Source organism: Halichoeres trimaculatus, unplaced genomic scaffold (assembly GCF_033239565.1).
Source record: "Halichoeres trimaculatus isolate MK-OKI-2021-1 unplaced genomic scaffold, fHalTri1.1 fHalTri1_scaffold_20, whole genome shotgun sequence".
NCBI classification, from domain to species: domain Eukaryota; kingdom Metazoa; phylum Chordata; class Actinopteri; order Labriformes; family Labridae; genus Halichoeres; species Halichoeres trimaculatus.
In genome coordinates, this window is record NW_027437198.1 from 23,116,928 (window position 1) to 23,260,368 (window position 143,441).

At 40.8% G+C, this 143,441-nt stretch overlaps 5 protein-coding genes, 1 long non-coding RNA gene and 4 other non-coding genes across 13 annotated transcripts in view; 9 read left to right on the forward strand and 1 right to left on the reverse strand.

Moving 5' to 3' along the window:
* The first annotated feature begins 7,070 nt into the window (after positions 1-7,070).
* On the forward strand, positions 7,071-15,761 carry gfap (glial fibrillary acidic protein). Its single transcript, XM_074697120.1, has 9 exons — positions 7,071-7,604; positions 10,868-10,928; positions 11,007-11,102; positions 11,180-11,341; positions 11,479-11,604; positions 11,763-11,983; positions 12,064-12,107; positions 14,113-14,195; positions 14,334-15,761. Exons 1-9 carry the CDS (start codon positions 7,093-7,095, stop codon positions 14,373-14,375), a joined length of 1,347 nt encoding a protein of 448 aa, XP_074553221.1. The 5' UTR covers positions 7,071-7,092; the 3' UTR covers positions 14,376-15,761.
* Positions 15,762-21,313: 5,552 nt separating this feature from the next.
* kcnh6a (potassium voltage-gated channel, subfamily H (eag-related), member 6a) lies at positions 21,314-49,314 on the forward strand. Of its 2 annotated transcripts, XM_074697305.1 has the most exons (16): positions 21,654-21,835; positions 26,091-26,321; positions 27,014-27,163; positions 27,410-27,513; positions 29,691-29,988; positions 30,076-30,278; positions 40,175-40,588; positions 40,684-41,101; positions 41,189-41,388; positions 44,159-44,411; positions 44,846-45,039; positions 45,198-45,297; positions 45,376-45,663; positions 47,040-47,220; positions 47,627-47,831; positions 48,205-49,314. In XM_074697305.1, the coding sequence occupies exons 1-16, from the start codon at positions 21,760-21,762 to the stop codon at positions 48,469-48,471; spliced, it is 3,582 nt and encodes a 1,193-aa protein (XP_074553406.1). In that variant the 5' UTR covers positions 21,654-21,759; the 3' UTR covers positions 48,472-49,314. The 2 variants fall into 2 exon arrangements, with proteins under 2 accessions (XP_074553409.1, XP_074553406.1); XM_074697308.1 differs by having other exon boundaries at positions 21,314-21,835; positions 29,691-30,278.
* On the forward strand, positions 41,463-41,534 carry trnac-gca (transfer RNA cysteine (anticodon GCA)). Its single transcript has one exon. It is a non-coding gene; the product is annotated as a tRNA-Cys (tRNA).
* Positions 42,978-43,049, forward strand: trnac-gca (transfer RNA cysteine (anticodon GCA)). Its single transcript has one exon. It is a non-coding gene; the product is annotated as a tRNA-Cys (tRNA).
* On the forward strand, positions 43,824-43,895 carry trnac-gca (transfer RNA cysteine (anticodon GCA)). Its single transcript has one exon. It is a non-coding gene; the product is annotated as a tRNA-Cys (tRNA).
* Positions 47,239-47,310, reverse strand: trnac-gca (transfer RNA cysteine (anticodon GCA)). Its single transcript has one exon. It is a non-coding gene; the product is annotated as a tRNA-Cys (tRNA).
* A 1,733-nt stretch (positions 49,315-51,047) lies between the features above and the next one.
* On the forward strand, positions 51,048-57,960 carry fam117aa (family with sequence similarity 117 member Aa). The gene is made up of 8 exons (XM_074696962.1): positions 51,048-51,469; positions 52,612-52,754; positions 55,468-55,563; positions 55,658-55,774; positions 56,154-56,270; positions 56,360-56,585; positions 56,673-56,829; positions 56,913-57,960. The coding sequence occupies exons 1-8, from the start codon at positions 51,346-51,348 to the stop codon at positions 57,124-57,126; spliced, it is 1,194 nt and encodes a 397-aa protein (XP_074553063.1). The 5' UTR covers positions 51,048-51,345; the 3' UTR covers positions 57,127-57,960.
* A 1,344-nt stretch (positions 57,961-59,304) lies between these two features.
* slc35b1 (solute carrier family 35 member B1) lies at positions 59,305-65,161 on the forward strand. Of its 2 annotated transcripts, XR_012599979.1 has the most exons (10): positions 59,305-59,950; positions 60,834-60,937; positions 61,012-61,142; positions 61,232-61,262; positions 61,728-61,888; positions 61,978-62,104; positions 63,801-63,907; positions 63,987-64,140; positions 64,490-64,607; positions 64,735-65,161. XR_012599979.1 is itself a non-coding variant. In XM_074695856.1 (9 exons), exons 1-9 carry the CDS (start codon positions 59,826-59,828, stop codon positions 64,540-64,542), a joined length of 993 nt encoding a protein of 330 aa, XP_074551957.1. In that variant the 5' UTR covers positions 59,305-59,825; the 3' UTR covers positions 64,543-65,161. The 2 variants fall into 2 exon arrangements, 1 of the variants encoding a protein (XP_074551957.1); XM_074695856.1 differs by having other exon boundaries at positions 64,490-65,161.
* A 1,880-nt stretch (positions 65,162-67,041) lies between these two features.
* On the forward strand, positions 67,042-69,116 carry ndufa4a (NDUFA4 mitochondrial complex associated a). The gene is made up of 4 exons (XM_074696655.1): positions 67,042-67,207; positions 68,099-68,187; positions 68,398-68,458; positions 68,814-69,116. The coding sequence occupies exons 1-4, from the start codon at positions 67,166-67,168 to the stop codon at positions 68,868-68,870; spliced, it is 249 nt and encodes an 82-aa protein (XP_074552756.1). The 5' UTR covers positions 67,042-67,165; the 3' UTR covers positions 68,871-69,116.
* Positions 69,117-70,524: 1,408 nt separating this feature from the next.
* LOC141809986 (uncharacterized) overlaps positions 70,525-143,441 on the forward strand; it is a 91,095-nt gene continuing 18,178 nt past the window's right edge. For both annotated transcript variants that reach the window (XR_012600032.1, XR_012600033.1), the window contains exons 1-4: positions 70,525-70,646; positions 71,732-71,894; positions 74,877-75,014; positions 128,630-128,766. This is a non-coding gene — a long non-coding RNA (uncharacterized LOC141809986). The remainder of the gene's footprint in view (positions 70,647-71,731; positions 71,895-74,876; positions 75,015-128,629; positions 128,767-143,441) is intronic.

Here is a 143,441-nt window from a genome sequence, read left to right on the forward strand (position 1 = left end):
ACTACAGGAAAGGAGCAGAATATGGGACCTTTAAAACAAAACAAAACAAATCTCAAATTTTCCCACAGAAACAGCTCAGGCAGTAAACTCTTTGAGCTAGCATCCTGTAGCTCTTTAGTACCAAAAAGGAGCAGAGAATATTTCCTGCTTCTGGTTTTATTTCATGCATTAAGTGAAAATTTCCACGTGTGTCTGGATCATCCCTCACCAAGAAACCTTAATTTAAGGATCCAGTTTTAAATCAGATGCACTTTTATATAAAAAAAAACATGAATGTGGAGTATTTTTTTGTTTTTTAGACCAAATTTTTATTTTTATTTTTTACTTCAAATGTGAAATTTGTTTTTTTTTCTATTTATATCCCTGTGTCCATTCTGGTTGGATTTTATAAGCAAATATATATGTATGGATATATTTTTTATATTTAGACTGTGTCAGAATTGATTGATACTCTGGGGATTGTTTAAAGCAGCTGGTTTTGCAGAATATTTTATTAAAAAAAAAAGGTGGAGAGCAGACTCTGGAGGTTACCTGACAAACTTTGCATCATTTGCTTCATTAAAGAGGCTAAATTTAGAGGAGTACGTGCAGGGGAAAATGTGTGATCTCAGTGTTTTTGCAGAGTAATTAAAGAGTGCATGCCAGCCAAAGTCGAGCCGGATCAGAGCCAGAGCTGGACTTCAGAGTTTGGACTTCAGAGTCTGCTTTCCAGCCCAAATGACGACTTTGTTTATCCCAGGGTTCAGACAACAAGTCTGTTCTTGAATAGTATTCTTGGCGTAGAGCTTCCTGCTGCTCCGAGGTTAATATGAGAGCTCAAGAATATGTTGCAGTAATTAATTTTGCAGGAAGACGGCGCAGACGGAGCCCTGTGGTAAACAAATGAAGATGAACTAGAGGTTTAGAGATCTATATCTGTAAATGTATAAGTATTATTACCATGACGAGACTTGCAGTGCAAAGTCTGATGTATCAAATTTATTCTACGCAGAAAAGAAGAATAGTATGTTTAAAGACAGTGTTTATATATACGTATATATGTTGTGTACTGTATATATGTCATGTCCTCTCCTCAGAATAAATGAATGGTTTTCTATGAGCGTGCTCAGATGAAGCTCAGACCGCAGACAGAGCCCATTGTTGGCAGAGCTGGACGGATGCACTTGTTCTTCTCTGTCTCTCTTCTCCTCCGCTTCATTGTGTTCCTTCCTCTATTTTAGTCTTTTTTTCTCATCTCATGAGCTAAAACAGGAGGCAGACACAGGAAAGACAGATTTCTAACACAGTGTCTCGCTGTGAGATGAGAAAACAGATTGACTGAACAAAGAGCCTTTTGCTTGGAATGGAGACACAGGGAGGCATTTCTTTTTTATTCATTGGTTTTACACATGGATTAAATCCAGTTTGACACAGAAAAAATATAAATTAAAGAAAAATATTCTATTTGTAGTGAGAAAAAGACTTATGGGAAAGCAGGGTTTCACTGTACAAGAGATAAATATAATATGCAGTTAAGTAAAGGAACCCTGTACTTGTAATTTCTTTGTACAGGGACCCTGAAGTGCCAAACTCCATGAAAAAAGATTAAACACATCCAAAGTAAAACAAAAATCAAACAAATGAAAAACAAACCAAACAAAAGAGAAAATGTAAAAGAGGACACAAAAAGAGAAAACAAAAAAATGCATAAAGAGAAAGGGAACAATAAGAGAGAAACCAAAAAGAGAAAATGCAAAAGGAGAAAAAGCAAATGCAATAAGAGAGAAACAAACACACAAAGAGAAAGCAAATGCAAAAATGGAAAAAAGAAAACAAAAAGAGAAAAAGCAAACAGAAAAAAAAACTAAAAGAGAAAAAGCAAACAGAAAAGAAAAAAGGAAACACAAAAAGAAAGAGTTAACAGTAAAAGCAAAAAGAGAAAAAGCAAAACACAAAAAGAGAAAGAGATAATGCAAAAATGAAAAAAGAAAACTAAAAGAGAAAGAGCAAACAGAAAATAAAACAAAAAGAGAAAAAGAAAACACAAAAACGAAATAGAGCAAACAGAAAAAGCCAAAAGAGAAAGAGAAAATGCAAAAATAGATAAAGCAAACAAAAAGAGAAAAATAAAACAGAAAGAGAAGAAAGAGAAAGAGCAAACAGAAAAGGCAAAAAAGAGCAATAGCAACCAGAAAGGGAAAATGCAAAAATGGATACAGTGAACAAAAAGAGAAAAAGGAAAAAGAGGAAGAGAAAGAGAAAGAGCAAACAGGAAAAGTAAAAGACAAAAAGCAAACGCAAAAAAATAGTTAAGAGCACAACGTGAAAACAAAATAGAGAAAGCAAATAGGAAAAAGTGAAAAAAATAGAAAAAGTAAAAACAAAAGAGAAAAGGGACTCAAAAGAAGAAGAAAAAAAAAAACCCACAAACATAATTGATGTTGGTCACCAACATCCATCAGTCTTCCTTTTGAAGAGTCACATGATGTCAGACAGCAGGGGGCGTGGTCATCCATAAATCAGCTGATAGATGATCCATGTGACTCCCATGAGGAGGGCTTCAGGAAGTTTGTTGTCCAAACATGTCCAGGTAAAAAAAGAAACCACACTGGTTTAGTTTTAAAATCTGTTAAACTGTAAAATCTCAGAAAGTCAAATTGTCCTGTTCCTGCTCCGTTTCCTCCTGACTGGTTTAAACCTTCACGACCTTAAGAGCATCACCTCCTGAAGACTCCGTGGTCTGTTAGCGTCAGTGTGGAGCTCCTGTTGTGATGTCTGCGTGGTATGCAGCTCTGTCTGTGTGCTGTGTTTGGGCCCCCAGGATTCCTGCTGACAGGCAGACTGGAGCTTGGTCCTGAACTGGCTCTGCACCCGGCCTCTCTTTGTGGCTCCGCTCTGTTTGGGCCCAGTGGTGCTGAGTCATATAGCTGGCTGGTCTGTCCCAGTTAAGCCCCCCTGATTTTATCATGGCTCATTCCCATGAGACTGCACTGGTTCTGGATCACTCAAGTGTTTATCTCTTTAAATTCATCACTTTGCACCTGAGAGCGCCAGATGTCCAACTTTTGTGCACCAGGTAGATTAAACAGATCATGATTTTAACTTTGTTTCTGCTGACGTGAAGAAAAACATGTTTCAGGATCCTGACCTTGCCTCCTGACGGATTTTTGGCATCAAATTCTTGTTTTCTTCAGCTTCATTGTTATTTTTCTAATCTCCAGTTTTACCAATCAAATGTTTTTAACTCCCTCTGCGCCGCCTCAGGCTGTCGCAATCAGCACGTCCTCTCTCTGATGAGGACTAATGGGTGATTACAATCAATTGTTTCTCATTAGGAACACGGATCCATGGCAGTGGAGTAAGAATCATAATTTGAGATGAGTATCTGCTTCTTTTTCTGTGAACAAAGAGTTTTTCATGCTAAGCTCTGTTTTCTTGTGTAACTCAGACTGCCTTGATATATGTCGGGCTGAGACAGCCGCGTTTCCAGCTGGTCTGTCAGGATCCAATTTGGACTTCAGCCATCAGTGAAGGTGAGTGATGGTATCTGGGAGGTTCACACCGGGGATTCTGGGTGTAAAATGCCAGAGCACAAAGCCAGCGTTGAGTGTTACACAGTCAGACGAAGCTGGCAGCTCATTGGGCCTGAGATCAGTCAGCCTCCAGCTGCATTAAGATTCTGCTCCTCACCCTTTTTTCTCTTACGTCCTGCAAATGAAGCGGTCTCCTCATGTCGGGCACATGAATCAGCTGTTTGACTTGGCTGTGAAGTCACTTCAGCAGCGTGGACGGGCAGAGGGAGAGGCCTGCACCTCCCCTTCTTCTCCTCTCGGTGGATGTTTAATCTTCAGGACATATTACCTCAGTTACCAAATCTGAGGCAACGCTCGAGATTGTTAAAAAATCCAGAGAGCAGAAACAATTACTGTCACCTTAATGATGCAACCAGGGCGTAAATCCTTAGAGATGGAGCCTTTAAAGTCAACAAATCTCTGCCAGACTTACAGTGTGCCATCTCGTTTAACCTCTATCAACAGAGTGTGATTGGGATTCGAGACACTGTGTTGTTGTTGTTGGTTTGTTCATTGCGTCAACACTCAGAGGCCTGATAGTAGAGTGGTACGAGCTTTATTTACTGTCTCCCAGTACCACTGGTTTCCACTCCCGGTGATTTTATGAGCCAGGAACAAAGAGGTGCTTTGTGTCCCGGTGCTGTTGGTGGTTTTTACAACCTGTAGCAACAGCATGGCAAAAGACTTTACAAGTTATATCTATTTCATTAAAGAAAACCTGACATTTTAGAATCAGAAACAGAAATACTTTGTGGATCCAGGGGGAAATTTTGGGTTATCTTAACTCATCACACAACTACAGCAGTTAGAAATAAAATAGAAATGGAGTAATAAAATACGCAAAAGTACCAACAAGACAAAAATTTTAAGAGAGAGTGAAAATAAAATTAAAATTAAAATGAAAAATAAAATTACATTGTGACCCTGACAAGATGATTCGTGTTCGACAGATATCACACTTGAAATAGACATTACACATAAAAAAAATAACAATTTGCAGACAGATTGCACATTCCTGAGTTAAATTAGTGTCCCCAGGTTAACAATCTAGGATTTTATTTCAAGTGAGTAATTATAAAGCCTGATGGCCACAGTCAGTGACCTCCTGTATTGTTCTTTGGTGCATTTCATAATGAATATACTCTCTGTGATACAAGTTCTATTCATATAATGAGGATATTTAATGCTAGTTGGATTTTCCCACAGCTTAATAAAATCAAGTAGCCATTATTCTATACCAATAATTCCTGTGTAAAATACTGATGCCTTTTTGCAGATGTGTAAAAAAAATAAAAATAAAAATAAAAAAGCTGCAGTACCTCATCTCTTCCACTTGTAGCTCACGGCAAAAAAAAAAAAAAAAAATTAAGTTTTTTATTTTGCATGCATAGATTTAAAAGCCTGTGACATAATTTTTTCCTAAAGCATTTTGTTATATTTCTTTGCGATTATATAAAAGTTGTTTTAAATTTTTTCCAAACCTTTTTTTTTTTTAGTTTGGGATGGGATTTTATTTATTTGTTTATTTATTTTGCTAAGTGTTTCACTCACACATATTGTTCTATTTTTTTTTTGTTTATAAAATTGAAAAAAAATAATTAAAAAATTGTCTTACAAAAAAAAGAACTATATATATATATATATATATATATATATATATATATATATATATATATATATATATATATATATATATATATATATATATATATATATATATATATATATATAAATGACATCAAAATGATTTTTTTGGTACTACTCATCAAAATAAAAGATTTCTTTTTAAGCTTTGCAAAACATTGTCACATCTTTTTAAACATTTTAACTTTTTTATATTTTATTGTTGATGAACTTTTTAGCCCTTTACTGCATTTTTGGAACCCCTTGAAAAATAAAATCTGAAGTCTTAAAAAAAAATTCTGAGCTCAAACAAATGAGAAACACCTCAGGTATCTCCTGTGATGGAAAAAAGATGGAAAGTAGAAACTGTTGTATTTATGAGAAAATGACTCCATGGAGATGGAGGAACATGCTGTTCTTCCCTGATGTTATTGTTGACGAGATGTGCTGTCACTCCTTTGAGCAGAGTGATCTGATCTCTGTGTGTTGAGATATTTCAACCAATCAGAATCGAGTGTTTCACACAGCCAGGGGATGTAAACCTCAGGATGGAGAGCTCTCAGTCCCCCTCCATGAGACGGACTGAGGTGTTTTACACATGACAGTTGTCACGGTAAAGGAACAAACCTGTTGGTAACGTAGCCTCTGTTAGCGGTCCCTGAGTTCAGATTAGGTCTCTCTCCATACGTCCTCCTTCTCCTCCTCCTCGTCTGGGCCATCCATCCGTCTTTGGAGCCATCAGGACGTCTAATAACCAGAACAGAGGGGACGGCCCAGAGTCCTCAGTCTCTCTGGAGCCTTGGCTGAATAAAATGTTCATGTGCCTGTTTGATTTGAGGAAAACAGAGTTTAAAGGGACAAGGTTTGGGTCGGCCTTTTTCACCGTACGCCAAACTACAGCAGGTTTTGTAGTAATGAAGACTTTTAGAGTGGATTTAGAGCTTTTTCTGGCATTAAGTGAATTATCTGAAAGGAAAAAGGTGTGTTTTCACCAGATGTGACAGATAAATGAGATATTGCTCAGTTTATTTTTGAGGTTTCAGTAAGAATTCTCATTTTTATCAACAGATCTTGGGTAAAGAAAGGATAAACGATTGTTTTTATGGATCAAAAGTCTGAAATGTTCATACTTCATTACATAATTCATTAAAAAGTTCAGTTCCTTGTGTTTTTTGGCTTCTGTTTGGTCTAAATAATCACAGGACAAAGGAAGGGGGGATTTTCAGTCGTCTATTTCTGTAATGAATTATTCTCATTAGAGTAAGCAGGTGTTTGCTGAATAATTATACCCAGTCTTGTCCTTGTTATGTAACCGTGCCCCAAACTGAGATCCAGCTCCTCCGTCCTGCATGCTGTTCGTCTCCTCTCGCAGCGGGACGGAGGAATCTCCCTAAAGTCTGCAGCTTCATGTGCACTTCGATGTTTCCCTCTGTTTATCCGTCCTTCAGTCAATCTGCCGTTTGAATCTCGTCTCCATGCCGTCGTTGGATCAAACTCTGTGTCTGTTTTGTGCGAGCGCATGTGTGGTCAGGTTGAATTGGTGGCGAGACCTTGTCACACACATTCCTTTTCATTCAGCTGGAAGAGAAAGAAGGAGAGTAAGACAAAAAGGGGTGAAAGTAAGAGTGAGACAGAGAGACGGAGTGAGTCAGAGGCTGGGGAGAAGAGAGGAGGGGGGAGAAAAAGAGGGAAGGCCAAGAGACATTTGTCGTTGAGTGGACGAGCTCGGACAATCCCTGGCACACAGCTCTTTGAGTGTCATGTAAACCACCCCTTCGCTCTCCCTTTTTGTGTCCCATTCACTGCCTGCCACCCTCCCCTCTCTGCCGCACCCTGTGGCCTCTCTGCTTTGGATTTGGGGGCTCGCCTGCCTCTATAAAAGCCTTGTTTGTGCCCCGAGTGGGCTTCATTCCACATCATGGAGAGTCAGAGAATCCAGTCCTCTTACAGGAAGCGTTTCGGGCCCCAGGGCTCGAGCAGCCCAGGAGTCCGAATCGGGGGCCTCTCAAACCGTGTGTCCTGGCATGGCACCTCCCGCAGCCTCACCCACTCCAGCCCCATATCCCGGATCTCCTTGGGTTCATCCAGCTTGCTGCTGGGGAGCCCTGGAGACCGGCTGGACTTTTCTGCTGACTCCTTAATGAAGGCCCACTTCAAGGAGACCCGCACCAACGAGAAGATGGAGATGATGGGCCTGAACGACCGCTTCGCCAGCTACATCGAGAAGGTGCGGCTGCTGGAGCAGCAGAACAAGGTGCTGGTGGTGGAGCTGAACCAGCTGAGGGGGAAGGAGCCCAGCCGCCTGGGGGACATCTACCAGGAGGAGCTGAGGGAGCTGCGCCGGCAGGTGGACGGTCTCACTGCTGGGAAGGCTCGGCTGGAGATAGAGAGGGACAACCTGGCTGCAGATCTGAACACGCTGAAGCAGAGGTGGGGTCAGATCATGGTCTTATAACTTCCTGTTGAGTTTGATTTGATCTCTTCTGCAGGTACTACAAAAAAACTGAAATCTCATCAAGTGTTTTTGTCTTATTTTAAGCAAAAAGTGTCTCATTATACCTGATATGAGCCCAATTCAAGTGGTCAGTCCAGAAAAATGTCTTGTTTCAAGAGATTTAAAGAAATGGAACAAGAAAACTTTGCTTAAAGCTTAAGTAACTTTTCTCTCGTTCCATTGGCAGATTTCTTTTTTTACTTGTTACAAGCAATTCAGACCTCATTTTTGTCTTTAAATAACTTGAAACAAGACATTTTTCTGGACTGGACAGGTGATCGTGGCTCATATTAAGTCTAAAAAGACATTTTCTGCTGAAAATAAGACAAAAACACTTGATAAGATTTCAGTTTTGGGTGGGAAAGTAACTGCAAAAAAGATCCTGCACAGCATAAAGAAGTGCATAATAGTCTTATAAGTTTGTTGCACTGCTCAAAAACGACCCTTTGTGGAGTAAACTGATGTTAGCACACCTTCATGTCAGTCTTTGATGCTTTAAACTGAAGATTCAAACTTTTAACTGCAGCCAAAAGTAAACACAGTTTGTCAGAATTGTCTCTTCAGAGGAAAATAACCGTTCTTCTTAATTAAAGATGTATTTATATGCAGATTCAGTCGGTTTTGGCCGTGCTGGAATGCAGCCTGCTGTGCTCCGCCTCAGCTTTACTCCTGGATCCCTCTTTACAAACTTGATCCTGACTGAACCGCTCGCAGCTATTGAGCGAGTGCAGAGGAATGAGACGAGCACAATGGCGGCTGTGCACAATGGAGGCAGGCAGGCGAGCAGGCAGGCAGACAGACGGGCAGATGTTCTCTTGTCCTGCGTTGCTCCAAACCTCTGATTCACTGCAGCTCGTCTCTCTCTGAAGGTGCACGCGTGCTCTGAATACTCAGTTTGGAAAATGAGTGACGAATCTCTCTGAGGGTGGAAACGTCCACTTCACACTCCTTTCTCTCCTCTGATTACGGCACAGCTGCTCGCTGGCTGAAAGAAACGCAGAGTGAATGGCGAGCGCTGTGGCCGAGGAGGAGGAGGAGGTCAAAGGTCACTATTGTGGTTCCTGCTGCTTTTCAAGAACCACTCCATTCAGGAAACGCTGCGTGAAGCTGTACAGATGTTTGCTCAGAGTCTGGGTCGTTGTGTTGGCGTGCTTCTGTGTGTGCAGCAGCTGTAACTGCAGACAGGCTGCACACGGGCTCTTTGTGTGTGTGTGTGTGTGTGGACTCCATCCCGTGGGAAAGGCCTCTGGTGTGGCTGTTAGACGAGAGTGGGAGTGTAATGATGCGTGAGCTGTCCTTTCAGATGAGCCTCGGTCATCCCCTGGAGCCTGCAGAGCAGCGCTGAAGCTAACTGTATGAATCTGAACTTAATGCATGAAATATGTTTCCGGTATCTGACTGTTTGCTTCCTGTTTACAAAAGTTTCTCACCTGAATGTTAAGATATGCTAGAGATATGCTATATATATTTTTTTCTGCATCAATTTAGTATCTCTTATTTTCTTGCGCAGCAACATTCAGGTGTTGTATTCTTTGCATTCTTATATTTCAACTCTAAAAGTGACAAATGGAAACCTGCAGAACTTCTTTTGCAATAAGCCCCGCCTCTGAGGTGGCACACTGCCAATCATCATTAAGGGTTTGGACTGGCACTTGGATGGGCCAATCAGATATCAAGAGAGTTGTTTTCAAGCCCTAAACTTTTGAATACTTAGAAAGTTTTTATTTTCTGTTCAGAGGCGTCCAAAGATGTATAAATATTTTAATCAGAGACGTAGTCTGATGTAAGAACGTGTGATCTTCTACTGCAGAGGACTAAAGATGGAAATTATTATTTTTGTTGATGCTACGCTGAAATGTTAGTAAATGTAAACTACCTCTCTTAATTAGAAAGAAAAATAAACATTAATGAACTATTGTGCAAAAATAATGAGGGACTCTTGGCCTTTTAGGGATTTAGGTTTTATAACGATTTTTGGAGTGCCGATTAGATTTAAATTGCGACTCTTCGATATTTACAATTTTTGTGATTTTTAGTTTTCTTTTTTAACACCAGAGCATGTGAAAAAGTTACTTCATGATAATAATGTCTACAGACAATGGCTGTGTCCCAGTTTTAGGGGCTGCAGCCTACAGAGGCTGGATTTGAAGACCGATTACGTCCCAATACGGAGGCTCCTCCAAATGCGGCCAACGAATCTATCCTCCGTTTGGGGGTGCCAAGAAGGACGGGTTCAGTGAATCCTTCACAGCCTCACATATCCCAAGATTCATTGCGCATGAACGCCAAAGATGATGGACACAGCCTAACTCCAAATCCAGATATGAAGGATAGATTGTGTTTCTAAAACATCAAAGAATATTTTGTTTTTCTGTGTGAAAATGTGTTTTTTGGGCTCTTTTCAAGTAATATACTGAAGAAAAACAGTTCTTTAAAAATCTTCTCATTATTATATAAAAATATGTTTATAAATGTAAATTCTCTTGGTAAAAAAAAACTCACATGGTGTTTTTTTAATTATTATTTTTTTTATATAGGGAAATCAAAAAAGATATTAAATCATTTCAGCAGCTTGTATTTTATATTTTTTTATTTATCATCCTCCCAGCACTTGATCGAACGTTAGAAATGTACGTTGTTGCCTTACTCTCATGTAAATGGTGGTTCTATACTCTATCAATAATAATAATAATAACGCAAAGTAAAAATAAAAAAGGAAAAATAATCTTGTTTTAAATGTGAGGTTTTGGTTTACGTGTGTTTAAAAGTAATGTGAGCCTGACAGGTGAGGGCGGCGCTGTGTGACGTCGAGGGTGACAAACAGGAAATGCTTCGTAGACCAGACCGTCTCAATTCAGTTCGGCCTTTGCGGTCTACACAGGCTACGAAGGCCGGGTCCTCCGAAGGCTGCAGCCCCTGAATTGAGACACAGCTTATTTCAGGAGCCACATTGTTCCAAAAAATGTACATCACGAGTCAGAGAGAAACATTTCGCCCTATGCTGGAGAAAAGTGGTAACTATTCTCCAATCCAGTTTATTAAAAGACTGAAATGAAGAAATTGAAAAAAAAAAATACTTTTTGAAAAAGAATCATGATTTGGATATTGTCAAATAAAAAATCCTGATAAACTGATTTTAGATTTTTTATCCCACCCCATTGCCCGTCATCATCTGGACCCTGTTTTTCTGATTCCTCAGATTGCAGGAAGAGAGCGGCCTCCGTCAGGATGCAGAGAACAACCTGAACACCTTCAGACAGGTATTCCTGCAAACATTTCTCTAAATTTCGTGATCTGAACAGCTGACTGATCTGACAATGACCTCATTTTGATCGTAGGATGTGGATGAGGCCGCGCTGAACCGCGTCCAGTTAGAGAGGAAGATCGATGCTCTGCAGGATGAGATCAACTTCCTGAGGAAAACTCACGAGGAGGTGAGAATGAAAAGTGTCCTGCTCCTTTAACTGCATCAGTCACGTCACTTTTTTCACCTTCTCCATCTTTTTTTCAGGAGCTGCGTGAGCTACAGGAGCAAATCATGGCCCAGCAGGTGCATGTGGACCTGGATGTGTCCAAACCGGACCTGACTGCTGCTCTGAGAGACATCAGAGTCCAGTATGAAACCATGGCGACCTCAAACATGCAGGACACGGAGGAGTGGTACCGCTCCAAGGTCAGATGTGGCTTTCATGAAGCGTACTGAGAAGTTATTCACATCCAGATCTGACTGGATGTAACCGGGCTAATGAGGAGGCTACCATGACATCACTCACCCTCACAGGCTGCTGAACTGTCCGCCTTTGTCCACAGTTTGCTGACCTGACAGATGCAGCCAATCGTAATGCAGAAGCCCTGCGTCAGGCCAAACAGGAGGCCAATGAGTACAGGCGTCAGATCCAAGTGGTGACCTGCGATCTGGAGGCTCTCCGTGGGACGGTAAGTCTGTTTGAGGAAGCACAGCGGTGAACAAAAGATGTCTAAAATCCATCCTGACAGTGACAGAATCACATGTTGCTGTTTTTTTAAAGCAACCAGCTGTTGGTTTCACTTTTGGGAGCATGCTGTCATGTCGTCCATCTTTCTCCTTCTCTAAGAACGAGTCTCTGGAGCGTCAGCTGAGGGACATGGAGGACCGCTTCGCCATGGAGACCTCAGGTTACCAGGATACTGTGAGCCACCTGGAGGAGGAGATCCAGGCTCTGAAGGAGGAGATGGCCAAACACCTGCAGGAGTACCAAGACCTCCTCAACGTCAAACTGGCTCTGGATATCGAGATCGCCACCTACAGGAAGCTGTTGGAGGGAGAGGAGAGCAGGTGAGATCACACAGAGGGGAAGAACTAAAGAACATGAGCGTTTGACAGTGACTAAAATTGTCCCTTCATTGATCCTCTAGGATTACCATTCCAGTTCAGAGCTTTTCCAACCTGCAGTTTAGAGGTCAGTATCATTCTGATTTTTAATGAAAATTTCTAGATTCTCAGACTAAGCCTGAGTTTGGCTTTTATGCTGTCAACATTTTGTGTCTTTAACGAGAAGTAGTTTTCGTTTTGGACAAGAGTTGAAGCTGGTTTAGGATCCTTAACTTCAGATTTTAAACAGGATTATGAAAGTAACATCATAGACAATCAGAGACTTTAACCATCTGAGAAAATGGTGCCTGAGCTTCAAGTCTTTCTCAAGCGGCAACCTCTGGTCTAAGAATATGAGACAATGCTGAAGTGCTAAAATCTGCTGTTTCTCGAGTGTCCACTTGAGGCTGGCTCTGGAAATACCAGAAGTCACATACACACCAAGCCAAAAAAAGCCATTTTCAAAGCAGAAATTAACGTATTTACAGCCTGGTTCAAAAAACGTCTCCTGTCTGAATTGCTAGTTTTGCTATCCGCACACACTGTACAGGGGTGAATCTTTTTTCCAACTCGGCCGTTGAGAGGATATTAAGATTGTGGGCTCGCCCAATCAGAGGCACAGCTCAGATCACGTGACTGATGTGGGCCTAGTGCAGTACTTAAAGCCCCCATCACTTCCAGTATGGCTGCGATAACTGATTTGCTTCAAAGGTCCTTTCCAGGAGCAGTTGGTCTTAAACCACACAGTCTATAGCTGTGTTTCCACCAAGCAGACCAGTTTGGTTTGTCGCGCATTTTGTGGCATTTCAACTGACTTATCCCGGGACAGATCCCCAAATAACCGAGACGAGCCGTCCCACTTTTTGGGACCCTTTCGTATGGGTGCCAGACTGATCTGCTCTTAGAAGGTGGAGCTACAACACTGCAGGCCATAGATTGGTCAAAAGGATCGTCACTTATCCCCTGACAGCGGCTGCATTTCTCCTGGCAGCACACAGACTTCTCTGAAACAAAGCTTAATTGTTCTTTGTATCAAAGAGCTACATATCAATCACAGAGAGGACGAAATGCTGCATGTCTTCTACCTGTGCTCATTGTTAACTGTGTCGCGTTTGTCTTCTTCGTTGGATTTATTAGCAGATTTAAACACGCCACCTACCACAAGAGGGCAGTTTGCTGTGGAAACGCAAATTGGATCAGGCTTAACTGTACCAAACTGTGCCAAACCAGAAGCGAACCAGACTGCTTTGTGGAAACGTGGCTTAAGGTCTTTCTGCAGCTAATTTGATCTCCCCCTGCTGGTCATTAGAAATAAATGCAGATTACGTAAACCTCTACTCTGGTTTAGATGTTCAGGACTGGAAAGCAGCATCTCTTCTTTAATATAATCTTTGTTTACAAGAGCAAAAGTTGGCTTAAAAGATCAGGAAGAAACAGTTAGTTTTAAGTATTTTAAAACATAAATTATCCAGTAATTTGGGTTTGAGGTGCTCTGATAAAACCAGGTTTTTTATTGTGTATCTTTTATCTTAAAAAATATAGATATTAAGCTTTAAATCAAAAAGATTGCAGGAGTGATTATGACTTAAAACATTTGAGTATACCTTTTTTATTTTCAAGTTTTTTTTTTCTGTAGTTTTGTTTTTCCATCATCTTGTTTTCCTGTCAGGAGTCAAAATATCTCTTTTTGCTCCATTGACTAAGATCTGTGCCACTAGAAACTGAAATTTGAACAATTATATCAGATTTGAAAAGCACAATTTAAAATGGAAATTTTAGACTCTGGGATTTTTAATCTGGAAGAGAACAGGTTTACGGAAATCCTCCTCAATTTTGTACTTTTGGATTTAAGGAAGAGAGTCAAATTTTACGGGTAGGTTAGAAAAAAATCTTGGAGTAAATAAATTTAGTCTTAGATTGTGTTTTTCAGATTCAGTTTTTGGCAGCACAGATCTCAGCACTTCTATAAGAGTTTTTACCTATTTTTACCATCTCTATGTTATGTATGACACTTTATGTGAGAATGTTTGAAATGTTATAACATGAGTTTTTTTTTGTTGTTGTTGAATCTGAATTTTCTGCTCATCTCTCAGAGACCAACTTGGACACTAAAACCCCGGAGGCCCATGTGAAGAGGAGTATCCTCGTTCGAACTGTGGAGACCAGAGACGGAGAGGTACAGTCTGCACATTGAGCTGAATCCCTCTGGGGGGCGATGTTGGACCCTTCTGCTGCAGGCTTTCACACACCTGATGCCATATTCAGCAGAGAACTGTCCTCTTTAATGTTTTTATATGTTTTTTCTTCTTTTCAGATCATTAAGGAGTCAACAACTGAACACAAAGACCTTCCTTGAATTTTTTTTTTAAAACCATGTGGTCTTCAACCGTGATCCGAAGATCTGAGCACCAACATTTTTTGATTTCCTGACCCCAAAGCAGCCCCAGAACGATCTCTTAAATCCATCAGAATCTGCACGCTAACTTAACATCAGTCTAACCGGAAGTGACTCCACACACATAAAGCTTTTGTACTGATGGACTAAAAAGCTCAATTAGATGGAGGCCAGCCTTCATAATGATCCCCTCTCTGTTTCAGTACGACCAGATTTTGTAGCATTGTGTCAGATTAGCCGCCATAGAAGAGGCCATGAGATGTAGCAGTTGTGTTCAGCTAATATGTAGCGTCGTGGAGGTTGACATGTGGTGTTGTGTATGTGAAGTGTGTGATAGAAAGTACCAGAAGAAGACGAGCTTCATGTCAGAATGGGATCGGAGTCGTGTGTGTGTTCATTAGAGCAGCTTTGGACGGGACAGAAGGTGAATTTGGGATGATTTTTTTTAACCTGTGTATGGCGTCAGTCAGCGAGCTAATCCATCTGTGTGCTACATGTCGCGTTGAAAGTCCTTTAAATGCCTGCTCAGGTGTTTTCAAGTGGTGCGGTACTGTGTCTCAGATCCTGCTGATTTAAGTGTAAAAATACCCCAAACTAAAACTACACGTCTCGCAGAAGAAGATATCAGATGATGCTACAAGTCGACATTAGCAAAAGTGTTTGTACCATTCCTCACTTTTCTGTTCTGTTTGGTCTTTTTTTATTAATACCTAAAGATGTCAATACAAATTGTGGATTAAAAAAAGTGTAATAGCCCTTTAACATCAGCTAGAAGAGGCAGGGCTGGCCCGGACTTGTCAGGGCATGTCTCCCTCACCCAGCAGCTCGGTGTCAGGCCCTGTTGTGGCCTTAGCCCTCCATCTTTTTTGTATTCAGCGACACATCTGGCTGGAAAGAAACCGAAAAGATGCTGTTTTTTTTTCACTTCGAAAGGATGAAGAGGCTGGAGGAGAAAATGGATGGATAGATTTCACAGCTGAAACCCTGTACTTACTTCACAGGCTGTCTGAAACCCTGCTGACAGTCCCTGCTCTAATGAGAGTTTTTCCACGCTGAAGCTGCCGGTCGCTGCGCTCGTCGCTAAGGACACACTGTGAATCTGTGTTCCCATGTTCCTCCCACCCACTTTCTATCCTCTTCAACATCCCCCCTGTTACTAAACCCCTTCTCTTGCTCCTCGTTAGCAGTCACCGCTCTGTTCTTAGTCTCAGATAGAAGTCTCGAAGCAAAGACACAGCTGACTCCTGCTTTTTGGAATGAAACGTCTTCATATGTGGATATAACATTAGTCTGCTGAAATGTCATGTTAACATAATGACAATAAAATCTTTTCTCTGTCTGACACGACGCCCTGTTGTTGGTGCTCTTTTGCTCCTCGTTCAGAAATGACACGCCTTCAGGTCTGATCTCTCTGATATGTTGTGACGTTTAACTTCAGGGTGTCTGAGGGCTGACAGCAGCGGTCAAACACGGTTTATGGTGAGTGATTGTTTCCACCCATCAGACAGGCTGTTACCCCACCAACACAAGGGTTAGACGCTCGATTTAAAGGGGACATATCATGCTGATCCCTGATTTAATACTTAAATATAATATAATACATTTGAAAACAAGACCTTACACCCCCTGAATTTTCAAAAAGTGAGATATTGTATTTTTTCTGATATCCTAGAGCCAGATTTGATGCCTCTGAAAATAGGTCATTGCCAGTTGGCCGCGAGATTTCAAACGTCGTGACGACACGAGGATCCTGTCTTTTTATTGGAGTAATCTGATAAAGCAGCTCCTCCTCTGTGATGTCAGTTAGTCACACAACCGCCACCGGGGGATACACCCACCAAGAGCAGAGTATAAACGTATAAACTATACATGTTACAGTACCGGTTTGACTCACCACACTGAAGCGTCCTGAGATGATCTGTGTCCAGGTGGATTTTCTTCCTCCTGAGCTGCAGAACCGTCCGGGTCTGACTCGGGGTCCAATACAAAAGGACGTATCCTACACTCTGCCATTTTATTACTGCTATCAATGCCTTACGGTGAAGTTTTGGCAAACAGCAAACTCGCTCAGTCTGCTCCATCCAATATGGCGATTTTGTAAATACTGCCATGCTGCAAAAACCGCCCCCTGGCTCTACCCCCTCCGCCCCTCTGATAGAACTGACCAATCAGAGCACAAAGGGCTGTGACGTTGCGAGGTTACTGGAGGTCATTCTCGAAACGGAGCGTTTCAACGAGATCTTCAGAATGGCCTAAACTGAGGATATTGAGAACGCTATTGTGGGGCAATGAAGGAACTAAATGACTTGTACTGAGGGCAGAAATGCTTTACAGGCATCCTAGTCTGGCATAGTGAAAAGGAGAAACACGCATGACATGTCCCCTTTAACGGATTATATTGTGGAAAATTCTGACTTTTTTCTGTAATTTAGAGAAAATTTAAGTTTTTCAGGTGCCCAAATGTGAAATGGCACAGCTTTTTCCTTTCTGGTAGTTCTTGAGGTGTAGGACAATCACATTTTGTGAGATGTAAACACTTCAGGACATACTACGACAATGGCCTTTGGACAGTTTAAAGCCCTTTGCACACCAACCTACTGTTGTTCAATGCAAGCTTTCAAACTAGAGCAAAATTTGAATTTTTTTTGGACAGAGGTTGACTTTCCAAAGTTTTGCTTGGGACAAATACACATCGGACCAATCAAAAAGCCCGTTGTTGACAGGTCACATACTAAAACATTCAACATTGATCGTATTCATGTCCCGACACCCTAGTTACGACAAAATACATAAAAACTACAAAGACAACGATTCCAAAAACATTGTTTGGAGGAGAATACCTGCGGAAATTGAACATAACGCCTCCAAATTTTTCGCAATTTCGTGCCATTTATTCCTGTTGTTGCCATTGGTGTGCAAAAGCCTTAAGAAAGCAGAAGACCTTGTTAAAAACGCTACTTGGTGTGGGGAATATCTTAAATCATGGGCATAGAAGGAGCAACCAAGGTCTCCAATTACAGATGTAAAAGCCCAGAAATATAACTTCAGGGCCAATCCTATTTCTACCCCTTAGCTCTTGGTTTTTAGCATTCATGTTTAGCAAAGAGGTGTTCCAGTTCTCCATAAGACTAAGGAACAGACCTTGAAACTAAGACAAACCAGGACCTCACTTGAAATCTAGGATTTTGACAAATGTCCCATTATATGGATGTTTTTATCAGGTATGTATGGTGGCCGTTGGGTGTCAGACGATTTGCAAAAGCTACAACACAAATGCAAGGGCAAAAACTCAATGGAAGTCCAGCCACGATGAAAGTTAAAAGGGCTTAGTTATCCTAAAGGACAAAGAAAATTTATGAAAGTAAGTAAATAATTATCTTTTCTAACCTTATCTATGGTAAATAAAGCTTCATACTGTTGTCACCCTTTGGTATCCTTCACAGTTCTTATATTTCTTTACTTACCAGTAATACATCATCTCATATTTAGCTTTATGAATCAGTCATGTCATGTTAGTATTAGAGCTTTAGTTATCATAGCTAAAGTTATATAAAAAAAAACAATTATTAACTTACTTTAACAACTTTTCTGTGTTTTTGCTTTTGCAAATCGACTGACACCTACTGGTCACTGTAGATATCCAACCTCTGGTCTAAGAGACAACGCTGAAGTGCTGGAATATGCTGTTTCTCCAACTTCCACTCGGACTGGCTCCAAAGTACCTGAAGTCACAGACATACCAAGAAAAAAAAAAACAGTTTTCACAGCAGAAATTAACCTACAAACTGCATTAGCCTTATAAGCTATGAAATGCTAACGTTACAGTATTTAGAGGCTACATGATATAGCTTCTGAATATTGTAGCGTTAGCTTAACTTTTCATAGCTCAGCTGTCTCATCACTCATGTAACGTAGTTGATTGTAGTGAAGTCTGTTTGCTGTGACTGTATCACCCTCATGTGACATCAGTTTATCGTCACTTTGTAAAAATATGTTCAGTTTGAAACATATTTCCCTTCCCCTTGGCCCTTAAACAAAAACAGCACCTACACATGTTCAAAAAAATAGTCTAAGTAATGAGAGGGTACTGCTTTGTCCACAGGGGGCGCCAAAATCAACACTAATCAAAAAGTTTAATTTGTTGATTCTTTGAGAGAGTTAGCCGAACTAAGACTTTGTGACGCAGATCCTAAACCCTAAAGGATGATTTGCTTTTCCGGCCTCCTCTCTGCTCGTACTCCTGGATGATGTGTGTGTACTGCGTATTGAAGTGCGTTCCAGTAACTGAGCGTGTGGAAAGCCCGCTTAGTGTCTGTTATCGGAGGATTGGAAGGTCTCAGGTCTGCTCTGAAGGCAACCTTGAGCTGAAGGAATTTGAGGGAGATAAAAACTCGGCCCTGACATCTGACTCTCAGATAGTTTCCCATCTCAGGGTGCGTGGATCGGCATTTCTACGCCCATTATCTGCGCACAGCTAGTGCCAGGTGACAACAGCTGTCATGTAGGGTTAAACATAAATTCTCACAGTGGCCTGGCCCATTGGATGTCCAAACCCCTCCCTACAAGCCAAAGACTTTAATGTTAGCTATGGAAAGGGTTGTGTTTCAGTGAAGGTCATCCTGGGTAGTGGAGTCTTCATAGAAGGAAATAACCACAGGGATGCTCTTCACACGTATGAGGCAGTGTGGTGTCACGGCTCTTTGTCTCTCGCTGCCCTCTTCAGCTCACATTCCCGTCTCTGTCGGCTCTCACACCAAAGGGTCATGGGAAGGCATGTGTGCTCCTTGGTTAATTTTAGCCCTCACTTTATCAAGGCTGTTGAGACAAAACACAGAGCAAGCACCTCAGCCTGTCTGCTGGAGCACGAAGCCACGTACCCTCTGATCTACAAACACTTCACTGATAGAGCGACGGGATGGATAAACATGGGCTGCTGGTCACTACCGTCCTCTGACAAGGTGGAGTCCTGACTTCTTAGACACAGAGGTCACAAACTATGGACGTAGAGTCTCCTGTTGGTCTGTATTTCACAAGTTCACCAGAATAACAAGCCAGCTCTGGTAGTTTTAAAGTCTGAAGTGATTTTATTTGGACGTCAAGTTTGTACATCCTGTGGTTTGCACCTTGTCTCCTCATCTGACTTCCCAGCTTTTACACCTCTTGAAAAATAATCCATCAGGTTTCTTGTCAGCCTTTTTTCAGCATTTGACCCATGTTTCATTTTTACAAACCAGACATGTTTTCAGACACAAAACCAAACAAAAAAACAAAGCTGTTTTGTTGTTGTTGTTTGTATCACTCATGGTGTCCACAGATTAATATTCCATCAGTGTGATGCCACAGAAGGAGAAGATGCTGCTATTTTCAGCTCAGGGACTTGTGATGTGGGGTGAAGCAGAGTAGACTGATGAGAGGTCTGCACTCTGTCAGTGTCACACAAGCATCAAGTCACTGGGAAGAAAGACACAAGAGCAGGATGTAGATTTCAAAATAAAACACCCCATTCATTAAAAAAAGTTGTAGAAAACAGGGATCACGGTTTTCTGGGAATCTTTTCCTGCTTCCTCTTTAGGGTAAAATTCATCATTACTTTGAAATAGTTGCATTAATAAAAACTCTAAAACTCTGCAGATAGACCTGATTTCTCGTATGTCAGGAAAATTAATCCATACAGAGTTTGTGATGTCTCCACATACAAACAATATATAAAAAAAACTTTTGTTAGTCAAAAAGATTTATGATTTGTAACAGCTGGTTTCATAGTTTTGGGCCCTTGGGATCAGAAAACTTAGAGAACTAACGCTGCTATAGGAAACAATCTTTAAAAGAGATCATATTGTTCATGTTTGTGAGGAGGCCCAGAAGTGCAAAACACAAACCTATTACAAAAAGAAACAAAGCGAAACAAAGAAAAAAAATTTTATAAAAATAAACAAAAAACAAAGAAAGACAACCCCCCCCCCCCCAAAAAAAATACAAAGAAAGCAAAAAAAATAAAAATAAACGAAAAATAAAAAAATAAAGAATGCAAAAAACAACAACAAACAAAAACAAGACAAAAAAAATTTGAAAAACAGAAGAAAAAAAACAACTACAACAACAACAAAACCCAACAATGATCACAAAAACAACAAAGCACTTTTTGTTCTTCTTTTTGTGTTGTTGGTGCTAATTTCTTTTTTTTGTTTGTTTTTGTTGAGCTCCCTCTTTTTGTTGCCATGTTCTAGTTTTTTATTTTTTTTTTATGGACGTTGTGTCCTCTTTTTTTATTTTTGTACTCTTTTTTGGTAGATGTGTTTTTTTTTTTTGTCATGTTCTCTCTTTTGGTCATCAAGCTTTTGTTTTCGTTTTTGCGTTTTCTTTTTTTGTTGTCATGTTCGCTTTTTTCGTCATCATGTTCTTTTTTGTTAATGTGTTCCCTTTTTTCATTGCGTTATCTTAATGTTGTTGTATTTTGCACTCCTGGGCCACTGTATGTTGGCAATCAATTGAACCATGTACTTCTTCACTGGTGTTTATACATGTAGTCAGTGAAAAACTTCAGATTTATGGGCTATGAGTTGTTCCTAAAAAATGTTATACTTGGTTACTCTTTCAAGAACTTTATTTTTTTCTTATTTCATGGAAACAAAGCAAACTATGCTGCTCACTGTGAGAGGAAAGACTATGATGTGTATTTTTGTGGTTTTACAGCTCAATACAAGCTCACCTGACAAATTCAAAATTACAACTAAAACCAACCTTTAATTAAGATAAAAACAGAGAGAATAAAAAGTGTGGAAGTCTGCTTTTGGCTTTTACTTTGAAAGTTTGTCACACGGTGGTTCCGCCCTCGTTCTGTCTGACAGTCGCTCCTGTGAGGGGGGGGAGTGGAGGGTCAGTGCATTCAGAGGATCCGATCAACAGGAGCGTCTTCGTCTTCCTCTCTGAGCCGTGTTCAGACTGGAGGGAGAAACTGAGATCAGATATCAAACTCAGACACTCTGACAACTTTCTCTCCTCCCGCGCGTTTTTCTTGATTCTACGGAAGTCGAAATCCGGAGAATCATGCGCGTTTTTATCACAGCGCACGTGGCTTCTGTCACATCTTTTTCCACATAAACGTGCAACATCCCGCTTCTGTGAACTCCCTGGCAACCAGAGCTCCTCTTCCTCTCATCCTGCTGTGCTTCATCCCTCACCATCACCACCATCCAAAGCAGAGGGAGCCGGAGTCTTAGACGCGTTCTCCACTTTTCTCCACAGCAGGGACTTTTTAAAAAAAATCTTTTTTCCTTTCTCTTTTTTTTCTTTTTTCCAAAAAAACACACGTGAAGGGGAAGTGTGTTTTTATCTCAGCACCGAGATGCCTGTGAGACGCGGTCATGTTGCTCTCCAGAACACCTACCTGGACACTATCATCAGGAAATTCGACGAGCAAAGTAAGTGCGCATGGCGTGCGTAAACGCAACACGCACTGATGATTGAAACACAGTGTGATCTATTTCAGGCTGTAGGGAAAGAAACCTAAACGCTTCAGGAAAGTGTGCAGGAAAAGTGCAGATTAGTTTCCCTCAGGTCACATTATGGATTCATGCACCTGCAGATGTGTTTGCTGCTGAGTGCACACCTGATGCCTGACAGTATGTTCCATTAGCTCACATGTTCCACTGGCTGTAATGGAAAAATAAATCATTTCTCCACCACTTAGGCCTGTGATAAAACACAGATGACCAAAGATAAGACATTTCCTTATTTGCTGAGGCTTTATAAATAAATTCCTTTCTCATCACAACACTTTATAATAACCCTAATTTGATCCAACCAACTAAGGATAAAACAGCTGATTCCTGGGAACTCAGTTAAAGTTTTTATTTGATCCTATCTTCAGCTGATTTTCTCCAAACTATTCAAATGCCTCCACAGCTTGTGTGCCTGTGCAGCAGCATGTACATGTAGGACCAGGTGAGTGCCATAGAAAAGCAGTGCTGCTAAGCAACCGTGTGACGATCAGTGTTTCCGCTCTGGGTCCCAGATAATGACTTTGGACTAGATGTGCTTTCCATCAGAGGGGCTCAGCCATTTACTTTAGAGAGTGGAGCTGAGTGAGTCCCCTCCTCTCCTCTCGTCTGTACGGCCTGCACACAAACAGGGAGAGCTGTTTAACCCAGTTCACCACATCATGACACCACTGAGAGCTGCAGAGGACATGTATGTACCGTTCATCTCGGTCATTGGCATCACTCCATTAGCAGCGCTGGAACAAAACCCTCATGGTCCCTCTCCATGTGCACTACAATCCTGGATAGCAGAGCTAAAAGGTGTGTGAGCCTTGAGGGTTTTATGAATGAGGAGTTCCTCTGCGTCCATTAGGAGCAGCACGGACTCCACTTTGCTTCTAAAAATAAAGAACCATAAAGTAAATCCAAACAAAGGTGAGGAAATGTCAACATTTATCCAACATTAAGCTGTAAACATTGGTAAAAACTGGGTCAAACCTTCCAGTCGAAGCCTGATGGACCTTAACAACCTTTAATTTCCCACAATCTCCCTGAGAGCAGGTGTGACGCCGCTGAAGCTCTCACCTTCAAGTGCCCACCTGCTCCTCCTCAGTCACCTGGGAGAAACTGTGACACTTATAACATTAGCACCCAGGAATAATGGACTTCATCAGTTTCACTTCAGCGGAGTGCGGCTTTAAGAGCCATGAGGCGTTTTCTGTTCCATCAGTCTAAATATAGTTTAACCTTTACGTTGTTTGATGGTGGAGCAGCTTTGATAAGAGATTAATACACAACAGGTGAAAAAAAGCAAAAATTCAAGATTTCAAAGCTCTTGTTCCTAACGTTGACATTTTTTCTTCTTTCCTGTTGGTTTCTTATAAATTTTAGACTATCCAAGACTTTGGATGTTCAGTTTTTAATCTCATGCTCCTCAAATAGCCGCTTAAGGAGGAAAATATCAAACATTTGGTCGTTGTTATACTGCAAAAATCTTCAGACTGTCTTTATCTCTTCTGATGTTTAAACAAGATTCCAAAATGAGCAGCATGACTCCTCACCAGAACCACAAGGAGAGACCACATCAGTCCTTTTTAAGCTCCCAGTCACCAGCTTCTGATACATTTAAAACTATTTTTTTAATCGCTTTTACAGGAGATTTTATCTGAGCGTGTTTTAAGTTACCGTAACTTACTATGCTGCTTTTTTCACAAGCAGCTTCTTTTTTAAAAAAGAAATATTCTTTTTTATTGATTTTTCTATTTTAAATGCACAAACATTGGAACAAAAATAAGAAAGAGAAATAAGTAGAAGAAAAAGAGAGTGAAAATAAAAAAACAACAGGAGACAGGTAATCAAACAACACATACAAGAGATAAATAAAAGAGCACACAGTCCTTGTCCTCCAGATCAAGGTTAAAATAGTTAACTAAAATGAAACTGAAAACATAAACTAAAATTTAAAAACATTGCAGTTAGCTCAAACTAATAAAAACTAGAAAACAAAACAAAACAATAAGTAAACTAAAACTGTATCCTGTGTTCACAAAACTAACTGAAACTTACCAAAATTAAAGACAAAATTTCCTTAGTTATAGTTTTTGACAATATTAATCGCCTTTAGGTTTTAAATTCATTCGACACATTTTCCCAACCAATTTTACGACAGTTTTTGGCAGTTGTCAGTGCCTTACAGCACCATCATAGGGACGTACTGGGACAAGCTTGTTTACTGCACTGACTGTCTGTGCGCTGTGCTGCGACAAAATGTAGTGGAGCAATGAATCAGAGCATCTGTAATCGTCTGACTTTATCTTTACAAGTTTCTAATTATCAAAGCTCATATTATATTGATTTGTATAATTTATGTTTATATTATTTTTATGTAATTTATTTTTGTATTTTTTTATACTAAGTTTATATTATTTTCTTGTGTTTAAGGCAGCAGCCAACAGTTCAGTATCAGCATTAACTGAGCAGTGAGCACTATGTTGGACTTGAAAACAAACAGTATTACAAAATATTTACTCTGACCTTTTTGAATCCTGCACCTGGTTAATAAGGTATGAAAAACTAAAACTAAACTGAAACTAAACTAAAACAAAGCCTTGTTGCAAAAATCAAAACTAAATAAAAACTAGAATGCCCGCTCTAAAACTAATTAAAACTAAACTGTAGTGGAAAAAAAATGTCAAAACTAATTAAAACTAAACTATAATGACAAATCCAAAACTATTATACCCTTGCTCCAGATTCAGATTTAATTTACTTATTCTGTAAGACAGAGTGCAGTGGTTCTCAGATCCTCCAGAAATTGTCTGATTTTTGATTAAGGTCATGAGTCAACTTCTAAAGAGGAATAAGAGCAGAGATCTGTGAGATCCACATGTTGACTGTCGGGGCCTGGGGAGTAGACCACCAGAGCAAAATACATTTTTTAGACAGAAACAAAAGAATTATCAACAGAGATGTAGTGTTCGAGTCCGAGGAATTGTCTGGAACCCCCTTCCACAAAGTGTGAATGTGGTCACATGACCAAAACAAGTGAATAAATCTACCTTTATGTATATTACATTTATAACAGAGATTGGAAGTATCAGGGAACATTTTCTGAAGGCGAACAGGTGTGTAGTAAGTTTGATGAAAAAATTTCAAGTTCTTAGTTTTAGGGAAAACTCTGCTGCAAATCTTCCAGTCTACAGAGTAAAACGTCACCTCCAGATCACGCTCCCATAACAGCTTCAGAGCGTCATAGCCTGAGGAATCAGAATAAAGCAGAGAAGTAAGGAGGAAATTTTGCCAGAACTATCGTATTTTCCATCTCTGACAAACTCATGTGGATCTTGCCTGCCCTCACAAGCAGTTTCTTTAACCTTTTTTGGTTTCGTTTCTCCTGATGTTTTCCTTTGATTTTTATCAGTCTGTGGTTTTTAGCTCTTTTCATATTGTTTGATTCTTTTCTGAAGAAATCTGGAAAATCATTTTCATGCTTTCATATCCTGCTGTCTTGATTAGTGCAAACGTCTCCCTACACGTCTTGGCCTTAAATCCATCCAAAACAAAAACCATGCAATTCATTCAAATTACATGTGTAACTAGAAAACCTCCACCAAGTATATTGTGATTGTCATGCAACACTTTAGCCCGACTTTAATGTTATACTCCCTTTCAGCAGACTGTCTGCTACAATTTGGTGTTAGTTTCTGGTTTATACGACCCAGTACATATTTCATATTCCAGATCTTAGTATCCAGAATATTGCCAGGATCTGGATCGTACTTTTACATCTGTCAGGAATTATGGTGACCTTCTCTTGTCTTGTTTTGCAAAGCAATCCGACCATTTATGGTGGAGTTATATACACATATGGTGAAAACAGCCCTATCTCACAATGATAATGGATCCTTCAAAAAAGTCCTAGATCCAGACGGTGATCCAGATCAGCTCCAAAATGAAACCACTTCTTCCTTATCTCATTTTGAACATTTCCTGAAAATTTCATCAAGATCCGAAAATATGTAATGGTCTGTTGATCTTTTTTTACCTGCTAATGTTTCATTAAAGCTCTAAAAACTGAATGATTATTTTGTCATTTATGGTGAATCCCTGTTTTTCAGCAGCTTCTAATTGGTCATTTAGAGTCGATAAAGTACGGAAGCTCAGAAGTTTTTAACACCAAACGTTCTCCACCCTCCAGATCGAAAGTTCGTGATCGCCAACGCTCAGATAAAGAACTGCGGCATCATCTACTGCAATGAAGGTTTCTGCCAGATGTTCGGCTTCACCCGGGCTGAGATCATGCAGCAGCCCTGCACCTGCCAGTTCCTGGTGGGACCCGGCACCATGAAGAGCGCGCTGGCCCAGCTGGCCCAGGCTCTGCTGGGCTCCGAGGAGGGCAAGGTGGAGATCCTGTACTACGATAAGGAAGGTAAGGAAGACGAGGAGAGGAAAAACGTAGATCTCTGAGGGGAACAGTCACCAGCTGAATAAATGGGTTTAATAACAGGGACAAGGACTCTGCGGATCAGGAAGAAAAACTACTTTAATACTGTGCCGCGGTGTTCAGGGTCCTCTTTCACTTGGTTGGTATAAACTAAATCATGCTTTCTTTACGTCTGCATCATAAACAGCTCAGCAGTGATTCTGGAGAGACTGTAAGAACAGCTGATTGGATTGCATCCTTTAGTGATTAGACCTGAACATAACGTACCCATCAGGGTTTTTGCCCCTCATAAAGTCCTCAAGTCCTAAAAGCAGGGAACCAGATGGATGTGTGCTTCTTTCGGGGGCACGTCTTTGGTTTTTCCCTCATCCTGGTCTTATATTCCTGTCACGGCGGCTTGTGAATGGGAGTAAACGCAGGCTCCCACTTCGTCTGCCGTATAATGTGTTTGTGTGATCCTACCTCTCTCCCGTTTCTATTCTTAGACCACACTGATTGCAGGGTGAAGTTGGACCTGACGGATGTGAGCTTATTTAGACTGTTTTAGCTTTCATCTTCACCCTCCTCTTCTCTCTGTTTCCACCTCGTGACCTGATGAGAAATATCAGCTCAGCAGGATCCAGTTCAAACCCAGCTGTCCCCCCTCATTGTGTCTCTCTGTGTCTTGTCTCCTACAGGAACCTGCAGACCGTGCCTGGTGGACGTCGTCCCAGTGAAAAACGAAGACGGCCTCGTCATCATGTTCATCCTGGACTTCCAAGAGCTGAGGGATTGTTCTCTGAAGAAACCCGGCCTCAGACAGAGAGTCGCCCAAGGATGGAACTACTGTAAACATTAGTCTCACCTGCATGATGAACGTTTAAACATAGGACACATGAGCGATGCACGCCACTTCTGTCTGCGTAAACCCCTCATGAATCATTGTGCACACATGTGTCAGCATACTGAAGTTTCAGCTTTGAGATATAAATTTAAGAGACAAACAAACGTACACAAACTGAATGTCTGACTGAAAAATACATGTTCTGTTGTTGTGATAGTTCATCATCAGCTTGGATGTTTCTCTTCGTCAGGTCAGAATCGCAGGTTAAAGATGAGGCTGCCGGTGCTGCGCTCCATGAGGCGACCGTCACTTTCCAAAGATCAGTTTGAAGGAGTGGTCGTGGACTACCTGCAGGTGAGCAAAACACGCTGCAAAAACTAAAATCTTATCAAGTAATTTTGTCTTATTTTCAGTAAAAACTGTCTGATTTCAAGTTATTTAAAAACAAATATGACATCTTAATTGCTTGTAACAAGTAACTTGACGAGCAAATTTTTCTCCCTTGGCTTCAGCTGCTAAAATTAAGAATACAAAGGTGAAGAGATAAGACATTTTTGTTCATATTCAGCACATTTCACTCATTATTGTGTTTCTGAAAGTCTGTTTAAAGTATTTTAATTAAAAAATGAGTGTTTTCTTCTTGTTTTAATACCTGAGATTACTTCTCAAGACATACTTTTTCTAGATTTAAAGTCTTATTTCAAGGTTTCTTGTTAAGTAAAATTATTTTACTGCATGGACAGATGATTTGACTAGTTTTAAGAGATAATCTCATCCAATTTTGTGTTTTTATCTTGTGTTTAGGCGCCCCCCCTTTTCAGCATTTCTCAAACTGTTTCCTCCCTTTATCCTGATTTTGTTGAGCGATATGCATCTTGTAGGATGCTCTGTTACTTTGTGCGCACAAGCGACACTTAAGTTTGTTTTCCCCTTGCTTGTTAGTAAACACAACATTCAAACTGGGCTCCTCCTTGGCTCAGTGCCAGCAGCAGCACACACCCACAGCCTCTGACTGTAGCTATGTGAACACATTCACTATCTGTAGTATCTTGTTTCTACATGGAAGAGACTCGAGACCTGTACACCTGAATTAGCATGTTAGCACAAGCTAATCACGGGGTGTTTGACACATACCTTGTTAGCAGAAAGCTAACTCGTGTTGCTCTTCGTCAGAGCTGCTCTCTCAAAAGCAAGTGAAAGTCGAGACAAACTTCACTTTGTTAAGTTAAAAGCATCTATCTGACGTTTCATTTCACTTAGGTTGTTTTTTCCTTCCTTCGTATTACATCCACTATCTTAGCTCCTCTGATTAGCTTCTTCCACTCGCTATTATCAACACACAAAGTCACTTACCCACTGGGCGCTCTGTGATTGGCTGAGGTAACTATGACTACTCTCTGCCCAGGAATGACCCGACGCAACCAAAACATCAATATCCAGGCAAAGGAGGGGGTTGTGGCAGACACTGACATTGACACACGTTTAGAGGTTCATAGGAGACGATTGAGCAGAATGATTCCCATAAAAGTTGACCTTTTTTTTTAAAATCCTGACGACTTTACCTTTAAGTCATGGGTCAGAAATATTTATAATGATTGTTAAAAAAAAATAAAATAAAAAAAAATAAAAATGATAATAATAATAATAATAATAATTATTATTATTATTATTATTATTATTATTATTATAAAAATAATATTAACAACAACACCAATAATAATAATAAACAAATAAAACAAAATAAAATTAAATAAAAAAATTAACTACAGTGCTTTACATTATAAAAAAAAACAGAAAAAAAGAAATAAGATAGAGGAAATAGAAGAAATATAAAAGAGAAATGTGAGGAAAATCATAGAAATATAAAATGCTAAGAACCACCGACAAATAAAGGAAAGGAAACATCATTAGAGTAAAAGCAATAAAAGAATTAAACATATTAAAACAACAAAAGGTAAAAGATTTAACGTCCTGCCCATCATACTGTCAAAAAAAAGATAAAAAAAACAGAATTAAAAGCAGCATTTTGCCAATTAAAAAACATAAAGATGTGTCTTTAAAAGAGATTTATAAGATGACAAAGCCATTCTGATCTCCTCAAGATTTTTTTCTGGATAAAAATGACCTTATTTTAGATAATTTCCTCGGCTACAATAAACAATACAATTAACACGTGCATTTTCTCACAGTTAAGTTGTTGCTAGAAAAAGGTTGATTTTCCACACACAAAAGTCTGAATATTAAATGTTCTCTGTACAGTCTCACCTGTCAGGAGAACTGTTTAAAATTCTGGGACCAGTGTCTCAGCTCACACTAGATACACACCAAAGGATGAGGGAGAAATCTCCCCCTGAGTTCATCTTCATCGTCTCAGAAAATCCCCTCATCTGTGTTTAGACATTTCTTCCTGACAGTATCCACACCGGGCCGAGTCCTGCTGGTGTAGGACTCAGGATTATCTGGCAGGGATGAAGCATTCACAGGATTTAGCTGACATGCATCACGGCTTCTTGTTTTTTTGTTTTCTGCAGCCCAACAGCGAGGAGGTCCCGCTCAAAGAATTCAGAATCCCGTCCAAAGAGAGCTGCATGCAGTCTGAGACCGAGGCCCTGATAGAACAGGACCAGGACCCTCCGTCCCTTGCAGCCCAGTCGTCAGGCAAGCAGCGCTCCTTGTTGGACCCCAGCAGCGCCTTCCCCAGGGGGTCCTTACCCCGAAGCTGCTCTCGGGAAAGCGTCCGCAGCCTCCGACGGGCGTCCTCGCTGGATAACATCGATTGTATGAGGACGGAGTGGAACAACCGGCCTGGAGACGCTCGAACCAACAGCAGTGAGTGTCAGACAGAGATTCATCACCCTTCTTCTCACGTCTTCTTCTCCTCATCCAAACTCTTCTACATTGTTTCCACTGCTGCAGATCTGAAGCCCAACGCTCTGAACTCCACATCAGACTCCGACTTAATGAGACTCAGAACCATCAACCGCATCCCTCAGGTCACCCTCACCTTCGGCTCAGACCGCATGAGGCCCCCCTCACCCACTGAGATTGAAATCATCGCGCCGAGCAAGATTAAAGACCGAACCCAGAACGTCACAGAGAAAGTCACTCAGGTCACACAGGTGAGACGAGTCCTTTTCCATCTGCGTGAAAGAGGAGAGGTTTTTTAACATCTCATCTTTCTTCTTTAATCTGAAATCTGAAACACCTCTCTGTTAGACTGTCACCATCCTGAGTCCTGATGCTCGGGTCGTTGGTCATTTTGTCTTTGCTCTGCCTCCTCTTTCTTCCCCCGTCATCACCCCGGCACAAATACAGTTCAGACATGTCTAAAAATAGTTGATGCTTCTGGCTCAATGAAGATGCTAGAAGACATCTGCAGTCACAGGGTGAGAGTGTGAAAGAATAATCTCACCTGAGGTGTGACGTCTATGACACCAGCTGCAGAGCACCTTCATCCATCACCTCTTATCACTCCAGGGAAGTCTCACTGTACACTGTGATCAGACGCACATGGGACAAATACTCTGATCCGAGCCGGGATCTGGGATTAGAAACCAGAAAAGCTGAAGAGAATTTTGGATTAATGGAAGCATCTTTTTGATTCGTTTTCTTGAAGTCTGAGGGTTACCCACTTTACCTCAAGGTTTACCTCAGAGGGTGGCGGACACTTTCTCCACCTTGCCAGGAGGTTTAATCCCACTTTGTGTAGCCGCACAGCTGAAAACAAGAATACAGATTTCAAGAGAACTCGATAAGAAAGGAATGAGTGATGCTAGATTTGGTTAAACCTGTGTCCAGTTCGGTCACCATGCAGCTTTTTGTGGAGTAAAATCAGCCTTGATGAGATTTTCTGATCATTTTAAACCACACTGCAAAAAACTGAAATCTTATCAGGTGTTTTTGTCATACGTTAAGTAAAAAAATTCTTTTTAGACTTAAAATGAGCCACATTCAACTGGTCAGTCCAGAAAAATCTCTTGTTTCAAGTTGTTTAAAGGCAAAAACAAGGTCTGAGTTGCTTGTAATGGCCCAATGCCCCAAATTTTGCCTAAAACTTGAGTAATGTCTCAATACAAGTAATTTTTTTCTTGTTCAATTGGCAAATTTATTATACTTGTCACAAGCAATTTGGACCTCATTTTTGTCTTTTAATGACCTAAAACAAGACATTCTTCTGGACTGGTCAGGTGATTGTGGCTCATATTAAGTCTAAAAGGGCATTTTCTACTATAAGACAAAAACACTTGATAAGATTTTTCTTTTTTATGGTGCATTCAACATCTCTGTTACATCTGCAGCCCTCTGCAGATATTTAAAGCTACAGTGAGAAACTTTCAGTTTGTGTTAGTTCTTGCGCCCCCTGCTGACAAGGCAGTACTTTTTTATCTCTTTGCTCATAGTTTCTGAAAATAAGCCAGCCTTGTCACTCATAATGAATTGAAGTGGATTTTCAAAAGAGGCTGTTTCATTCATTCATTCTCTTTACCCAGTGTCAACCCCCTCAGGATTCAGGATTCAAAGTGTTTTCCTGCACGGTGAAATCCTTTCTTTGCTGTTCACAATAAATGCCAACAAAAAATATTTAAATAGCAAAAAAAAATAAAAATAAAAATAAAAAATAGTAATAATATGTTTAATTAATTTATCTTTTTTGATATTTTTTCAAAAAACAAAAGTAAGAAAAACTGACAAAAATAAAATCTCAAATTTTGAATTAAAAAGGAGCAGAAAGAAGGCTTTAATAATATCTGCCCCTCTTACGAATCATTAATTAAACCAAAACAAAAACATTTAAATCTCAAACAGTTAAAAATATTTTTTTTAAAAGATAACAATGATTATTACAATAAAGAGAAATATACAAAAGTCTGAAAATAAAGCATTTTAAGGCAGCAGAAAGTGAAAATAGAATTTTGATTTGTGCAAAAATGAATGTAATGTATGTAAAATAAGAGTCGAAAGAAAGAGTTTTTGTGGTTTCAAACATCAAAAAATGACTTAAGGTACAAAATAATGACCAAACTGAGGGTTTTATTTGCTTTTGTAGATCTAGATATATAGATATAGAAGCACTGGTATTTAAGAAAAAAAAATGTAGACAGGAGCTTCACTGGAAAAAATCAAATCTTATTGAGTGTTTTTGTCTTATTTTCAACAAAAATTCCTTTTTAGACTCAATATGAGCCACAGAAAACTGTTCAGTCCAGAAAAATGTCTTTTTTTAAATCGTATTAAAAACAGAAATGAGTTTTGAACTTCTTGAAACAAGTTAATAAAAAATCTGCCAATGAAAAAAGAGAAAGTTACTTGTATAAAGACATTATTCAGGTTTTGAGATTTTTTTTCTTATTCCCTTGGTATATTTCTTTTTACTTGTTACAAGAAAAATAAGGACCTCATTTTTGTCTTTAAATAACTTGAATGAGACATTTTTCTGGACTGTTCAGTTGAATGTGGCTCAAATCAAATATAATATGATAATTTTTACTTAAAATAAGACAAAAACACTGGATAAGATTTCAGTTTCTGCAGTGTTCAAGCTTCAGAGATCCTCAGTGAGATTAAATCTATGAATACTTCTTCACTGTACAATTTTTATTCATATCACAAAACTTGAAAATAAAGTCTGTTAATGATAGAAAAGGTGACTGTCAGAGGAGCAGAGTGGTGTGGTTGTAAGGTTAATGGAAACAGCTCATTGTAAGATATAAAGGCTGCCATCAGACATGCAGGATTATCGATGCCTCTCAGTGAATTTTGTGCAGCGTTTTATTTGAATCACTGAGGATGAAGCGTTCTGCCCGTGTGGCTGCTTTGGGATTGAACATGCTGTCGCGGTGGCAGTGAGATCTCGCTGCTTCACACCAGGAGTGAGAGTGGTATCGACAGCCGGCTGTGACTTGGTGCACAGTGTGAGCGCAGTGTGGCGTCTGTGGAATAAATAAACCCAAAGATGAAAAGAAGAATATTGCATATTTTTCTGCTTTAGAAGTAGAGTTAAAGGTCTTTTGAATGTTTTCCTCGTACGGGTCTGACATCCATCTGTCTTTTGCATTTCTCTTTCTGACAGACGTCACAGCCCTTTACATCAGTTTCTTCCTGAATTGTGACTTTAAATCTTTTCTTTTGTGCATGAAAGTCTTAGAGACAGATCCACATTTCTCCTGTGATTATCTGCAGGCTGCATGACTTCTGAGTAATGTTGCCTCCCCTGGAAAACATTGTTTTTATATGAAAAACAAAATGCATGGCCTTCAGAGGATTGTGTGTGTTGTTTTGGATCAGTTTTGTGATCTCTGGGTGCAGATTTGTGGGGACCACAGCGTGTGAGCTGAAGAGGAGTTTTGATGACAGTTATGGAAGCGAGTGAGAAAAAAAGGCCAACAGCTGTGAGGTTATTGAGCGGCTTGATGCTACAAGTGACCTTGGCCTGTGGAGCTAATGGACGTGGAGGGCGGTGTGCCTGCTCTCAAACCGCTGACAAATCTCCAACCAGAGCCTGCCGAATCACCTCACAGCTTCCTCTACGTTCCTTTTGAGACGGTTTGACTCTGGTGGAAGTGATTGCATCGACTCACAGCGGGATCATAGTCAGAGGTCTAAAGTCAAACCCTGTAGGTCAGCTTCCAGGTCAATCGCTGCAGCGAGGGAGGAAACTTTATCTGTGGTCAATAAACACACAAACTGCATGTTTCCCCAAAAACCATCATGTTGTTTCACCTGTTATAAAATCCATACACCGTCCCCCTCTCAGTTATCTCTGGTTATACAATAAAATGCTTTGTTATCCTGCCTTTGTAATTGGATTTCGATTGGCACCTTACAGAAAGGGAAATGATGGTTGTCATCGATCTTTGCCGGCATTGATTCGTCTGCGTAACATGAAGCACAGAGTGTGATTGATTGTAAAAGACTGGTAACTGCAGAGAGCCTCGGTGAGCTGTGACTAGTCGCGTGTGTGTGTTTCTGTATGTGTGTGTGTTTGTGTGTGTCTGGGAATGATGAATTATGCATGTGTGGCGCCCCCTGGTTGTGGAAGAGGGTACTGCACACGATCTGGAAAAATCAACTTAGACTTCTTTTTATTGTCATTTCACAAATAACACAGCACTTGGAATGAAATTTCGTTACAATAAGTTTCCTGATTATTATCAGCCAATGTATAAAATTGAAGAAGATAACACTATAAAATGAATAAAAAAAAGCTAAACACAGAGTAGAAATGAGTGACCTATGTTTATTGACAAAAATATTTACATGGGATATTGCACTGAACAAAATAGCAGCAGTTTGGGTCAGGTTATTGAAAACTGGGGTGGAAGATTTTGTTCTGAGCAAAATTTTATTAAATTTTAACATGTAATAGTAATTTAAAAAAAATCCAAACATACAAATAACATAGACCCCAGAAATAGCAATAATGTATTACTGTAGTACATAACAAATGTGTATAATAAGATAATAATTAAAACAAATGGAGACGGGAAGGAAATAATGACCGAAAAAAATAATAAAATAAAAATCAAATGAGGTGATAGTTTTTTTAAAGCAATATTTTGATAATTTTAAACATGTGATATAATAAAAAAATCAAAACATACAAATAGCATAGACCCCAGCAATTGTAATAATGTATTACTGTAGTACATAACAATTTAGTATAGAGATAATATAAATAATAAGATATTTATAAAAACATCTATAGACAGGGAGAATATAATGACCAAAAAATGATGATAATGATAAAAATAATAAAAATTGACTGGGCTGGTATTTTTTAACAACATTTTATTAAATTTAAACATGTAGTGATAATGAAAAAAAATTTAAACAAACACTAGACCCCAGCAATAGCAATAATGTATTACTGTATAATATTTAAAAAAATGTTAAATAAGATAATAATGAAAACATAAAGACACAGGGTGAAAATGATGACAAAATAATAATAATATAAAAAAATTATATAAATAATTAATAGATAATTAAAATTTAATAAAATTGACTGGGGTGGTAGTGTTATTTTAAATAACATTGTATTTAATTTAAACATGTAAAAATAATAAAAAAATCAAAACATACAAATAACATAGACCCCAGCAATAGCAACAATGTCTTACTGTACAATATAACAAAATCGTTTTTTAAGATATGAATGAAAACCTTTAAAGACAGAGAGAAAATAACAACCAAAATAAATGAATGAATAAGAGAAATTGACTGGGGTGATAGTTTTTAATTGAAGTGGATATTTATTGCAGATATTGCACATATTTTTAGGATTATAAAAGATTAACCTGGATTTCATTATTGTTTTTGTAACCTTACTTTTTGAATACAGTTAAGCTGCAAATATGCAACTGACTAATCAAAAGATCAGCGCTAACTTTGCATGTTGGAGACAGTTAACATTTATCAAGACACCCCCAAAAAATTGCACACAGGTTCTCTTAAAAAAAAAAAAAAAAATCTGTAATATTTGAGGAATATCTGGTTCTTTCTGGGTTTTTTTTAAATATCTGAGACTTTTTTTTAATTAACCAGAGGACATAAAAAGGTTTCATGAAATGAAAGTGTACTATATTCAAACTTTCTCATTTGAGACTCTCTGAAATTGAATTTCTGTAACTCAGAGAGTCTCAAATAAACTCAAGAATAACAAAAGTCAACATCTTTATGGATATATTTAAGTTTGAGAACATAAAGTTTAAAGTAAATTGCTCAATTCAAACCTACAAACATTTATTTCTCCTGTAAAAAGTCAAACTAACTTTCATTAAGTCACGCTGCTGTGACTCTCAGAGGCATCGCTCACAGAGCCAGTTGACTTTCTGCCTCCGTCTGTAAGAGGATCCTGTGGTGAGGGCCGGGCCACACAGGCTGGGTGAGGCAGGAGGAGGAGGAGAGGGAGGGAGGGAGGCGCAGTCTGATGGAGCGGAGCTGCCTGCTCCTCTCTCAGTCGTCTTCCTGTGTTGGCCCTTTGGGTTGAGCGCCTCAGGATGAGCTTTAAGCGTAAACTCCAGCCTGTGAGTATCTCTGGTAGACTTCCTGAGAGCACCCTGGTGTCCTCCTCAGACTTTCCTCTCCCTTTGTTTCAGTCCATACTTTCTTTAATTTGCTGTTTAATGACATTCATCTTTATTTATCATCCTCTTCCTCTACAGGTGGATCTGTGACATGCACTGAAACTTTGTGTGATGTTACTTTTGTACATTTTTACATTTCTTTTGCTCCTGTTTCAGGTGTTTTTGAAGTTTGTGGGTGCAGGGATAGATGTCATATTTGTTTTTTTATTGGCATCAACACGATTATTTGGATGCAATTTAAGAAGAAGTTCAATATTTTTGAGATTTTGAACGACTTAGACTTGATAAGAGTGCAGTTTGCATTTGGAGTATATTCCAATTTGAGCATTAAAATTGGAAAGATTTGTTTGTATTGAGGTGAAATGCCCTCCACGCTCACGTCCGTTGACCTCTGTGAGTATCTATCAATCATTTCTTCCTGCTCTGACTCTCCTCCTCCTCTTTCTCCGCCTCTTCCCTTGAGCTTTCACACCTGTTCTCCACTTTCTTACACTTCATATGAATCTGTGTGCAAACCGTGAGCTCTCGCTGTGTTAATCACCAGCTAATGATGGATGCTTGGAGAGCCATTGCGTGCAAACCAGCGGTGTCAGTTGTTCTCTGGTCATCATTATGAAACAGAGCGGACGACATCAATACCTCGACACTTCTTGGATGAATGAACTTTCACTCGTGTGTTTACGTTCTAATTATTGTGTTGTCTTTTTGCATCTGTTCAGCTCCTGTGGTCAGTTGTGGACGCATGAGGCAACTTTTGTCTTCCTGCTTTTTTTCGTTCACCAAATATGGATGAGTGCTGAAGAGCTTTTCCTTGAGAAACAATTTTCTTGGACTATTTCTGGACTTTAACCGCATCTAAACTGGAGGAGAGTGGAGAAATGACATTTTGATGCAGGGAAATAGAGCTTGTGGCTCCTGCAGCCTGTCTTACTCCAGTGTCTATGACCATAATTATGCAAATTCAGAATTCAAATGATGGTGGAGGGTTTGCGAGGAGAACGGAAGGACAAAAAGCATGCAGAGCTGTTTTACATATGGGCGAAGTATGGTGCAGAAATGGCTGCATGTAGAGTTTAACCCTGCAGACTGTTACGTCAGCAATGCGCTGACCTGACCTTGCAGTTAACAAGAATGAATTAAAAACACTCTTCAGCGTGGCATCCGATCGATATTAGTACTTAATTCTGGTTCACAATTGACCAGAGCGCTGATAGGAGGGGTCACATGGCCTCATTAAAGGGGAGACTTGATGAACAGTCAGTGGAGAGCAGATGTAACTCTTTCAGCGTGTGGCTGTGCTTTTCTTAGCAGCCTGTATCTTAGTTTAAGATTTATAAAAGTTTTGTATATCAGAGGAAGAGGATGCAGGAGATGAGGTGGCCGCTGCACAGCAGGCAGATAGGGCTGCAGAGGGTTTGGAGAGGTCTCCTTCTCTACTGCTGTGGGCGAAACCAGGATGAGATTCTGGACAAAGAGGCTCTGATTGTTCTACCGGTCAGTGAGATCTTCTTTAACGACTCTTTCACTGTTTCCTGTTGTTCGGCGTTTTACTGCAGTTAGGGTGTGTGTATGAGTAAACCTGGACCGGGGCTGGAATATCAGACTGCTTTGTTATGCAAATGCTTGGAGCTGTTTGTGGTCTCATTGCTGCGTTGAAAATTTGATTGTTTGTTTCATTCGTTACCATCAGGAATTAATAGTGTGAGGAGCTGTGTCAGACAAGTTTATTTATCTTTTTAATTCCAGGTTAGAGACAGTTTTCCTAAAATACAACAAAGATGATAACATGTTGTAAAATATCTAACCTATTACATTTTATGATATTTTATCTTCTGTCTTATTGCATCAAACCACATCATATTGTGTTGTATCAATCTTTTTTTTGCATTGTATATTATTGATATCGTATCAAATGTATCAAATGATTATGTACAACATAGGTTGGTATTTTATCATATCAATTGGATTGTCACAGCATATGGTTGAGTGTAGCATGGTTCCATTTCAAAGCATTGTCGCCTCATCAATGCATCATATCTTATCATATCGTACCATATCCTATCGTACTGTGTCTTACCGTATTGTACTGTATCGTACCGTATTGTACGTTATGGTACTGAATCGTACAGTATCATACTGTATTGTACCGTATCGTACCGTATCGTACCGTATCGTACCGTATCGTACTGAATCATACCATACCCTATTGTACCGTACCGAACCATATCTTATCATACTGGATTGTGCCGGATTGTATTGTACTTTACCATACCGTATCGTACGTTATCGTACTGTAATGTACCGTATCATCCTATATTGTTCCGTATCGTACTGAATCGTACCATACCGTATTGTACCATACCGAACCATATCTTGTCATACTGGATTGTGCTGGATTGTATTGTACTGTACCATACCGTATCGTGAGACATTGTGTCGTACTGTATCCCATTGTACTGAACCGTATCGTGTCATACTGTATTGTGCTGTATTGTATTGTACTGTTCAATACTGTATTGTGTCATTCTGTCGTACTGTATCCTATTGTACCGTACCGTATCGTGTCATACTGTGTCGTACTGTATAGTATTGTACTGTACCGTATGGTGTCATACTGTGTCGTACTGTATCGTATTGTACCATACCGTATCGTGTCATACTGTGTCATACTGTATCGTATTGTACCGTACCATATTGTGTCATGCCGTGTCGAACTGTATCGTACTGTATTGTACTGTATCGTATTGTACTGTACCATACCGTATCGTGTCATGCTGTGTCGTACTGTATCGTATTGTACCGTACCGTACCGTGTCATACTGTGTTGTACTGTATCATATTGTATCGTACCGTGTCAAACTGTGTCATACTGTATCGTATTGTACCGTACTGTACCGTCCCGTATCCTGTCAAACTGTATTGTACTGAGTTGTATCTTACTATACTGTATCATATTGTGTCATACTTTATCGTACTGTGTCGTATCTTACTTTACAGTTTTGTACCAATCATATCCTACCATAGCATAATGTTATGTATTGTATGCATTGTACTGTACCACACTGTACCGTACAGAACCGTACCGTACTGCAGTATACTGTTTTGTTTTTTTTCGTTTCATATCCTACTGCACTTTGTAACATTCATTTGTATTATTGTACTGTGATGATTGTAATGATTTCATATCATCCATGATGATAAATGATAAAAAAACCATATTTATACAGCACTTTTCAAAAACAACATTGACAAGTGTTTTACAAAATAAGACAAACAGTAAAAAAAGAAATAAAAGAGAAATGAAGGAGAAATCTGAGAAGAAGCTGAAGAAAATTCAACAATACATTAGAGGCCAATAACCACCACCAAATAAAGGAAAGGAAACATCAGAAAAATAAAAACAACAAAAGTTAAAGGATTTAAGATCCTGTCTACGATACTGTCAGAGAAGTCTCTGTGTGATTATCCAGTCTTTCAGTACAGAGGGTTTCTGTGTGTTCTGCCAGAATGGATTATTTTACAGAAACACTCTGAGTTCAGCCGTTAACACTGACAGTAACCTTTCTGATAACCACTGAGTGCTCTCAGAGAAGTGTTGAGTTATGATGCAGTGCATGAATATTAAACCTCATCAGAAGAAGAAATCTGTTGAAAAATTAAGCCTTAAAACTTTAATCTGCTCATGAGAGTTATATTTAACAAATAAAATTTTAATTAGGAGTTAGGCTGATAAAAAGAAATGTTTTTGTTTCATCTTTTCAGTTTTGTGTTTGCTGTTAAAGCACTGAGCTCCTCCCATCTTCCTGTTTCCTGAGAAATAAATCCACTCCTCTTCATGACGGAATGATGAACCACAGCTCGCTGGTTATCCATCAAATGTTCAAGCCTCCATCTTTAATATTCTCACCGTCCCGTCCCTCTGTCCTCAGGTTTTGTCTCTTGGTGCTGACGTGCTGCCAGAGTACAAGCTCCAGGCCCCACGCATCCACAAATGGACCATCCTTCACTACAGCCCCTTCAAAGCCGTGTGGGACTGGATCATTCTGCTGCTGGTCATCTACACCGCCATTTTCACCCCCTACTCCGCCGCCTTCCTTCTCAACGAGGTGGAGGAGCCCTGCGGCTACACCTGCAACCCCCTCAACGTGGTCGACCTGGTGGTGGATGTCATGTTCATCGTGGACATTCTCATTAACTTCAGGACCACGTATGTCAACCATAACGACGAGGTGGTGAGTCACCCGGGCCGGATTGCTCAGCACTACTTCAAAGGCTGGTTCCTCATCGACATCGTGGCGGCGATTCCCTTCGATCTGCTCATCTTCCGCTCAGGATCCGAGGAGGTGAGGAACAAACAGATTCTTATCTACATTCAACTCAGCTGCTCTTTTTCCCATTCCCAACTTCAGACATTAACACTCTTCTTTCTCTTCGCCAGCCTCAGACGACCACTCTGATCGGATTACTGAAAACCGCCAGACTCCTCAGGCTCGTCAGAGTGGCCAGGAAGTTGGACCGTTACTCAGAATACGGAGCCGCCGTCCTTTTCCTCCTCATGTGCACCTTTGCCCTCATCGCTCACTGGTTAGCGTGTATCTGGTACGCCATTGGGAACGTGGAGCGGACAGGCTCGGCTCGCATCGGGGCTCTGAAGATCGGCTGGCTGGACAACTTAGCGGAGCAGATCGGTAAACAGTACAACGACAGCGATGCCTCCTCGGGGCCCTCCATCAAGGACAAGTACGTGACGGCGCTGTACTTCACCTTCAGCAGTCTGACCAGCGTGGGCTTCGGGAACGTCTCCCCCAACACCAACCCGGAGAAGATCTTCTCCATCTGTGTCATGCTCATTGGCTGTGAGTAGATACTGAAAACAAAGCACCCAGCCTGTTTGTAAAATGACTCTGTGACCGTGTTTTTCCTCTTTCTGTCTCTCTGTGCAGCTCTCATGTACGCCAGCATCTTTGGAAACGTGTCCGCCATCATCCAGCGGCTGTACTCTGGCACGGCCCGGTACCACACCCAGATGCTGCGTGTCAAAGAGTTCATCCGTTTCCATCAGATCCCCGGGGGCCTGAGACAGAGGCTGGAAGAGTACTTCCAACACGCCTGGTCCTACACCAACGGCATCGACATGAACGCTGTGAGTCACTGAGGCACGCACACACGCAGACAAAGCTCTGAAACATTTTGTTGCACGCTCTGGGTGGAAGCTGTGGGGGTATAGCTCAGTGGTAGAGCATTTGACTGCAGATCAAGAGGTCCCCGGTTCAAATCCGGGTGCCCCCTCTCTTTGATCAGCATCTCTGATGCCATCCTTCCCCTTGATCCTAAACCCAACCCAAAACTGACCTTTGAAGCAAATACCAAGGCTGTTTTCGGAACCACCTACAACACTAGTTGTGCCTATTGTTTGGGCTATTATTCAGTATGTAGTAGGTGGTATGTGAAACCATGCAAAACCTGCAGTATACTAAAAATCCCTGGATGTCCTACTGATCCAGGAAAATTTCTCAGTGTGCAACAGACCAGTCTACCTAGCATACTGTTTCCCACAATGCACAGCGCTTACGCTTTTTGTCAATGTGGGTGGCAGGTTTTGGTGAATTACCGCCATCTACTGGAATGAGTCAGCATTATAACTAAAACAAAACGCTAAAGTTAGCCGGTCTGTGAGATGGAAGTGAAATAATGCAAAGAAACTCCCATAAATCTTGTCACTTCCAGTCGTAAAAAAGGTGTTCACTTTTACAAATTCATTGGCACATATAAACCACTAATTCACTTTTTAAACCATACGTGGATTATATAGAAATGTTTTTCGATCAGCTGTAAAAAATAAAAATCCCTTTCTGATTTATTCTCAGTAAACAATATAACTTTTGGTGTAAGATTAAAAATCAAGAATGATGATTCTGTGTGATGTGATTAACAAAATAACTAAAAGGCCGAGATCTGCCCATAGGTTGTTTTGTACATTTATAATAAAGGCAAAAAAACATCATCTGTAGCTTCGCTTCTGAAACCAGAAACCAGAGTATTTAACTACAAAACAGACCCAACAGATCAGTCATACTACATACTACAAGCAAAAGCAGTAGGTAGTATGTAGTGTCTACTACATACTTTATTCACATGTAGTATGTAGTAGGTGGTTTGGAAAACAGCCTAAACAATCACAAATGATCCAGCGTTCATCTCAGTGTCAGGATACAAGTTCAAACAACAGCTGATCAACCTGTTTGTCCAAAAGGAAAGTGGAAGATGACAAACGATTGTTGTCCAATTCTGAAAGTGGAAAAAGATCATCTTCACATCAATGCAATTTGTTATTTGGGACATAATTACTATATATATATATAAAAGTGTAATCATGATTCAGAGAGGAGTTAGGATGGACCCCTTATTTTTGAAAATAAATAATATGAAAAAACATGCACAATTAAGGAAATAAGTGAATAGATAGATATAAAATTCAACTGTTTAGTCATCAGTTTATGGATTCATTTTTGTATTTATTTTTTTATTTTTCAATTATTTAAGTTACTCCCAGTCATGTCTTGATGCAACCTTTATGAGTCTGTGAGCTCATATAACAACATGAATACAGGATTCATGTGCATGTGGATCTTCTCAGAAATCAGGATTCATTTTTCATATCCTGGGATGGAAAATAGTTATCTTGGTTGGCCGTTTATCATTGCTTACATATGAATTTTTTGGCTTGTCAGTGGGGGTATAGCTCAGTGGTAGAGCATTTGACTGCAGATCAAGAGGTCCCCGGTTCAAATCCGGGTGCCCCCTCTCTTTAAACAGTATATCTGATGTAATTCATCGCTTCTGTCCTAAACCCAATGTGAAACTGACTTCTGAAGCAAATACTGCAGAAGCACAAAAATTCAACCTCAATGTTGGGATTCAAGCTCAAACAACAGTTGATCAAAAGGTGTAAGATGATATTAGATCAGTGTACAATACTGAAACTGTTCAAAGATAGTGGCAAAATGTTGATGGCAAATTGCTGTAAAAACTCTTCTTTTACTCACCATTAATATGATTTGTTATTGGGGACATAATTGGAATTTAATAAGAGCATTATCCTGCCTCAGAGTGGAGTAAAGATGGTTCTCTTAGTTTTTAAAAAGGAAAAGTATGAAAAATAAGCACAACTGAGTAAATAAACAAATCAATTAATAGAAAAATGTAGACATTTAACCATTTACTTATCGATTTGTGTAATGATTCCTGCATTTTTTTCAATCATTTATTTCATTATTTACTTAATTCTTTAACAATTAAGTTAGTTTTTCCCATAGTTATGTCTTTTTTAATCCGCCCATTATTTGTTAGTATCGCCAACATTTGTTCACCTTGTTTCTGAACAACTCGAATTAGTCCAAACTTAACTTGTATGAATTCATGAGCTCATATGACAACATGAATACGTGCATGTGGATCTGCTTAGAAATCAGGATTGATTTTTCATATCCTGGGATTGAAAATAGTTTTTATAGTTATCTTTTTCAGCTGGTTTTTGTTTGTTGGTAAAAGATTTAGGATTTTCTGATTACAGTGTGAGGGGGTATAGCTCAGTGGTAGAGCATTTGACTGCAGATCAAGAGGTCCCTGGTTCAAATCCGGGTGCCCCCTTAGCTTTAAGTGTTCCCATCAAGACCTCAGCTTTAGAGATGTTGTGTGTCATGTTGTGACTTGAGCTCGTGCTGCCAGCAGCTCCACAGAGCAGCGTTAGCGCCTGCCAATTCAATGTGGCAACAGCTCGTCACTGAGACCCTCTGTCCTTCGTGCCGGGCCTGAATCAATCCAACGCTCCCTTCTGCTTCTTTCACCTCTCTTTGCTTTTTGATTCACTTTCAGAGATGCAGATCCGTCATCTGTATTTTCTGTCTTTGCAGGTTTTAAAAGGTTTCCCCGAGTGTCTGCAGGCCGACATCTGCCTCCACCTGAACCGCAGCCTCCTGCAGCACTGCAAAGCTTTCCGTGGCGCCAACAAAGGCTGCCTGCGAGCTCTGGCCATGCGCTTCAGGACCACCCACGCTCCTCCTGGAGACACTCTGGTCCACAGCGGGGACATTCTCACCGCGCTCTACTTCGTTTCCAGAGGCTCCATCGAGATCCTCAGGGATGACGTTGTGGTGGCGATTTTAGGTGAGCTGCACGCTGACGTGGAAACCCTCCAAAAGCTGTTGTCATCGTCATCATCATCAGTCAATATCGGTCACCATCATCCCTTCCATTAAATACTTTCCTAAACACTTTTGTCGCTTTGTTTTATCTGTTCTTCCTCCCTTTGTCCCACAAAGCCGTAACTCACTCTGCACTAAACACAGACACACTCGCTCCATGTTGCGTTGCCAGAGGTGTTTGGGCACGGCTCCACTTCCATTCCACTGTGGCATTGATCACCAATAGGCCCAGCTCTCAGATCCAGGCTGCATAGGTCATCCCTTTCCCAGATTGTGTTTTCAGAAACCGATTTGTGTTAAGCAGAAGTGCTATTTAGACCACTGTTGTTTATTACTCTGTGTTTTACTTCGCTGTTAGCTCAAAGTGAGTCACTGATGGTTCTTCCTCTCCTCCAGGGAAGAACGACATCTTCGGGGAGCCCATCAGCCTGTACATGAGGCCGGGTAAATCCAGCGCTGACGTCAGGGCTTTGACCTACTGCGATCTTCATAAAATCCTGAGAGATGACTTGCTGGAGGTGCTCGACATGTATCCAGACTTCTCCGACATGTTTTGGAACAACCTGGAGGTCACGTTCAACCTGAGAGATGTGAGAAGACAAACTGTTTGCCTAGAAATACTGAAAGGATTCATCTTGGCCGACCTTAGCATCTCTTAATGAAAATAAATGTTGTCCAAGAAATGTTTTTATCCTGTAAGTCTGTGTCTGTTGTGTATTTCCAAATCACTGAAGCTGATCTGTATCAGGCAGATAGAATAAACCAGTCATCCCCGGGGAAGGACTCTGAATGTGGCTACCGCCGGACGCGGCATCGCAGAAGCTCCCTGCGGCGCCGTAACCGACCAGGTGAGTGAACGACGAGGCTCGACACATTTCCCTACGATTCTGCTCTGTGTAACATCATCCCGTCTTTATGTGTCACAGACGGCATGGATCGCGAAGACTCTTATCCAGATCAGTCATGTCCGATGGGAAACCACCACAGGGGTACCACCACGGGGTCCCAGTGGGACGACCTGGGCAGCAGCCCCAGTGTCTGCTCCCAGTCCAGCGATGAGGAGGTGAAGCCCATGGGACACAGCAAGGTGGAGCTGTATCCACCAGGAGGTGACGCCAGAGACTACCCGCCTACAGTGGTCAACCTCCTGCCTCACAGCGGGCCTTCAGCTGGGATGGGGCCACCTGTGGACCTCGGAGGGCCACCATACACAAGTAAGCCTGGATAATCCATCTAATGATTCTCAAATCCTAACCTGAGAAAAGGCACTTCAGATAATTTTGCTTTAATTAAAAAAAAAAAAGTGGGATATTACCAAAATGCTTGTGCTCTTTGTAAGGGCCTGTGTCCATCAGCAGCATCTGTTGTGCTTGACACATTTTCTTTATGTATTAAATTTGATGGGAATTTACCAAGTGAATTGAAAAACAACTGACCACTAAATGCAGATTTAATGTGGAAATTTTACCCTTCAAAAACCCTGAGGGGGGTTACTTGCTACTGAGAGAGTAACCATGAAAAACCCTCTGTTAGTGGATATAGGCCCTAAGTTCAAAATTTCAACTGATGGAGAAAATGACCAAACACGAAATTAGAGATACTTATCGACACATTTTGGCTATGAATAGAAGCTAGTGTAGGAAAATATAGTTTTATGTCCAAAAGTGAAAAATATTCTGATCCTATGGAAGCCCATTTTTGCCCTTTAAAAAAAGGCACAAAGCAGGCATTTTTTTGCTTTTCAGTCCAAGAGTGTCTAGTTGCTGTTTCGAAACATTATTTCAGTTATTGACTTGTCTCATTACTGTGGTTGTTAGTGTTGGAAAGATTTTATGGAAGCCCATTTAAGCTAATTTAAAAAAAAAGAAACATAAAAAAATACAAATAAAAAAGTCATAGTATTTGAAATAGCATCTCATAATTAGGAGATCCTAAGTCATATTAATGAAATACTGTTGAATTAATTTACTAACTCATTTTTTTAAACTTTCCTTTTTCTTTATTGGTGGAAGTGGGCGTCCATACAATCTTTCCATTACTAATGGACATTAGAGAAAATGGAAACTGCGCCATGAAAGGAATATTTTTTTCCTCATTATTATTGTTATTTCATTTTTCTATAAATATCCTTTATTTTTATTTTATTTTATTTTATTTTTCTATATATTTTTTATATCTATTTGTACATTTTATATCTTAACCTTCTCTATATTCTATTTTATTTTACAGTATGTACAGCAAGTAATTCTATATTATTTTCTTATTAATTGTTGCACCAGCACACCAAGTTAAATTCCTTGTATGTGCAAATGTACTTGGCAATAAAACTTGATTCTGATTCTGGTTCTGATAACCTTAGAAATAAAAAGAAAAGAGAGGTGATCTATAAAAAAAACTTTTTGGCACAACTAGCTCAAAATAGGGAAATCAATAATACAAACTCATTTGTGCATTAGAAAAAATTTAGAAAATCTGTGGCTGTATTTTTCCTGTTCATGATCTCTCTTACCCACACATTGACGTATATTTTTGAATAACAGAAACTAACTTATAGAAACATTTAATGTTTTATTTCCTCCCTGCCCGGCAGCAGCTCCTATCAGCATGTCAGGTCTGTACGGCTACTGGCCGGACCGCAGAGCCAGCCAGTTTTCAGAGAACCAGAAGCGAGCATCCTCGGTCAGAGCCAGCTTCCATCCTCCACCCTGCGCAGAGGATCGACCCAGCGAGCTGGAGTCCCGGCTGGAGCTGCTGCAGTCTCAGCTAAACAGGTGAGAGGGGACGAAAACAGGGGGCACCCGGATTTCAACCGGGGACCTCTTGATCTGCAGTCAAATGCTCTACCACTGAGCTATACCCCCACTGATAAACACCTGGCTTTGTGATATCTTTCTTTGTTACTGCTGAGCTGTTTCCTCTGAGTCATGCTTTAGAGAGCTCCTCCCTCTGCTGCTGTGTTTGCATACAGCGAGGTGTGAATGCTGCTGCTGCTGCTCGGAGGTGACACAAAGAGGGAGGGAGGGGGAGGAATGCAAATACAGTCAGAGATAAGGGATCAGTCCTTGTGACGTCAGCTGTGTGTTGCCTTAAACCTGCCTTATGTGTCTGACAGAGAGAAACTGAGCAGGTGTTTCTAAAATAGCATTTTACTTTAACACATTTTCTGAATTCTTTCAGGCTGGAGACGCGGATGACTGCAGACATCAACGTGATCCTGCAGCTCCTCCAGAGGCAGATGGCCCCAGTGCCTCCAGCCTACAGCGCCGTGTCCCCCAGCCCTCACCTGCCTCACCCGACTACGCTATACAGCACGGGGGCACCCACGATCCACACGGTCCCTCCCATCCAGTCGGTGAACATAGACACTGCCTCACTTCTGCAGGTGTTGTGTTCACAGATATTTAAAGTTTTTTTTACTAAATATTTGGCATGAAACACTTTTCTTCAGCCAACCAGAGAATTTCAAGGTTTCAGCCAATCAGCATCAAGAATTTAACACAGGGTATATGTCATCTTAAGTTGTAATTCTGATGTTGCTGTTTATCAGATTAAACAAATTGTAACTAAAATGAGCAACTTTTAATTAAATTCTCATCCCAAATTTATTTTTTTCCCTTATCTAGCCACAAAAACTAGCTTTGGTCAAAATTATAAGGTAGTTTATGTTCTGGAAAAGGTCAAAGGTCAGATTAAGAGTTACTAAATTAGACATGTTGTGTGTAAATGAAGTCAAACTGTCTCTTTCTTGTTTCCAGAGTCCAGACTCTGACTTCAACCACAAATCCAAGGACTCACTCTCCAGCGGGATCCACCTCACTGTGGCCTCTGACGACACCGTATCCATGTCCCCAGAGACCGACCCCCCTCCTCTACCACCTGTGGACTTACCCCCTCCTCAAGATCCACCTGGACTGATGAGCGGCAGTCAGCGTTTCCCCTCCCTCCCCGAGCACCTGGAGGTCGCCACAGAGATGCAGGAGATCCAGAGGCATGTCTCCGACCCCATCCTCCCGGGCAGCTAGAACGCAGACCACCAACACCGCCAAAAAGCCCGATCCTGTGGATGGAGCAGCCATATAATCCTCACTCTTATTTCCCCGATCAGAAGCTGCTGTAGAATCTGGGACGTCTGAGGGTTCAGAGCGTCTCCCGTATCGTAGCTTTGGACTCGGCGGCGCCTTCATGGGCTGCTGTCATTTTGTGCTCCAGCATCCCTTCAAACCTGTGCAATCAGAGATTATTCCTACCCAGCAGGTGAGGTGGTGTGGACTTGGACTGAACTGAAACTGGCGACACTGAATCACCCTGAACACGGTTTCCTCGAGGTACGAACAGGTGTATCTGTTTGAGTTCACTTTGTGTAAGAAACACGCTTAGTTCCTCTGAATTTCAACATTCATCAGTTTAACTCAGATTAATTCATCTAGCGGATGATAAAAACACGTGTCACTACTTTTATTTTTGTAAGCAAATATCAAAAAGGCACAGCAGCTGAGAATGATGTTTGAAAAGAGTGGTCCTCATCTCATATTTCACATTCAGACGTTTGATCATGAGACAAACAGAAGTCATTGTTCTCGTACGACATCCTCCTTAAAGTTTATTTTGAAGCTTTGCTTGGTTTCCCTTTGTGTCTGTGTATCTTAAATATACTGTTTGATGGTTTCATAACCTGTTTTTCTAAAGTGCCAACACTAGAGGAGCTGTTCTCCTGACTGCAGAGAGAGAAATGAGCATGGAGGGAACTGAGTGAACAGTTGTAACCAGCAGGTGAATGTACTGACTTTTATAACGTTTCTTGTTCTTTACAATGGTTTCATGAAGCACAAATACCTGTTATTTATCTTTTTTAGATTAAAGACACACTGCAGAGTTACACTGGGAGTTCTGTTTTTGTGACCTGACAGCTACACCGGATTTATTACTGATGTTTTGCAGCTTCGACCAATCAGAATCAAGTATTCAAGGCGTGGAATTTCATGCACAAAAATCTGCATGTGCTGCCATGCAACAGACGCTAATTGAAACTCATACCAAAGAGTTCAGCTTGCCTCAGGCTTCAGTTTTGTTGAGGAGGCGTCCTCAGTTCGCTGAATTCATAAAACATGCAGGTTAATCTGACAGACGCTGCAGAAGTAAACGCTGCTGCCTCTTCCAAAGTAAAGTGCATTTACTTTTAAAAAGTTACACCATTCACCCTCTAGGTGGTGGTATGGAGACATCTTCAACCAACACTGACAACAAATTCTTCCACCTTTGTGCATGAATATTGATGATATTCTGTAGTTTAACTGATCTGTTTACTTCTGATCCGCAGCATTTTTTTATTTGGTCTTGGGATTATCATAAATTGCACCAAACTGCAGCTCAAACTTTGTGCACCAAATCAAAACAACATCTTATTTTTTCTGTCAGCAAAAAAATATGTCAGAAAAATGCATCAATATCAATAAACAGAAGAGATGCTGATGCTTTGCAAAATTAAAGAAATAAAAAAAGCCTAACTATTTTCATAAAAGCCACCCTCGGAAATCTGCGAACCTTGAAACACAACACTGTTCTCAAAATGTTATTTGGACTCTGAGTGGCCCCTCTGCACTCTGACCTGAGGGATCTGTGCTGCATGCTTCATGCTCACACTGCAGCAGCTTCTTTGTTCCCCCCTGAGCCTGTCCTCCACAAACTGTATCCGTCAAAGTCACATCTGCAAGCCGAGGTGTTTATTTTTACATCCTTTAAGGCTGATGACAACTGTTAAAAGAAATACTGACTGCCTTCTTGTTTGTAGATGCAAAGGTAAATGCAGAAAAACATCAAAACATCATAAAAATTATATTTCATGGTCTGTAAAATGCTGTGCAAACCTTAGATTTTAGACACCCAGTCCACAAAAGGATGCAGGATATTAATATTATAAAACTTTTTGCTCACATTATAAAAAGTGACTTCTGCAGACCTGAAACTTTGCAGGAATGTTAATTCTTTAAAACCAAGGATTGTTTCTAACCTGTTTCAAGCTGACCTAGAATAATTTAGGAGATGTTTCTCCAGGTGTTAAAATGTTAAAAAATTTCCAAATATAACCCAAGCATATATAATATATCTATTTTAATAACTAAATTTAAGGTTTTATTTAATAAAGTTCCAAACCTTTAGAGTAGAATATATGATATAGCAATTTTACACAGACTCCCAACTATTCTTTTAATAATTAGGATTATATTTAAAAAGATGTGACGTGTTTTCAGTAAATGTCGTAGCTATACTGTTTGGGTTTTCCACCCTTTGCAGCAATAATAACACTTCTCCCATGTCAAACTGTGAAGACCTGATTCACGCTCTTTAAAATGTGTTCCTGAGGTGTTTTATGATGGTTAAATGAATTTTAAAACATTACTTAAGCATACTTCCTCGAAAAATTTCCTTCGTTTGGCTGAAAAATCCTCAGTCACAGGGTAAAAACTGAGATAATGGTTCAGTGGTTTGGTCTGAGGAGGAGAGCTTTAAGTTTTGAGAGGCGGTCCCTTTAAGAGACGGATGGATGTGAGAACCAATCAGTGCGCAGTAGTATTCTGCAGCAGCCAATGAGGTCGTCGTCTTCCGGAATTGTAAATGCCTGCTTTCCACGCAAGAAAGTTCCACACAGGTTGAAGAAACAAGTGAAAGAGTAGTGGGATTTGTTAGCAGGATGGAGGACACATCGTGATTTTGAATCATGGTCATCCCCAGGAGTCCGAATCTCGACTCGGTTCCCAAAATGAAACAAACGGATCAGGGTTCTGGAGCTGAACTGGACTGAATGTGTTCAGAAGAAGAGAACCAGCATCGAAGAAGAAGAAGAAGAAAAAAAGTAAAGCCAGTGTTTGTGTTTTCATTAGCCGGGCCCGGGGTGAGGAATGCTGGGCAGAAGTGGAGGAGCTCCCCGGGGGTGCAGCAACCCCAGCCTGCAGCCCCTCAGAGCCACGGTCCCGTACCAGCTCCAGAGAGGCTCTGGTCTCCTCTGCAGGGATCTCAAGACGGGTAAATACACTGAAAGTGGGTTAAATCTGGAAATCATGTTAATAGGTTTATTTTCTCACAGTAACAAATCAATGGGGATTATTTCCATCACTTTTAGGTGTGGACGAGATAATAAATCGATTAATCCATCAGAGCTGATATGGATGAGTCACTTCAGTCAGAAAAAGCTGAAATTTTTAATGTTATATTATTAGAAAAAAAAAATATTTTTTTTAACTTTTATGACAAAAACTGGAGGTTTGAACAGCTATTGGTGAATGTAATTGACAAAAAAAGACTAATTTCACTGAAAGCATATAAACATTTAGGAAAAATAATGATGCATGGAGCTTAAAGTCAGTGAGCCTTGTTTGGAGAGGATCTAATAAATCCATATTTCAATCATTTGATATTATTTGACAACTGCCACTCATTTAGAAATACTCAAACTTGGGAGTTCAAACCCCAAAAAGTACAATAACTTCTGAATCTCCATCCAACTTCTCCAGTTTAAAAACTTCAAGACTTGAATTAGTTCCAGAAGTTTCCGACATGCTGTAAAATGAAAAATAAAGCCACCCTCGGAAAGCTGCTAACCCTGAAACACAACACTGTTCTCATAATGTTATTTGGACTCTGAGTGGCCCCTCTGCACTCTGACCTGAGGGATCTGTGCTGCATGCTTCATGCTCACACTGCAGCAGCCTCTTTGTTCGCCCCTGAGCCCGTCCTCCACAAACTGTATCCGTCAAAGTCACATCTGCAAGCCGAGGTGTTTATTTTTACATCCTTTAAAGCTGATGACAACATACGTGTGCGTTCACATTTGAGTGTGTGTAGGTATAAAATGAGATAGCTTGGCTTCAGGTTCACACCTGCCAGAGATTAAAAAAGCTGCCAACATGCCAACACACACATGCACACACACACACACCTCTGCATGCCACATACTTGCTGGTGTGGAGGAAGCCTTGGAGCAATGTTTGTGCGTTAAATACTTGAACAGAGTGTTTATCCACATTAAATGTCACATGCTGTGTTACTACAAGCTGAAAATGATCTCACAGGAAAGAGTTTATATAACTTCTGTGAGACATGCTTTTTTCGCTCAAGCCTTACACACTCTGATGTACTCTGACTTGTTTTATTTCTGTTCCCAAAAGCTGACAGGACCTCAGCTCGCCCTCCCAAACCCACCATCCGCCGCACCCTGTCTCTAGACGCCATTGTAGGACCCTACCTGCAGGGACATTGGCCGAAAGAAGAGAGCTCGGCTGTTTCCTGTGTCAACGACAAAGCCACACAGGTGAACATGAAGTTATTGTGTTGTCGCTCCTTCAGACGTCAGAACAGAAGTTTCCCTGCTCTACTTTCTGGTATGTTGAGGACAACATGTGACGTCAGCTCTGCAGGTGTCTTGTTGTTCTGCAGATCTTTTTTTCTTCTTTAAACTCCTCTTTCTCTCCCCTTCCCCCTCCCCTCCCACTGTATCTCCTCCTAACTTGTGCACAAAGCCCCAACCAACATCAACCAAGCCACAGCCTCGCTCCTGACACCGTTATAAAACCCAAACGAACCCCCTTTGCCTTCATTGTGAGGAACAGACCCCTCCTGACCTCATTATACAGACACCCCATCCCCCAGCAGCCGCTTCAACCACACACATGCAGCCCACCCTGCACCTCCTCGTGCAAGAGTTCCTCTGCATTACTTCAGATTGTTTTATTCATCCTGAGACTTCTGTGTTTTAACTTTTAGTAGTAATAGTTTAAAAGCTCCACGTTGTTTCAGTCAGTGGCAAAGAGGCAGAACACTCTACTACCTGGATGTAATCAAGCACAGATGAATGATAGCAGCTTGGAACGCGGCATGTTTTGACATTTTGATCAAGAAAAGTGAGAAAATGTTGATTATAATCGCTAAACCAAAGGGATGTGTGACTGACAAGTGCAAATATGTGGAGGTTAACCTGCAGGATGACTGGAGGCTAGTGCTAGTATCTTGGCCAAATACTTATCTTTATTTATTAAGAGTCATATGAGATACTTTAAGGTCAATAAAATCAGTGCAATGAAATTAAATGATAGGGTCTTGCAGATAGCATAAAATTAGTAAAATAAAAAATAATATATACAAAGATTCATAAGTGGTCAAAATACAAGAAGTTAAAAGGAAGAAAAAAATAACAATTAGAATAAATAAAATAAATTTTTAAATAAAATAAACTGAGTAAAAAAAAATCAAATGAATAATTAAAATACATTAAAATAATAAAAAAATTACTTTAATAATATTAAAATGAATTAGAATAAAATAAATTGAGTTACAATTTCATGTGAATAATTACAATAAATTAAAACAATATAAAATGTTCGTGAATAATAATAAAATGTATCAAAATAAAATAAATTGAGTTAAAATTTATTAAACCAACAAAACAGATTAGAATAATTGAATAAAGTAGAACAAAATAAGAGATTTAAAATTAAATTTAATTAACCCAAGTAAATCAAAATCAAAATAAAATAAAAAATATGCTAAAAATGTCTTGAAAAAAATTACTGGCGTCAGATATTGCAGTCTAGGACCTAATATAAACTATTTCAAATTAAACTATCCATCAGTATTTATTTCTTTAGCCCTTTCCAATAACCAAAAGGTACCTAAAGTGCTTTACAGCAGTGTCAGGACTAATGAAGTGTTATTTACCAACACACTCTGTGAGTGTAATTAGTATAATAAATTGAGTTTTGTTAAAAAAAATACTAGTTTGGTTTTAGTTTTTTTTTTATCTGCGTGTTTTCTTATATTTTGGCATTAGAATTCAGTTCAAAGAAAGAACTGACCTTGCTGATGACATTTTCAGTTTACTATGAAGTCCAGAGAAGGTCTCACTACAAAAGGGACTCTAGTTTCCTCTCAGAGTCTGTTTAAATCGGGCAAAAAATATGAGAGATGTGCAGGATATAATGATAAAGATAATATTTCTGTTTAAAACACAGCATTATTGGAGTTTTTAACCTCCAAGTAATAAATGGATGAGACGTATTGAGAGTTCATGTGTTAATCTGTGTTAAATAATCTCAGGAACAGACACTATTTTTATTAACTAGGCCATATTGCAATCAGGAATCCAATACGTTAATGAGTCGTTCAAGATGGAAACATCAGCAATGCCAACCAGTCAGTCTTTTTATAGCGTCCAGTCCCATGATCCCCCTCTTCATGTTTTGGATGATTGTGGGGGTCAGCAGCCGTAACAGGACACCGATGCCGCCGTAAGTCTGACTCATTCGGCTTTCTGACTTATTTAGCCAGGCATTGAACTGTGACAAGATGGTGTCTGTGCCTTCCTGCTCTGATAGGATTTCTCTGAGCTCTGAGGAAGGACAGGAGGGAATGGAGGCAGCGAGCGCTTCATGAGCGTGTGTAACGTTAGCCGCCTCATGAAGTGAGGGGATCAGATTGTTTCTGAACGTGTGAAGCAGCTGATTCAAAGAGTGGAGGACTACGAGTCTTGGTCCTTGGGGTCAACTCAGTCTGGGTTTTGACGGGTGATGATGAACTGCCAGCACGCAGCAGGGGTGGACCAGACTCCACCTGGTAGAAGATCCAGAGTCAATGTGAAGAAATCGGTACGATGGTGGAGGCTTTGTGGAGGTTTGATTGACGAAAGAAGAAAAACAGAAGCTGCTCGGCTGAGTTGTTTTTTCCCCACAGCGCTCGTCTTTCTTTGTAACGGGGTGTCTTTATGACTGATAACATCTGTGTTTAAGGCTGATTCTGTGCTATATTTAGAGTCTCAAAGATGTGGTTTGGGTGTTTTTTGTTATGAGTGTTGGAGCAGGCTGGTTTGTGGTTTCCACAGCTGTTGTGAGGCACAGCTGTGGAGCTCGTTTTCTATTGTGCACTGTAGCGAGATACTGATGGAAGAGGCCTTTTGTAGCGCATGTTAACAGGTTTGATACTCACACACTGGACTCTTTACTCACCACACTGTGATCTTATTTTCCGCTAAGACTCCGAGCTCCTGGGCTGATGAGACCAGAGGCAGGAGGACCGCGAGTGGCCACAAGCGCTCAGCATCATGGGGCAGCGCGGAGCACCTGAGGGAGGTGAGTACTTCAGTTCATGAACCTCTTCTTTCTCACGTTGTGAAACATTAACAGCCCCTGAATGAATCAAAGTGACCCCTGAATCATTTTTCAGGTGGCAAAGCTGAGGCACCAGCTGCAGAAGCGTTCCCGCCACGCCCCTCCCCCGGCTGGACACGAGCTCACCCATCACCACCCCCTGCCAGCAGGTCATTCAGTCAGCGTCTCCCAGGTTTGTCTTTTATCTTTTGATAACCTGAGAGCTAAAGAGGAGAGTTTCTATGACGACCACTGATGCCAAAGAGCGGGCAGACTAGGAGGAGCTCGGCAACAGAGATATAAAAAACACAGATCCTTTTCTTAGGAGCGGCTGTCATCGAAGCTCATGTGTTACTGTCACACAAAGAATATTTGAAACCAGCATATTACTCTGTGCCCGGGGCCAAATCTCACATGGGCATAGCTCAAATGACAGAAAATTATTCATGGTTGCCTTTGTGACTTCTACATGACTTTCCTTTTGCTTTAAAATGTTTATACGACCTGTCAGTTTGAATATCCATATGCTGAAAAATGCCTCTAGTGGTTGAATTGAATCTGTGATTCTGCAGACGATGCCTCTGATGCCTCTGAACAGACTCGCCTCACGTCTGAGACGAAGTGTTGAAGGCCTGAACTTGGAGCTGGAGGAGGTGTTTGTCTCTGAGAAACCCAACGATCAGCACGAGGTGATGGTGACAATCCTTTTACACCTGCATTAACAAAAACTGTGACTGCTCCTCTGAGTCTCTCCCTTGTTTGTGCTTCGATCTCTCAGATTTTGGACATCCCAGATGGCCACAGGGCCCCAAACCCAGCCTTGAGGTGCAGCAGTGGCTCCCAGAGTGAGCCCTCCCCTGGCCCCCTTGATCCCTCCCTCCTCTCTCCTTCCCCCTCCCCGTGTCCTCTCGACCCGTCACTTATGTCACCTTCTAACTCCCCGTGTCCTTTGAACCCGTCTCTCTTGTCTCCATCACAGTCTCCCTGTCCCATTGGAGAACCAGGTAAGACACCGCCCAGTGCGTCAGCTTTGTGTGACTTATTCCCTGTTTTGGTGATTAATTTGGATGTTCATGCACCACCTCCTGTAGAGCCTGTGCACTGTGGGCCCCTGCGTCTCTCCCCATCCGTGTCGCTTCCCTTATTTGCTCTGGACCCCTGCTCCTCTTCTTGTGCCACCAAAACCTGCTCCTTCCAGCGTGAGCCACCAGAGGGCTGCGAGAGAATACGAGTGTGTGAAGAAGCAATGTAGGTTTCTAAATTAATCACAAGGCTTCTATTATCTTTGATTATGCTGAGGTAATAATATGCCAACCTCTCTTTTCCCTCAGATCTTCCTGTCAGGATGAGCCCCTCCTCCAGCCATCCTGTCCTGACCCCAATAAAGTCAACTTCACCCCCCACGGAGGCTCCGCTTTCTGCCCCGTCAGTCTTCTGAAGCCCCTCCTGCCCTCCATGGATCTCCTCTTCCGGGGCCTGTCAGTCTCCCCAGTCACTGGCTGCCCAGGTCAGGCGTCTCCCACCAGGCACCTGGGCATGCAGTAGAGCTTCTCTGGACTAAACCAATCTGCACAACTGGGGCCTTCACAGACTGGATATGTTTTCTGTTCAAGAACCCACTCTGCTGTCCTGTCATGATGGAAAAGATCAAACTCAGACTTTGTGACTGTAAGCACATCATACTTGATCTCTGGCCTGAAATCTGGCTGCTCCACTGATTGAATACTGTAACAACACTCGTAACAAGTCGATTCAACAAGGATCGCTGTGAACTGAATTGCTGGTCATATACAGGGTTGGAAAATGGCTTTAAAATGTTTGAATTTTTGAGTTTAGACATTGTTATTTTTGATTTAATAAACTTTTTCAAATGTCTACCGACAGTTTTGACAGATACTGTTTTAAGCTTGAGATGTTTTAACTTTTAATGTCAGATAAAGTGAATTAATAGCTTTAAAACCAAAGCACTTGAATCATTCAAGTTTTGTTTTCTCGTAGAGCACTGTTAAATTTCGATGAACTTCAGTTGAGAAGTTTAAAGTTTGAGTTCTTGATGGATTTTCTCCTGAAAGTTAATGATATCTGTTGGTTAAAGAGAATATGTTGTTCTACTGATGCTTTTTTAATACAGATGTGCAAAGCAGATGTAATTTTGTATGTTTTTTCAGAGTTATAGGTCTGTTGATACTGTTTTTGAAAATGATAAAATGATTTATTTGTTTTAAGACACACAAAGCTTTACTGATCTGCGGCAGATGGCTGCAGTTTTGTCAATAACAGTTTTTGTTCAACACAGTTCTTTTTATACCAGTGGTTCTGTAAAGACAATGCTAATGTGCGAGTGTTCCAGTGGCTAAATGCTGATTTTGTTAGCATTATCTTGTGCAAAAAAATAAATAAAATTGTATTTTTTTTTCATCTCTGGTTCCTTGGACATTAATGCAAACCTGCCAACACTCCTGACTTGTAGATTTTTCCTGATTTTGTTTTTGAGTAATTTCCAAAATTATATTTACTCGCTTCATTAGCGTGTGTATGACAATAATGGGTTTGACTGAATGCCTGTGTGTACATCAGTGAAGTGTTCCAGTTGGTAATGATGGAGCTTCACTTATTTTAATTTCAGTTGAGATTTACTCCACATTGCTCATTTTGTATTTTACTCTGATATAGATCCAAAAAGTAACATGCAGTATCAGAAAGTGAAGTGGAACCAAGATCATTTCCATCTAAGATGTGGAGAAGCAAGGGGATGTGGTAAATAATGAAAAACATATTATTTTCCAAGCGTGTATCAATATTATAAAAAAAAACAACATTATTTTTTTCAAAATTAAGCCTCATGTCCCCACAGTTTCCACATTTCTAATGTTTTTTTTTCCAAAATCTTGTTTGAAACATAAGGGTTCAGCATTTATAAGCTCTGCCTTAGTGGAAACCCACTTTGATCATCCTATTTTTATTTTCTTGTAATGATTGTGATGATTTCTGCTGCTGATCAAACTAAAATTAGTTATTCATACATTCATTGTTCAGTGCTTCCAAAAATTTTTTTTGGGTAGGATAGTGTTTCAATTATAAGGAAATGTAAAAACACATACAAGAGTAGTTTTGAAAATTTTCTAGAAATGTGGAGACATAGGGATAACCCCACGCAGGAAACATGATGGTAATAACATTGATGTGTGTGTTTTTTTTTTTTTTTTTTTTAAAGAAGTTGAAGTTAGTTAGTCAGTTAACCTAGGCTGTAGTAATGAAACATCATGACTTGATGTGATACAGAATAGTAATTTTTAAAGAATTTGTCTTGGTTATTTATTAATCAGTAGTTCAAAGTCATATACGAAAGAAGCTGGGTAAAAGTTTATTTTCTAATACAACAAGAAATCACTTTCATTTTACCAGGAAATACACCTTCTTACAATTTTAAAACTGGTTAAAACTTAAATTTAGTGAAGAATAATATAACGAGATAACAGTGAACCCAAATATAACCTGTAATGCCTTTAATTCCTGTGGTTTGTCTTTGTTGTTGTCTAGTCGATGACACGTGGATTTGCGGTTTTAAACATCAAAGTCCCGCCTTCCCCTGAGATCTGTATTGTGATTGGCTAAATGACGCAATCTATGGCTGACATGGACCAATAGAGTTAATCCACATCCTACAACGACTAAAAGAAGCGCGGTATTTTACAGGAAGGACCCCGTAATTGTTTACAGCTGCCCTTTTTACTGCCGTATGAAATTTACCGTTAAGAATATCGAATTATAAAGAGTGAAGAATGAATTTTGAGGGAATGTTTTGCACTTTGAACAGCTTTGTAACACCAAATACAATTTAATCTTTTCTGATAGGGTTTTATTAATTCAGTGTAATCTCATACCGGAGGTTTGGTCGGAGGCACAGATGTGGTCCTTTCTAAAATCAGTTTTCCTGACGCGCTTTAGTAAATATAAGATTTAATTTCCTCAATGAAACCACTAATTGTTCTCTCCGGCCGGTTTTTCGTTTTGACCCGGCTGGCCATGTGTTGTTTTTAATTTTTAAATAAACAAGACTATTAGACACCTTATCACAAAGCTTTACCTGTACCGTACGTTTCCACAGAAACCAAACACATCACCTAGACACGAGCACCATCTCCAGGCTCGTGACAGCGGCTATAGTGGAGCGGGACGTGGGTCTGAGGGGCGCAGGGAGCGCAGCGGTGTCGGTTTCAATCCCCGGGCTGGTGCACGAGAGCATGGCTGCGGGAAAGGGAGCAGGGAAGCCCGCCTCGCTGTGGGACAACATGCGGATTCGGTTCATTGTCTGCTTCCTAGGAGTCTTTGTGTGCTACTTTTACTACGGAATATTACAAGAGACTATGTAAGTGACAATTTTGTTAAGTTAATGCTAAACATCTTATTCCAAACCCAACTCTGAAATCATCCTCCATGGATACAGTTTACACGTCAACAGTTGTTCAGTCTGTACGTGTTATGTTAATTTAGACACAAATACAGCTTGTAAACAGCAAAGTACAGACTGTGCTAGTGTCAAATTCTTCTTTTTGTGTATGATGTTTAATTTTTCCATTTAAAAACGTGCTTTAAAGCTTGATTTGTCTCATTTTTACTAAGCATTTTGGTTTGATATATGATAAATACAGTGTTAATCCATATCCCCAGGGGCGGTTAATCTCTCCCTTGTGCCAGACTGAAGTTGTTGTATCATTATCGCCTCATAAATGTGACAATGCTTTTGTAACCTGCCTGCCACATAGATTTTTTTTCCCAAATTTTGGCCAGAAATCTTCCCTTGCACCCTAAAAACTCAGCCTAAGGAGCTCAGCCTTAGTAACATATCACATGCAAAGCCGTGACACACTTGGTATGTTGTTGCATATGTCACCAAGCTGGCAGGAATCATATCAGTTTCAAACTGGAGCCTTATTTAAGTCACCTTCTCTCAAACCTGAATGATTTACTCCTGTGTTTTTGTCACTAACAGTCTCTCCTGTGAGTTCTGTGTCCATTTGTTTGATCGCAGCGTCATGTAAAACAGAGGCTAACACTTCTTGGAGCCTACACTTAGTATCACCCCCTGTTGTAATTTAATCCATGCTGTCTGAGTGGCCTTTTCATAGTTTGGAGGCTCATGAAAGCACTCCGCTCTATAACCTATGTCTCTTCGAGAGAGGCTAATTCAGTTTCACATTTATTGTCTGTGATATTAAATCTAACAGCGGGTTATATCTTGACTTTTGCAGCACCAGAGGAGATTATGGCCAAGGAGACAAAAAGGAGAAGTTCAGATTCGCCCGGACGTTAGTGCTCATCCAGTGCATCATCAGTGCTCTGTTTGCAAAGATCTGTAAGTTTTATCTTTTAGGTGATCTCTCAGGATCAACAAAATCAAGATGTTGACACTCACTTCTTCGTCAACAGTGATCCAGTTTTTTGAGGGCTCCAAACCAGATACCACGAAGAGCTGGCTCTATGGGGTGTGTTCCCTTTCTTATCTTGGAGCGATGGTGTCCAGTAACTCTGCTCTTCTTTATGTCAACTACCCCACACAGGTGAATCCTACACAAACTGATTCTAGTAACTATTTTATACATGTTGTTTTATGTTGTCATTTCTCAACGCTGTGGTTTTACTTTGCTAGGTGCTTGGGAAGTCATGCAAGCCCATACCAGGTAAATACAACTGAAAGTATCACTCTTAGTATTTGAATTTAATCTTCTTGGAGGTTAAACGATTAGGCGTTGTATGTGTGGTTATATAACATTCACCTCTACCCTGCAGATGCACGAGCAGCATCACAGTTCACTCTTTTCCAGGGAAAAGTGCAGGTTTCATGCCCCAGGCTTTCATGTGTGTAAATATTGACATGTGCTGAATCTATCAGGTGTCGTAAGCGAAGGTGCTGTGTATATGGTACATGACAAACAAGAGGGATTCTGCTATCTGTCTAAACTGTTCAAGGACGGACAGAGTAAGCAAATTATCTCAAATGTGCAAAGTGGAGAGTGTATAGGGCAGGTAACATTATTTTTCCACACTCACTGCCCGGTTATCTTGGCTTAAACACAAACAGGGCAATCTGTATTTCCCTTCTATGTGTTATAGACGTGACATTGCTGTTTGTTTTGTTGTTGCAGTGATGATTCTTGGTGTGACGATACTGAGGAAGAAGTACCCTCTGGCTAAGTATCTGTGTGTGCTCCTCATTGTGAGCGGTGTGGCTTTGTTCCTCTACAAACCAAACAAGAGCTCAGCAGTCGCAGACGACCACGTGTTTGGATTTGGAGAGATTCTGTTGGTGAGTTCATACAACTACACAACATCTGGGACACATTTACCATCAAGCATGATCTCATCACTTTGTTTTTCTTTTCTGCTGCTTCATAGCTCATCTCTCTGACATTGGACGGTCTGACCGGCGTGGCCCAGGACCACATGAGGGCCCGCTTTCAGACCGGTGCCAACCACATGATGCTGAACATCAACCTGTGGTCCACTCTGGTGCTGGGACTCGGTGAGTCAGCTGCGCTTTCTGCCAAACTCCTGTCTCACTGAGCGTGTTTCTGCACCAAGGCTGCTCACTGATTGGCTCCCCTGCAGTCAGAGAGGAGAGACTAATGAGGAAACTCACCTTGATGGGGTTCAGTGCAGCCAAGTATCTGAAAAGGAGACAGCACTGCATGTTCTCTTTGAAAACATTCCCTGAACTCATAAAATGTTCAAAGCTCATTTTGGAGTAAATCCTGTCGCACTGTAGTCATGGATACAGTTAACTTCACAAGAGTGTGCCATTAATAAGCTTATTTATCTGGCGTCCAACTCTTTGCAATATAAAAAGTACTCTGCAATTAATCCAACCTTTCTTCTTAAGTGATACATTAACATTTATATCTAAAGAATTATAGAATTTGCACTTATAGGGTGACGTTCCAGGATGATGAGCTGGCTTTCTTTTTACTCACTTGAGCCAGAGTTAGGCTAGTGTGCCTTTCTATTAACAATGAAACTGAGACTCTTTTTGAGGGGATGTTATGACACAAGATGTAAACACAGCATTTACCCCTCGGTTCAAAGTAGGGGTGGGAGAAATGATCAAAATCGGGATTCTTTACCATAAAATCGTTTTGTTTTCAACTGAATTGGAAAAAAGTTACCACTTTTCTCCAGCAGAGGGCAAAATGTTTCTCTCTGACTCACATAATGTGCTTTTTATGGGAAAATATGGCTCCTGATATAGTCTGTAGACATTATCATCATCTTTTAACTTTTTCCCATGGTCTGGTGTTAAAAAAAGCAAACTAATAAACTTAAAAATCGTAAATATTGAAGAATCACAATTTAAATCGATCGGCACCCCCAAAATCGTAATGGAATAGAATCGCGAGAAAAGAATACCTACCCAGCCCTAGCTCAAAGCTAACTACACTCTGACTGAAGCATTTCCCGTTAAGTAGTTTATCTGTTTGTCATATCTTATAAGGTGTTTAAATAGTAACAGCTGAGTTGTATCAAAGTGACTGTAGACATCCAAACAAAAGTTATTACAACCTCCATGAGAGGATCTTTAAGACACGTTGAGCACAATTCTCTCTGGAGCACAAACTCATTAATGCAGTGGAGAAAAAAAGTGTTAGTTGTTATCTCTAAAGATAAGGAATGCTGCACCTCAAAGCCCTCCGCTCTGTGTGGAGCTTTCTGTAATGTGCTGAAGACTAAGACACATAAAACAAACGCAGTCTAACGAGGCTCTAATGGGCTGGAAGATCCCATCAAAAGGTCAAAACCAATATAGAACTGAGAGATCTGTCTTATAACGGACTAATTGGTGTCGGTGGTGGTGTCTGTCTCTCCTTCACATGTGTGTCCCACTTTCAAATGTTTGTTTTCAGGAGAATTCAGAGTTAGTCTGTGTTAAAATGGCTTCAGACTTCTTCAGTGTTAGATGCTCCTTCTTCCCTCATAAGGTGTCTGTCTTCAGTCGCTTTGAAGTGCTGTTATTTCCCAAGGTAGAAAGGTATTCTGGTACCTTCACTCCCACAAATTAATGACACCCCCACGCCAAGGTTTTTCATGTAGCTGTTGTTACATTATGAAACCACTTGGTGGTGCTGTCAAACCACCTTCATTTCACACCAGACTTGTGCATCAGATAAGGAAAGTAGAGATGTTCAGGCACTAACATAAATGTTTGTCACCTTCTCTCCTTTTAGCTGTACTGTGGACAGGGGAAGTCTGGGATTTCTTAAGCTTCACCGAACGCCACCCGAGCATCCTCTACAATATTCTCCTGTTTGGACTCACCAGTGCTCTGGGCCAGGTGGGTTGCTGGATAAGAAGACCTTTAGCTTCCTGAATTTTTTTTTCCGAACTAAATTTCTATTATTTGTCTTCCCCAGACCTTCATCTTTATGACGGTTGTGTACTTTGGGCCTCTCACCTGCTCCATCGTCACCACCACGAGGAAGTTCTTCACCATCCTCGGCTCAGTTATTCTGTTCGGAAATGTCATGAGCACAATGCAGTGGGTTGGCACCATCCTCGTGTTTCTCGGTGAGGTTAAAGTCTGACTGAAACCATTTTAGATTCATTGTTTGTATATCTGATGTTAATTAGGATGTAAAATGCTTGCTGAAAATGTTTAAAACCTTCAGCTGTATCCTCAGAGTAACTGCATGTGTTTGTAATAAAGAAACAATTAGGTTCAGTCGGGGAACACTTTGGCCTCCCACACGAACCGCTTTGTAAATAATGCATGAAAGAAGATCTAAAGGCGAGGCAGTAAATGAAACCCTGATATAGTTGGATTAGAGGCTGGGATACTTAAAAATTTGAACTTTATGGTTGAATTTAATTCTGACTGAAAGGATTTGTGTTGAACTCTTTGCTTTTCTCTCTTCAGGTCTCGGACTTGACGCTAGATACGGCAAAGCCCCAAAGAAAACAACACACTAAAACACTTGGACCTGACAGACGGATCACAGAACAAGTGGACACACTCTATAGCCAGTATCTTATAGGTATATAACAACCTGTACAGGCGTCTGAATGTGCCTGAGAATTGTTGAAATACCGTCTGATTTTTAGCTTAACTGTATTTGAAAGACAGCTCTTAAAGGTTTCAACTCCAGCTTCTTTAATTCACAGTTTATAAGTTGAAGAGACCAGTTTAACTTGGGATCAAGTCCTGGATGAACTGTGACAAGCCTTTAACAACTACTATTTTGCACACAAGACACAACAGTTGAAGACGACCGACTGAAAGACAGGAAGTGGAAATGCTGTATGTTGAGAAGTATCTGTTTCTGAAACCAGCTCACCTCCCATGGATGGAAATCTCACTAACACGGTTTAAATCTCTGCTGTTTCCATCAAAAACTCCCATTCTCATAAGGCTTGGTTTACAAGTTGTTGCTTCATTGTGTAGTTAATTTGGTCAACAAGCAACATGTCATTTATAAAATATCAAAGGTTTGTAGCCTGTTGTGTAATGTCCAATCTTACTGTTGAATTGTTTTTGTTTTTATTTTCTACTAGCTGAAAATGAGTGACCATAAAGGGAAATTGTTATTAATCATGGTGGTTTCTTTTTTTTATTACAAATGCAAATGGATTAGTTACCATAAAGTATTTAAAATAGCTGTGATTGGAGGGCAGCACTTATATATGCAGAAACAGGAAATTACAAACACCAGATACTTTATCACCAACTATGTGTCACTATTAATAACTTCTTCAGTACTTTGGATAATTGGTTTTGAGAATTTTGTAGTTTTTAACACTAATTTGTTGCTATTTATTAAAAAAATGAATTGGGAACTCTCGCCAAACTGGTGGCGAAAAACAGCGCCCCCATCTGTTGGTTTGTCATACTGCTGTACAGGTGGCTCAACTTGCATTGATAGCAGATACTAGAGCAATAAGTGTTATCTCCATCAAGTCAGTAACACTGACCCAATAAGTAGAGATGTTTTTTCCTTTAAATTCTGGTATTATGATTATTATACAACAATTATAAAATGGAAAATTGTGGCTTTACATTAAGTAAACATTTTTAATAGTGGTGGCAAAATTGTTACAACACATGACACATTTGAAAATACTGAGCTTTTTGCCTCAAAATGATTGTTAAACAAGATAACATTACAAAAAAACCCAGAAAAAAAAAAGAAATGGAGTAAAAAAGCATAGGCTTTGTTCCTTTTTATTAGGAAAATGTCCAGAATCTCTTTACGATGGCTGAGTCCTATGGTATATAAATCGCAATGATGACTTCGTAGATATTAAATTAGTTTTATATGTCTTTTTTAATTGGCATTTAACATAAACACCCCTTTAATGTATCAAGTGCTCAATCATTTTGGCCAGCACTGTATTTAATGCTTTAATTACACAAAAATGACATAGAAACTCAGTGCGTTGTATATTATTTTATATCAATAATGTAAAGCAGGAGTCTGCAACCTGCGGCTCTGGAGCCTCATGCGGCTCTTTGAGTCCTTTGCAGTGGTTCCTTGTAGCTTTGAAAATATTATTAAAACAAAGGGTGTTTTAAATATTTTTACAGTGGGTATTTATGATACACCTCTTGAAATAAAGCTTTTAATTTTCTGAATTTTTTTTAATATTTTTTTTTTTTGGGGGGGGGGGGGGGGGTGTTATATTTCAATTTTCTAATATTTTTTCAAATTAAGAAAAAAAAAACCCATATTGTTAAGATTAAGAACATTTTTGAATTCTTTATATAAATCCCAAAATTGCAATTTTTAGAAAGTTTTTCAATATTTGGAAGTTAAGCAAAATTTTGAAATTGCATTATTCGGGTTTTTTTTTTTTTTTTTTTGCAAAATTATAACATTCCAGCAAATGTTTTGAAATATCACAAATTTTGCCCATTTTTTAATTCCTTTTTTGTTTAACACATTTTTGAATTTTGTTTTGAAATTATTTTCAACTTATTGAAACTTCTCAAATTTGCAGGTTTATTAAAAATAAAAAACTAAGAAATCACAAAACTCCCACAAAAACTTCTCATTTAGATAATCATTCACCAGATTATACTTTTTTTTTTTTTATCTCAATGTGACGATAAAGTAGATTTTGTGGATCCCGAATGACTTTCATCCAGGTGAGCTGAGGCAAAACGGCTCTTTTGAAAGTAAAGGTTGCAGACCCCTGATGTAAAGGATAATAAATTCAGCATAGGTGTTCAGGCAGATTTTGTTTTTAGGTTGGAAATTGATGTTTGCGAGACATTTTAGTGTTGCCAGAGCATAATGCTAAAACTTAAAAAATATAACGACGGGAAAAAGGAAATTTAATAAAACAGTAGGGTACTTATTTGTATTTTCTGCATCATATGTGATGTAAATAGTTGAAAATGTACAAATAATAGTTAATAGTTGGTGTGTTTTGCTGTTGACATTCAGGCAGTATGAGCAGCATCCTGTTTCTGTCTCCTCTCCCGGCCTTCTTCCGCCCAACACGCAGATTAAATTCACACCCTTCTGGCAGAGACACTTCGTAATCCGTTTATTTCTGTACAAATTCAAATAAATCGGCTTCACAACCTGCAAAAATGCTCGCTGTCGTCCGCAAACAGCTTAAGAGTCACCCAGCCGTAAGTAAAAACCACTCTTATTCAAAAATTTTTTAAAATTTGGGGGTTGTTTTTGAAAACACGACCCTTGTGTGTACTGGTGAAGCTAACTTAGCTTAGCTGAACTAGTTAGCGTTGTTAGCATTAGCTGGTGATGTGACTTTGACCGCACTGACTTTGAGAATTTAGGTCATAAATAGTGATGTTATCAGTATCTTCATCGGTATCAGGCATAGTTCATGCATTGTAGTACTACTTTAACAGTAAAGCACTCGATGCTTGGAGTCATTTCAGGACACAGAGTGGTTTGATAAGCGCAGGAGAGTGAGGGTCCTCTGAGCTGTAAATAGCATCCAGCGCTTCTAGTTAGCAGCGTTAGCAAACAACTACCTATTTGTTTACTTACATTGACACTTATATCATGCAAGACCAATGATATACATTGACAGCTTGTAATTTATATCGAGTATTATAACTTTAAAAAGTGGTTTGGGTTGGAAGAAAGCTGATAAGAGTAGGTTTGACACAGCACACGTCGTTGTAGGTCACAGGGGCTGCTAGCTTTAGGTATGTTGTAATGTGAGTTACAAAAAGTAATGGCCACATGAAGCTTCTTGGAGCTTTCCAGTCAGATGGTTCCCAGATGGGTTAATTTCGCCAGGTTTCCTGTGCACACAAACCCCACATACAAAACTTTTCAAACAGAAAGCTTTGTCATGGATATATTTATCTGTTTATTCAAGACTGTCCCACAACAGTGCAGCCATGGGAATGACTGCCAAGTATTCATTTATATGAATATAAAGGATGACTATAAAACTGTTGTCAGTCAGATTACAAATGTAATACTTCCTTTACTACAGTTTACCTTTTGAGCTAGGGGTTTCTAACCTTACTCTCTGTCACTCACAGCTGATCCCCCTCTTCTTCTTCATTGGTGGAGGAGCTGCCATGTCCATGATGTACCTTGCACGTCTGGGCCTGAGAAATCCTGATGTCTGGTGAGGGGCTTAGCGACAACACAGGATAATGACAACAAGAAGACTTCCTACTGTCTTTTTCTTTCTTTTCTTTTTGTAAAAAAAACTTATTACGATTAATGTCATGATAAAAGGGTGTGGGGCCCTGAAAAAAAACAGAAGGGTAACAGCAAGTTCTGTCTCTGTTATTAAAGCAATCATAATGTGTACCCATTTATTTTTCCACTGCAGCTGGGATCGCAAGAACAACCCAGAGCCCTGGAACAAGATGGCCCCAACTGATCAGTACAAGGTGTGCCCTTGAAAATCTTACATTTCATGCTGTATTGTTGTGAAGCATTGATGAGAAAAAGTATTTTGGATCAGGGCTCAAAATGGAACTTTGCCAAGTTTGAGCTAAGCCATGGATTAGTCTAACTTTTGGATTAATCAAATGACATAATCTGGTTAACTCTGGCTGAAGGAGTCATTAACTTCTCACTCTTAGTCAAAAGGTTCCAACACAAGTATTTAGCCATTTTGGAAAGAGGCTTTTATCAGTTGTCTTTAAAATTTCTGAAATATTGAGTGGAAATTACCTTTAGATAACCCCCTTAAGTTGTTTTCATGCCCGTTTTTATAGCATTTTTTTCTTTTTTTTTTGTCAGTTCTACACAGTCAATATGGACTACAGCAAACTGAAGAAACAGGGTCCTGACTTCTAAACATCACGTCTGCTGGACCAAAAATACAAAGATGAGCTGATCCGCACAGCCCGATGTTGAACTTCCTTTGGGAAACCTGATGGATGCAGAAGCTACACCCGCACAATGATTCATATTTAAGTTTCGCCATTGCATCTCATCAGCTTGTTAAAATTGTCTATTGTTTCCAATTGTCAGTGGTTGTCAATAAATGAAAGGAGTCTTTTCTCCTCCATACAGAGAAAAGAACCTGTTGCATTTTTCTGATTTCATTTGCTTGTTTTCTTTAATGCACGTGTTAATGTGCTTTATCTGCAGTACCATCCAGGCTGCCTCCTACGCATTGTTTACAGTTGCATCACGCTTGGCTGTTCCTGGACACGCGTATTGCTTTCACCTCATTTTGCCTCTGTTCTGCTTTAACTCAGCTGCTGTTGCATTATGTGGCACTCTACTCTTGGCAGCTTTCCAGAGCCTTATCCATATCCAGACTTTAACCGGGTCACGTTTGAGCAGCCGGGTCCCTCTGGTGGCAGCTGTGACAGTCCAGACAATGTGGTGATGAAACCTCACTGGTATTTAGTCTAATTTATGAGGCCTGCCTGCTATCCTCTGCATCTGGTGTAATCATCCGAAGCATTCAAAAGATGCCACGGACTCAGATGAGAAAAGAAAACCCATTATAGTCTGTTTCTCGGCTGTTAAGGTTGACTTATCTTTGTTAGAGCAATAACATGTTGATATATGACACCAGGTAGTGGACGCTGGACCTTGTAGTGGGACGTGTGTTTCTCCTTATAGAATTCATCTCTCACATCCAGATAAGTTTGTAAATGTCAACAGGTCATGTCGTCCCGTATGCACCTCAGAGAAATGTGATGAGGATGAGCAGCTGACGCAGTCAGAAAATGTCAAGGAGACCGGAGTATTTGAACAGAGGCCCACATATGAATGAATCTTCACCCACCTTCTTCATCACTTGTTTTGTTTCATCAGGGAAAATGAAAATTAACTCTGGCACAGCATGTAACAGAACTTCATTTTCTATTATTTGAAGTAAGTAAAAAAAAAATCATTTTTCCAGAGCTCATTTATTGCTATTGTAACCCACCACTTTCAATTTGATGGAAGTATGCGACGTGTTGGCGGACAACAAATACCTTTCAAATATTAGAGGGAAGAAATGTTAAAACAGGACTGAGGATAGGGAAAATCCATGCTGTTTAAGTAATTTTAATTTAATCGTGTGAAACCATCTCATCTTGAAATGCAAAAACTGACAGGAATTCAGGAAATTTCTACACTTTTTCTTACTTCTCAAAGTTTGTGTGATTTTATATTTCAATTTTTCTACATTTGGAAAATACAATATCAGAACAGAGGAATTTTTTTTTCTTCTTGTTATGACTGTTGATGCCAAAAAGCTTTTAGTCCACAGCTGTGATTGCTCCTCTGGGGTTTAGGTGCATCTGTAGATCATTCTGATTTTTTTAATAAGTTAAGTTGGGAATAAATACTCAAACTTCTGTGTGTAATATTGCTAAATCATAAAAATAAAAGAATTGCCTGTTTTGTTCATAACTTATAACTGGTGTGCTGTTTTGTAAAAATATTGTATTTTAAGGACATACTGGCAGAAAGCACGGTACGGTCCTGCTGTACCTGGAGACGCCCACCAAATGTTGGGGGTCATTCGGGTTCATGACTGAGTCACGACTCGGAAAAGATCCTGGGCTACCATTCTGTATTTTTATTTTTATTTTTACCATTTGTTCTTGTTTTCGTGTGCATTTGCAGGTAAGCAACCATAAATATGATATGAATATTGACATTGGCTATGTAAAGAGAAGTGTGTCGCGTGCAGGATGGGAACACTGGCCGTTAAGTTTCGTAAAGCAGCTATGCTAATTAGCACAGAAGCTAACTGAGTGACGAATGACGAAGCAATTTAAGGTGTTTTGGATCCAAAAATACTTGCTGAGTCACTAAAAATGTGTAAATATGTCAAAAAAGACTCGAACAAAATTTTTATGCGCTTTATACCTCACTTTTGGCATAGTTCCTCTTTTAAATAGCCAGCATATGAAAAGTATAGAGTGTAAAACTAGCTATATTGTCGTTCTAGACACTGATATGAAGCTGCACAGAAGTGTTTTCTTTAAAATGCCATCATTTTGTTTATAAAATTTTAAATGAAATTTATACAGATACATAAAAACAGAATTGCAATTATAATAGTTAAAAATTAGGGGTCACCAATGAAAGGCTGTGGTGCTTAAAGTGGCAAAATTCTGGGAATTTTCAAAGTCAAAATGGGACTTTGTGGGGATAAACAGGAATAAACTGGGGAATGTATTACATGACCAATTACAAACTTAAATATAATTGGGTAAAATATTTTTCAGCATAATTTTTGAAAAACAACTTGATTGAGGTGGAGTTCAGTTAAATATAAATGCCATTTCTTGATCACATGCACATAGCAGCACATAGCATACTGCAGGGCACCCCCTATCCCTCCATCACATGCACAGATGCCTCTAAAACCCTGTAGAATTGAGACATTTATATTCTGACACCAAAAAGCACCACCTGAGGGCTATGTAGAGTCAAGTAAATTTTGATTACACTAAAGATTAAATTTGACTTGGGGAATTGATGTTTGAATATCAAACATTGAATGACCATGTGTTTACTCAGTTAGAGTATCATAGTGCACATATTAAGTCATGCTTCCAGCCTACCTCAAAATTGTTTCTAAACCTGTTCTGAGAGAATCAACACCCCTCATATGTGTATTTTGTTGATGTCACCTGTATGCTTCATGCCTGCACTCTGGGAAGTTTCCCTAATAGTCACCATTAAGGGTCATCTTTTGACAGACAGCTGCAAGGTTCAGGGTTCAAATGGCGTCATAGCCAAGAACTCCCATAGGACACACGCCAGGCACAACTGTGGAGCCAATCTGACCTGCATCTTTACCCTCCTCCTCCTGACCTCTGACCTCTGTGTGGAGTCCAGCCCTTTCTCTGCCCTGCAGCAAAGGTAACATTGAAAAAATAATGAGGGAAAATAACACGAGGCAAGGCGCAGGGCAATTGCTACTGCTGCAAATTGTCTTCTAAAGGTCATGGCAAAGGTCTTGCAGTCCGGTAACAGGGGGGAGTGCAAAGAATCCTGCAGCGCTCACACTGACAAAGTCCTTACTAAAGCATCTTCATAAAGGCTGTGTGAGATTCAGAGAGTGCAGGAGAAGAGAGGATTAATAAAGTTGATATCCTTGTGTCAGCTTACACCCACACATGCACACCAAAATTTATTGGTTGCTTAGAAAAAAAAGTTTATTGGAAAAGAAAACTTTTTTGGCTTGAATTCAAAGAAATATTTTTGGCATTTTCAGCCTTTTACTCCATGTTGTAATCATGCGGGTATAGAAAACTTATGATAAAATAAACTCTTGCAAATAATTAGCTTGAATATTTTTACTAGTTGAGCTGTGAAGGTTATGAAAAACTATTACTAATTTTCAATTATTTATAATACCATCCATGCCAGGAAAGTAACCCACATTTCCCTTCTTTCCCCATGACTAGCTTTATGCTTTAATTAATTTAAAGTTTAGCAGTTATAAACTTGATTTAGTTTTCCATATTAGCCTGTTTTCTTGCTGCGTGATGAACTACAAACTCTGTTTTCGAAAAGTGTTAGTTGTTTATGCACCAAATAGATAAGAAGCCACATTATCTTTCCATTTATGTCTATTTTCTGGCCATCTGGTGAATGTAAGACTGTAAAATTGACCCTTTTTGGAGCCTGTCAGCGCTCCACTGTGTTGACGAACTATTGCCAACTTTTTCAATCTGCTGTGGGCAAAAACCCTACAGTGGGTCGACTGAGTGAAGCTGTGAGCTGTTACTTGTGGATGCTTGGAATAAGATAATTATAATGAAGAAAAATCATCACTAGCTTATAAATCTTTTAAATAATCTGTTTTTTTATTTAACAACTTTTTAAGATAATAAACACAAAATATGAACTCAGCAGATTTATTCACAGTTCATCCCTTACTTATAAGGAAACTTCGGATAAACACAGTGAGTCTCTAACAGAGCACGGAAAAATTGGTTCTCCAGTTTGTCAATTTACAGATATTTATTTTATGCTGAGGAGAAACAAACCAGTGCTCTGAACCCTCAAGAATAAAACACACTTTGATAGCTTTCATCCCCTTTTATCTCTGTGTCAATATTGCTGGTTTAGTGCCTCGGTTACATCTCAATTACCTCTTTATTTCCACTCAGACAGACTTACGCAGACATAAACACTCACAGATGCATTACTGAAGGAAAAAAGCCTTCCCTCCCCTGCTGTGAGCCGAGTTGAGTAATGAGTGAAAGCTTTTCTCTCTCTGATTCTCGCAGAATGGGTGCTTTTAATTTTCTGCCATTTGGTGCTCAACTCTGAGCTGTTCTCCACTTGTTCTCGCTGTTTCTCAGCCCGGCTTTTTCCTTTGTTTTTCCTCCCGTCACGCCAAGAGTTGTACTTTCCCAAAGCCCAGACATGGGCACGCTCACACACACACACACACACACACACACACACACACAGCCTGTAAAGAGAGGGAGACGGACAAAAAGTGCAGTGTTGAAGTTTTATTCCAGCAAAACCACAATGATCCTTGAGCTTGCTCACTCAGGATGACAAAGTGCCATTTGCAGCAGATGCACAAAAAGGTCAGGGTTGTCGATGTATTTTTGCATGAGGGATTGAGTAAGGACGCAGCAATCTAACAGCCGTTTCAACATGAATACCAAAAGAATTAATCATCCCCGATATCTCAGGGACAGAGGAGCTATGCGAGCTTGCTTTATGTGCTGTTTCAGAGCATGCATCATTCACTTTGGAGCTAATTCAGCGCCAGGACAGCCGGATGGTTAGAGGTTGTGTCATAAATACAAGGTCTCAGGTTTGATCCCTGAAACAACCATTGTGTCTTGTTATAGAGTCCTTGAGCAAGACAGTGAACGTCTCAGGATGGATTGTCAAAGGATGTGTGAGCTAAAGACCAACGTTAAATGTGCGGTTATTCTATTAGGATGAACAGACACGAGGACTGCTAATAAAAAAGAGCAGAACCAGAAGTGCCAGATTCGACTTCCCATCATCCTTGGCATCTGTGTTTTGATGAAAACTGTGTTTTTATTTTTTTATTTTTCGTATGCACGCAAGGAAAGCAGGTCAAAATTTAAATAGCTGAAAATAGAACATCTGGCTGGGCCTTGTCAGTCAGCAGTGTGTAATGAAATATGGAAATTGGGGCGCTCTTCAAAGAGACGCAGGCCTCTCGGTGCTGTCCTGGGTCTCCAGCAGGCCCCTCAACAGCCCCGGTGGAGCCCCGCCTCTCTGAAACGTGTGCTACATTTCCAGGTGCTGCCGCCGCGGCCCAGTCCGCCGCCAGTGCCAGCTCGTTAGCGCTCACAGCCTGGCGGAGCTGGCAGCTGGCATCATTAAACTTCAAACCGGCTTTCGACCTGGGGTGCCGCCGCAGGGAGAGACCGCCCGCTCATCCGCCTGCCAACAGCTGATTAGAGCCACGCTGACACCAGCAACCAGAGTCCATCCACACGCTATCCAAACAACACATCCTCACACCTCCAACCTCACCACAAAATGTCCAAACAGCATTTCCCTTACAAATAAACCAGTCCACCGACCATCCAAACAACATGTCCTCACACCACCAACTATCCAAACAACATGTTCTCGCACCGCAAACTTTCCAAACAGTAGCCTCACACCACCAACCACGCCACAAAATGCTCCGATCAGCATATCATCACGCCCCCAACACCAAAAACTCACACTCAGGATCCTAAAACTTTCACGCAGAATGGCTGTCCAGAGGCTTACATTCTCTGCTTTTTAAAATGGATTGTACCTCAAGTCTGCATCAACTCAAAAATCATTGTTTGAAATACTTGATTCTGATTGGTCAACTCATTAACAGCAGTGATTTATTCTCAACAGCAGGAGTGAAGCCAGGAGGGATGTGGCTCCAGCAAATTTTCCTTCTTCCTGTTGATGAAACTGGACCCAAAACATGACTGATGGAGAGCAAGGGTAACAGGTTCCTGTCCTGCAATCCAGGCAACAGCTGCAGAGCTGGTGAGTACGTCTCTAAGTTGCTGATTGCTACAAATTGAGCCATAGTTTAGAGCTAAGAATGGGTACCTTTCACATTTGAGACGGCACAATACCAATCCCCGGTACCTGGCAATCGATATTGGTACTCAACAGTACAAATTTTGGGGACTTAAAGTGATACTCCGGGATGGAACAAGTTGGCTCTAGTCCTGGCAGACGGAGGTAGCACCATTTTACGACACGATGAGAACTAGAGCCTTATTTAGCGGTGTTTTTGTGTGAAAGTAACGCGCTGAAAATTCTCTAAATAAAGCGTGAATGCAGACAGATATCAGATTGTTTCGGTGGGAGTCCGTTTATTTGTGTTTTTGGTCAAGTAAAATATGGCCCTGTCTGAGTGCAGAGGAAGCCGGCAGAGGAGCAGGGAGGGGGTGTTTGGTGCGTGCGCCCTGGGCTTCTGCTTAGGGCTGCACGATTATTGCAATCGCAATCGCAATCGCAATCGCAATGTCAGCACATGCAATTACATAATCGCAAAAGAGGTTATCGCAATCGCAATGTCAGCACATGCAATTCAGATTTTTCTCCATGATAACCAAGCAAGTCTGTAGACTCATCATGACACAACTTTTTTTTTATTAAATCGCAAGCATAATCGCAATCGCAATATTGTCCACCTAAGCGCAAATCGCACCTTTTCACCAAATCGTGCAGCACTACTTCTGCTGCACAAAAACACTGCTGTAGGGGTAGTTTCTGCCCTAAACCTTGTGATAGGACCCAACTTGTTCCATCCCGGAGTATCACTTTAAGTGTGTGTTCTTTTGGTAATAAATGTTAATTTGTTTAGTAAAAAAAATCCCAAAGTTTTTCAATTTAACATATTTATTCCTCGATATACAAACTTGCAATGCTGCGTTCATGTCCAGCATGGAAATTTGCCTATTCTTCCACTCTCTTACAGTCACAAGGACGGTTAAGGTACCAGTACATGGTACCATTTCATTTCACATGAATCGGTACTTGGTACTACTGATGGAATTGTACCTATAGAAGTACCTAACTTGGTATCCCTCCCTACTTAGAGCAATGGTGATAGTTGCAGCAGTGTTTAAAGCTTTGAGGATAGAAATGTCAACATCTATGTGAAACTTTAAGTTGAATTCGAACTATAACAAATAATCAGGTGAACAATTAAAATCTGTTGGGCTATTTGTGATCGGATAAATCAATCAACTATTTTTAAATCAATAAATTTCTCTTTATATCAATATTTTGTGTCACGTTGTTTAGGTTGGGTTGGCTTAGGGATGTATGATTGTCACACTTTGCAGAACTACCTACTAACTATAGATTTGTCCACACGGGGGCGCTAAAGTAAACACATCCTAAAGTTCCTCTCCAGAGCTTTAACTCAAACTTCCTTACATGTTTGACTTCAGTTGTTTGTTTATTATGGATAAGGAAACATTGCCAAACTAAAAAGATCTTGATAACAAGAAGGATGTAAACAAACTCAGCGCAGAGCAAACATGCCGCCCCAAATGCTCTTTACAGATGTTTCCTCCAAGTAGATTCTTGGCTGTTTTCCCCTCATATACGCTTTTCATTCAAACCATGAAACAAGATTTAATTTGCACTCAATCAGGCTCCGGTATGGCAGCGTGCCCGCATCTCGCCAAACCCCAGTGACGCATATGAACACTGGTCCCACTGGAGCCACAAACTGGTTTGAGCTCCATTATCATCCCTTTGTTTCCTCACATGTCTGCTCTTTTTTTTTTTTCTTCCCCTGCCGTCGGGCACAAGCAGAGACTTGGTAATTTCCACTGTGATTGAGTCATGAATGATAATGGCTTGATTATTTGGCGAAAATTGGTCTCTTTGGATTCATTTCATGTTTGTTGATAATTGAGAAGCTTTGTCGGTCGAGATAATACCAAACTGTTCCACTGACTGCCTTAACACATCCCTCAGTCTTCAAACTGTTTTACTGCAGGATCCTGAGGCCCAGTCAGACTCATTTCATTGATGTGGATCAGTTACATTAAATCAATGCATTAAGATGATGCACAGCTCTAAAAAAAACCCATAAAATTTCTCCTGTGCGTTGAGACACATCCCATGATTCCCTGCAGCTCATTGGAGAGTTGCAGAGGATTTTATCCGTCCCTGTGAGCCCTTTTTTAATTCCATCCACTTTGTCAGTGTTTAAAACCACTGTCCCTTCTCTGAAACATGTCTAATAGGTCATTTATTTAAAGGGGACATATCATGCTTGTTTCTCCTTTTCACTATGCCAGACTAGGATGCCTGTAAAGCATTTCTGCCCTCAGTACAAGTCATTTAGTTCCTTCATTGCCCAACAATAGCGTTCTCGATATCCTCAGTTTAGGCCATTCTGAAGATCTCGTTGAAACGCTCCGTTTGGAGAATGACCTCCAGTAACCTCGCAACATCACAGCCCTTTGTGCTCTGATTGGTCAGTTCTATCAGAGGGGCGGAGGGGGTAGAGCCAGGGTGCGGTTTTTGCAGCATGGCAGTATTTACAAAATCGCCATATTGGATGGGGCAGACTGAGCGAGTTTGCTGTTTGCCAAAACTTCACTGTAAGGCATTGATAGCAGTAATAAAATGGCAGAGTGTAGGATATGTCCTTTTGTATTGGACCCCGAGTCAGACCCGGATGGTTCTGCAGCTCAGGAGGAAGAAAATCCACCTGGACACAGATCATCTCAGGACGCTTCAGTGTGGTGAGTCAAACCGGTACTGTAACATGTGTAGTTAATACGTGGAAATATAGGCAGACTTCACCAACAAACTATTTCTTTAACAGGGCTCCATCCTGCTCCTTCACTTTTCTCTGTCTGTTTTATCCATCATGCTGAAAGTGTCGTCTAAAGATCGCCTCTACCGTCACTTCCTCACTATGTTATTACCGCAGCATTATTGTGGTCCAGGTTTGCAGTGCATGTCAGAACAAGCATGCAACTATCACAGTCTCACAAGTATTACGACGTCTACTAAAACTACAGTGTTTTAACTGCTAATTCACCATGTAAAGCCGAGTTGCTCAGCAGAGCGGAGTCCCTGCATCCAGCACTCAGTCAGTTGGCTCTTGGTGGGTGTATCCCTCGGTGGCGGTTGTGTGACTAACTGACATCACAGAGGAGGAGCTGCTTTATCAGATTACTCCAATAAAAAGAAAGGATCCTCGTGTCGTCACGAAGGTCGAAATCTCGCGGCCATCTGGCAATGACCTATTTTCAAAGGCATCAAATCTTGTTCTAGGATATCAGAAAAAATACAATATCTCATCTTTTGAAAATTCAGGGGGTGAAAGGTCTTGTTTTCAACTTTATTACATTATATGTAAGTATTAAATCAGGGATCAGCATGATATGTCCTCTTTAAGTATTGATAAGTGCCATGGGATTTGGTCTGATATTTTAATCACTGAAAGAAAGGCTTTTGCTGAAGTCATAACTTTCTTGGTGAATGGCAGGGAATCCATTAATGTGCTCTGAAGGCTCCTCTGGGAGCAGCGTGGGCTGCTGGTAGAAGAAACAGCTCAGTAATGTTGCTTTTGGAGGGAGAGTCTGGGTTATAAGTCGGCTCCACTGTAAACGGAGCAGACGCCTACGAATATCAGGATTGTGGTTGTGGTTTAACCAAGCAAAACAAATTTATGAATCTGCACAGAAGCTATACCAACTTTGATTTTTCATAAAGAGAGCAATTTACTCCCCTTGTCCTCTTTTTAATGAAAGCCGTGAGTATTTCTACAAACAAGTGGTCAAGAGGAATCGCGTTGTTGGCGGCGAACACCTTAAAGGGTCCCTAATGAGCTCTTTAAGCTTCTTCAGAGACCTCATGCATTGATTTATCACAAAACGAGTGACACAAAGGTCATGGAGCAACTCTATGATGGACTTCAGCTCTTCTGGGTTTTGACATGACCCTCTTGACCCTCCACCTTGCATCAGGATTCTCCTTATCATGCTGTCACATCACGAAACATCCAAAGCACTCCCCAAGGATGATACGGCGTCACATCAATATGTACAACATACCCAATTTGGCACCTCTCCCTCTCTGTCTGTGAAAAATGAGCGTTTCACATGAGGCTCGCCGTCTTGATGATTTCAAAGCGGCGGCGCTGGGAGACCTTGAGAGGGCATGTTTTGTCTGCATGAAAAACTGCCTCCTCTCAGACAGGACTTCAAAGCAAAGATGCAGTTGTTGCAAACATCCACGAGGAGGTAGCAGAGGGTTTGTGGGAGGAAGAAGCTGATTTGCGACCCTTCTCTGTAAGCAATTGACCCTCATGGCGATGGAGGGCCGGGTGCCGGGCGCAGTCCCCATGTTCCCCTGGCACGGGGCCCTCAGGCCAGGGCAGGGAGGGGAGCTGGACAGAATGAAGAAGCAGCGTCGGGACTGGAGCAGCAACCTACAGGACTCCATCTGTCGCTTTCTCCACAGCAGAGGGAGAAGAGGGAGACGGGGAGAGCCAGAGACAGGTGGGTCCGCCCCCCACCAGCTGGCAGTGCAGCCAGCATCTGCCCACAGCCAAGACAACTTTCCTTTCTACTCGTCAGCTCGTAGCTCCTTCTCCTCCTGCCTTTTCCATCACTCCCCCCACCAGCCACACTCCTCTGAGGTGCCTTTTTGCTTTAGTTTGAGTACACCTCTTCGCTGCTCTGATAAAAGACTCTGCCGCCTGCATTGTTCTGCTGCTGCTGCTGCCTTCAGTCTGTGGCTCCACAGCTCGATGCTAAATCAATGACAGCAAAAATGAAGCTTTAGGCGCCTGCAGACTGATGTAAACAGAGGACAAATAAGGAAAAGACCTTTATGCTCTGAGACAACCACCATGTGAATTACAAAAAAGGGCTGTAACTTAGATTCAATAAAGGATCAGACTAATCTTATATCCTGTACAGGTACTTTTAGAGCTTGCTAATCTTAAATCTAGAATAATTTCATCCTTGCTGGATCAATTTAAAGTTTATTAGAGACTCCAGATCTGTATAAAAGACACAAAGGAATATGAATTAAAGGTGTCAGGGTTAAAAATTGTCTCAGAATAATATCTTTATTTTGCTGTAAGCCAGTCATCCAAAGCAGGGTTATAGCAAGTGGTTAGTATCTGCCAATCATCTGATAAATTGGATTAAATCCTTGTTTATCAATTATTGGAATTTCTATCACATTATTTTACATTGCAACAGATTTTCAGTCCAGGTTAAAAATGAAAAGCAACTTTTACCCCTGTCTTGACCTGGGAGTCAAATAAATGCCGTCAAGAGACTGTGACGATAATCTGTTCGGATTGGATTGCAACGACACCTTTGGCCTTGAGTTTGGTGCACACTGTTGTGAAGCCATAAGTGTTAACAATGCCTGTGTTTGTTCTATAAATGAATGGAGATCAGATCTTCTTTTTAACTCTAAGGCTGTATTCAGACCAGAAAAGTCCTTTGGTCCACTTGTTTGGTCCGGACCAAAAGCGGACTTTATTTTTTTTGTTTGGTGAGGTTCTGTTCAGATTGTACTTTTTGCAAGTGGACTATATTCTGTAAACACATCCACGTGTGTGATGATTGGTGCTCTCATTGGACAGCACTGACAAAGGGGACACACAGAATACGGACCCGGAAATGGAGGTAAACATGTGTTTGTGCTCTTATTAGAGCTGCAAAATCATTTTCAGTTTCAAGAGCAGCTCCTTCAAAGCAGGCTTAACAACACAGTTTCAAATTTTGGAACAGCGAAGACAAATGCGCGCAGCAAGTCCTGACCCACAACATGCTAGCAACAGCGTGGCTAAACAGAAGACGGAGGATCAGGTATGAACCAAAGACGGTTAGGTTACAATGGCTTTATAGGCCCAAAAGCCGCATGTATCCTGTAGTTAGTTCGGATGGACCTTGGTTTGTATTCAGACCTGCACTGGAGAACCACGAACCGCACCAGAGTTCGTTTGGAAGCGGACCGAGACCAACTCAAAAAGTGGGTCTCAGTCCGCTTGTTTGGTCCGCACCAGGGTTCGTTTGTGTCTATTCACACCTGCATGAAAAGTCCACACCAGCGTGGGAAATGAACCCTGGTCCGTTTAAAGTGGACCAAACAGTCCAGGTCTGAATACGCCCTAATTTTCTTTGTTTAAGACAACTTTTTACCAGATACAATGCCACAAGGTATTTGTCAACAGTTACCTAGAGCTATGGTTTGAAACGTTACAACAACACAGCCCGGGGCTCTGAGACGTGTCTGTAACGTGTAACTTAAGTGAATCCTGGTTCTGTTCTACCAGAGCTCATCTACCAGCTCCAACCTCACCAATCAGAGCTAACGTAACCTCACTCTTCATTTTATTGATAGACTCTCAAGTTTGAACAGACCACTGCAGAATAACTGTTGACTGTGGGTACATAGCAGCAGCAGGAAGTAGGAGGATACTGTGGCAAGTTAACTTAAGTGAGCTCAAAGGGACAAAAATATCACTTAATTAGAAAAAAAAGAAATTTGCTTTACATGTTAACAGAAGTGGCTCTCTTATGTGGCTGATTAAATTAATACTATATCAATGATTAAATCCTCAGTGAATCAGATTTCCAAAACCAAATTTAATGCTGTGATTCTGTCTTCTAGTAACTGACAGATTTCATAAACCTGAGCTATTTTGCAGTTCAGGGCAAATTTCAAGGCAAATTCTGCGACTTAATATAAAAGTAATTATGAAGAAAAGGTCAAAGCTGTTTCAGACTGAAAAAAATGAAATCTGTTCTGGGTTGCTGGACCTTGTTTTATTGCATCTCAGCAGTTTTTATAAATCTAAAGATGCTGAGTTTTTCCTCTTTCAGGCCTAACTTGTCCAAGTGTGACTGCTGACTTTACTGTAGAGCTTTCCAGAGCTGCAAGTCTTTACCAACCCCCCCCCCCCTTCTCCCCATTCTCTTCAGAGAGACTCAGATTGTTTAGTGTAAGTTTGAGTGTGAGGCTGAACCTCTGTAATGCTGTCATTGGAAGTCTGATCAGATATGGGATGACAGCCTGGTTTGGTTCCTTATCTGTTTAATGTAAATCTAAATCAATCAATCTAAATCTAAGAATAAAAAAAATGTTATATAACATTTATTTTACTACAACATTGGTATTTATTTTATTTTTTGGTATTTTGTTGTGTCATTGGCGTTCCACAGTGACATGGCTTTTATATATTTATTTATTTGACAAGAGGCATGTTATTGTAAATTGGAACTATTAATGTATTGATTGTGAGTAGCACTGCCCTTATGTCTGTGACAAATCCCTCCTTGGGGACAATAAAGTTTATTTTATATTATCTTAGGAATGGGTACGAAGGTGAAAATGACATCATGTTCTCCTCCTTAAAACTCTGGTCCAGTGTTGACAATGTGCTGTATATCATAGTGTCCCTGGCCTATAGGGGGCAGTGTATGCTTTCCTGATATAAAACAAGACAACTGTATAATGCTCTTCAAACATGTCAACGTGGGACGCACACTGGGCCTCGTCTCAGTGTTTAAACTTCTGTTTAGCAACTTTCACTGACCCTCCTCCTCCATCCTGCCTCATTCTGCTTCATCTCTGGTGCATGGGGGTAATATCGTTGAGATTTGACACAAGAATGGAGATAAAATGTTGGACAATGTGATACAGTGAGCTTGATGAGGCTGTATGTAGCCAATTAAAGCGACTGGAGCCGCGAGGGCAGCTAGCTCGTTTAGCTTACTGGAGAGCTTTTTGTCTTTCGCTATGGTGTAATTACACCAATGCTGTGACAATCTATCCGATCCACAGCAGATTTAACGCTCTTTTAAAGTTCAGACCAACAATAACAGCGAAAGGGCAGAATACAGATGGTAGATCTATAACTGGAGCTTGGACGGGCCACAAACCATTTTCCTCTGGATTGTACTCGGCTGAAGGTCTCTTTGGTGTACGGTCTTTACCATTTAACGGGCACATTCTCCCTCCCTTGGGTTTTATTCTCTTCAAACCTCGTCTAAAAAGCTTGCTCAACGTTTCCTGTAATGTTTGAGTGGGTTTGAAAGGGAATGGCTTACCCAAAATAACATTGAAATGGCCTCTTTCACATTGCTTTCATAACGTCACCTGATAGGCAAACTTTCTTCCACAAAGGAATAAAGAATAATTTCCAAGACGTGTCTAACTTTATATTTGGAGTTAAGACACAGTGTACCTGTTTTATAAACAGCTTGTCTGTGCAAATGAATTCATCATTTGAAAACATCTGCGGTCACGTAAACTGAGGAGTGACTGATCAGTAGAAAAATAATATTACTTCTGTTTTGTTTTTCTCTGCATATTAGCTCCACTTCCAGGTATTGTTTGTCTCTGCTGCCTGCTGGGTTTAATCTCAGCTCCCTGTGGACCCAAATGTCCATCTATTCACTGTGATTAGCCTTAATAGATGTGCAGTTGGGCTCTGTTTGATGACCCAGGTCATTTGTTGACAAAGCCTTGATGCGTTTTTTTATGAAATGCATTAAGCTGCAGTAAGATGTTTTCCTCCCATGATGACTCAAAGCCCATGAAAGGGACACAAAGTGTGCGCTGACATGCAGTCTGCATACTAAAGATGTATTAATACATCTGCCACTCCTTATTAATGTACCTGTCTTTGCAAATAGGGCTGATAAAACCCTAAAACACTGGCGCGAAAGAAAGCGAAACATTTGTAACCAATAAAACAATGTATTGAATAAAATGCATCGTAGAGAATTCTGTAGCCATAATTATATGGATTCAGTTACCTCTCACAATTAACCGTTAGGTTTTCAGAAACCTTGGATAATCCTCACTGCAGTAATAAATGATATGTGACAGACTCGCGTGAAATGAGGTGGAAATTTGTTTCTCAAGGTGTGAAAGCACACCTCCGTGAGCACATGGTCTTATTACAGAAGCTCTCAAGCATTTGATTTCTCCTGCAGGTAACAGCCAGCACAGAAAGAACAAATTACATGAAGCGAAAATAGGCTGACTGTTAGAGAGGAAAAATGAGGACATTTGAGATGAAGCAGATGTGTGATGTTATATGGCTCCAGTGGACAAAAACAGTTCATGTGGACATTAGTTTATGTTAAATGTATGCGTGAGAGCTGAAAGACTTTGTTAAACAAGTTTTCCATACCTTTGATGAAGCTTTAAAAACAGAATTTATGATATTAAATTGAATTTTTACACCTGACTCAGATAAGCTCATCTCAACAGACAAGATGCAATCAATCAACAACCTCCAAAATTGATAAAGTTACAGAAGTGGTTCAAAAACAAAACAAAAGTCTCACAAATGAAACGTGTACAGAAAAGATCCTGGTCCGAATGGTTATCTTCTTAATTCATGTATTCTGCAAAAAGGAGTCATTCATTTTTATTACTGTTCCATTTTTAAAGATCTTTAGACTCAGAGTTTTGCATAACTTTACATATTGGATTTTTTTTTCTTCAAATGCATCTGAAAAATTAAGATCCTCTTATACTCAGGGTTTAGTCATTAAACATTTAAACTTTCACAACAGATGACTCTGTAAAGCAAGTGTACTCCTTATAACTGAGACCAGCGGTGACTCACTGCTATGATGCCCGAGGGGTTGAAAGACGAGGACGCACGGTGAACAAAGTCGCACAACAGCAGGATAATTGAATTTGCCAGGAGGCTTAAGACCCCCTCTATTCCACCTCTTGGTCGAGTCAGCATTTCCAGTAGGAAAACTGCCATCACTTTGCTTCACCTTTTCAGAAACAAGTGGGTGACATCACAGAGATTATGTTCATGTTTTAAACAGTCTTTTGATGCATCTGAAAGTGTGCAGTCCAGCTGCAGACCTCCACTCTCAGCTGGCTCTCATCCTCCGCCGTCAAAAGGAAGTGATAGTGTCAGGATATGAAGTAAAATTTCAAAATAAAAGTTGTCTTCAAAGTTATGTTGGGTAGACACATTTGGTGTTATAATCTCATTTTTATTTCTTCGTTTGTTTCACACCCCAACTAGCTTAGCTTAATAGATGGAAAACAGTTTCCCCAAGAAAACTCTGACTTGGGATTTTCTGCTTCAGGTTTTACGGAAGTACTGAACACACAAAGATTCCTATTCAATACATTCAACATGATATACATGTCGTAATATACTAAAAGCAATATGGAAAAAAAAATAGCGCTAGCTTAATGCTAATGCACATTTTGCAACATAAATTGCATTTATATGCTAGTAGCATAATATTGATATAACTTCAGTTTTAAACCACAATTTCAACTTTTATCACAGAAACATACCATAGTTAGACTCTGTAACTCAAAACTCTAAAATACTAGTGGACAAATGTTTTTCAATGGAAAAAAAAATAAAAATAAAAAAAAATAAAAAATTATATATATATATATATATATATATATATATATATATATATATATATATATATATATATATATATATATATATATTGTGCTTACCACTTTAGGACACTAGATGGCCTACTTATATCAAAAGTGTATAACAATACAATAAAATTGATGTCAGATGATGTGCAGTTTTTTACTTTTCTTTATTTAATTATGCACAGAGATATCTAGATCTATTAAGCAATTTCAAATTTATTTGAAATTATCTTTGTTAGCTCAGTAAAATGCTGTTTGGGTGAATTTATTTTTTTGAATTTTTGTTTAATTTCACATCCTTACGCCACTTCCTTTTGACAGTGGAGCCTTCATGAGAGTCAGCTGAGAGTGGAGGTTTGCAGGTGGACCCCTTTCAAAAAACCCACAGTAAAAGACTGTGCCACAATAAAAAAAAAAGGAATAGAGTCATTAAGATGTTAGAAATTTAGAAAAATAGAACATGCAGAAATTTAAACAACAAAAATAAATACTAGGATACATTACATACGACAAAAATCTAGCTTTTTTTTATTCTGTGCATTAGTACCCAAACCTCAAGTTCCGATTTTCCCATTGTAAGTCCATTTTCAGCTTGAAGCTCATCTAATAAGCGTATACACTAAAGAGGCTGGAATAATATCAGCTAAATCTGTCCCATTAAACACAGTCACACACTCCCTGTCACTGCTCTGCGCTGCCATGATGGCACTGAAGTGGAGGAGACAAATGTCCCAAATCTCCCTCTTTCACACTTTTATAAGAGGTCTAATCCCATTGCTGGTTATTGCCTTCATTTGTCTCCGGTGTTATCATTACTGGAGGTGATTGGCAGTCCCCGCAGAGGCTTTTTGGCACGGCCTCTCTTTACTAGAAATGTGTGAGCCAGGCGTGACGAAGACGCCTCCTGGCACCATATATGTAGCACCTATCTCCTGATGATCTGTTATCTCCGACCAAACATATTGGGTTATTGATTACGAGAGGGAATGTGTTTTTGTAGGCGTTCAAAGACCTGCAGTGTATGTAGAAGCCTAACATGCTCCATGTGGCCTTAGGGTTAAGGGATAAATGCAAATTGGGGAAAATAATCATCCTGATTTTCTCTTTGACAGAATATAAACTCCAGACTGGAGCTGTCCATGGTGCTGAACCTGAGACTTATTACCGTAATGACCTGTATACGGGACAACCCTGATTGTACCACGATCCCCCTCTTTTCAAGACAACCAGATAACCAGAATTAACTTTGCAACTATTTTTTATTGAAATGCTGAGACAATTATTGAAACAATAGAGACTGCTTTTATTTTTGGCACTAAAAACAATCACTTAGATCTCTGTTTCAAATGTAATTCTGATGACAGCCTTGATAATGGGCATGCCTTCATTGTGATGCTCAATAACAAACGCACACACCCTCCTGTCAGTCTCTTGGAAACAGCCGCTTTGAGAACCACGATAGACTTTTCTTTTACAGTTTGCATGTTTGAGATGGTCTTTATAGATGCCCAATCTTTGGACATTTTGCTCCGTAACTCCATATCTTTGGTGGCCTGCTGCATTGACCATCATAATCTCAACATTAGCATCATAACTTTGCCTCAGTTGTCTGTTAACTTGCCCATTATTTGATCCACTTTGCTTCAGACAATCGCCACGCCCCTCCATTTTTCATCTCCTGTCCATAGCTTCTGTCACTGCGTCTATGCTGTGGTTGACAGATGACCGCAGCCTCCATTACCCCTTTTCCACCTAACTGGTGCTGGTGCTAGTTCCAGGCCAGTGCCGGTCTAAGCACTGGTTCTTTGTGTTTCCACCAACAGAAAACTGCTTAAAGTGATACTCCGGGATGGAACAAGTTGGGTCTTATCACAAGGTTTAGGGCAGAAATTACCCCTACTGCAGTGTTTTTGTGCAGCAGAAGCCCAGAGTGCTCGCACCAAACACCCCCTCCCTGCTCCTCTGCCTGTTTCCTCTGCACTCAGACAGGGCCATATTTTACTTGACCAAAAACACAAATAAACGGACTCCCACTGAAAAAATCTGATACCGGTCTGCATTCACGCTTTATTTAGAGAATTTTCAGCGCATTACTTTCACACAAAAACACCGCTAAATAAGGCTCTAGTTCTCATCGTGTCATAAAATGGCGCTACCGCCGCTGCAGAGCCACAGCTGACTACAAGGCGCTCGCCGCTTAGAGTATCAGTCCGCGCGTGCGGTGTGCCAGATATAAACAAACGCAGGTAGTCTGCCAGGACGAAGAGACAAGATGAGAACTAGAGCCTTATTTAGCGGTGTTTTGTGAATGCAGACTGATATCAGATTTTTTCAGTGGGAGTCTGTTTATTTGTGTTTTTGGTCAAGTAAAATATGGCCCCGTCTGAGTGCAGATGAAAGCACTAGCACCAGCACTGAATGAGCATTGGTGGAAAAGGGGTATGTGAGGTCACTGGCTTTGTAAAAAACTGCCACTCTCTGCTGTTGTGGCCGTGTAGTGACCCTGGACAGCTATAAGCATATGTTAGATCCTGGTTATAAGACGACCAACCAACGTTTCACATTATTTTCAACGAAAAACAACTCGTCTTATATTCGGGTCAATACGGTATTTAGGTGGATGTAAACCACAAAGGGAGAAAGATGCTTGAGTTTAAAGCTTCTGAAGACTTTTAAGTGATTTGACGATAGACTGAAATTGTGAAATTCAGATAACATCACTTTCAGGTGTTACATCCTGCTTTACAAAGCTGCTTTTAAAACCTTTAAGGTTTATTCAACTATCCTCAAACACCTACACAGCTGTAGTCACCAAAACCTGTAAATAGACCTCAGTAAAAACAAGTAGAGCAGCTTCTTTTTAACATGCATGCAGTGAAGCTCTGGTGTAATCAACTTCTGGTTAATTGTCCCCTCACAGAGGGCCAAACAAAAGGCTTTCTATGCTGTAGAGCAGAGCACACACACTCTTATTATTAAGCCTCATCATCTGGGAGAAGGATTGGTTTCTAGAGTGTCACTGTACCTCCACGGAAACACACACACTCACACTGAGGGGTAAAATGAAAGAGTAAAACAGAAGAAAGAGGTCGATTACAGCAGGTAGTTCTTTGATGGAGCCTTTGGAGGATCTACGAATTAGGACAGCCTGACAATCAGCAGAAGGAGCGCGGAGGAATCTGTCAACAGAAAGAGTGCACAGAGCGGAGATGTTGCGACATGGCAATGAATTTTATCGATATTTCTTCTGCCTTTGGTGCCTGAGTGTGTGTGTGTGTGTGTATGTGTGTGTGTGTGTGTGTGTGTGTGTGTGTGTGTGTGTGGAAAGGAGGCAACAAGGGAGGGAGATTGACCTGAGACACCATCTTGCTCTGCTGCCAGGTTGCATTAATAGCATATCAGTAACTGGCTTTCATTCCTGCAGTCTGCAGTGTATCTTGATGCTGCTTCACCGTCATTACTTTAAAAAAAGGCTCAGAGTGAGACCTTGAATGGTTTCTATCTTTTGGCCTAATGCGGTTTCAGCTCATATACCATCGGCTATGAGCTTACCCTTGCAGTTAGACAGAGCACATGTAAGAATCTATCACTATTTCTATCGCCTTTGCAGGTGCTCACTGTCTAAAACTACCATTTCACTCAAGCTGCTTGGGAAATGTAAAATTAAAAAAATCCAGCACACTTCATTTTGCCTCCAAGCAGACACTGCATGATTGGAAGAGTTAATAATGTATATTCATGAACTGGGAATAGGTTCAACCATTTTTATGCTATATCCTCTCTGATTGAAATAACCAGACTCAGGGTTGGTTCGTTTAATTAGGAGTGCAATCAAATATGAAGAGTTTGAATTCTCTGAAAATATTTGCTGAGAATTTCTCAAAACAAACTTTTTTTTTCTTCCAAGAGCTGGAATCTGAACTCTGACCTCTTCTCTTTCTGCATACGCCTATGTCGGCTCTCCTGCATTGTTCAGAGTCTCATAGGAGCAAGGACGATAAAAGCGTTGGTTGAAAATTTAGCAAAATGCTGCAAAAGACACCTTCGCTTTTCTTCGTTGCTAGGCGCTGCCCAAGTAGCTGCCTGTTGCAGCAGCTCTGTCTTCTTTGTCCGTTTCTTGTAATTTTTTTCGTCTCTTTTTCGTCATCTTTGTATTTGGAGTGGATCGTTACTTTGTTTGGTTCATTTGTTGGTCGTGGACACTAAACTTTTTGTGGCTTCAGCGATATTTTTACTACTTTTCTCCTGTGTTTGGAGATCCTACATGTAACCATGGCTGCATTGTTTACATGTGAAATTAGCTGTTAGCAGCCTGTAGCATGTCAATGCTATCTAGTGTAGGGCTTGATGATTTCCCTCAAGGTGAGGAGGAGGAGGTGAAGACGTCGTGCTGGTTCTCGGATGTGAGCTGGGAGGTGACGACCTGGACCTGTCCTTCCATCCATCGTTGTTGGGAACGTGTGATCTATCTCCGGTGGGATGGACGAGCTAGCCGTGCTAGCCCAGCGGCATCGTGCTGTTCACGGACGTGGCTGATGGAGCTAACATTGGACGCCGGTGCCACATTGGAGGAGCTTCGCCTCCTGTGGGCAGACAGGATCCAGGAGACAGAGACTGAACAGACTGCTGGGGAGGCTCAGTCCTGGACCCTGTGGAGGTGGAGGCTGGCTGGGCTGGAGAGTAGTGGACGGGCGGTCACCATCTATTTCCTTGTGGACCTTTTTGCACTTTCTATACACTTTCTTACTTTTGATTTCTTGATTGCTGCTATGACTCCTGAATTCCCCCTCAGGGATAAATAAAGTATTTTCTATTCTATTCTATTCTATTCTATTCTATTCTATTCTATTCTATTCTCTTGTTCCTTTTGTACAATCACATATTTTCTTTTGAAATACTTGCACGTGCACACACTTACCTAGGCGATATTAGATGACTGTATGATGTCTGGGAGTGAGTAAAGCACAGGGGACCTGCTACTACTGTCCCCAGCTGTCGATATGAATTAGTAACACAGAGTGCCGCTAATGCTAGCAGATCAGGCATGGGAACATCTGTGCACATCTGAGCACATCATTAGCATGAGTGTGAGAGTCCTTGAACCTAGCGGGGAATTGCCCCGCGGAGTCCTTGAGATGTCGGACGACCAGCAGGGGGCGCTCTCTGGTTTAACCCACAGAAAGAGCAACGTGTTCTTTTGTTTGCTCACCCTGACTGCGGGGGAAGGTGGAGACAGTTGCTCAGGTGATGCGCCGAGCTCCTCATCTCTCCCTGCTAGGCCGTCACTTCACCCCAGAGCTCTGTCTCACTTTCTGCTCATCACTCCTTAAACGCTGCCTTCCATCTCCCTTTTCTATTTTAGCTTCCATCTGTTTGTTTATCTCTCTCGACTTCCTTCTCTCGCCACACGGCCCCATTTTTTTCCCTCCTGCAGGCAAACACAAGCATTGCCAAGAACGGCTCTCTTGGCCTGCTTTGAATTTACATATGTAAATGAGAGCCAATGTTGCTCGTAAATCTGCAATTAAGCAAACAGCTGAAGCTTACAAACAACGTCAGTCCCCATTACTTTACCAATAATAGAGTTTCTTGTGCACTGATTTATATTGCCAAGCCCATTAACTTCTTTCTTGAAGATAAAGTCCTGGACCTGGCTGAAGGTCTTTGATTAGTGGAGCAGTTCAACGTGTGGAGGAAGACAAGGAGCTCTGTGCTCCAAATGTACGGCAGCAAAAAACAAGCTTGACTATTTATGCTAGCTATGTTATGATCTCATCTGCATGTTTCATCAAAGCAGTGTAAATCTATTAGCATACTATAATCAACAAAGCAAACAACACTTTGAGTATTTGCATGGGCCAAAAGTCATGACCTACATTTATAAGCTATAACATCAAAAAGAAAATCATTGAAGATTTTTTTAGTGTAAAGCAAGAAGAAAACCAGGATTTACAAACCTTTTCAGACGCTTTTTGCTTGAGTTATGATTTTATCATTGCAGCTGTAGACTAACTTCATCCTTTTAAATCATATAAAACTCTATTTGATCAGTCTGATGTGGGGGGTGCTAAGGAAAAACTTCTGTCATTGATACAGATTATTGATTTGTTAATGAGTTTTCAGGGAAATTATTGCAAGATCTTGAAATTTGTTAGTCAATGATTCCTCTTGATACAGCACAATACAATAAGATATGTCTTAACTTCTTAAGACCTAGCGTCCACATATGTCGACAATACATTTCTGCCTCTCAGACCCATGATGCTTCTTTTTTTTTAAACTTTGACCTATTAGCCACATTCAGGGACGCTGCCCACATCATCTTTTGGTGAAATCACAACATTACACCCATTTTAGTGAAAAAAGCAACGTATTTGAGTGCAATAACACTACTAACAAACAACTAATAAAGAACTCAAAACACAAATAATCAAACTTCCCGTACAATGACCAAGCTTGGTGTACTTAGTAGGTCTTACTCATCCCAAATCCCAAGGTGAAGTAAAAATTGCCCACCAGACAAAAGATCAGGATCTTAGCCCTTGTCTTACCCATTAGCCCTTAGTTTTGTGCATGCATGTGCAATGAAGGAGTGTCCCAATTTTCTATAACATTAAGGGAAGGGGCTACACAGCCCTTGAAACAAAGACAAACCAGGACCTCACTTGAAACCAAGGGGTACGACAAATTTCCCATGATATTGATATATTTTAATTCGATTTCCAATCCTTTGCTACTTCACGTTGATATTAGCCATGTTTTGAATTGTTGGTTTTATTGTGAAATTGTTCGTTATAACAATGTCCCTGTTGCGGCTATAGCGATAGCTACAGCTAATAATAGCTACACCAATGTCAGACTGGGGTGACGTGTTTATAGCGGATGGACTTCACTGCATCACCTGCTCAAGCTATGTAAGCTATGAAAGGCCAAAGTTGCAGTATTTAGAAGCTACATAATATAGCTTCTGAATACCTAACGCTAGCTAAACGTTTGCTATTCATGGCTTAGCTGTCTCATTATTCATGTGATGTAGTGCATCTTGGTGGTGTCTGTTAGCTATGAATTTGTCACCCTAATCTGACGTTGGTTTATCAACAGGTTGAAAAAATGTGTCTTGTTTAGAAGTGGATTAACAGTTGCTCTGCCTACGTCAGCCAGCAAGTGTTTAGGGGTGATGATGTAGCGGGGATTGAGTGGTGTCTTGTTTCCAAGAGATATCTTTTTTAGAGGTAGACCGATATATCGGCCGGCCGATATATTGGGCCGATATTTGGACATTTGTCTCTATCGGCCATCGGCCGTATTTTCTTTTAAAAAGCCGATTTTTGATCCGTTGTATAAAATGACGCAATTTTTGATCAGGCACAAAAAAGATGAGCACCTCAAACTTGTGGAACCACTTGGATACATTACATACTTTTGTTCAAATTATATAAATAAGTTTAAATTTCTTTTTTGACATTTTAAGAAGAGTGTGAATGTTTACTACTGCTTGTTACATTGTGTGTTTACTCAGACAAAATATTTCATTGTTTTGAAAGCTGAATAAATGTTCAGAGGACTGGACACGACTTGTAATAGATTTCTTTTAGTTGCTCAGAAATTGCTGCATTTCACAAAAATGTGATAAATATATATTTATTAAACAATTGGCCTGAATATCAAATTGGAAAAATCGGCTATGCATATGGGCATCGGCTGCCCAAATTTGGAAAGCATCGGCATCGGCATCGGCCCCCAGAAAAACCCATATCGGTCGACCTCTAATCTTTTTACCCCTTACCTTGGCCCTTAAAACAGAGGGCCAAGGTAAGGGGAAAGACAAAGGGGAAGGGGTAAGAGTGACAATTGTGATTGGCCCTTTGTCTACCCTTCGGTAAATTGAGCTGAACTCCATAATACCACACATTAAAAGTTCATGTGGACACACAAGTCTTCACATTTGTAAAGTAAGAAAAGTAAAGAAGACAAATGACATTAATCAGGCTGTAAACAGAAGAGCACATAGCCCAACAACTTATAGCAAACATTACAAATTCCCTGTATTCAACATTTTCCATACATAAAATACTGGATTACTGGACATGTTGAGAAACTACTTTCAGGGCTCTTGAGATGTTAAGTGTTACAATCTCAGACCTGTGCTAATAGTGTAGAATGAGAATAGATCTGTTCAAGTCCCAAAGAACACAGGAATAGGATTGGCTTTATGCCGCGGTACATTACTGCCCTCACACTGATAGGCCCTTTATGAGACTTAATTAAAAAGTCGATGCTGTCCTTAATGGTCACGGCACAGGTTGTTTTTCTGTGTTTTTAAAATGCTGGTTCTCTAATGAGCAGCGGCAGCCTCATTCTGGGAGAAGAGGACAGAAAAATGTTTGGACGTGTGGAGCGAGGTCATTATGCCCTGCCTGTGTCAGGGAGAACGATAGGCCTGGTTTGCAGGACTCCGCTTTACTCTATGGCTGATGGTGTGAGTGAGCTGAAAATTTGATCAAACAGCTGGAGTCCTGTGCAGATACACCACCAAGAAAGAAATGAAGTGGTTTCATGACGTGACAAATGGAAAGTCTGCTGACGGAAAGCTGCTTGGTTTGTTCTTCATGCTGCGACTTTTTGGCATTTTGTTTTATGCCTTCATTCATCTCGGTAACAGAGTAATGGTGCAACGTGCTTGAAAAGGAGCCAAGCTGCAACAGCCTTGAAAGACAGACAGTGTCCTTCGTGATTTTAAAGAAACTACTTCAGTGCGAGTCAGTGACAGAAGTTGCAAGACATTTGCAAGCGCCCATCAGGCTTTTAGACAAGGATTAAGTCGCTGAAGCAAAGCTCAAACATTGGTCTATGATAAACATAACACATGCAACAACATGTGACAGTTTATTTTTGTCCACTACTTGACTTTTTGTTCCATAACCCTCAGGATCTTCAAGAAACTCAAATTGGCTGTCTTACTCTGTTCAACCTCAGTTGCGATGGCGCTGCTTATGCAGCCCAACAATCCACCCATGTTCAAAAAGAGGAAGCATTTTGCTTTTGCTTTTTGAATACTTGACATAAATTGACATTGAATCCACATTTTTGTGTAGATTTTGTCTTTTAAAAGCTGTGGTCTCAAACTTTTGATCAGCTGATGAACAGACTATTTCACTTTAATGGTGGGCAGTCCAAGTGTCTTGACAGAATCAAGCGGCAACCTCCGGTCCAATAAAATGAGACAATGCAGAAGTGCTAAAATCTGCTGTTTCTCGAGTGTCCGCTTGAGGGTGGCTCCGGAAGTACTGGAAGTCAGGTACACACCAAGCCAAAAAAGCTGTTTTCAAAGCAGAAATTAACCTATTTACAGTCTGGTTCAAAAAACGGCTCTTGTCTGAGTCCCTAATTTTACTACCAGCACACACTGTACAGGGGGTGAATTTTTTTCTATCTTGGCAGTTTAGTGGATATTAAAACTGCGAGCTTGCACAGCTCAGGCAAGCTTGCAGAGGCACAGCTCAGGTCACGTGAACGACAGGTGCCCTATAGCTGTACGCGAAGCCCTTGCCACTTCCAATATGGCTGTGATAGCTGATCTGCTTCACTTTCTATTTCAGAAACAGACGGGTGACGTGGGGAGACTACGGCCATGTTTTATACAGTCTATGGGCAGAACAATATATTTTTTGACATTTTATGTGTTTTTACGTTTTTTTCTCCTATTTTTCAGGAACCCTAAAACATAAGGCAACCCAAAAATGGAATTATAACACTCTCAAAAAAAGACAGACAAAAAATGTATTTGAACATATATTCTGTAAGAAAAAGTCCTGAATTGTAAAAACCTTGACTACTTTTTTTTAACACTTGGGTTATTTTTAGTTTTAGGCAATAGTCTTTATTAATTATCACATGCATGTTTGGAAAAAAAACTTGTTTCAGGAGTCTTAAAAATCCCTTTTGGAGTACCTAAGTACTAATGTTACAGCTAATTGTTCTTAGTGCACATTCACATCTGATCAAAATCTTAAGACAAGTTGAAAAATTGCATGAATTCACATTTTGCACTTGTGAATCCTAACTTTGAATCTGTTAATTCACTAGTACGGTGGCCCAGAAAATGCAAAAAAACAAAAAACATTTTAAAATTATCGTAATAATTATTGATAATAAATTATTTTACTGGAACTGAGAATGTGTAACTATTTAAAGATATGTGTTTCATTCCATGGTGCCATTTTTGCTGAAAAGCTTTTGTTATTGTCTTTACTGCCCTCATCAGGTCTGGTGGTGTTTTGCTGTTGTGTGTAGTTTTTTCTCTATACGTCATTGTCTTGTTTTGTATCATCTACCCAGATCTTGGGACCTGTGGTTGAGACACAGACAATGAGCCTCAGGAAGAATTTAGTCCCCCTGGTGGAAACGCAGCTATAGTGTCACCCTGAATCAGCTCCTATGTAAGCCTTTACTATGCAAATGGCTGCGTTTCATCGCTGGAGGGGAATTAGCTTTTGGAGTCAGTCATATTTAGCTGCATTGCTCATTCTCTGACAGCCTCAAAGGAACAAGCATCTTTCATTTTGCATGTGTGTCTCGCACTTTTCATATTGTAGTTGTTAATTAAGATATTAATAATTTGGTTCACTGAGGCAAACTCCGCTTCGAGCGAGGATGTGCTACTTCCAACAGAAAAATATGCCTAACTCAGAGCAACACATCTGCAAGTGTGCAACTTTTAAGCACACATAAAAACATCATTAACCGCTGCTGTAACCAAAAGAGTTTCTCAATTAACATCAAAGCAAACAAAAGTAATTTGACAAAAACAAAAGATGAGAAAGGAAAAAATAAGATCCCAAACAGTATGATGGGTCAGAGGTGTTGAGGCTAATCCAGGGCATACATTTCACTCTGTGCTTCTTAAGCTGTCCCTCTGGATTCATTCTCTACCTGCTATTGTTCAAGATATCTTTCCACCTCAATAATTATCCTATTTCCAGCTGTTGGAGCCTGCGAAGGCTCTAATTGGAGGATAAAATAATCTTTCTGATGGCAGATTTCAAATAGAGACCAATTTTCTGCATGGGTCATTGAACATGTTGTTAAATTTAACTTTGATACAAATAAATGATGCATTAGATCAGTTTTTGGAAACAGTAGGGGTACTGAAGGGAAAGCAGGGGCATGTGCAGACTTTTTGACGGAGATGCTGAATCTGTCTTTAAACCATCAAATTCTGTCACAGGATGGGATCGTCATGAGATCTTCTCCAGACTTGATAATTGGTGATATGATGTCGTAAGGATCTTCCAATTTGTTCGCAACTTGCCGAAGAAGGGGCCCTCAAACACCAAGTTCTGCCCACAGCTCTGCCCCCCGACATGCCACCAGAGGGCTGGTCAATCAGAGAGTTTGGGGTTTGTGTAGTGGGAGCCTCAGGCCTTATACACATGTAGCCTGTATTTTTTTTTTTTAAAAAACATCCCCTTCATTTGTTTTTAGAGGTTCTTTCGTCCACATGCACCAGGTGAAGCCGCCAATAAGTGCAGCTTGAAACATGCCAAACCCATATTTGTGCAGTGTTTTTTAGATGTGAAACCCATGCCATCCAATCAAAATGAATCCCCGTCATTCAAAGTCAGAACCCTGTTTCCTGGTGTATATACAAAACTGTGAAACCAGTGTTTTCCAAAATCTTCACTTTAACCAGAGTTTTCAGAAAAAATCAGTTTTGATGATGTAAAACTGCAGTTTCATGTGGATGACAGGCTTAAACATATAAAAATACCAAGAATAGACCGATTATCTGCCTGGCCCATTATCTGGGCCAATATTTGGCATTTTGAAGCATATCAGCATCTGCCTTTTTTAAAAATCTGATGGTCGATAAACAAATTTTAAACTGTGTTGTTGCGGCTCTGATGCAGCTTCGCTGTCTGCAGTCACTACTCAGTCCTCAGCTTTGTCCCACCCACAGGACCATCTGATTGGTTACAAGCAGAGCCGTGACTTGGGAAACAGCCAATCAGCAGAGCAGTTATTACAGTTATTGCAGTTGCATTGAAACTTTGGAAAACTTTATTTATTGGAGCTGTTTAATAAACTCATGCTTAAAAGTAATTGAATGAAGTTAATGGCTAGAGCTTGTATTGTTCAAAATTTTGACACCAATATTTGCACCTTGACTGCAAATGAATATCGGCTCCAAATATTGGTCATCGGCCTCCTTGACTACAAGTAATCGGTATTGGCCCGGAAAAAATCCATATCAGTCTATCTCTAAAAAATACAAGGTTTACGTGTTAATATGGTCTTAAAGGGACAGTAGCAAAAGCTTGAAGTCTTTCAGACGAACGCTGATATACCGGTTTTCTAGAACACTATAGAGAGAGTAACACTTTTTTTAAAGCTGTAAATCATGTAAAGATACTACAGGGATTCCAGAGGGACAGTATACAGCCCTGAAAAAAAACACTATACCCCTTCTTTAAAGACTCAAAAGTAGACTGCTATCAAAAGACGTTAACAAGATAAAAATATGTCAAATCTAATTACACGTACAGTTGGGTAATCATCCCAAAAAGGTAATTTGAACTAAAGTCCCACCTCTGACAAGGCATACAGCCAATCATTACTTTAAATTTTTTGGTGGCTAATTAAATTTCACTGGGGCCAGTGCCACCTCTTTACACACCCCTATCTGAAGTTCCACGCACCTGGCTTGAACACACTGTTAAACACAACTTGTGACTGTTTTTCACTCAGAGGAAGCCTCTTAAAGTCTATCGTTGTCATACAGGAGGGCAGCAAATCATCCCATTACAGCAGGAGGAGAGTGTGACATTCAGCCACCAAAAAGACGAGTCCTTGATGTTCTCAGACTGGTCACGCTCGTCTGTCTCACTTGCTCCTCTTTGTTTCACTGTTGCAGTTGATTTTTTTTCCTTTCTTTTTTTTTTTTTTACACTCAGCGGTCTGATTTGGCCTGCAGCGAGCGGCTGGTAACTCCCAGCGGAGATGTCGGCCTAAACAGCCGGGTCTGAAGTGATTATGTGAGTGCAGTGTGAGAGATTCCTTTAGGGCCTGTGGGAAGCCGGCACATTCTTTGTTGACAGTAGCAATGAGAGAGAGAAGGGGCGGAAGAGAGAGAAAGGTAGAGGGGAGGTGGATGATCTAAACAGACAGAAAATTGCAGGAGTCTGGGAGATTAAAGGTACGTGTGGATATGAAATCCCTTTTTTTAGAAGAGCTATCAGATATGCGTTTGATTCCTCATCCACATAACTAATTAGCATTAGCTTGAGCATCCTATAGCAGGGCAAATTGAAAACAGGTACCATCCGGCATGTACATACAATCTACACTCTGTGTTATTTAATTCAAAGTGATCCAGCAGAAGACATGAAAGCTTGTCTTCTTCAGTTTCACATTTTTACTCTGACATCTTAAAAATCTCGCGTCACAACCAGTAATTAAACACCCAGAGTCCATCGTCAGGCTCCATAACAATCAATTATTTTCCCATTCATATCATCTAACATCACTTTTCCATAAGTATGCAGCCAAGTGATCAAATGTCCCTTTTTTCTTCACTGCCATTGGCACTGTTTACTCTAAAAGCATGTCCTTCAAGCATCTCCTTCTCTGAATCGAGGAGCTAAGCTGCAGCAAAGCAAGCTGTCGTTTATCGCTGCCTCGCAGACAAATCCACTCTGAATGGCCGGTGATTTTCACTCATTGGCTCAATAATCCATGTGAGAATTAACTCAGGGACTCAGACACATTGTTGAGGTTGTTTTTTATTTTTATTTTACTTTTTTTTTTTTTTTGCTTCTTTTGAACAAATTCCTCTGTATACCCTCGTCAACCCAGAGAAGTTTAAACAACACAGGGAGAGAAAATGAAAGCACGTACGCAGGCGTTTCAAATCAGTGTACTGCTGCTTTGTGGAGTGCCAGGAAGTTTAGAAACTGAGCTGTCTGCGTGTTTTTCCGCGTCCTTTTTTAGTCCAAGGCCAGAACTTGGAGAGGGAGCCCTGAGTCACACACAGATGGATCTCCCTCCAGTTGTTTCTCCTTATTTAGCCTCCTTTTCATCCGCTTTACCGTGGATCTGATTAAACAGTTGGCTCAACTTCTTTTAATTTTTCTCTTTGCGTCTTCGTCTGCCACCTTGCTTCCTCAACCCGATAACTTCACTGTCCACCCCTCCCTCCTTCCTGCATGCAGAGTGAGAGCTGTGGCCCTGAAGTCCTTGTGTAATCCACACTTTATAAGCACTCTAATTGAAGTGCAAATTCAATACTCCCTCATCAGCCTTTTTTTTTTTTTTTTTTTTTTTTTACTGGCTGTGCCTTTGCCTGCACCCCTCAGGTAATTACAAAGAGATGGTAGTTCAATCATTTTGCAGAAAATAATGTGACAAAAACATGGCTGAAATCATTTCACCCTGCTCGTGCTCTGAGTGTAATGGCTGTTTTACCTGAGAGCAGCACAGGGTTACTCTTCAGATTCATCCCCCTCCTCTGGTATTGATTTGCCTGAAGACATGTGCACACATGGATGAAGGCATGTACCGTAGATACTCGCTGTATGCTCACTCCTCCTTCCCGTGGTTGTGGTTAAAGGTGCTAAAAAAAGACAGACAAGCGCACATGCAAACACACGAAGCTGATTTTGGTTGCTTATATTACTGTGTGCCTCTCTGTGTGTGGGAGTGCAGTTTGCAGCTTTAATTAAACTTCCTCTATTTTCTCCAAGCCTGTCCCCATAGGGCCCTGCCTTCTCCCGACCACATGCTTATTTATTTATAATTGCATTAAACTCCAGAGCTGAGCCACGGCAGAACACGGTGCCAGACCTGTGGAGTAAGCCGGGATTGTAGCACAGTAATACAATTTCATGTACTGAATCATCCCACCAGCTGGGGAAAATCCACATTATGAATCATGCAGGGGTGCACGTCACATTAAACAACAACAAGCTTGAAAGTTTGGATTATTACTCCCAGAGCAGGAGCAGAGAGTCAACAGATGTATATAATTCAAAGTGTGGGAACGTGGACTGTTTCGTACAACAGAGGTGCAAATTCCACCGGTGAAAAGATCCTTTGAATTTCATCCCTGCAGCATCGAGCTCCTCGCGAGATCAAACATTTCAGAGCAAAAACAATCCAGGTGTCACGACAACTTTCCTCCTCTTCTCTTTATTCCACTGCCAGATTCATCTGTAGTTATCGCTCTAATTTGCTTCCCCCTTTAAACTAAATATCCCATCAGACAACCTTTTGGACGAGCATCACAGCGAACTCCTCGTGCATCCCAAGTGCTTTTGTTAAAGTTGGATGAATTTGATTTCAACCTTCAAAGGAGAAAACCACAGCACAGTATTCTTATACTGTGGAAGTGCCAACCTGCCCTACATGGACAGCTACCCACATGTGGTGACTGAGTATCTGCAGCACTGCCTACCTACATCTGCAACCCAGCCATTCTCTTCAGAGCCAATTAACGTACTGGCATCCGGATCATAATCATATTATAGCTCGTCTCTTCATGCCTGATCAACAAACCAGTAAAGCTGCAGATCTTTACAACGCTGCTGCAGCGTGATTCATGTCTGCATTATTCTCCTCACAGTTTTAATTGCTCGTTGCTGAAATGCATCTTGCATACAGTATATTTTGGTATGATGACCCACATCCCGGAGGGGAGTTACTCACAAAAACACATGCACAGAAAGGTTCCTGTATTAAATAATGTTTGCTAGGGGGAAAATACATTAAAGCTTATTCTGATCATAAATCTGACATGAGTAAATCAACAAATCTTCAGGTTTCATCGTCGGGGAACCTCACACTCATGTGGATGTAATATCCTGTATCTCCAGTTTCATATGCACACACATGTACACTCTTGTCATTCTTATAACTCTTATTGTTTTCATATAACTCTTAATAATACCAAAATCTGATGCAATACTACAGTTTCCCCACAGTTCTGGGTATTTTGGTAGGTTTAACTTCAGTGTGTGGACTCAGGCTGACACAAACAGAGAGCAATATATTTCGAAGGAGCTCAACTAAAAATACACCAAATTCTTGATGTGTACTGAAGCGTGGATGCCACAGCAAACAGTTCAATATCATATTGAGGATTTTGAGTCTATTGTTGTGCAGGGTTTTAGTTTTGTAGAGTCAGTTTAGTCTATGAATATCATTTATGGTCTTGAAAGTGTATTGATTTAACATTTATTAGACATATTTTGTTTGTAGGGAAATTGGAGGTTTTAAACAAATGAAATGAAACATGATTATTTATTAAAGGTTCCATATTCTGCTCCTTTTCTGCAGTTTAATATGGATCATTGATGTCTTCGTGAAATGTTAGTAAGGTGTTTTGGTCCAAAAAGCCAATAAATCAAGCACAGCAGCATTGTTTCCAGGCTCTCATATCCCCTCTGTTCAGAACGCTCTGATTCAGTGGGCGTGGCCTTCATATGTAAATGAGCCACCGCTGATACCGCCCCGCTCTTCCACGTCAGTGAGAGCGGCGCCACGAGCTCTGAGTGCACAATGTTTAGAAAACAGGGAAGCTTGTTTACTGTAACATTACAGACTAAAACAACAGGATAACCGCAGCTAAAGTTAGCATCCTGAAGCTAACACAGAGACAGGGGGGACACTGAGGAAAGCTCTTACATCTGCTCCACAACACACAGCATTTAAAATACCCACATTTCCAGGGTCCCAGGTTTGTTGGTGGATGGTTGGTAATGCGCCTGGATTCAGGACCAGTCTATTGGCTAGCCCTCTGTTGTACTGTCCAAAGTTGGAAAAGCAGTCGGCCGTGAAGTAACTAGCACACACATGCACAGTTTTACTGAGTGTAGCTGACACATTTCCTTGATAAATGAACTCTAGCCACTTAGTCTTATCTTCTTCTGAGATGGAAGCTTGTGCATGGAGCTATGTGACTGTTTACAGCCAAAAACAGAGCAGTGACGGATCTTCAACTTCAGCATTCTCCTCCCCACTGCTGGAGAGATTTCTTTCCAGCAGTGGGGAGGGGGGTGGGCGGGGAGGGGGTTCAGGGGTATCTGCTCCAGTGGACCAGTCAGGTCGGACTTGCTCCTTATTGGTTAAAAAAGGGAATCGCTGATGTCAGCAAATCCCCAAAATCCAAACAGCTCGTTTTAGGTCAGGATTTCACATTCACAAGCACTACAAAGTACAGGTTTTGTCATTAAATATCACATTTTGTGGGCTGGGAGGAAAGACAAAGACCCACAAATTTCACTAGAAGACTTAATAAAGTGAGTTTTGCAAAATAATATTTTTGGGACCTTTAAAGAAATCTTATATATGTTGCGTGTTGGGTATAAACACAGGTGGTATGTTATTGCCTCCCACTTAAAGGTGCAAAAACCTAATCTTTAAAAAAAAAAATTCTTTAGAGCAAGTTAAACTTTTTCCTTGTGTTTTTAAGAGGAGGAATGTTTTTATGGATCTAGAATATTCTTCCCCAAAACGTGAAAACCACATGCCCATGCTACGTTATTAATCTTATTGTAAGTGTCTTAATGCTGGGAGTTGACAGCCCGTTCAGATTGAATAGATGAATAAATAAATGACAAATAAATCCATTCATAAAGAATCCAAATAGGACAGAGGACTTTTATTCTGAAAGGTAAAAACTCTTGTTTTCTTTAGAGCAGAATTAAAACCCAAATCAATATCATTCTGTGTCCTGGAGCTGTGTGAATGTGCAGTGAGGCATGTGGGTGTTCATGGAAACCTCTGAATGAAAGTCTCGTTTGATTCTGGATGAAGTATTCAGAGTTCCTTTCTGTTTATCGTTTCTTTTATCGTCACAGATTCTTCATGGCTGGTGTTCAAAAGGATTTCCTGATGCACAGAATCTTTTCTCTCCTTTCTCTTGAAAAAACATTTGAAGTTTAGTTGAGCTGCAGGAAACAAAGGTTTTTTTTTTTGTGTTGATTTCATGTGTCGTCACTGTTATCACCTCAGCATTAAAAGATTAAAGTTACAGGCTTGTTGGATTTCAACCTGTGCTGACAGGATTTGACTTAGTGTGTAAGATGTAAATTGTCCCTTTGCGTGATTTCTGGTCTGGAGTGTTTTCAGTGCTGCCTGTTTTATTTTGTAGTCTGTTCTCTCAGCGTGTTAAGTCAAGTTTTACTTCCTGTGTTTTCCCTCCTTTGTGATTATTTTCACCTGTGCCTCTTTGTCTCACCTGTGTCATCTTGCCTCAGTGTGTCAGTTTGTGCTCAGCCTGTTCACGTCTCTTCAGGCTTTTCTTCATGAGCTTTGTGTTTTGAAGTATTAGATCAGGGCCCTATTCTACGAAGCAAGTTCAGCCTAGCAGGATAGCCTTGGAGCTACCTCTCTGAACTGAGCGCGGTAGCCGGTGGTTTTGCTACACGGTTTCATGATGCTGGTTATCAACCTCATAAGTGGATCCAGCTAGGCAATGAGCGCGTGCAGGCATATAAGGCGGAGCCCGCTGCATCTGACCAATCCCGAACATGGAGCAGTCTGGAGCGTCAGAGCAGGCCGGAGAGAGAAGGACCGCATACTTCACACAGGAGGAGCAGGAGGTGATCATGAGGAAGTATGTCGAGCTGAAACATGTAATTAAAAGCAGCACCATCGCTGCTGCTAAAGCACGGAAGGAGTGCTGACAGAAAATGGCTGACAGTCTAAACGCGTAAGTGTAGTGCAAAAAAAAAAAATCTTTTGTGCCATTATCAACCTGAAATAGCACTGTTCACCATGCACTTTTACTGTAACATGCAACATACCTATTTTATTTCTTAGATGAATTTATTCATTTGTTCATTCCTATCGTGTTTACATTTTTTGTGTGATATGTAGCCCACATGAGCCCTTCATGAATTCCTGTCACAATTTTAATATGGGCGATAAAATATTGTCATGGAACAGAAGTGTTGGCATTGAAGATCTTATTACGGCAATGAGAGTTCTTCATTCCCTTTATCAAACAGAATACATTGAAATTGCATGATCTTGTTGATTTTAACACTATTGTTGTGATGTATAAAGCTCACAACTTAAAGCTTCCACACAGTCTCCAAGATCTGTTCAAACTGAAAGAAAATAGATATAGTCTCAGAGATTCTGGAAATTTCTATAAACCCAAAGTTAGAGCAAACTTGAAAAGTAGATGTATCTCTGTTCGAGGGGTTGATCTATGGAACAACTTAGATGGACAACTTAAAGGCTCCAAAACTATTAATGCATTTAAAAAAAGCTTCAAATCAAGAATTATTGAAAATTATAGAGCACTCGATTAGAGTTAATTAGCCTGCTAATGGAGACCTAGTACAAATAAATAAATGAATAGATAAATAATAAATAAAATCATATTGATATGTTGTCACTTCTTAATTATTATTGTTTTAATCACCTTATGATTGCTGTTATAATTTGTTTTATAATGCTGTGTTTCGGCGGTGTCTTAAACTGAAGACTTGAATAGACAGTTTATTGTTTGCGCCATCTTAAATTGTTTCTGTTGAAATACTACGGGGGTTAGGCAATTATAAGTTTCAACTTCAGCCTAAACCCTTTCGGTCAGCACTACCAGGTACATTGATCTGCACACGGTTATGTGAATGTTTGTATATGTGTGAGAATACATGTATGTGTGGGCGGATCTACATGTATATATGTATATATATATTTAGATATGTTTGGTTATATGTATATATATAATAAGTGTATTTGATTGTACAATGACCGGAAAAAAAAAAAACTAACTAAACTAACTAACTAAATACCTGTAGAAAGTGTCATGTACTACCAACCCCTCCCTGGAAAACCGGTACCTTTCATAAAGGTGGTCATCCGAAAAAGAGAGTGGGTCGGTGCAGTCCCTGAAAACTCTGGCGCACCGAAGTGCTACTCGGACAATGCGAGCTCCGATGTCCACGGGATCCTCTAACAACGGACAAGCCATTTTTTCGTGAGGGCTCATTGGTCAGTGGGCGGGGTTTTTATAGCCCAGAAGTTCAATCTGGAACCTAACCTGCCCCGGAGCAGGTTAGCCGTTCAGCGTACGTTGCCATGGAGACTCGCCTCGCTGAGGAGTGATCCCTTGTCGTAGAACAGGGAATCCGGAACCTATCCTCAAAGCTACCTCGCTAGGCAGTAATCCTGCTTCGTAGAACAGGGCCCTGAAGTAAGTTTCTTTGTTTGGGTTTTTGGATAAGAAATCTTCAGTGTACTAACAAAACAGTTTTCAACTTTACACTAGCAACCAATGAGAGCAATGTTTTTAGCCTGTGGTGCAACAAGTAAGTCACCAAAAAGCTTCTGAACATCACAATTAAACCATTACATTTATGTCAACATATAAAAAGTCAACCGTGTTTCTCTGGAGGTCAGTGCTCTGTCTGCTGACTCACTCACAGACCAGTGCCATCCTCTGTGTCTCTCCAGACATGATAAATACAACATCAGCTGATAAAGAGACTCATGTATAACCGTACCAAAACAATAAAGCCCCCGTAAAGATGTCTAACTGCCCCCCTCTGCAGTATGTGATTATATTGTTGTTGCGGCCTCTCTTTCCCTGTTTTGATGTTTTTTATTCGTGTATTTAACTTTCTGAAGTGGCTGCTTGTGATTTCATTGCCCGGTCAGACTTGCCAGCCTCCCGTCTCACAGCAGACGGTGCTACAGTCCGGTTGTATTTTCATTAGTCCTATAAATGTTTTTTAAAGGCCATCATCTCGGAGCCATTAAAAATCCAATTCAGCTGCAGCATGTCAAGGACAGCATTCTAATAATTGTTCCCAGAATGTCACATGTTTCTTTTTCTTTTTTACCTCTCGGGACAAAACAACTGGTTGTCAGCAAAAAGTACATTTTATCCTGATGGAAACGTGGCCTGCTCCTTGACATCTGGCAGTCGAAAGCTGGTGGAGAAAGTAATTGCATCCACAGGCCCTGATTGGCTGAACTGATAAACACAAAATTATGTTTTTGGATGGGGGGGAAACCCAAATAAATCAGATAAAAACACAGATTTGCAAGTTGCTAACCAGATCAGTTTGGAGGGCAGAGTCCAGATGCTGGGTTTCATATCGCTGAGCTGACATCAGAAACTGTTATTAAACAGGTGGCTTTCCTTCAACTCCACCTGGCAGCTGCTGGATAGACACATTTTTTCCTTTTGTTTATAGAAATGTGTGTGTGGATAGGAAGGAGACCACTTGTCTTGATTTAAGAGCGCCTCTCTTGCCTGGCTGCTTGTATTTCAGATTTAAACTCTCACACTGGTGCGTTCCAGCTCTCCATCTAGTCGACTGTGTCCTTTCAGCTCAATATTAAACTACTCAGATCTTTCTTTACACACAAGAGCCCCCCCTCCATTACACAACAAGATGCAGCCGTTTGGTTTATTTACGGGAGGTGCTTCAGTAACTGCTGGGAATAAGCCAAAAGCCAATCGAAACACACGGCGCAGACCGAGCTAATAGAATCTGACAGGAATGGAGTCATAGAGGCCGCTCAGGCATCGTAAAGCTGTCGCCATTTAAGCCACTAAATTTGTCGCTATTACCCTCCTGCTTCTCCCTTTACATGGCCGAAGAGTCGAGCATAAATGTGGAGCCAGGCTGCTCACTCAGACCAGGTGATGTTACTCAAAGCAGCATGTCAGCGTGCTGGGATCAAACACAAACTGTCCACCATGTAATCAGAGATTGTTTCCTCAACCTCTCAGGCTGACTCTGCTGCACCTGGATGGCCATGCACTGTATTTGTTTACTCTCATATTCTTATTTGGCTGCTTGCTTTTGGGGGAATTGCTCTGTTGATGCTGCTGCAGGGGGAGGTTGTCAAGACGTGTGCAAGGCTTTTTCGAGGTTTTCATCATGAGTGCTGCAGCAGTTAGAGCATGACATGCCAGTCAGGGAGAGGAAAGCTATTGGAAATCTTTCCTTTGTCAGAAATCCATGGTAGGGTCCAAATGAACGGAGGCTGACGGAGTATTTCCCCACTAATGAGCCTGATTAACAGAATATATGGAAATTGTTCTGAAATTGGGCCCGGCTCTGTGGGCAGTGTTTTCTCCTGAGCTGTGATCAATCCCGAAAGTGTTGGTTGATGGCTTCACGGTGGTGTGTCTGTGTCGGATTAGCATACAAATCTGAGATGATGAATGCAGAAAAAGAATGAAGTCTAAGAATCGATCTTGCACAAAAAAGCATCTTTGGAAACAGTTTATGTGAGTTTATGTGAGGCGTACTTTAATTTCCTCAGCCTCTCCAATCTATACTACAGCCAGCCACCAGGTGGAGCTCTAAGAGTTCTGACTTCAAATGGGGTGGCTGTTTTGGGGGGTTTTATAGTCAGTCTTAGTTTTTATTCAGACTTTATCTGAACCTTTTCTTGACAAATTTTTGGTAAAATTTCTTCAGGATGTTTGTGTGACTTGATCTGGGAACACAGCAAAAAATGATGTTGCAAGCAAGTGTGTGAGAGTGATGTTTCTACCACCTGGAATAAGTGACTCATGATGGGATGAATAACAGCAACCAAGGACGGAAAAGAGTTGTTTGTGGTAGATGTTTTTAAAAACCTGAAAATAAGCACAACAGAAAGTTAGATATAATAAACACAAACCAAAAAATTGAATTCCAGTATGTTTGTAACCTTAACCCTCAAAATGTCTTACTTTCTTTTATCCTCAAGTCTATGACTTCACATGGTTTGAGTGTTATTTTAAGCACACTGTCTAAATTCTCAACAATTCTGTGTTTCATCTTTAGTCTAACCCAGTCCAACCCATTTATATGTTATGTTTTTTTTACCTTTCCTTTTGAATTTAGGGCCAATAGATCTCTTTGGAGAAAAGTATACCCTTTTTTTTTTTTTTTTTTGTTACAGGAAAAGATTTCATTTGGGTTCAATATGACCCAGGATAACACAAGGGTTAAAGTTCCTGTGAGGACTTTCTAAATGATCTTGAAAAAAATCTCACATTAACAGATATGTCTGATTGTAAAATGAGATTATCAGCACCAAAAAAAGGTTGTTTCTAAATGCTGTTTCTCAGTTTCCCTGTCAAATTTACTAGGGTTGGGACGATATGCTACTCTCCTGATTCCATTCTATAATGACTTTTGGGGTGCCAATTTGATTAACATAGCGATTTTTTAATAGTACGATTTTTGCCATTTTTTTGTTTGCTTTTTTAACACCAGACATTTGGAAAAAGTTGAATGATGATGTCTTCAGACTATATCAGGAGCCATATTTTCCATAAAATACACAGCTAAGAGTCAGAAAAAAACATTTCGCCCTCTGCTGGAGAAAAGTGGTAACTTTTTTCCAATCCAGTTTATAAACAAAGACTGAAATGAAGAATTTGAGTTTGAAAAAAACAAACTTTTTTTGTCAAAGAATCCCAATTTTGTTGTCAAACAAAAAAATCTAGATATATCGTATTTGGATTTTTTTCTCCCACCTCTAAAATTTACGCTACGTAGAAGTCTCTGTGACAACACCATGCAGGCTAACAATGCTTAGCAGTGAGAAGAGAGATCTGTGTTTTTTTCTCTGCTGAAAAATTTTTCTTCAATTTATTTTGAACTAAATATATCCAGCTGCTAAAGTATGCTACAAACTGAGTTGACAAAGTTTAACTGATGTCATGTTTCAAACTAGAAATAGAAACATCTTGTTTCTTTGCTTTCTGGGAAAGGTTGTCTCGAACAAAGAAAAGTAGTGTTAAAAAGATCTGCTTTCCAAAACAAATGCGCCTTGACAATGGTCACATCTTTACAACAGTGGGTGCTTGTGCTCATGGGAAATGGAGTCTTAATCCCTTAAAAATACAAGTTTTTCTAGATAGTCCTCACAGCTGCTTGAATTTGAGCTTTAAGATATTATGATATGTTATAATCCCATCATTAAACTTCTTGACTCCAGTTTGAGGCGTCACAGCTGAACTTCCCGACATGCTGTAGTTTTTATGGAGCACTAAACGCTCTGTGAGACCGGGCCCCTCTCCTCTGTGTATCCCTCACTCTGCCTTCAGTTTGCTCAAAGAATTATCCTCCCCAAATGCCAGATCAGAGCTGGATCTGGTAATCAACCTATTGGGATGGGTCACCATTTCTCACGCTTGAATGCCAGATGATATCTGCAAAATTCAATCTGAATTTTGGGCAATGACACATAAAACAAACAGCGTGTCATTAATTCATATTCACATGGCTTCCCTCAGTCACGAGTTCTGCAGAGCCGCCTGGCAGAGACTTGGGGCCTGACCGGTTCAAACCACAGGTCCAAACCCAGCGTGCATGCATGATTTAAACACATCGAAATGGCAGATGGCGAGAGAGCTGGCTGGATCGTGTCTGCCTCTGAGACAGAAGCGGTGATGTCGGGGAAGTGGAGGGCGGGGCTGCGTGTTAAAGTGACGAATGGCTTGGCTTGTCTTTAAGATTACTTTTCCTCTTAAAACATTCACTTCATCTGTGTCAGTCCTGCTCCAAAGTTGTTATTGGAAAATAGGAAAGGTGGAAAACCATTCGATTCCAGCACTGTCTGCATCAGTCATACGCTGACACACACACATACACACACACACACACACAAAATACATTTCATCCTCCATATCCGAAACAGCCAATAGCACTGGCAGGCATTTGCGACCTCAATCCATATTTCAATTTCCCTCCTCTCATGCAAACTAATTCGATACTTGTTGCCTTCCCTCACAAGCAATCGGCAATGTGAGGACTGAACGTCTTCTCATGCCGCATCTATAAAAGCCCCAATCAGAGACAATTCTTGAGTGGGCCTCTGCCTGTATCAGTTCTGTTTCTGTCGGCCCGCACAGGCAGATTCTTGGAACTAGCTTTAGAGGATAGAAAATCAGTGCTGTGCAGCTTCTTCATCCAAAATGCAAATCACTTTCCTCCATATTCCGTGTACTCAGAATGCATTCAGCCCACATTTTCTGCGTTTCAAACTCCTGTTTGGCATCACACATTGTCAGTGCTTAAGTCAAATGCTTAACTTCTCATATTCAAACCAATTAAAAAGCATTTGGGGGTCTTTTTATGCTTGGTGCCTGCATTGTGTGGTTTAATTAACTTAAATTAGAATTTTGGAATTTCATCAGTAGATAAACCTGAAACAATGTTGCAGTGTAATCTTTAGTTTACTGCACATGTCAAACTCAAGGCCTGCGGGCCAAATGTGGCCCACCATACCATTTACATTTACATTTTTCAACATTTTATAACATTTCCATTTCCATTTCATGTGTCTCCCATAATACTTACAGATTATGTTACCCACAAAGTGACAGCATGTGTTTTCAAATCAGTGCCTTTTTCCGATGTAGAGGAATTGAGAAATAAAATAATGATCCCAAAATGTCCAGGAAGAGAAAAGTTGATGCAGATGAAAGGCTGTCTGAGAAAGATGGGGAGGCCAGTATATGTTTGTCCATCAAGGAAAAAAAACCTGTATGTCTTTTGTGTTATGAGTCTGTGGCGGTTGTCGAAGACTACAAACTACGTCGGCAATTTGACCCTAAGCATGGAGCTAAGTACGCCAAAGTTAGGCCCCAAGAAAAACAACAAACAGTGCAAGATTTAAAAGTTTAAGAAAGCCACAACCATAGACTGTATATAGAGTGGACAGTGTGGCTCCACCATTTATCATTGTACGGTTTTGAAGCCAAAATACCCCCGTCACAGGTGCAGCCATTGGTAGCAATTGCAGCCAGAGTCTGCGCAGTAGAGACGATGAGGGATTCTGGGAGAATCTGAGTGGAGCCGAGTGACATAAATAATATATTTTTTTCTTTTAAGAGTCTAATCACTTCTTGACTCTGCCTATCGACATATTTTAGAATCCCTGAAAAAAATACACAGAACGGCAGCTGTCAATCATCGTTAAACGTGACATAAAGCCTTGTTTTTAACCTCGTATAACTACCGAAAACTAAACTTTTCAGAAAAAACAGGACTTGGATACAAGACACACAAATGTTGTCTTCAAATCACCACAACAATCGGACGTGAGAAACATTTCTACGAGAAGTATTGATTTTTCAAAGTTTGACCACAGCCCATCTGGAATGACTGGAAAGCCAGATTTTTTAACCTGTACTGCAGCCAGCCACCAGGGGGAGCAGTTTTTGTGGAGACCTCACTTCACTTCACTTGCCGAGCAAGTGGACGTCCATTTTTTTACAGTCTATGGCCACTACCAAAAACAATGCGGCAGTGAAAGCTAGCTTGTTGTAGCGGAAGAAATTTCCCATACTGCAAAGTCTTTTTCAGAGGGTACATTTTTGAAGCAGTAGTTGCATTTATTTTACATTACATTAAGCTTCATTTTATACTGTCGTACAGTTACATCTGGCCCTTTGAGGGCAACCATTATGCTGATGTGGCCCTCAGTGAAAATGAGTTTGACACCTTTGGTCTTCCTTTGGTCTAGATTTGCCTCTATTTGCTGTTTTGTATTTGTAACATGTGACTTTAGGGATTCACTTCAAATTATTTGGCCCTTTTACAGATTAAAGTTCTCAGATTGAGAAATTTTTCACTTTTTCTTATTTAAATCTCTGAGTTTACTCTACAGTCTTGAACATGAACATGTCTTTTGCGTCTCAATTCAGAAGAGGATCTTAAACCAAAGTAAGAAAAACTGTTAAATAAGATTAACTGAAAAGTGTCACCAAGATAGAACTTGTTTCAATATTCAGTGGCACTCCTTTCCTTTCCTACTTTTTTACCTCTTTCAGCTTCTGTTACCTTTACGTACCTCTTTACAACAAGGAATCATGCAGTGACATGTTAAATCAAATCAGCAGAGAGATTCGTACATAGCACCATATTAATATTTCTCCCACTTTTTATTAAACAATCCCTTAAAATGTGAAATCTGTCCAGAAAAGCTCCACAGTCACGACTGAAAAAATGCCTCTCTGTGGATCTTAATTCATGAAGCTGACAGATGAAACCCCTCTTGTAGGAAAAACCTTACCTCTAACCATTTGAGATGAAGCCATGAGAAGCCACTTGTGAAGAATTTGCATGGTTCAGAATTGGAAAGATGACGTGTAAGGAGCTCTTGTGTTTCCTTCTCCCCCGGAGTTAGAAGGAGTTTGGTGTCAACGCGAGGGGACTCGCAAAGAGCGGGGACGGGAGGAGGCAGGGGGAGCGTCGTGGCTGTGAAATCGATAGTTCATACCGTTCTGAAATTGAAGGAGTTTTTTTTTGTCAGAAATGGTGTGTAGAAGGAGGAATATGAAATAGGCTTGGTGGGGGCCCCTGATGTAAGCAGCCGTATTGATTTCCACAGACTGGGTCCAATTATTGTACCGCTGGTTTTTGTCGGTGCCCTTTAAAGGACCGGTGCGACTCTGGCGGGGCAAAAATTTGGGGGCATTGTCTGACTTTGCCTCGGCTGTTTCTGTCACCAAAGCTGCAGAGAAAAAGTCGAGGAAATAAGAGTCTGCTGTTTCCACACTTTCCAGACTCTCTCTGAGGACACAAGCTGCAGGACGGGAGATTTCCCCTGTTGGCAGTTCCTGTTAAGAGATTCACTGGCATTACAACATAAAGAGAAGATAATCCCCTCACCATGTGTGGTCATATCTGTCGGCATGTGTGTCTGCTGGCAGCGAGGAAGCGTGCGCTCGTACTGGAATGACTGTTTTCTTTGTTACTGAACGAGAACAGGGGGGCTGCTTGGATGCTTGAATGTTGTTCCTGTCTGTGCATCTCCAGCTTGTGTTGAGGTGTATCCACACACTCTCCCCACAGCTCAGTAGTTACTGTGAACACACAGACATTAGCAGAGAAATTGCAGCTGTTTTGAAGCTTTTATTGCTGGAGGATTTGCAGGGTAAAACGCTCTGTAATTCCCCATCCTGCGCTCCCGCTGTGCTGTCCCTGCTGCTGACGCTGCTTTCACATCGCCCTAGTCTGGCTTCATAAGGAAAAGCGACAGGAGGGTATCAGCTCCCAGAACAATATAAGACCCCCCCCTCCCACCCCTGAGCCTCTACTCTTGAGATTTAATAAAAGTTTGCTGGCAATGAAAAGAAGGCTGTTTCTCACTTGGTCGCTCTTTCTTCCCCTTTGCATCCCCACTCTCTCTGAGTAACTGGAGTCTCATGCAATATGCCGTGTTCCCCCACTTGAGTGTTAATGAGGCGGATGAATATTCATGAAGAGGAGGCTGACATAGCTGTATGGCGGTTGTGTTGATGATATTTGAGTGCGCAGGCACTATGGTGGCCACGTTTCAAGGGATCCGTCTCCCTCTGACATCCTGGGAATCTGAGCTCGTCTGCTAATGATGCAGATGTCTATAAGTTTTGTTTTGATGCTTGATCGTGGATGACCTCTTCGCTGAGGCCTTTCTTCTCTCCCTGGTGGCGGGAGCTGAAGTTTAGCCTCCAGCTGCTGTTGGAGGACAGACTGAGAAAAGGAGCTCCTCTACCTTCTAACAAACAGATGCCAAGGGCCGCCTCTCGAGGGGTCATCTTCCTGTTGTTCTGCTTCTTTCTTTGTGCCTCTTCATCTTACCTTTTTGTGTGTTTCCTGCGTTTACCTCCCTGGAACATGCTGTGCTGTGATGTCCACAGACGTTAGCGCTTCATTTTGAAGGACGTATGAGAAAGCATACGGCTCATTTCAGCAGTAAAAAGGCTTTGCGATGCGTGCACGTCATGTCTCATGCCTTGCCACTTCCTCCTGTGCGCTCCACCCCAGCCACGCTTATTTTCATTGTCAGCTTTGTTCTGCTCCTCAGATTCGGATCCAGCAGTCCCTGTAGTCATCTCTCACGTTCTTTCCCCTCAGTTTCCACTTTGCTCAGCAGCCTCTCATTTGCATATCCTCACTTACTCGTCATCCCCGTCTTCCTTTTTCCTCTCCCCACTGTCTTCAGCCCGCGGCTTTCACTGCTCCCCGTTCCCCCTCTTATTTGCCATTACTCAGTTTTTCTCCGTCTTTCCTCTGTAAGATATCCGACCCCTGCAGTGCACCTCTGAAGGAGCTCCTTTGCTTCTGTTAAACATCTGTGAAGTCTTTCATCTCCTCCCCGCCATCTTTCGACATGAAGCGATGTGTGTTTATGTCTGCGGCGGCGGCAGCAGGTAGGAGTGTGTGTTTGTGTGTCTGCCTGCACTCAGCAACCTTTAATTTGGAGAAGCTTTGTCCTGCAGAGGAGGATGGAAACCATTGGATGACATAATCGAGGCCTTCCTGCTCTCCTCAGCTCCTCTGTGCTCATGAAAACAGTCACACTGCCACTTAATATTGTCAGTTCCAGTCTAGAAAGCGTCCATGCTGATTCTCATGAACACACTTCCTGGGAAAGGATGGAGGCGTGTCGATTTATCAGCGCTCTGACTGTAAGGCTACAGGGAGCCCTCCGTCTTCATCAGTTCACTCAGCAGAGAGGCACAGCCCGGTCCCTGCCACTACACTCACCTCATGTGTCTCCATTACACGCTAATAACAAAGCTGTGAGGGTGACTGCGATTGTCGCTCACTGTTATTCTACGTTAAGAAGCATGTGCGAGGTCAAGTCACAGGTGGAGCAGGTTCAATATGTTTATTAAGTCTAAAAAATTGGTCAGGTCGACCTTAAGAGTGTTCCCCACAGGTTGGCAGTTTGTTCCAATAAACCTGGAGCAGCTTATTGCTGCAGTCATTTAATTAAAAGCTTATAAGAACAACATTAGCTGGAGTGAAACGGTGATATTACCTGACTGTGGAGCAAATATACAGCTAATAACAAACTGATTACTTCTGAACATCCTGTGCTGGTTGGTTTTCTTAAAGAGTGCTGCTGCGACTTTGAATTTAAAAACTGATAACAGCAGATAACAGAAAGGACGGGCTAGGGTTGGTTGCTCTTAGTTGCTGTTTGGAGAATCTATATGTTTTTTGATGCAAAGCTGGAAAATGTTGAAGAAGGCTCCCCCAAAGTCTTAAATACCATTTTTCAGAATCTGTGGACAACCTGGCCAATCCACCTCCCCTTTTCTCTGAGGAAAATGATTTCCTTGATTCATTTTGTAGTAATATTTGACACTGGAACTGGAGAGTGATAGAGCATGTGCTAAAACACGGGTTAATCTGTTAGTGCTAATGATCATTCCAACCCACAGTCAGCAGTTATTCTGGAGTGGTCTGTTCAAACTTGAGAGGCTATCAATAAAATGAAGAGTGAGGTTACGTTAGCTCTGCTTGGTAAATAATTGGTAGGACATAACCAGGATTCACCAACGTTACACATTACAGACGCGTCTCAGAGCACCGGGCTGTCAGTAGAGCTAAATATAGCCGGCTACTAAACTACGGTACAAACTGAGTTCACAAAATTTTGATTGTTGTCATCTCTCAAACTACAAATCAATACATTACCTCATCGCTTTGCATCCTGGGAATAGTTGTCCTGAAAAAAGGAAAGTAGAGTTAAATGGATGATCTGCTCTCCAAAACCAAAACATGCCTTGATACACTGCAAAAAAACTGAGATCTTATCAAGTGTTTTTGTCTTGTTTTAAGTACAAAATGTCTTTTTAGACTTAATATGAGCCACATTCACATGACCAGTCTAGAAAAAAAGTCTTATATCAAGTTATTTAAAAACAGAAAATAGGTCTGAATTGCTTGAAACAAGTAAAAAAAATCTGCCAATGGAACAAGAGAAAAGTTACTTGTATGAATACTAGGGGTGTAACGGTACACAAAAATCACGGCTCGGTTCGTACCTTGGATTTAGGGTCACGGTTCGTTACATTTTCTGTACAGTATGGAACAACGCAAAACCATTTGCTTGTTTAGCATGTTTATTAAACCAAAAACTTGCCATTATGCAGCGAGGGGGGAGGCTCTTCAAGCTCCGGTTGGTCGTTAGCAGCAGCCATGATGCACAATTCAGACACAAGCTCCTGTGGCTACACAAGCTCTTTGATATTCATCTTCTGATTGGCTCACCGTGAGACGTCACGTCCATATGATATGCACATGATCGCAAAGCATGAATCACAGACCACTTTCCTCATGAATATTAAAACACCTTCCCTGCTCAGCCAATCATAGACGAGTACTCACGTGAATAATAAAGAGCCATGTGCAGCGGCTAACGTAAACTCACTGTACACATAGGAATACAGCACCTTACCGAACCGAACGGCCTTATGGAGCGGTTCGGCACGGATACATGTACCGTTACACCCCTAATAAAGACATAATTCTAGTTTTAAGCAAATTTTTCGAGCAAATTTTTCCTGTAATAAGTCTAAAAAGACATTTTCTACTGAAAATAAGACAAAAATTTTGATAAGATTTCAGTTTTTTGCAGTGTAAGAGTCACATCCTTTGGACAGTGGGTGCTAGTGCTCATGGGTAACTGAATCTTTATGCAGCATTGACAATTTGGGTAGTAAGTCCTTTTTATATTATTTCTAATTAATCATAGTAAGAAATACTTCCAAAAGAATAAAGTAGTGATCATTTTACACATCCAGGCACCAAGTTCGAGCACATTTTCCTTCCTTCCCATATAAGCTACAAGTCTGACCGTTAAATCTCGTTAACTACACTGGACATTAGCTAGCAGCTAAAACTGGGCCTCTAGGATCAAGTCTTTACAGCTACAGATTAAATTTATCATATTGCCCTCACAGTCTGACTGAGATCACATGAAACTAAGTTTGCCTGTACAAGGTTTCCGCCCACGATAAGCAGGATAAATAACGCTGCGTCATGTGATATCTCAGGGTCTGACTGTCTCCTCTCCATCCTCCTCCGTCCCCCTCACCGTCCTTGGCCTGTGTGCCCCCCTCAGCTTTCCTCGGACTGCTGCTGATCAAAGCCTCTTTGAGGGTTTCTGAGCGGCTCTGTGCTGATAGTGATTTGACGATATGTGTGTGTCTTCAGAAATCTTCACTTCTTGTGTGATTAGAAGGCGTGTGACAGGCGGTGTCGGCTCCATCAGCTCACATTAAGCCCCGGCGCTTTGCTGCCACCGCTGCTGCCGTTTTTATCCTTTAATGTAACACCTTCCTCGCCAGCTGAATCAATTATCAGTGATTATGTTAGTGTCAAAGTCTTTAGAGCCGGGCTGAGCCCCCTCCTCCTGCTCTCTGTCGCCATGTGGAGCAGAGGCCCAGCAGACACCGCACTACACTGATCCTCCATCAGATCACCGCCGCCGCTGCCCGGCTGCTAGCAGCTTTACAGACAGCTCCAAGTTCTCGTCCCTCGGCTGAGCTGTGACAGAGCAAAGAGAGTTTATTAAGCCTGACGAAACTCTTGGATGGAGGTTCTCCTCTGTGAGAAAGCTTTGTAGCAATTAGCCCGATCATGTTCACTGTGGATGTAGATGTCACAGCTGGGGTGGGGGGCTTGTTGATGCCTCTGTTACGAACGGCTGTCGAGGAGACCGTGTGGGGAACTCAGGGGCTGGTAGCCCAACATAATCAACTGGTTTCAGGTAAACTATCTGTATCTGGACTATATCTGATAAAGGCAGACAACAGATCCTTGTACCAATCACAGATTAATTAGACGTAAACACAATCGTATTGATCCTGGTTTTAGACAAATAAAAAGACTCAAAGATGGCCACATTCCAAAACACAAAGACAAGAAGACCAGTAGTCCAGAAAAAGTGCTTACTTAACAGAATCCAAAGCAAAAAGTCCGTCGTAGAAAAATTCTAACATGGTTTTATCAAAAAATCCAGTAAAATTTGATGTCATTAAACTCAAAGTACAGTGAAATGAAGTCAGGGTGGGGCACACAATCATTGAGGCAGAAAAAAACAGGTGAAACTAGATAATTTGTTTCACTTTGCTTTAAAAATAGACTTTTATTCTTCTTCAGGTAGACACTGGGGAAATTGATTTACAGCTCTGTGTCTTCTCTTTATAAGTAAAGATGGGTTGACAATTGCAGTTTTTCTTTTGTTTTCTGCATTGGCTCAATCCTTCAAAGCTTAAGGTTTTGTTGTTTAATCCTTTTTCATCGAAGTATCATCCAGGTTAATTTGAGATTTTAGTTTCATTTTGTTCTTGAAAAAATCAGAGATGATGCCTGGAAAGCTTGTCTTCCCATTTGAATTTTCTTCTTGCCCAAATAGTTGAAGAGTTACGGTAGTGAGAACAACTTGCCACAGTTATTGCCTGTGATTGGAACGTCATTGCACACTTATTCCTATACAGTGCAGTGTTACCCTGGATACCTGGATACAAAGCTTGTCTTTCTTCACTTAGGAGCTGTTTGAATTTTTATGCTAGCCCCAATAGTTGAAGAGTTACGGTAATTTAAAGAGCACTTTCAGGTATCAAACCAAATGTTTGTGTAAGTTAAAAGTGTTTTTTCACACTAAATCTTAAAAGTACCTTAGTAATGACACTTTTGATCCTTTTCTCATGTCTTTTGACCCACTGGATTATAAAACTTTCTCCTGGTAGTACCACCTCCACCACAGGGGGTCCTCGTCTGACTGTGACTTAAACATGACTTATAATCATTTGTTGGTGCAGACATTCTTAAAGTGAGTGATCTGCCTTTTCTGACCATACGCCTGTGTTAGCTCCTCAAGACTTCCATCTTTTTCTGTCTCTGCTGTTACACTCTGTGTGTATGTGTGTGTGAGTGTGTGTTATGGCTCTGTAAACACACAAGGGGGGCAGTGAGGCAGCCCGTTAAAGAAAAAAACACCCTCGACTGCAAGGTCACGCCTCTGGCTTTCCTGCCTCTCCAACCTTTGTTAGTGTCAATGCTCTTTCACACACGTTTACACACTCTATGGCCTCTACACAGCATGGCTTCAGGGATTTATCACTGGTCGTGCTGTAATTAGGCCCACAACTCACCAAACAGGCGTTCTACATGGATAGCATCAATCATGCTGTTGGGGTAGATGTTAAGAAAGCCAGTTCAGGTGAAGACTCATTAAAAAAGTGGTTCAGAAGTAATTTATGAGCTCTGATGTTTGGTGGTTTCCCTTCCCTGAAGGCTCCCCCTGGTGGCCGATGAGAGGACACAGGTTTGATACTCACCAGCTTCTAGGGCTGTAGTGATTCGCTTACTTTATGATATGATACGATATTCAACTTACGATACGATATCAAAATACTCAGCTAGCAATACGTTTCGATATGATTTGATAAACTTGCATTATTTTCAGAAAGATTTTGAAGGGACAGTGTGATTTTGGTGACATCTTGTGACTGATCCATTGACTTGTATTGATTTAATTGAACTAAAAACTGACTTCTTTGGCGTAAAGATCGTATCTAGATGGTCAACAGCGACACCAGCAGCTGGCTGACCTAATTGCTCTTCTTGCAAAGCAAACAGGGTGAGGGTTAGGGGCAGCAAGCAGAATGATGGAGGAACAAGTGGGATTTGAACTGACTAAATGAATCGATTCTCACGGCTGAAAAATCGATACTTTCTGCGGAAAAAAACAAACGATTTTTATTGTAGAGTTGTAGAAATCGTAGAAATTGTAGAAACTGTAGAAAATATCCCAGCTCTACCTGCTCCTCCGAGAAACCAAAGATGAACTATTCAGTTTAAGAACAATCCGACTTAGGATATTGTTCAAAATACACCAATTTTTCAAATCCTAAGTAAAGAGGTATTTTTCATTAGATGCTCTAGTTTTTATTTATTTTTTGGTGCTGATGCTAGCAGCGGCTACTGCTACTTCATATTTCAGCAGTAAATTCTGACTCAAAAGATTTGTTGTGTCAAGCCAAAAGACATCTTTGTCCTGCTCTTGGAGAATTAAAAACTGAGATTGTGTTGTCTTTGAAATGGTGGTAAACGTATACGCTGATGACAACATTTTTATTCTCATTAGCGTCTTTTTTGTTCCTGTTTTTTACGGACTTGCCCATACTCTTCAAATGACAAATACTCACAAAAATGACAAAAATGTCTTGCTATTTTATCCTGATTTACTTCTTTATATTGACAGTTAACTCTACATATTGATGACCCTAATGTTTCCAATGAGGCGGCAGTGCTCATGTCTGGATATTTACGTCCCTCCCTGTCAGGTCTGGAGTTGCCAGTCAGGATTAGAGTTTTTAAAATCAGCTGCTGTGCTCCTTTACTCCACCAGCCTCTGTTGTTAACAGAGGTCTGAGGCTTTTAAGATCTAATGTGTTCGTCTGCTATCTGAGATTGTTTCCCCGGCTCGCTCTCGACCCTTCCTGCCGTCCTCCTCTTCTCCTTCGTCTTCCTCTACATGTTATCTGGCGTTGAGTGGGGGTAAGGAGAGATAGTAATCTGCTGTAGCCTTGGCACTCTCTCGCACTCGGGTCTCATTGAAGAAGATTGATAGGCCTCTTTCTGGAATGGTTGTTGTTGTGGATGGAGGAGAGAATGAAAAAGTGAGTGACGTAGGGAAAGGGAGGGCAAAATGAGGCAGAGTTGTAAAAAATAAAAGAAAAGGATGAAGGAATGGACGAGGAAATGTCAGAGTGGAGCAGCTCATTAAATTTAGTTTGTATTTTATCGAGCAGGAGCGTGCATCCACCTGTGATAGAAACAGACCCACTCACATGCTTTATGGACTCGGCTTCACTTGCTTTGCATGTCAGCAGGATTATATCTGAATGTCAGCTTTTCTCCCAGAATGCAAAGCAGCTGGGAACATGTTGCAATGGAGCGATTTGGATTTTTGACAAGTGTTCCTGTTGCATTAGGATGCTGCAGCCTCTAAGCCTTTAAGGAATCTGGTATTCACAAGCAGGAGCCAACTAGCTGCTGCATTGCTAAGGGGAATTAGCATCCCTGCTCATGATGGGTGTATTGCTGTGTGTGTGTGTGGGCGGCACTGGGCTGATTGGCTGTGATGACAGTTATGCTCTTAATTGTGTCAGTTATTCTTCCTCTGTGGGTCTTTTCTAATGTAGTGAAGCGCTTGATGTGAACCCCCTGGCGTTTTGTTCCTCTCTACATATTGGTCTTTTTAAGTCAGAGCAGGTTTTTTTTTTTTGGAGCAGTGAGACGGAGAGCAGCAAGCCTTTCTTCCTCCTCCTCCTCCTTAATTCTTCTCTCTTTTCAGAGCAGAATTGATTCTGACGTTTTTTTTATTCTCCGGGCTTCCCCCCCATCTCTTCCTGTCCCTCTCTGCCCTCTGCTTAATTTGTCTTCCCTCCCTTCAGTGTTTCCTCTTTTTGTTTCCAGACTATTGTTTGAGCTGCTGTTTCACTCCTTTCTCTCCCTGTCTTTTTTGCTCTATTTCATCAGCCTGTTGTACATCAACCTATCTTTCATCCTGCCTTTGTGTCTTGTCTGGGCTTCATTTTTCTGCTTTCTATTTTCCTTGCGCTTGTATTTTTGATTCCCTGCCCTGTCTGGCAGCTCCATCCTCCTCCTCCTCTTCTTTTTTTTTTATCTTCTAAGAAATGTCGAGCAGTCTCATGCTGCTCAGGCACCGCCGGGGTCAACCAGTCGGGCCTTGGTGTCATGACTGCTTGGATTGTCTTTTGTCATCTGTCTCCGTCTTAACCGACCACTTGAGACCGCCAGGGTCACAGCAGGGCGGTAACACGGGACGAAGAAGTTGCAAAGGGCACAAAGTCGGGTTCCCATTTGACTCTTTCCAAACTGTTGATTGGGTTGTTACAAGCTGCAGGTCATACCTCATTTCCTGTGGTCACAAACCTGTCTTTACCTCTGACCGCTGAAAATATTGGACACAGGAGTCAGGAAAACAATGACCCAGAGAAGAAGATGTAAAGCTGAAGGCTTTGTTTATTGTCCTGAGAGATTTTAGGTACAACACTTCCTACCCCTTCATTGTTGCTCTTGTTTGGGCTCCTCCAGAATCTGCCTTTGTCTGACTGCCGTCAAAACTTTATGCTAAATGATGAAAACCCCAATAATGAAGGTTGTAACAACAAGATAACACATATCAGTTTGGGTCACCTTGCAGAAAAGAATCTGGCATAAGTAAGCTGATAAAAACATCGCTGTGGAAAGGTGACAAACCCCTAGAAACTGAGGGAATACTTTATTTGTTTATAGGCTTTTACTTTTAGAAAAATGCAAGTTTTACGATAAAAGTTTACCAGAAATTGACAGAAAACTATTACATCTCCTTCATTATTCCCAAAATCTCCTCTCAAGGCATCAAATTGTTCAGGGTAAAATTTAAGCTGACAAAGGAAAAGCCCATTCTTCGTCAAAGCTGATGCAAAATGTCAGTCATCTTGGTTGTCTCGCTAAAATATCCAGTTAGCTGTGATTTTTTTCTCTCATGACACCAAACAACCAGTTTAGATCATAGACTGTAAAAAAATAAACATCATTTTGCTCAGCTCAAAGTGAGGTCACCACCAAAACTGCTCCTCCTGGTGGCTGGCTGCAGTATAGTTCAAAAAGTCTGTCTCCCCAGTCATTCCAGATGGGCTGTGCTCAAACTTAAAAAAAATAAATACACCTGGTAGAAATGTATCTCACATCTGTATGCTGTGGTGATATAAAGATATTGTTGGGCTGGGACGTGTTCAAGTCTTCCTTTCAGAAAAGTTTATTTATCATTAGTTATTTGAGGTTAAAAACTGGGCTTTATCCCACGTTTTTTCTAAAATACTGAGATACGTCAGGGAGGAGAGCTAAGAAGAGGTTAGACTTCTAACACAAAAAGAAAAAGTTTATTTTTGTCACCTGGTTCCACTCAGATTTTCTCAGAAACCCTCATAGTCTCTACTGCAGAATCTCTGATTGCACAAATGTGGCACCTGCGACAGGGGTATTATGGCTGCAAAACCGTATAATGGTAAAAGGAGAAGCCACGCTGTCAGTTCCATATATAGTATACAGTTTGGATTTTAGGAAGTGATGATAGTGATGATGTTTCAATAGAAATTTAAAGTCAAACCTACCTATGAGCCAAAAGGAGATGCAAACGCTACCTTTCGGTCCTTGTTGCAGGTTAATCAACAACATCTGTCTCGTCAAGCCATCTGGACCATCAAGGTTACATTTTTTCTTATCAGAGAATCAAACTTTTTTTCCACTTTTCAATGTCCCATGTTTGATGCTCCCTGGCAAAGATAATTGGGCAGTTTTGTGGCGTTGAAAGAGACGAGGTCTTTGAATTCGTTTTTGTTTTTTAAAAACCCTTTTCCTGCAGATGCCATCTGATGGTTGTTGCGCTGCAGTCGGCACTTCTAAGGGCCTTAATTTGGGTCAAGGACCGCCCTGTGTCTTGGCAGCCAATCGGATTCTTGGCTTTAGCCATCAGGAGGGCATGACCGTGTGAATGTGTCACAGAAAATGACAATTTTGAGCAGATTTTGGCTTTAATAGCCTGTGTTCCTAAACTTTTGATCAGCTGTTTAACAACCTATTTCAGTTTACTTATTGTTTTCAATAAATTACTTTTTAAAAGTACTTTTTTTTGTCACATTCCCCCTTCTTGATTTTGCATATTGTAGCTCTACTTAAAACCTCACTGAGATCCAAATGTGCAAAAGATAAATTCTAGCAATTTTTCAACTGGTCTAAAGATTTTGATCAGGTCTATATATGACTGCATCTTTCTTTTCCAGATTGAAATTAGTCCAAACTGCTCCAGACTTGTGCTTCTGTCCTTGGAGCATTAAAACATCATGGTGGTTTAAAATTATTGGAGTTGTAGTGAGTGTAACAGAAGTGTAAGTAGCACCACCTCTAGCTTCAACTTTGCTGGTGTGTTTTTTCAGTTTCTATGAGTATGTTTGGCCTCTGATAGAATAGTTTTAAGCATCAAAAACTTTAAAAAAGCAGATTTTAATCCTCGTGTGAGCTGCAAGCAATGTGTGGTTAAACTGTTTCTTCAGATAGATTTTTACAAGCTGTGCCTTATTGATCCACGCTTCCTCTCTACATATTGGTCTTTTTAAGTCAGAGCAGGTTTTTTTTTTTTGGAGCAGTGAGACGGAGAGCAGCAAGCCTTTCTTCCTCCTCCTCCTCCTTAATTCTTCTCTCTTTTCAGAGCAGAATTGATTCTGACGTTTTTTTTATTCTCCGGGCTTCCCCCCCATCTCTTCCTGTCCCTCTCTGCCCTCTGCTTAATTTGTCTTCCCTCCCTTCAGTGTTTCCTCTTTTTGTTTCCAGACTATTGTTTGAGCTGCTGTTTCACTCCTTTCTCTCCCTGTCTTTTTTGCTCTATTTCATCAGCCTGTTGTACATCAACCTATCTTTCATCCTGCCTTTGTGTCTTGTCTGGGCTTCATTTTTCTGCTTTCTATTTTCCTTGCGCTTGTATTTTTGATTCCCTGCCCTGTCTGGCAGCTCCATCCTCCTCCTCCTCTTCTTTTTTTTTTATCTTCTAAGAAATGTCGAGCAGTCTCATGCTGCTCAGGCACCGCCGGGGTCAACCAGTCGGGCCTTGGTGTCATGACTGCTTGGATTGTCTTTTGTCATCTGTCTCCGTCTTAACCGACCACTTGAGACCGCCAGGGTCACAGCAGGGCGGTAACACGGGACGAAGAAGTTGCAAAGGGCACAAAGTCGGGTTCCCATTTGACTCTTTCCAAACTGTTGATTGGGTTGTTACAAGCTGCAGGTCATACCTCATTTCCTGTGGTCACAAACCTGTCTTTACCTCTGACCGCTGAAAATATTGGACACAGGAGTCAGGAAAACAATGACCCAGAGAAGAAGATGTAAAGCTGAAGGCTTTGTTTATTGTCCTGAGAGATTTTAGGTACAACACTTCCTACCCCTTCATTGTTGCTCTTGTTTGGGCTCCTCCAGAATCTGCCTTTGTCTGACTGCCGTCAAAACTTTATGCTAAATGATGAAAACCCCAATAATGAAGGTTGTAACAACAAGATAACACATATCAGTTTGGGTCACCTTGCAGAAAAGAATCTGGCATAAGTAAGCTGATAAAAACATCGCTGTGGAAAGGTGACAAACCCCTAGAAACTGAGGGAATACTTTATTTGTTTATAGGCTTTTACTTTTAGAAAAATGCAAGTTTTACGATAAAAGTTTACCAGAAATTGACAGAAAACTATTACATCTCCTTCATTATTCCCAAAATCTCCTCTCAAGGCATCAAATTGTTCAGGGTAAAATTTAAGCTGACAAAGGAAAAGCCCATTCTTCGTCAAAGCTGATGCAAAATGTCAGTCATCTTGGTTGTCTCGCTAAAATATCCAGTTAGCTGTGATTTTTTTCTCTCATGACACCAAACAACCAGTTTAGATCATAGACTGTAAAAAAATAAACATCATTTTGCTCAGCTCAAAGTGAGGTCACCACCAAAACTGCTCCTCCTGGTGGCTGGCTGCAGTATAGTTCAAAAAGTCTGTCTCCCCAGTCATTCCAGATGGGCTGTGCTCAAACTTAAAAAAAATAAATACACCTGGTAGAAATGTATCTCACATCTGTATGCTGTGGTGATATAAAGATATTGTTGGGCTGGGACGTGTTCAAGTCTTCCTTTCAGAAAAGTTTATTTATCATTAGTTATTTGAGGTTAAAAACTGGGCTTTATCCCACGTTTTTTCTAAAATACTGAGATACGTCAGGGAGGAGAGCTAAGAAGAGGTTAGACTTCTAACACAAAAAGAAAAAGTTTATTTTTGTCACCTGGTTCCACTCAGATTTTCTCAGAAACCCTCATAGTCTCTACTGCAGAATCTCTGATTGCACAAATGTGGCACCTGCGACAGGGGTATTATGGCTGCAAAACCGTATAATGGTAAAAGGAGAAGCCACGCTGTCAGTTCCATATATAGTATACAGTTTGGATTTTAGGAAGTGATGATAGTGATGATGTTTCAATAGAAATTTAAAGTCAAACCTACCTATGAGCCAAAAGGAGATGCAAACGCTACCTTTCGGTCCTTGTTGCAGGTTAATCAACAACATCTGTCTCGTCAAGCCATCTGGACCATCAAGGTTACATTTTTTCTTATCAGAGAATCAAACTTTTTTTCCACTTTTCAATGTCCCATGTTTGATGCTCCCTTGCAAAGATAATTGGGCAGTTTTGTGGCGTTGAAAGAGACGAGGTCTTTGAATTCGTTTTTGTTTTTTAAAAACCCTTTTCCTGCAGATGCCATCTGATGGTTGTTGCGCTGCAGTCGGCACTTCTAAGGGCCTTAATTTGGGTCAAGGACCGCCCTGTGTCTTGGCAGCCAATCGGATTCTTGGCTTTAGCCATCAGGAGGGCATGACCGTGTGAATGTGTCACAGAAAATGACAATTTTGAGCAGATTTTGGCTTTAATAGCCTGTGTTCCTAAACTTTTGATCAGCTGTTTAACAACCTATTTCAGTTTACTTATTGTTTTCAATAAATTACTTTTTAAAAGTACTTTTTTTTGTCACATTCCCCCTTCTTGATTTTGCATATTGTAGCTCTACTTAAAACCTCACTGAGATCCAAATGTGCAAAAGATAAATTCTAGCAATTTTTCAACTGGTCTAAAGATTTTGATCAGGTCTATATATGACTGCATCTTTCTTTTCCAGATTGAAATTAGTCCAAACTGCTCCAGACTTGTGCTTCTGTCCTTGGAGCATTAAAACATCATGGTGGTTTAAAATTATTGGAGTTGTAGTGAGTGTAACAGAAGTGTAAGTAGCACCACCTCTAGCTTCAACTTTGCTGGTGTGTTTTTTCAGTTTCTATGAGTATGTTTGGCCTCTGATAGAATAGTTTTAAGCATCAAAAACTTTAAAAAAGCAGATTTTAATCCTCGTGTGAGCTGCAAGCAATGTGTGGTTAAACTGTTTCTTCAGATAGATTTTTACAAGCTGTGCCTTATTGATCCACGCAGCGTCTTTTTATTGTCAGGTGAAGAATGCACGTGTGCTTTGTGGAGTCAGAGCGATCTTGTATTCATTTCAGGTGAGCTATTGATCAGACGGTGCCGCTGCCCGCACACACATCACCGTGCCACGCTCTCTTTTTGACATTTCTTTCAGGGATCAACGTCTGTATTTTGCATCTGATTGACATTTCGGCAGCGCGTGTGTAAACATGTGGATCTTAAGACATTTCATTCATTCATGGAGATCATTTCCTCTCCCTCTCTCTGAGGTAAAGGCCTACAGGCACTTTGGAGTCGGGTTATGAATACAGAAAGCTTAAATGCATAAAGTGCCGGATTCTTCTCAGTACATCAGGGCCGAGTGTAACTTAATGTTTCAGTTAGTGTCAGGATTTATACGGCTTCTGAGGCAACTTTTGAACCTGCTTTAAAATGCATCTTTGTACTTTATGAGCTTGTTATAAAAGAAAAACTGACTCAAATCAGGCTGTTTTTCCTCCTTAAATGTCAGCCGTCTTTATGGATCGTGTGTGTTATGATCCCAGAGAGCATCACTGCGCCTGTTAAGACGTTTTCTTACAATCCACAGACGTTTTTAGAATAATGTTCCACCTCACACAGGCAGCCTGCTCTGTGAAATCCTGTTCATCTGCAGTTGGCAGGCGTGAGGAGTCTGACTAAGCGTCCTCGGTCATGTTTGTTTAGGTAGAGGTGGTATTTGAAAGAGAATTAGACTTTGAGGATTTTAATGAGACCTTGACTCTGCTCCGTCAGATTGCTGCACGGTTTGTGGAGTCTCTGCAGGCCCCTTTAAATGTACTTCACATTAACGCTGCATCTGATATATACCCACAAAGAGTTTACTGGTGTTTTTAGGTGAGTGTAAATAAACCCAGAAAGTATTAACGCAGCATTTAGTCTGCTTTGAATCGTATTACTTTAAGCCCCGTGATTAGATTTGTGGGAATGAGATTGCACTTTTCCACGGCTCTGTTTACACCTGTGGCTCACTTTGCTGTTTGGAAACAGTCCAGATACAGTTTGTGTTTGGATTAGTGTTTTAATACCGGGTGTAATTGCATGAGGAGTCCCTGTCCCACTTTGTTCCGCCTTGCTGTGTAAACCTCGCTACGGTCCTCATTTAACATGTGTCTTTGTAATACCCTGACACACACACACACACACACACACACACACACAGAAGCGCATATACTCAGTCTCTCCAACGCTCTGTATTCAAGTCTCCTACATAACAGATGCGCAAACAAACAGTCAACTTGACAAGGAGTCTCTTGCAAGAATATGATAAGGGACTGGTTCACACCCACGCTCACTCTCACAACTCCAGTCTTGTTGATTCTTTCCGCTGTTTGCGTTCGCAGCTTGCCAAGAAGTTCAGACAGTGGACAGACACGCAGCACTGACACGCCTACAGACGCAGACACCTGACGGACAGAGTCCAGCTGGCGAGCCGTGGCAGCAGGAAGCAGGAACAGATGTGTGAGGGACTTTGATCTAGGTGAGTACCAAATGGGGTGAGGATCTATGGGATGAAAGACGGGGTGTGCGTCTGTATCAATTATGAAGAAATGACACGTACGGTGTGTGTGTGTGTGTGTTTATGTGTGTGTGTTTGGGGTGCACTTTTGCAGGCGCTGTTTACTGTCGTTGATTTCAGGACATAAGCTAAAAAATGATCTAAATTAAGACACCAAAGCTCAACATTTCAGACAACAAATGATGCAAAACTGTTTATCTTGTTTTTGAAGAAGTTTTGATATTAAACCATCTGAAAGGTAAGAAAACCACACAGTCTCTGGATAAACAAATTAAAATTGCTAGTTGCTTTTTAAATTGTGGCTAACACTTACAGAGCTAGCACCACAAGCCCTCGCTTCTCCTTATAGGTTAATATCTGATTATGTGTGATTCTTTTATTTATCAATTTTTTCTGTCCCAGGGTAGATTTAAGAGAAATTTTTTTTTTTTTTTTCCCGTTTTCTACAAAAATACAAATTTGTAAGGGTTAGGTTGAAGAAGTTATGGAAAGAAGTAACTGTGTCTCAACAATGATACTTTAATACTTAATACGTGTGTTGAAAATTCAAATGTGCAAGATTTTCACTCAAATACAATAATTGTTTTTTATAAAAAACATTTTTTTCTTGGAAATCTACCCTGGGATGGAAAAACTCTTTTGATTCAAGACTCACCTTTATGCAGTTCTCATATTAAAGCATTATTGCAGTAACCAGGGCCACAGCCCCACCTAGTGGCAGGTGGTGATTAAGTGATTAATAGTGATTGGCCAGCAGGGATCTTTTTTTGGAGGTGTTTCTGCGAAGGACCTGCATCTCTTTGACTGAAAAGCAGTGTTTAGAGGTTCCATATTCTGCTCCTTTTCTGCAGTTCAATATGGATCATTGACGTTTTCATGAAATGGTAGTAAAAGTAACATGTTTTGGTCCAAAAAGCCAATAAATGAAGCACAGTAGCATTGTTTCCAGGCTCTCATAGCCCCTCTGTTCAGAACGCTCTGATTCAGTGGGCGTGGCCTTCATATGTAAATGAGCCACCGCTGATACCGCCCCGCTCTTCCACGTCACTGAGAGCGGCGCCACGAGCTTTGAGCGCATAATGTTTAGAAAACAGCGAAGCTCGTTTACCGTAACATTACAGGCTAAAACAACAGGCTAACTGCAGCTAAAGTTAGCATCCTGAAGCTAACACAGAGACAGGGGGGACACTGAGGAAAAGCTCTTACATCTGCTCCACAGCACACAGCATTTAAAATACTCACATTTCCAGGGTCCCAGGTTTGTTGGCGGATGGTTGGTAATGCGCCTGGATTCAGGACGGTCGGTCCGACTTGCTCCTGATAATTCAAAAAAGGGAATCGCTGATGTTGGCAAACCCCGGAAATTCCAAACAGCTCGTTTTAGGTCAGGATTTCACATTCACGAGCACTACTAAGTACAGGTTTTGTCTTTAAATATCATATTTTGTGGGCTAGGAGGAAAGCCAAAGACCCACAAATTTCACTAAAAGACTTAATAAAGTGATTTTTGCATAATATGGGACCTTTAATGGCGAGGCAAGAGGCCAAATGTATCTCCTTAACCCAAAAAATGAATAAATGACTTGTTATTCTGGTACTAACTAATGAGGATAGCCATGTTTGATCATTTGCTTGACTTAACGCTCACATCCACGCCTCAGACGTAAACATTTACAGATGTACTATCACCATCATGAGCTGTATTCGAAATGCTCCATCCAGCCTCTCCATGAAAAGCCTGATAGAAAGACTTACATGATACAGAGTTATAATTTAATACATTTGTATTTTAACATGATGGTGTATGATGGAAAAATTTAATAATCACATTATACCAAAACGTGTTTATTTCTTTATTTGGGCTTTAACAGATGGTGGGGAAAATGTGCAGTGGTAGACATGGTGTTGTATTTTTGTAATACAGTTCGTGATGCACCTTTTGTTACTAGATAAGATCTTTCTTGTATTTTTTATTAACAGCAATACTTTTATTTTTACCTCCACCAAACAATGCTTTATCAAAAACACATCAGAATAAGTGAAAATACTGGTATTTTCTTACAGGCCTGCAGTGATTTTTCAGCCCACAGACAAAAAACAGTAGCTGTTTAAAGTTCGGTTATTAGAAATACTCAGCAACTTGTAAATGTGTAACATCTCTCCAAAAACATCATTTTATTTGTTTCTAATTATGACACACTCTCAGAGAGCGAATAATGAAGCTAGCGGTAAATAAGGGTTCGTTTTCTGCTCCAGAGTGAGACGAAGAAAAGGGTTTGAGCAGAAAACACAAACCGTTTAAAAGGAATGAAGGTAATTGAAGATCTAAAGGCTGCTGGTGAAGCACACCACTGTAGAGAACAGAGGACGGCGCAGACACTTGATCATATAAATTGCAGTGTTGTAAGAAGTTTCAGGTTGTATTCAGGCGTCATTTGAAAGTGGAAATTGCAGCGAGTTCTCATAAAAGACTTAAGTGTGAGGAGAGAGGAGGGAGATCTCCCTCTTTTTGGGGGAAATGAGAGCGCAGGCTGGGAGGATGTGCCAACATGAGAATAAAATAAATCCTTCAGGGGAATTTATGTGAGCCTGTGTGTTTCACGCCTCCCCTGAAAACTTTTCCATGTTAATTAAGTAACGTAAAACCAGCCAGAGCAGCAAGACTCAGGAGGGAGATGAAAAGGGAGAGTAAAACAGCACAGTTAGAGGCCATAGGACACATTTTCTGTGTGCTGAAAAGAGAAAATAGTAAGATATAGTGCATTATTGATGTGACACATTGGCCTGCTGCTGTGTGCGGGATTGTAAGCTCTTCATTGAACGTTTCAGCAAAGTGAACCTCGTACTTGAAATTTTAGAGACAGGAAATACCAAAGACACAGCTCAGATCTATTCATCGTGTTGTTTGGGGTGTTTTCAGTGATTTACTTTCATATAATCAAAAGGAAACGAGTATTTTATCTGGCCGTGTGCTCTTACATTGCACCAGAAGAGCATGAAAATGAAATCTGTGTGAAGGATTTGTCGAGGAATGCTGGGATGTTTTAATCACCTTTTTCTATAGCTTCACCCCAACAGAGCAGCATGAAGGATCGACATGAATCTGCAGATGTTGTGAGGGAGAGGGTTTTGTTTTATCGAAGAAGGCTCAATAAGGTGTCAGGATGAAGAATGATGAAGACTCCAATGAGCGTACACATGTATACACGAGTGGAAGCCCGTCCTGGCTGACCCTGCAGTTACAGCCAATTTGCTGTAATCACAGTGACAAGTGTCTCCGTATGGACACAGAGTAATTAGCTAAGAGGAGATGGGGAAAGGTTGGAGTTGGTGGGGCATTAGAGGACCTGTCAGAAGGCCCCACTCATCTTACCCCCAAAACCTGTCAAGAGGCCTGTCTGGGGTCCGTACCCCTCAGTCCCCTCTCTTACACTCGGCTGCTTCAGTTAATTGAAGCCACTTCAGATCAGGCAGAGGAGCTGGATCTGCACGCCTGAGAGGACCACAGTGCTCACCTGACCTGTCAGTCAGTGCTGCCTGCTGCGTGCAACTTGTAACCGCATCCTGACTCATTTAAGGCCTGCAGGACAGTGAGGGGATCTGAGGGAAATTATCAGGATGCACCCACGCGACCCTCCTCACAGGATTTGTCAAAGTCAGGATGCGCTTGACAGAATTTTGGACATGTTTGCAACCTTTGACTTTCCTTTATTGTGACAGAAAGAGAACACAACATTAAAAAAATAAGTTGCAAAAAGAAAAATCAAAAATGAGAAAAAAAAAAAACCAAGCATGACTATGAAAACACAAAATAAAAACATATTCAAAAATTAAAAAGGGGATTATGTAATTAAGAAAAATTCAAACACAATAAAACCCTATAACAAAAATGCCATCAAAACAAAACATAATGCAAAAACATAACAGCAATTACAAAAAAAGAAAACTGCAAAAGCAAAAAAAAAAACATAAACAGTCCAAAAAAACCTCACAAAATTGAAGAAAAACAAGAAAACAAAAGAATAAAGCAACCCCCCCCCAAAAAGAAGTAAATAAGAAAAATAAAAAATAACCAAACCCTCCAAAAACAAAACAAAAAACACTCCCCCATAATAAATAAATAAATAAATAAATAAATAAATAAATAAATAAAGCAAAACGGAACTGAAAACACAAAAGAGCTGGCAAAAACAATATAAAATGCAAAATCAGGAAAATAAAATGCATAAATGAAGAAATAAATCAATTAAAAAAACATAAATAAGAAACATGTAAACACATCAGAGAAAACACAACTGTTTATGATCTCAAAATGAGAAGTATGTTTGTCCAATTATTTATAATCTTACCTTCTAAATTCCTACCTTTTTGTTTTCTCTTTTGTGTTTATCTTTACATTTTTCTTTTTTTGTGTTGTTATATTTTGCATCTCATGGCTACCGTAAGAATGCTCAGAATCCCCTCTAAATGCCGCCGTCAAGGCCCTTAAAAGGATTAAATCCTTATATCTACATAAAGTGACCCTGATCTGCAGCTTTAATAGTCAGACCAATGCTGCCGTGTAATATTTGCTGACACTCTAAAAAGTAAAACTTGGACTCTGTTAAATGCTTCTGCAACACTTTTCTAAACTCTGCAGAAGAACAGACACAAAGTGTTAAAGCTGAGAGCAAACAAAGAGCCTGGAGTCCACAGAGTGCTGAAGTGACACACTCTGCAATTGGATTTGTTTTGACTAATTTTCCTCCCGCGTGTCTTTTGTTGATAGATTACGGCTGAATTGAAAATTGTATACGGGTATCATGAAAGCAGGCAATGCATGCATAAAGCAGCTACTTGTTCCCTTATTTGGACCAAAACAAGCCCACTGTGGTTTGCAAAGGCCACGGAGAAGAAACTCTCATTATCCCTGCAGAGCAATTTGTCCCTTTCTTTGGCCACAGCTCATGCTTCCGAGAACGAGCAGCGACTCCTAAGGGGAATAATTGTTTGTTGTCAGTACCTTGCAAAGTGTCCCAAAAAGCAGCTACGGTAAGAGCCCGGGCTGGTGGAGTTTATCTGAGACCACTTGGTTCAGGTGAACTAATTACTGAGGTTAGAGGAAGCAAAGCCTTTCATGAAGAAGTCGCATGTTTGCTTCTGAGAGCACATCTGTGCCTTTAGTTTCTAGTTTCATTCCTGTTTCAGGTCTTGTTTATGAGTAAGTGCGGAACATAGAAACAAAAATGTCACGAGGTTCAAAATCTAATCTGAGCATCCAAATAAGGATACATTTAGAGCCCATGTGACGTCACCCGTTTCTGGAGATATAATGAAACCAGGGCTCGTATGTATGACAAGCCATTAGCGGAGAAAATAGCAAAATGGATTAGTGGTATGCATGAGCCAGGTTAACGGGCCAAAAGAGCATTAAGTTTAATGGGGGTAGACCCTACCACTACAGGCGCTAACGGCAGGATTACCGCGTCTGTTCTGCTGTCTAAAGGCAAAGACATCGCGCGATGCGTTACCGTTTGAGACGAAATACGCAAAGACAGTGGACAATCCTTTGGAAAGGTGGTGATGTGCTGCCATACAGAAAAATTAGATTTAGGAGACACAACATTTTTTCAATGAACAGATGAAAAAAAGGAGACAACCCAAGACAACTGTGTCTCTTTAATGGCATAATAAGTTAACTTGATGATTCGTCTATGCGGCTAACTCTGCAGCCAAACGAGCTGTTCCACAACAGAACGTTAGGACTGAAGGTCTTGTCTAATGTTGCGTACCCACCGACAGTGTTTAGATTGAATGTATTTGCGCGTCAAGTAAAATCGCGCTGCGCTAGATGCGCGAGTTTTGATGCTGGTACAAATATGCAAAAAACACTCACCGCTCGCTGCGGCTTTGTTGCACGAAAAGTCCGCCATCATCATTTCATTGTCGAACATGGTTCTGATCACCACCATCGCTGCTCTGTACCTGCTGTCAAGAAGTCAGCTGTGGGCTAGGCGCCGACGTCGGTACTGGATAAATGCTACCCTATGGGGACGGTGTGAGCTCGGTGAGTTCCACCGTCTCTTGCAGGAGTTGCATCTGGACGATGGCCGGTTCCAGCGGTACTTCGGGCTGACTGTTGCCCAGTTTGAAGACCTGCTATCCAGGGTTGGTGCCAGGATCTCCCGCCTGGATACCAACTACAGGTGCTCCATTCCAGCTGCAAAGCGCCTGTCCATTGGTGACGATCTCCACACTGATAGGCTGTCCCGACGTGTCAAGACGCTTGCTCGCTCAAAAAGTTCAGTTATTTCAACTCGAGCGTCAAGCATCAAGCGTCGAGCGGTGAGCAGCGAGCGTTTTTAGCAGGAAACGCTCGCTGCTCACCGCTCAACGCTTCAACGCTTCAACGCTTGACGGCACTCTATGCTCGCCCGACGCAGCGTCAATTCATTTCTACAATGTTTCTCTAGCTAACTTAAGTATGACTATTTAGTGTCATATTTCTTTAAATTTCTTTGACCCAGGTCTCATATTCAGTGGTCTTGGGAGGATTTCTGGTTTAGTGACACAAGTTTATGTCTTGATATAGGCTAACTTTCTTCTATTCTCTAAATATCTGTCTACTTTCTGATTTCACACAAAGCTGTAACAGAGTTGTATACCATCTGTCAAAGCAATGATATTTTGATATCAATTGCATTTTTTGGTGGTTAACCTCCTTTTGTAGCTTTACAAACCTTAGAACACCGTGAGTTGGGATTATTTGGCTTCTGCAGCCAGCCTCTAGTGGACACTCAAGGAACTGCACACCTTTCCTTTGAACATTATAATCTACTGCATGGTTATAATGACTCATGTAGTCTTTGGCCTGCTCTTTTAAACAACTCCAGCATTTCCCATAAATTGGACATTTATTCAGACAGGTAATTTCATGAAGACACTGTCGTGTGGTTCCCAAGAGAGACGTGATCGACGTCAGTGCATTACCCAGACACTGTTTTTAAAAGCTTATATAAAAAAAGTGCACACGTCCTTTGAAACCACGCTCTGTTTGATCACTTTGAAAACGCGGCTTCATTATCCACACTCCCCCCCTCTCCACGTGCGGCGAACTTGCAGTGAAAATTGATTCCTGAGGGGAAAAAAAGTCAACTTAGGAAACATCCAGCTGATGAGGAGTGAGGAGAAGGGATGAGAACAGCTGTGTGCAGAACAGAAGTACAGGTGTGTGTGACGTTTGATCACACTGAAGTCCATTTTTCATCAAATTAAGGATTGTGGTTGGCCCGGAGATCTCGATATTTCCTGGTTTCAGTATTTTCACACTGGAAACCATCCTCAGCGATAAATTCCCTCTTGAAGTTATTCGCTCAGTAGCACCGTGTGTTGTCAATGAACACGGCAGATGCTTTACAGCTGACAGTTTGCACCTAAAGGTCCTCCGCTTGAGGGATTGTCACCGCAACACCCTGCTGCCCACAAAGGGGAAACGTATCCATCACGGATCCTGCTGGAGCTCTGCAGCGTTGAATACTCTCCTCTTAAATGTTGTGCTCCCCTGTTGGTTCTGCAATGCTGCCTTCCATAACACCGAACACTGGGGATGTGTGAAGTAAAACCTCAGGGAATAGATCTTTCCGAGACAACCCACTCGGGAGTGAACGTCTGAAATGAGAAGTGGAGCTTGTGTATTGTTTTAAATGCCAGCCTTGTCCTCGTTCGGTGTGTGAGCCTTTAGTTGTAGCTCAGTCAGCTGACATTTAATGCTCAGCCGTTTGTCCGCTGCTTTAGCGTAGGCCTCATTGTTACTGGCGTGAATATGAACGGACAGATGTGACAGCTGGCCAGCCATATGTGACAAGCCTTTTAGATCTTTATGCCTTAATTATCTCCTCCCACGGGACCAATATTGACATTTTAGGTCTTAACATTCAGACCTTACAAACTGCCAGCCTCCAGTTGGCACTATCTGTCTCTTGGCAACCTCTGAGCCGACACTGAAAGGTGCTGGATAACCGCTCAGGGCTGAACTCGACTGTTGAGGAGGTGCTTTCACTTTTATCACAGTGTTGTAAAAATCATCTTCAGATAATAAGTATCTCCATGTTTCTAAGAGGGTCTGAGGTGAAAGGTGTCAGTTTCACTTTCATTTTACTGATGGACTCTCAGAAACCATCAGAGATTCTCGATGACAACATTCATTGAATAACTGTAAGAGAAAAAAAAAGACTGGCAAAAAATCACAGATTTTACAGAAACTCATGTTAGTTTTCGTTCTCGGCTGTGTAACATCCAAATGATCATATTTCATGTCTGCTTCTCTCATTGGTTGTTGCAGGTATTCTGTTCTGTTCTTTTTCTTATTTTTTACAGTTGAATTTTTTGGGCTGTTGTGCCATTAATCAGATAAGAGTGTACATTGGATAGAGCAGGTAAGAGGACACAAACCTGGGCCACCCACGCAAGGGTGAATCTCACAGAGCTCAACCTAGTCCACCAAGCAGACCGGTTCAGTTTGTCTCAGTACGGTGCGCATTTTGTGGTGTTTCCACTGACTTATCCCGGGACAGATCCTCAAATAACCAAGACGAGCTTTCCCACTTTTTGGGACCCTTTCGTATGGGTGCCAGACTGAACTGATCCACTCTCAGAAGGTGCAGACCGTTGATTGGTCAAAAGAATCGTTACTGACCGTGCAACAGTGACTGCATTTCTCCTGGCGGCACACAGACTTCTCTAAAACTAAGCTTGATTGCACTTTGTATCAAAAAGCTACATAACAATCAAAAAGAGGGCAAAATGCTACATGTTTTCCATCGTTGCTCTTTGTTTGCTGTGTCGCGTTTTTCTTCTTCGTTGGATTTATTAGCGGGGTAAACTGTGTTGCCCTGCTATGGCGTCACGCTATTGTTTAACACCTGCAGCTTTCGGCATCTGGCTTACGCGCCACCTACCACGAGAGGGCACAGTTTGCTGAGGTAATGCAAACGGGATCAGGCTTAACTGTACCAAACCGTAATGAACTGAATTGCTTGGTGGAAACGCGGCTTTAGTAGACTTGGTAACGCTGCATGATCATACGAAATCTGGCATCCATGCTCGCTGCAACCATCACAATCTAAATTCTGTAACATGTCAGCTTCCAACTGGTGTTACCAGGGTACTTTTCATGCTGAGGTGCATCAACATAATTGGTACGCCAGGAACTTTTGTAGATTTCCCAGATGCAAACATAGATTTATGAAAGACTAGGAGACAAAATCAATTTTAGCCATTTTGCGGGATTTAGTCAGAAGATACAGCACACAACACAACTCTGGACAAACCTAGACAGACAGACCTGTTTTAGAATGAACGACCACCCTTCACCTTTAAAATTTAACTTCCTTTAAACATGCTGATCTGGCTGGAACATGTTGGAGAAGTTTTTTTCAAGTGACACTTTACCTCTTACTGTTTGATTCCTGAGGGAAAATGAACTATTGGACTTTACCAAATATCATTTTGGCTGACTGAGAGGGGTCTGGTTCCTGAGACTGTAAACTTCTGAAGCCTTGAATATGAACGAACACTTGTTTCCTGTTCACTGATAATTCCTCTTCAACAGAACTTGTAGTTTTTCAGGAATTAATGAATGATGATTGATGCATTAAAGTTCCAGCTTTAGTAAATATAATGGTCTTGGATCGAGGAGACTCTGATTGGAAGAGATGTGACGCCTGATGCCTGAGAAGTAAAACAGTTTTTTTAATGTATCAAATACAACAAGCCCCTGATTGTGGGGGAGGCAAACTGGGCTCTAAACCTGGAATTAAGCTATTAGCTTAGCTTAGAATTAGCTATTGTGCTCAATTGGTAAATCTTTGTCTGATGACATTTCTTTGGAATTGCTGCAACATATATATGAAGTCTTTTTTTGCACAATGCTCGGTATAAGAAATATGACCTAGAGGAACTTTAAAAGAAGCTATTTTGAAGCCATCTATTGCTATTTAGCATGCAAATTAGGGGTGGGAGAAAAAAACAAAATACGATATATCGTGATTTTATGTTTGACAATATCAAAATAAGGATTATTTGTCAAAAAACTATTTTTTTTTTCAAATTCAATTTCTTGATTTCAGTCTTTGTTAAAACTGGATAGAAAAAAAGTTACTACTTTTCTCTAGCAGAGGGTAAAACGTTTCCCTCTGACATATGTGATGTGCATTTTGTGACAAAATATGGCTCCTGATGTAGTGTGTAGACATTATCATCATCTTTTAACTTTTTCATATGGTCTGGTGTTTTAGAGGCAAACTAAAAATCTCAGAAATCGTAAATATTGAAGAATTGCAATCTGAATCAAATCGGCACCCCAAAAATTGTAATAGAATCACGAGAATAGCGGATCGTCCAAACCCTATTGTGAATGCTAACTTTAGCTTTTTGTTCAATGATCAGTGATGTGGTTTCACCTTAATTGTGACCTCATCACAGTTTATATCACCATCTGTTATCTTTGGTTGATCATGTAACTGTGAAATGATAATATTTGGTGAAACATTATTGACTGTATGAAGCTGAAACACCTGTAATCCTCCAGCTTCTCCATCTTTTCAACTTAATTTCTGGAGATGTCTCACTCTGATGTTTTTCCATGCCTCACTTTTCAGAGAGCAGATTTTTGTATAACGGGGTAATGACATGCTTTAATTCTGTTATTTGAATCTGTTCCTCCCTCCGTCTTCGTCTCAGTGTCTATTCCCTGTCGGCGTCTGCCTCACCTGGGTCGTCCCACACAGTCTCATTTTTCTTGTTATCCCAGGTTCTAATTTCAGTTGCTGCGGTAACCCTGCGGCTCTCTCTCCCCTTCCTCCTCCTCCCCTCTCGTCTCGGTGAGCTCCTTGTTAAGCGTGGCAGAGCTGGTTAATGATTGTGTTTTATTTCTGTTTTCCCTCTGGTTGGGCTCCTTTTGATGGGCCACATGTCCTGACTCTGCCTTCACGTCTTTCTCTCTGTATCTCTCTCCTGTCTTTATTTGTTCTCTTCTCTGCCCTGTTTTTGTGTTTTTCTCGTGACACTGCAGGCTGTCACTGTTAGCTGTCAGTCATGTGGTAGATTGTGGTCGCTTGAGGACAGTGGGTGGACTGTGGCTGTTTGTCCAATCAGAGTCTTGGATGCACTGATGAAATGTAGCACGAGATGCGTAATATTGAACCAGTGCTTGAGTCTGAATAAGCCCTGATTTCTGTGATTGAAGTTTAAGATTGAGGGCTGGTGTGTGTTTGGCCTGTATCTACATTCAGTAACAGCTCCTGCCTTTAAAAATGTGTTTGCTGGAGAGTCTTGCATTATTACAAATGCACATTTAGTTGGAGCACCTAAAAGCTTAATGTTTACACTTACCAGCCAATTTATAAGGTACACCTTGCTAGTACCAGGTTGGACCTCCTTTTGCTTTCAGCACTGCCTTAATCCTTGGTGGCATAGATTCAACAAAGTAGTGGAAACATTCCTCAGAGAGTTTGGTCCATGTTGACATGATAGCATCACACAGTTGCTGCAGATTTGTCGGCTGAACATCCATGATGAGAATCTCCCGTTCCACCACATCCCAAAGGTGCTCTATTGGATTGAGATCTGGGGACTGTGGAGGCCATTTGAGTACAGGGAACTCATTGTCATGTTGAAGAAACCAGTCTGAGATGATTCCAGCTTTATGACATGGAGCGTTATCCTGCTGGAAGTAGCCATCAGAAGATGGGTACACTGTGCTCATAAAGGGATGGACATGGTCAGCAACAATACTCAGGAAGGCTGTGGACTTTAAACCATGCTCAGTTGGTACTAAGGGGCCCAAAGTGAGCCAAGAAAATATCCCCCACACCATTACACCAGCAGCAGCAGCCTGAACCGTTGATACAAGGCAGGTTGGATCCATGCTTTCATGTTGTTGAGGCCAAATTCTGACCCTACCATCTGAATGTGGAGCAGAAATCCAGACTCATCAGACCAGGCAACGTTTTTCCAATCTTCTATTGTCCAGTTTTGGTGTTGCTGTGTGAATTGTAGCCTCAGTTTCCTGTTCTTAGCTGACAGGAGGGTCACCCGGTGTGGTCTTCTGCTGCTGTAGCCCATCTGCCTCAAGGTTGGACGTGTTGTGTGTTCAGAGATGCTCTTCTGCAGACCTCGGTTGTAACCAGTGGTTATTTGAGTTACTGTTGCCTTTCTATCAGCTCCAACCAGTCTGTCCATTCTCCTCTGACCTCTGGCATCAACAAGGCATTTTGTCACACAGAACTGCTGCTCACTGGATATTTTCTCTTTTTGGGACCATTCTCTGTAAACCCTAGAGATGGTTGTGGGTTAAAACCCCAGTAGAGGCATCAACAACCATGTCACGTTAAAAGTCCTTTAAATCACCTTTCTTCCCCATCCTGATGCTTGGTTTGAACTGCAGCAGATCGCCTCGCCCATGTCTACATGTGATTGGCTGATTAGAAATTTGCGTTGACGAGCAGTTGGACAGGTGTGCCTAATAAAGTGGCCGGTGAGTGTATATAATCCAGTGACTGATCCTCAACACCAGATAAAAATACAAGCATGCTGAAGCTCTCTGAGGAAAACTCCTCTTTCTGTCTCTGAGGTAACCTCTTCAAGATAAATCCATCTTGCTTATCCAGAGGAACACGGACTTGAATCTGATTTGTTTTGACGTCTGTCTTCCTTGTTTGCTTTGCTCTCTCAGTTTCCGTCTGTCAAAACAGTCCTGGATCTGTCTTTTTGTTCCCTTTTTTTCCACACTGGTTGTATTTTTCTGTGGACGAAAAATGTTTCGATGCATGTTTGAAAGAAGAAACTCCTTTTCTTCTACCTGTCTGCATTATTCCTTATATCATACCCCAGCTCTCATTATCTCTGTGTTATGTATTTATGTCTCTTTATGGAGCAGGATAAGCATCGTCTGGTTCTGTTCTTTTCTTGTTTAGTCTGTTTATCCGCCTCTGTCTCAGTCCATCACCATCCTGGCATCTGCTGGAGCACAGAAAGTCTCTGCGGTGCTTTTGAATGGCCGTTCAGAGATGGGAATGTGCCCGCCTGACTCAAATGACTTCATTAGAGAGCTATAATCTCAGAGGGGGTCTCCACCAAAAGGCCGCCTGATATAGCTGATTTGCTAGGGCCATTTAGACAAAAGAAGAAATCTGTGTAACAGTTAAAATGAGTCACTGTAAATGGCAGAGCGGGCGCTCCACGTCGTCGACGACGATGAGCTGAAAGTTTGGTAGTTGTAGAGCGCTCTCAGAGAAAGTGAAAGAGAAGAAGATGAATGAGGAAGGTTTGGATTCAGAGCGTAGCTGTTGGTTACGGTCCCAGAGATCTGAAATGTCACTGTGTGTGTTTGTGTGTATATATATGTGTGTGTGTTTGGTAGTCGAGCAGCTTTATCTGCCTGGCATTTCCTGCTTTCAGAAGCGACTACAGCACCCAGCACCATCTGATGACCCTCCAAAAGGCTCCGCACCGCACAGAATATTGAGGGAACACATCTAACCTTAACAGGAATCAGGGAGGCTCGGATTTGGAGGATGACACACAAGATTTTTGCAGCTTCTACCAACACCAGAAGTTTTTCTGTGGGTGTTATCTGTATGGTGTGGTGTGGGTTCAGATGAGCAGGTAATGAACTGACCAGAAATCAAACCAGCAGCTGATTAAAACGGGCGATATGACACGTCCACAGTCCTCTGGCTGCAACTTTGCCGTCTGTTCCACTTCAGCGCAGCACGGATAGAGGTTGACATTTAGGTGCCAGCAGCCAAATAGAGACGTACGACTGCAGGCACTCGACGCACACCGCTATCTCCTCTAGAGTTCTCCTGAGAGTGCATACTGAAAATGTCACCAGAGAATTGTATATTAATACGAAAACAGTTTAAAATTTTAGCATTTTTAATTTGCTTGGCTGCTTCAAAGAAAGTTACACACCGGTGCAGCAAAAACAAGTCGAGGTGGGATGCATTTATTATTTCTAGTCGTGCAAAACACGAGCCACTGATGCTCACTCCTTTGCGTTTAATTTATGATACTGCTTTAAAAGTTCCTCTCTTCAAGCCTCAAATGAGGGAAATATTTTCCTGTATTTAGCATTTCTTTCTTTTTATACATGTAATCAAGCCTTTTTCCACTTCCAGTCCGTCACTGTATAATATATGTGCTCTTAAATGTATAGATAACAACGTATAAAAGGTGAGGAGATCACTTATGGCTTTAAAACAGGATCCATCTTTTATGAATTTAATGGAGAGCATTTAAAATTCTCCCTGAATATAAATGAATGAGTGTGTGTGTGTGTGTGTGTGTGTGAGTGTGTGGTAATTGGGAAGCAGAGTGACGTCGGGGCACACACAGGAGTAACCCATGTCGTACCGAGTGCAACCGATGGATAGAACTGAACTTATTAGCGGAGCTACCTTTCCGCTCCCTTCTCCTTTACTGAAAAGAGCAACAGCAAAGCAATGAGACAGAGAGCACCGTGTGCACCTGTCTGCACATTTCCTCACCGCTCTGTGAGGCTTCGTCTGGGTTTCCATCCAGTGTGAGTGAATTAATATGAATTCTGGATCTGCTGTGTGAGAGAAAAGACGAACGCTGCTCGGAAAAAACGTCTT

Bases quoted from the DNA above. Each gene is read 5' to 3' on its own strand.
- gfap (XM_074697120.1), top strand. From the start codon at position 7,093: ATGGAGAGTCAGAGAATCCAGTCCTCTTACAGGAAGCGTTTCGGGCCC. The intron at 10,929-11,006 runs GTATTCCTGCAA...TTTTGATCGTAG, and splicing joins ACCTGAACACCTTCAGACAG to GATGTGGATGAGGCCGCGCT. The intron at 11,103-11,179 runs GTGAGAATGAAA...TCTTTTTTTCAG, and splicing joins TGAGGAAAACTCACGAGGAG to GAGCTGCGTGAGCTACAGGA.
- kcnh6a (XM_074697308.1), top strand. From the start codon at position 21,760: ATGCCTGTGAGACGCGGTCATGTTGCTCTCCAGAACACCTACCTGGAC. The intron at 41,389-44,158 runs GTGAGTCACTGA...CTGTCTTTGCAG, and splicing joins ACGGCATCGACATGAACGCT to GTTTTAAAAGGTTTCCCCGA. The intron at 44,412-44,845 runs GTGAGCTGCACG...CCTCTCCTCCAG, and splicing joins CGTTGTGGTGGCGATTTTAG to GGAAGAACGACATCTTCGGG.
- fam117aa (XM_074696962.1), top strand. From the start codon at position 51,346: ATGCTGGGCAGAAGTGGAGGAGCTCCCCGGGGGTGCAGCAACCCCAGC. The intron at 51,470-52,611 runs GTAAATACACTG...TGTTCCCAAAAG, and splicing joins CTGCAGGGATCTCAAGACGG to CTGACAGGACCTCAGCTCGC. The intron at 55,564-55,657 runs GTGAGTACTTCA...ATCATTTTTCAG, and splicing joins GCGCGGAGCACCTGAGGGAG to GTGGCAAAGCTGAGGCACCA.
- slc35b1 (XM_074695856.1), top strand. From the start codon at position 59,826: ATGGCTGCGGGAAAGGGAGCAGGGAAGCCCGCCTCGCTGTGGGACAAC. The intron at 61,143-61,231 runs GTGAATCCTACA...TTACTTTGCTAG, and splicing joins ATGTCAACTACCCCACACAG to GTGCTTGGGAAGTCATGCAA. The intron at 63,908-63,986 runs GTGGGTTGCTGG...TGTCTTCCCCAG, and splicing joins TCACCAGTGCTCTGGGCCAG to ACCTTCATCTTTATGACGGT.
- ndufa4a (XM_074696655.1), top strand. From the start codon at position 67,166: ATGCTCGCTGTCGTCCGCAAACAGCTTAAGAGTCACCCAGCC. The intron at 67,208-68,098 runs GTAAGTAAAAAC...TGTCACTCACAG, and splicing joins AGCTTAAGAGTCACCCAGCC to CTGATCCCCCTCTTCTTCTT. The intron at 68,188-68,397 runs GTGAGGGGCTTA...TTTCCACTGCAG, and splicing joins CTGAGAAATCCTGATGTCTG to CTGGGATCGCAAGAACAACC.